Below are 144,179 nucleotides of genomic sequence, written 5' to 3'. Positions count from 1 at the left end.
GGGAAATAAATAAAGTTTTCAGTTTTTTATGGAAATTTCGGACAATGTATCTAATATCCGGAAAATAGCAAGACGACAAAATAAACTGTGGAAGATGGGAGTCTAATAAACTTTTATAAGCTTTTTTTTATTGAACTTTTCGATGAAAAATTATTTGACATATATTGTTTTTTTTTTGCAATGATAAAGTTTGCCATTTTATTGCATACTAGCTTTCATGCAATTTATTCCAATTTATTAGTTTTTTGTATTATTTTTTTATTGTCCCCTCCTTGCGTTGATTCAACTCCGAGTGACAAAAGAAAGATTTGAAATTTGTTCCGGCCTAATAGAAAAAAAAAATCATTTTGAAAACCATAAATTCAAAATCAATTAAAAGATTTCTGGTAAAGGATTCTGATACAAATTTCGTTTTTTGGTTTCAAATTCATAGGATTTCTTATCTGGAATTAAGATTCAGGTTTTGAATCTGGGTTAAAAATGCAAAATTCTGACTTGGAACTAAAATCCAAGGTTTGTTTTCAGATTAAACTCAAATTTAAGTTTTCTCATCAATTTTAAAATTGAATTACTTCGCGGTTCAGCTTAAAACTTTATTTAATTTTATTTACATTTGATGAAGATTTTTTAAATTCAATGGCTCTAACTAAAATCCTAAATTTAAATTGAGTTTACAAGAATAGAAAATAAACCATATTTGAAGCGTGAACCTAATTTTATATTTTTTTTTCTGAATATTTGATAAATTTTCACCCCTTCAAAACATAGTGTTTTTGTTTCTGTATTCGATGTTTACTCTTGAGCTCGAACTCACGGACATCAACTCAGGAAGCAACTGGTTCACCAACTGAGCAGTATCACAAATCCCCATATTTTTTTAAGCTTCATGAAAAAAATAGGCACTTAAAGGACTTATTTTCAAAAACAAATACCTTTTAATGCAAAATAACTTAAACTTGATTTATTTGTGCTTAGTACATATACATTTTTTCACTTGTTATAGAAAAAAAAATGCAATTACCCCCCTGGGGCGGTTTTTCCTGCGGCCCTGGTAACACTAGAAAAAATTTCCTCGATCGAGATTTAAACTCCAGTCCTCCGAGTTCACTGTCAGATATTTTACCACGATGCCAACTCATCAGTTGATATGATATGATGATAGTGACTTGGCAATTATGACTTTTCAAAAAAACTTTAACAAATTGAAAGTTACCGTTTTGAGCAAAAACTACTCATTTTCTTGCAGATTTTTAGTGAAAAGTCAAAGGGTCGTTGGAATATTTGGAGAGATAGAGATCAGAACATCGCAAACATGAGAAACTGTTGCATTTCAAAAAGAGTTCAAATTGCTGTTGTGCTCACTTCGTCAACTGTTTGGGCGCTTATTGCAGATTCGGAAGAGCTGATTGCGTGCACAGTTTATTTCGACGCTTGAAGAAGGAGCTTTTCTCAAAAGCGGATTTAAAACTTTCGAAATTGTTGAATTTTATTTATAGAAAAATACTGCTGATGAAATAAAAAACTTGTTTTTAACGAAAAATTTAGATTTTAATCGAATTCGGATGCTTTCCATTTTAATTCATCGTTTGGGAAACTAAACAAAGTAGAGAAACCTGAAGTACCGTGCCATGAATGCACAAAGTGTTGCCTTTCTTTCGGACTTTTTGTACTTATAGGAACACAAACTTAAGAACTGGAAGAAATAATACTATGGTCATGATATTTTCATCATAATTTCTATTACAACTAGCGTCTGCAAAGTAATTTAGACATTGTGACACCAATTCATAAATATCAACAAAATACTACGCACATGGTACATTTGAGAACAAAACATATTTGACTCAAAAACATCAGTGCGTAGGATTATTTTTACTATAGTTATTCTTGTTGTTTATACTTATTAAGGATCATTAACCATCAAACACGTGAGCAAACAAACAAATTTTGAAATGTTTTCAAGTTTCATAACTTTGAAAATCTTTCCAGAGCATCTAACACACTTACATTGACCGACGTGTGTCGGAAGTGTGAATTTTAATGTTTTAAATAATGTTATAAAGCATGCCTGAAAATAAATAAACAAACATACATAGTAATTTTACTATTTAAATCAAGCTCCTTGCGCATACCAATCTTTATCATTAACCATACTAGTTTCATCATGAAGCATATCAATTTTACTAGGCACGATGTGAACAATGCTTCATTTCATAGAAAATTTTACTAAAACGCAGTCCAATTTACTATGCGCAGCCAAATTGAGCACATGGTAAAATAGCTATACGTAAGGTATTTTGAACAACAAAACATATTGCTGCCTGTTGTTCATTTAAACCACGAATTTTTTAGTTTTACTATGTTTTTTTGTGTGTACTTTTCATGCAATGCAAAAGTAGTAATGTCAATTGAATTTATTGTTTATCAATGCCAAAAGACATACCTCTGTTGAACAACTAATAACTTTTTCGCTTAAAAAGATACAAAGTTAAGATCTTCAACAAAGTTGTTCAGCGGAAAATTTTCTTTAAAACATTTTTAAATTATTAACAGGCTCGGTTCCACAGAAGAAATAAAAATGATGTTGATTTTTCAGTACAAAACATTCAGTTTTCCCATAAAAACCTCAAAGTTCAAATTTTCTCATGTCAGCGTTACTTAAAAATTCTGCAATGAATCATGGATGAATTTTGAACCAAAACAAAGCTTGTTAGGCCCCAGGGTTTGAGAAATTAAAATATGACCCCAAAACGACTAAACCTAACGTCTTTTTTTATTGATAGTCAAACTAGACGTCTTGAACCATGGCTTTGAAATACCTTTCTCGGAAATGGCGATGTACAGCATCACATTCTGTTCACACTTATGCTTAAATTTGTATTTAATGTTCGGAGTAGTAAATATTAGAACTATCCTTGAAATAGTATCGAACGTTTCCGTGGTAAAAAATAAGATATGTACCACCAAAGAAAGACATTTGGTAAGCCCACTTTATATAGAATTCTGAGTGCAAAAGAAAAATTCGATCTACAGAAAAATCTTGATCCTCATGAATCCGACCGATTTTCCTCATACATACATATTAAGTTTAGGAACATCCATATGTTTGAACTTGGAACAAGTAGATCAGCATGAGATACACCACACACTTTTAAAATTTATAACTTTTTCATAAATCGAAGCATAATAAGCTATTTAAAGTCTCGTCATAGCTAATAAAAAAATCTACTTATTTAAGATTTAAAATAAAATAAACGAAAATAAGATTATCAGTGGCTCCCTACTGTACCTTATTTAAAATTCAACACCCATGCATGTGCGCCGTTCGTGGAACCCAGTTATGTCCAAAATTTGACAAGGGCTTTTTTCATTACCTACGTCCCACCTGACTGACTGGACGTTTATGATCGTGATTACCCCGAGGAACAGCTTTGTCATATTTCCGATCCTCAGTGTTACGTTACAATGCGCCAGGCCGTTTCGTCGTCATCGTCGTTGGGCTGAACATTTTTATGGTTCATCTCTTTATCAGCTTTGGACGACGAAGTACGGCGAGGATGTAATCTTGCCGGCAACGTTTAATGAAATCTCGCAGTCAGTATGCTCTCAGTATCCAAGAGCATCAGGTAGGTATGTTCGGATTTCCAACAAATATGCGCTGCGGCTGGAACAGATTATCACCGTAACTGGCTTCGAAAAATTTCTCCTCCTTTCGGTGCTTGTATTTAGTGGGGTAGTGGCCAAATCAGTCAGCCCAAATATTCGGCTCCGTAAATTTCCTCCTCTAATGGCGAACAAAGGCAAACAGAACCCGGCGATGGTTTCGTTTCGTGGGTGGGAGCTGTGTGAGTGCTTTATGGTTGTGTTCTTCGATTCGGATTTGGTCCATGCCTTCGTTCGCCCAACGTGGGTTTCGTCGAAGCCCATAAAGCAAGTACGTGCCCTGCATTCTTGGTGGGATCCGGCGGAATGCGTTGAAGGTTGCCGCCATTACCTTCTGACGATGGGAGCTTTTCTTTTTTATTCATCACCCTCTCGCTCGTCCTATCTCTTGAACCAACCCACCACCAGACCTTATTGGCAGGATAAGTACAATCGAGAGCTTACAAGTAACGACCAGTGGAATTACCGGTTCAAATAAACCAGAGAGCCGATACGATAGCAGTTAGTGATCCAGAAGAAAAATCGGACCCCATAAAATCTGTTTGAATTTGGGTGCTAAATCGTGTGAGGTTTTCAGTCGCTAGAGTAAAGTCAAGGAAAAAAAAAATAAAACTGACTTTGTTGATTTGTGGGTTTCAAATACAAAGTAGGTTTTAAATTACAGTTAGTCCATTTGTCAAGGAAAACCGCATTTCCAACATGTTACAAAAGAAATTCTAAACTATCTAATTTTTTATTTATTTATTTATTTATTTTTTCCTCGGATAGGGAAAGCCCAGTGGAGTTAAGCTTCTTCCAAGCCTCTTCTCCAACAGGCAAAAAACCCTATCAAAACCGTTTAACAATTCATTTAAATACTTTTTTTTTCACAAAATGTAAAACCATTGCAGTGAGCAAATTATCGCTCTTTGAAGGAATGGTTGGGGCTACTCATAGGCTATTTCACAATTTTTAATATAGAGTTGTGGTATATTCATTAATTTGCAGCGTTGTGGTGGTGGCGGTGGAGGGTGATGGGGTGTTTTGATGATTGGCGGTGGCGGCTGGATGGAGTGGCTTGTGGGCGGTGGTGGTCTGAGTGGAGGGGCGAGAATAAAAAGAACAACAATTGTTTAGCTATGTCGCACGGAGATACTAGCGGAGGAATCGATTGATGTTTTGCTTGCAGATGGACAACAGTTGTGATTTGAAACGGAAGGACGTTGGGCATTGTTTTAAGGTGTCTGGTAGATTGTTGTAGAGTATACTTGCGAAGTAACTGGGTTTCTTTTTTCCAAATTCTGTTCTAACCCTGAGCAGACGAAGGTGATTTGCGTTTCTGGATGAGCGGTGAGACGTCATTCTTTCGAAGCGCATGTTGTGATGGGAATCCCTGCTTGTTAGGAGTTTGTGAGTGTATAACAGAGTTTGAAATTCCTGGGCACCTCGTATGGGAAGTACTGAATCGTCCATACTTTATAACAGTTCGGAAGGGTACAAATACGACAATCTAAAGACAGCCTTTAGCGCTCTATTCTGCATGGCCTGTAACTCCCTTAGGCGGCTTTTACAGGCTTTACCCCATAATGACACCAGATATTGCAGCCTCGAGTAAAACAGCGCAAAATATACATTTTTTTGCCAGTGAGATGGAATGAACGCCATTTTCCATATGGCACCAACGACAAGAGCGAGTGTTCGTTTAAGTTGCTCTATAGGGGTTGTCCAGCTTAAGGTATCATCGAAAAGTAGTCCTAAATATTTAAACTCGTTCACTCGTTCAATTACAGTGTTGCTTATACGGATTATTGGCAGATGAGGTATGGAGCGACGACCGGAGTTGAACAGCATGTACAAAGTTTTCAGCAAGTTTAACGAGAGGAGATTACAGTCGAAGTAATACTGAAGGATTTCCAGATCGTTTTCAATCCATTCCACTATTTGGAGAGGATCGGAATTGCTGTACGATATCAATGTGTCGTCGGCAAAGGGCCGAACTTTGCCGTGCAGATTCAACAGGGGGAGATCGTTGATGAATATCAAGAACAACAGCGGGCCCAAGTTGCTTCCCTGCGGTACTCCCGTTGATATGAATCTTTTACTACTTGAAGCTCCTTTTAAGGAAACAAATTGTTGGCCAGCTATGAAGTAGCTTTCGATTAGCCTAAGGGGTTGTCCACGTAATCCATACCATTCCAATTTCTGTAACAGCAAGGCATGATCAATGCTGTCAAACGCTTTCCTCAGGTTCAAAAATAAGGCACCAGCATATCTACGGTTATCCAGATCATCGTACACGTCCTCCAAAAGTTCGGTTGTTGCAGTTAGAGTGCTGCATCCCTTTCTGAAACCATACAGGCGTGGGCTTATGAGGTCATATCTAGTCAAATATTCATATATTCGAGTGACGAGTAGTTTGTCAATGACTTTGTTCAAGACAGAGAGCGTTGAAATTGGACGGTAGTTTTATACATTTGATCTGTCACCTGACTTGAAGACAGGAGTTACGCGGGCTAGTTTCAATGCATCAGGATAGGCACCAGTTTCGATAGTTTCGTTGAAGATGTCTGTCAAGATGTTGGAAAAAGCCAAATGATGGGCTTTCACTGCAGCTACGGGAATATTATCTGGACCAGATGATTTGTTGGTGTCAGGGTTACTGATTGCTAACAGAACCTCTGCAACAGATGCCGGTCTCAAGAACAGGGAGGGCGGATGCGAATGAAGCTAATTGAGACCCCACGTTGCAAAAGTACTCGTTGATACTGTCGATACTTGGGCAGGATCGGTTTATACTTCATCGCCAAGCTTGAGGGTGATAGGGTTGTGGTCTTTGGTCTTACGACCCAGGGCTTCATTTAGGAATTTACAGGATTGCTTCGGGGTTGCCGTTTGCAGAAGTCGAAAGTATTAGGTCCGTTTGCAGTGACTTTTAAGTTTTGACAGCCTTTTAGAGACAAGTTTCAGGGCAGCTTTAGAATGTTCGTCCGCAGGATTCCGTTTACAGTGCTTCCAGATCTTGTCTTTAGTTGATATTAGTTTCCAAGCGTCAAAGGTCATCCACGGGCAATTCCTCTTCACTTTTGCTTTCACTGTTACTGTTTTTGTGGCGCGATTTCGGATGTAATTATATATGTCAACTATAAAAACATTTTTTTCATTTGCGGATAGATTTGCTGGGATATTCATCAAGGCTTCTGCGAATTCCGTGTTCAGCTGCTGGTGGTTGACGATGCTTTTGCTCAGGGATTGGGCTTTTTTATCGGAACTAGTTGACAGCGTAGTAACGACCATACTATGGTCGCTTGTATCCATGCAAATGAACCTAAGAGGTCTCTGAGTATATCGAACTTCTCAATATTGGTCTTTCCACGAATATTCCATTGGAGTAATTTCAAACACTTATCATATACTACATTAAATTTATTTTTCAGAAAATCATCAACAAACTCATATAAAAAGTTATTATTCGCACTTGTAGAGTCTACAATATAGATATTGTTAAAGAAAAAGGCTATTTTGCTACATAGATTTTTGTTTTTATCGACGCTTGTTGGGGGGTTCGACGATGGACGATGATTGCAGGGAAATATCCAAGCTGGAGATTTCAAGAGCCCGCTTAGATTTCGGCGGTTCTAGTTTCACTAAATCCTCCTTAGCTCGAACAATCTCAACCTTCGAATCGGAACGCCGCTTGGTAAGGATTGCTCCATCTCTATCGGGCAAATATACTGCAGACCAAGTTGTTCCTGGTCAATTCGTCGCGTATAACCACTCTACCAACGGATTTTGTATACGGATTGCCAAGTTCAGCATCATTCAATGGGCCTCGCAGTTTCTTTTTCATAAAAAATTGTTCCTCTGCATTTTCTTCTCTGAAAACGACCTTTATGGGCGGATGTTTACCATCAGGCTTTGCTGAACGCAATCGCTTGGCTTCCACAATCGCATCTTTCGCAAGGTCACAACCTAATACTGTTGCTATATTTGCGACGACGTTTCCTGTGGCCTTATTTTCTACGATTGAAACGCCTAGAATGAAGGCATTTTTTCCTGAGAGGCTGCCGATTAAGTCGATCCACTTCCTTCTCAAGTTTCCTAATATCTCCGCGCATTTGCGATTGTTCATCCTGAACGTCTCTGACTTCATGCTGAAGAAAGGTCTGGTCGATTTCTATCTGGCCAAACTCTTCCATGAAGCTGTCAAATTTATCTGCTAAGAACTCCTGACTCTTCTCGATTTCATGTACCGTCTCTTTCAGTTTCTCCTGCGTCACTATATTTACCAATTTCAGTTCCTTTAGTTCATTTTGGGTTTCAATGTTGGACTCCTTCAGGTCACGCACTTCGTTCAGCATTTTTTTCATTTCGTTTAAAATTCGATCCTCGGCTACTTTATTTCCTCTCTCTCTCGAAAGTACATCGCTTGGCAATCACTGTTACAATTCTTTCTGGTATTGAAATGAAAGGAAAGCTAATTAGCCTGAACCTGAATGAATGAAAAATGAAAATACGAATGTCTAAGTGTTCTGGAACGAAACACCCTACCATGAGACGAAATGACCCAGTAGCAACATGGCGATTGAACGCGTTTGGAGGATCTCAACGTATCGGATCGAAGTCTCCGTCGGATCCTGAAAGCTAAACTTCAGACCAAGCCCTACAAGATCCAAAAGGTTCAAGACCTAACGATGAAGCAGAAACAAGAACAGGTTAAAAAGAGCGAAGGCGCAGCTGAGGAGGGCCGCGGCAGGAAGGTTGAAGAATATCGTGTTTATCGACGAGAAACTCTTCATCGTACAGCAGTTCGTGAATAAGCAAAACAACAGAGTTTAGTTGTCAGACAGATCATGAAGCCATGCCGACTTGCTGACGGCCACCCGGCGACAGAAACCAGCATCGGTGATGGTTTGGGCCGGAATCACCCGTGACTCCGCAAGTTTTTGTCCCTGAAGGAGTGAAGATCAACCAAAATACATATCGAGAACTAGTTCTACAGAATGTCGTCAAACCGTGGGCACGTCGACATTTTGGTTCCAGGGATTGGGTTTTCCAACAGGACTCGGCGCTTGCTCACAAAGCGATGAAAACCCAACTTTGGATTGCGCAATATTTTCCAGGGTTCATTTCGAGCTTCGATTGGCCGGCGAGTTCGCTAGTCCCGAACCCTATGGACTTCGCTGTTTGGAGTATGTTGGAGGCCGAAGTCTGCTCTAAGAAACATGAAGGTGTGGAAGTCCTGAAGCGACATCTGGTGGCAGCCTGGGATAAAATACCACAAGAACACCTGCGGGCCTCATACGATGCGTTCCTCGACCGTCTGCTTACTTACTTACCTAATGATCCCGCGCCGATCCACCGGTGCATAGGGCCGTGGTAAAAGACCTCCAATGTTGACGATCCCGAGCCAGCGTCTTCACCTGGTCCCAGTCAATATTCTCGTCGACAGTTCGGATTTCAGCGGCTAGGCTTCGCCGCCACGAGTTTCTGGGTCTGCCTCTTCTTCAATGACCTTCTGGATTCCAATCTAGCGCCTCTCTGCAAATCTCGTTTTCATCTTTCCGCAGCGTGTGCCCAATCCATCTCCACTTACGTTCCTGAATCTCGATTTCTAGCGGCCTTTGATGACACCGGCGATGTAGTTCCTCATTTGAGATCCAGTTGCCAGGCCACCAAGAGCGGATGATGTTCCGCAGGCAGCGGTTTACAAATACTTGCAGTTTTCGCGTCGTTACCGCATATGTGGACCAAGTTTCACACCCGTACAGCAATACGAATTTGACGTTTGAGTTGAAAATTCGGATTTTTGTTCGTAGAGAGATCTGGCGTGACCGCCAGATGTTTCGGAGACTCGCAAACGCAAATCGGGCCTTTCTGATCCGGGTTTCGATGTCTTTCCTGGTACCACCATCAAGCGTTATCTGGCTACCAAGATACTGGAAGCACTCCACTTTCTCAACTTGTTGCCCAGCTACCATGAAACTGGAGGGATTTGCTGTGTTGATCTCCATCGACTTGGTCTTTCCGACATTGACTTTGAGACCTGCTGCCTTGGAACTTTCGGTGAGGTCGTCGAGTTTGCTCTGCATATCCGGTTGTGTTTGGGCGAGCAAAACAATATCGTCAGCCAAGTCAAGGTCGTTCAGTTGCTCCATTGTTGAAGGATTCCACGGCAATCCTCGGTTCGGTGCACAGTCGATAGATCCAGTCAGAATCTCATCCATTACGATGAGAAAAAGTAGCGGTGATAAGATACATTCTTGTCTCACTCCAGCAGTTACCGGGATTGGTTCGGACAAGACACCATCGTGCAAGACCTTGCACGAAAATGCCTCGTATTGTGCTTCGATGAGATGGACTTGTTTCTCTGGGACCCCTCGTCGCCTTAGAGCCGCCCAGAGCCGACCGTCTGCGGCGAGTGGTTAAACTAAAAGGCGAACAAGTTGAACTTTACAAGTGAATTTCGAAGAGTTATTGGCTTTCAAGACAAATTGAATGAATTTGAAATAAAAAGTTGTTGTTTTGATCAATTGATATGTTTATTTCAATGTAGCACTTCAATTGCCGGACCCTTTGGGCTTGAGATAATGCTCAGTTTGCAAGTCTGTTGTTTCCTGAGCCGATGTCCGCGAGTTCGAGCCCAAGATTTCAACCTGCCAAATTTGAATTGGAATCAGTGGACTATTTGTAACGACAATGTTTATCTCTTACCGGAAAGCTTGAACGATTTCGAGTCAATCTTTGTTGATGATCTCACGGCTGCTGGTCTTCTTCAAGTTTGTAATCTTCCGAACGAAAACAATCGATTTCTCGATCTTGTTTTTGTTAACGACACCTCCGACTGTCAAATATCGCTTGCCGAACCGCTACTAAGAAACGAAAGACATCATAGCGCCATGGAGATAACACTGGACGTGACGGCATCAATGGAACAAGAGGTAGGAATGCTCAAGCAATTAAATTGGAAATTAATTGATGAAAGTGCTGTTTCACATGAACTCAGCAGAATCGAATGGCAAGAAATTTTCATAACGGCTGATACTTATGCCAGAAATATGGGCTATTATATTAACGAAATGATTTATATCGTTCAATATTTGAAATCAGTCAGTGCTTTTCAAAATATTTGCATTGATGGTATGCCAGGGATAGGCTTTGAAGATTATAATGTGTTGATTTTCTATAAAATGTTATACGAAATTTGTTCTGCCCATGCACCCGTCATAACATTGCGCACATTTTCAGAGCGGGAATTTCCCGAATGGTTTGATAGAAATCTCATTTCTTTGTACAAACAGAAAAAGAAGTCATACAATCGAATGAAGAGAAGCCATTTACAGGATGATCAAGAAAATTATAAAATGATCTTCGGCCTTTTCAAAGAGGCCCACCGAGAGGCTTACTCGGCTTACATTGCGAGAGTCGAACGGGAAATTAAGTCCAACCCAAAGCAATTTTGGAAATTTGTCAACTCGAAAAAGAAGAATAAAAGAAAATTAACGAACGTGAAGTATCAAAACAATATGTCGACGGACTCACAAAGTACAGCGCAGCTTTTTGCTGAGTTTTTCAAAACGAACTATCAAACAACGGAAGCTTCCGGTCGAATAATGATGCCCATCGATCCTGTCATACACGATATTTGTTTGACCTTAGAGGAAATAGAGGCAGGTTTGAAAAGGCTAGATGCAGGTAAATCATCTGGTCCTGACGGAATACCAAACAGATTTTTGAAGGCTTTCTGCAATGAGTTGGCACGTCCTTTGGCTCTTCTGTTCAATTCATCGTTACATTCGGGATTATTCCCGTTTGTTTGGAAATTGTCGCGAGTTACTCCCATCCACAAAAAGGGATCCAGAAATATTGCAGAAAATTACAGGGGTGTAGCAATATTATCTGCTTTGCCAAAATTTTTTGAGAAGTTGGTTTATCATCGGCTATATCCAGCGGTAGAGAATAGAATTTCGCCCCATCAGCACGGATTCTTCAGTAAAAGATCGGTGGTCACAAATCTTTGCGAGTTCACCACTCGCGTATTAGATTGGATGATCAAGGGATTCCAAGTGGACTGCATCTACACCGACATGTCGAAGGCCTTTGATGTAGCAGGGATCAACGAAATTTTGGATGCATCAGCGCGAATTGGTATTGGAGGTAACATCCTACCTTGGATCGAGTCTTATTTGGTGAATAGACAACAGTACGTGTCTAAATTCTGTCTGCTCGGCGCCCTTTGAAACGTCTTCCGGAGTGCCTCAAGGCAGTCACTTGGGACCTTTGCTTTTCATTCTCCTTATGAATAATTTGCCGGACTCCCTTTCGGATGCTTTCGTTTTGATTTACGCAGATGATGTGAAACTATTTTTGCCAGTAAAAAGGATAGAAGATTGTAGAAAACTTCAGAATGATTTGAATGTGTTCTCTGAGTTCATAATCAGAACCAAGCTGAAAGTAAACAATTCAAAATGCGCAGCAATATCTTTTACCAGAAGCAGTACTCCGATCCAGTTTACATATTCCCTAAGTGGCGAAAATATTGCAAGAGTTACCTGTGTTAAGGATTTAGGCATCAAATTGGATTCTGGATTGAGCTTCAGGGATCATATCAGCAGCATATCAGTAGCAGATGGGCTTGTTTTGTTCGGAGTCGTGAGACGTTTCGCTGGAGAATTGAAGGACCCGTACACCATCAAAAGCTTATACGTTAGCTTAGTGCGATCGAGATTCGATTTCGCGAGCACAGTTTGGAGGCCCATGTACCAAACACACATAAACCGAATGGAAGCTGTTCAGAAGCGTTTCGTCAAATTTGCAGTGAGGAATCTTGCCTGGGGAGAGAGTTTACCGGAATATGAACATTTATGTTACCTGCTAGATTTGGACCTGTTAGAAAGTCGGCACCGCATAAATGATTTAACCTTTTTTCTTAAGGTAGATAGAGGAATGGTGGACTCAACGTTTTTATGTTCCCGCTTGACAGCGAACACAAGCACTTTGACATTAAGGCGACGCAGGCGTTATGTGCTTGACCATCGCAGGACGAATTACAACCGCAACGAACCAGCTTTCCGTTTTATGAGGGAGATGAATAATATTAACAGTGTAATAGATCTCAATTTAAGCATCCCGACAATCAAGAAGCTCTATGTGTTATATCTAAGAAATCAACTCTATGTAAGATAATTTTAAGTAGTTCGGATGACGGGCTCGGCCCATATATCCTTAATAAATAAATAATAACAAATAATAATAACAAGAGTAAACATCGAACACAGTTGTACCGGATAAGTTTTTCAATAACAATCAGCCAACTGCAACGTTGATAAAGTCGCGAATGCCATAAAGATGGTAAAACGACTATAATCAAAACAAAAAAAAAAAAAAAACAAATGCCGGACCCTGTACAAATCATTACCTCTTTCCTGACATAAATTAAAACTAATTTCAAAAATGATTTCAAATTCAAAAGTTATTCTTAGAATTTCCAATAAGATACGCATCAGATGATATATTGACAAAAAATTGAATCAATTATTGAGAGTTTGTATGAAAATTCAATTTAAATTTTAAACCAAAACATTTCGTTGTTACACTTTACGTGACAATTCTTTTCCAATAAATTACGCTCAAAGAGATTATACATTTAATTGCTATTTATATCTCGGGTACCGAATAAGCACCAGAAAATTCTCCGTAACTGACCGGTCAAAGTGGTGCGGGTTCGTTCATAAATACATATTGATGACGGAAGTGGAATTTTTATGCTTCTATCATCTTGGGCCGAGCCGGTTAAATTTATAGGCATCCATAAAACAGCTTCAGCTGAAAATGGGCCCAGAATACGGTACAGGATTCCGGGAAGGCCGATCGCCGGAAAAAGGGACAAGCCGTTTGCCGAAATTGATTTGTCCACCGCCGCGCATGGTGGTGAAAAACCAAACTGGGCAAGCCCTTCGGTGGCCATTGTTGAGAGAATAGGGTGTTCCAATTGTGGTTGGAATTATTTCAGTAGATTAAAAACCATTCGTTTTCTAATAGGCATCAAGGTTCATTTAATTGGGTCGTTTTAAAAATTTATTCAATGATGATTGCTTTTGATTAATGACTTTTTTCTTAAATAATTTAGTAATAATCCGATGAATCACCCTAGCCAGTAAGGTGTTGTTGATGAACATATGAGAGTTTTATTGAGCTACTTGTGGTAAACGGTTAAATTTCGTGCAATATTGAAACGAATGGTGTTTCCATGAAAAATAGTTCATTTTTAAAATAATCCAAGCATCAATCAAACCTGCATGGATAAGATTTAAAAAAAATGACAAAAAAGCCTCCCAAAAGATAATTATTTTCTATCAAAGCGTTACGGCTTTCATTCCCAGCTCTTTCCGGTTTCCGGTCCCTGAGCTAAGGACCGTTTAAAATGTTTACGCAGGAAAACGGTTCAATTGAACGCAATCAATTGGCAGAAGTCACAATCGGAAAAGATTTATTGCTGATCAGCCAGCACTCTGCAGCAGCAGCGTCAGTGAGTTATGTAATCGCACGGAATCGTAAATTATTCATTCAGGAACATTCGGCGAACGCAGCTTGTGGGATTGGAGGTAAAGTTTTTACTGGCAATGGTAATTGGAAGTGATTTTTTTCATTAATGCAAAATATTCTGAGTCTTTTAAGTTTTCTCATGATTATTATTGAATTTTGAAGAAGCATCACAATTCTTCAATAATTTAAATAAGAAACATTTAAAATTTTAAGTTAACATTCCAACTCATAAATCAGCATTTTCAAAGGAAAATAAGATTATCATAAGATTTGAATCAAAATGTTAAATGAGAATGCATGATTAAAATTAAAAAAGGCATTTAATTAGATTGTTAATTAACATCATAATCCGAATATTAATTCCAGAACTTTTCGGTTATTAACTTTGAGAAAATGAAAGAGAGAGCTTAGATTCACAGCTCATAGTTAAAACACTGTTAAATAATAATAATTCATTTCTGTTTCTTTTCCTCATTTACAAAAGAAGGGTTGATTTTTAATCCTGAAGTGTTATCTAGAGTTTATAATGAGGTTGCCTGAATTCTTCCTGGACGTATTCGGACTGGACAAATTCGGACAATTTTGTTTAGAACCCTGTCAAAATCCGGGAAATGGACTTAAGAATTTGGTCAAAACCACCTTATTGTTGGAAAAACATCAAGAAGAAAACATTTGAAACATTTTCTTTTCAATCAAAACACATCAGCAAATTTGAAATCGTATTTTTGGTTTCCAAAAAACCGTTCATGGTTATAAAATGAGCTGTACGTAAAATCAGCCGGCCGAATACCGCCAAACAATCGTTAAACCGAATGTTTGGCCCACCAAATATTTGAGCTGAGTATTTTTTTAAATTAAAAGAATAACAGACCGGTCTAGTTTTTCGACTGATGTTTAATAATTTAATAAATATCCAAAGAAAGCTATAAAATCATCAAAAACTTATGATTTCAATAAAAGATCTGTTTTCAGATTTATTTCACTATAATTAGCTTTATACTTTGATTATCATTTATTTCAAATTTTCTTGGTATATTCAGGATTGCTCATAAATCCAATGAAGAATTCGAGAAAAGTGAAATCTGACTGGGATGGTTAATTTTTTTTCACTTTACGAATTTTATCCAGATTTATTCTGGTTATATGCTAAATCAAATTTAAAACTTAAGTTTCTCTTTGCAAATTTTTAAACTTGGCGTTCAAAATTATGTTTTTAAGTAAATTAAAAAATTAACATTAATTTATGTTCAATCCTTGGATATATTTTCACACTGCTGCTGTAATTTAATGAAAGCTCTAAATTTAAAGTAATGTTCATTCGTTTTCCTTGTATATGTTTGTGAATAATATCTAGATTTTGTTCAGATTTGACCTTTATTTAATATTTTTTTCAAAAAAATGGTCCAGACCCGGCCGTGTGGATACGTGATTAAAGATCATCGTTCTTTTTGGCAACCTTTTGGAAGACATCTTGCTTAAATTCAACATTCATTCAATTCGATATCAAATAAGTATGGCAAGCTTAATTAAGAACACATTTAATTACTACTACAAATGGGAATTTTCTTTAAAGAAAACAAATTTCAATTTGCATTTTCGAGAATTCAATCAATGCACACAATAGAATTTAATTTGATAAGAAGAAGGATGAAGATTATTTTATTTTGATATCATCAAAGCTAGAAATTGAACCATTTTTCAAGTTAAAGTTTTTCCTCTTTTAAAAATTGGAGACTTATTTAATTTAAAGTATGACATGTTTAATAAATCATTGAAGGCTTATGTTAAAACGTTAAGGTTTGAAAATTTGAATGATCTATTGTGAAGTGATAATATATACTGTCATTGAAAGAACAAATAACTTATTTTTTAAATATTGCAGATCAAAATTAAGCTTAAAGATGCTACTTTGAATCTTTTATTGCAGTTTTTTTTAAAATTTATTCAAAAATCATAATGGACTCAAAAACAATATTGCAAAAAACAGACATAAGTAAAACGCATTTTGATATTTTGAAATACAGGTTTTCTAATTCAAAATTCCAAGCTCTGAATATTTTGTCACCGTCAATTGGCATGTTAGGTCCTGTGAAGGACAAATAATGCTCCCGAGCAGACTTTTATGGCAAAATTATAGCAAATTTTGCTATCACGCCCTGAGAGCCAAATGTGCTGTCATTTTGCTTGACATAAGGTGGTACACAGCAAAAATGAGAGCAAAGATTTCCATACTTGGTTAGCAAAATGATGCCTAATTTTGCTAAAACTGAGACCCTATCTACACCTCATTTTCTGAGAGCTTGGAGAGCACAATGACGCCAATGTAAGGCATCAAATAATTATCTACGATAGCAAAATTTAGTATAAAAATGCTCTCAAAACTTTCAGAAAATGAAATATTATAAGCTCTCGGTACAATCGAAATATGGCATAATTTTGATTTTTTATTTTGGTTGTGTAACACTTTAAGTCAACCTAAATGGTTGCAATTTGGCTGTCAAGACGTGATAGCAAAGTTTATTATTCTGATATATAAGTATGTTTTGGTTGGTATAAACTTTTGTCCTGCATTTGTGCAATCATCTGGCCCAACACTGACTACATCAGAAAAGTGTTCATGCTTTAAAAACCGCCTGCACTTATGCAACGCTCAAAACATTTATAGGAACTTAGTCTTAGAACAGAATTTGGAATTTTGTCAGTTCCAATAAAATAAACGCCTGAATATAGATAATGCAACTAGTAAGTAGTTTTGAATATAACAAACTTTGTTATTCTCATTTCGATTGTTGCTACTCGAAGGGTACTATGTACTGTACATACATAAAGTAGAACCGAAAAGCTTAATCAATTCTCTCGTGAGCTTTCATTACGTCGTATGAAACATCTAAGAGATTCACAGAAAACGGCCGCAACAGTTTTCAAAACAACTTTAAAATTTGTATCTCACATATACAATATTTTGTCCAGACTACAAATATTCTAAATGAAAAAAAAGTTGCGCACTACTTTATGTTAGTTTTTGTATTTTTTTTGTAATTAAACTGTTTGTTTACATTTTGTTTCATACAACCAATGAAAGCTCACGCGTTAGTTATTGTATGACGCAAGGTTTTACTTAAGTATTTCAATCGCCCATAAACAGGATTTTAACATTCTTGGCACTTGTGTCTACACAAGACAGTAACTCTGAGTGACTTTTTGTGTTGCTGCATTATTAATAAAAATTGAAAAAAAGTGATTATATTTTTGAAACTGGATACACGCGTGCCTCGAATAGACAAAGGAACAATTTGGATGAGATTACAACAATCGTTATCTTAGTTACGAGTTCCGTTATCTATATTAAGGCGTTTATTGGATGACTGGAAAAAATCTAATTCTATTATAAGATTTAGAAAAATTAAAAAATATTATTGATAAAATAATCAAAAAAGAATGTTAATAGCGAATTATAGAAACATATTTTTCAGTGTTTCGTTGGATATTTTTGTAAATAACTGTCTTGATTTTGCTATGCCAAGAACTAAGAATGATGAATTCGGAGTAACTGGAGAACGGTTGCCATGGAACCGCGAAGGGATGAATCATCCTAAAGGATGAAAATCCCGGAAAAAAAGGTTGCCATGGGCCGAGTGAATTTTAGGACTCATGTTCTTTATGTTATGCCTTGGGACGTCTTTATGTTATGCCTTGAGAAAAATAAAATAAAAAAATACTCGTTGATCGGAAGCAAAATGCTAAATTCATATTGGCCGGGCTTCGACTTGACCAAACTGAGCGCCATGAGAAAATTTAGAAACAACAGAAAATGCTTCAGAAGTAAAGATTCTCTAGATGAAAATATTCACATTCAAAAATCTGCGTTCAGTTCAGTCTGGTCGAATCCCGGCCATTCTCTTGAAGGAGGGAAGATTTTCCTTTCCAGCTGAGAAAGATAATAGGAATTTTATCGAACCTTGGAAAAAGTATAAAATGATAAATTCGAAAAAATTCTATGTAATTAAACACTAACAACTTACCTTGAAATCAATGATGGCACGTACTCTTCCAGCAGGGTGTTTTACCTAGTGGTAGGGCGGCCTGTGGAGCTAGGTAGGACGACTGAAACTAAATTGCCGGCTGGATGGAAACGCAAGTTGGATGTCGCACAGGAAGGTGTTTTCAAACAACCTGACCAGGTAAAGGTTACGCAACATGGCCACACTCTGGAATTCCGGAAATACTAAGAAATTTTAGAAGTCTGAAGCTGGAACTTATAGTATACATACCAATCGGCATCTGCATACTTCCGGTTGCGATCGATTTCTCGCAGGACGTTTTCAGTTCTTCAACTCCTCTTGGTGAAAAGGCGCTTCTCCGGGCAGCGTTGACCAACGGGTTCTTTTTCGTTCACGGGAAGTTCCTACACGTCGTTTTCGAAACGAGTCCGTCAATTATATTCACCGGCACCAAACTTTGTTTTGTTTTGTTTTCTTCTACGGTCTACACACTGACAAATCAAACAGTAGTTTTCGCAAACCAGACATGGTACCTACATGATGCGCAAATGAAGATGGAAGCAAAACGATTTTGGGTATAGATCGTATAAAATACTCTTGCATGTGCACATAGGATGCAGATAATATTACGCGCAGCGCAATAAAAGTGATTGCGCACTTTAACTGCGAACTGCGATCTTTATTTGTTAAATTTTCGTACTATAGCTAGCCTTTTTTTTTGTCAAACTTTGAACGGATAATTTTTTTTTTCAAAAACCATTTATGGAGTGAAAAGTACATTTTGATTACATCCCGAGCTGAATATTACTAGACGACGGTTTATCAAGCATCAAAGTTTAGCGAGATTGAGTGATGGTTTTTCCTGTGCTTGATTGAAATGCAAGAAAATTTTGCTTTCTTTGGAAAGATATTGATTATTTGTTTGTTTTATAGATGAACTAGCTGACCCGGTGTGCTTTGCTACACCTTTCAAAATCAAATGATATTTTTAGGAATTATTTAAATTTTTATTGTTTTGTTGGGATTATTTTAAATCAAATTGTAACGTTATTCATAAGCAACCGCTATAAAATGAGAGCTGCAGCTGGAGTTTCGATTTCCAACACAAAGAAAACTTAAACTTATATTCTGAATCTTGATCTATAAAGTGTTAAAGATCTGATCATTTTTATCTGTTTCCTTAAGCTTCGCCCTAAAAAAGCAGGGTCCCAGATTCATCGTTTGCAGACAATCTTACTTATAAAATACGGTTGTTTTTGCTTGATATGTTCTGGATTTATGCTGAAAAACTGATAAGAGAGCCCCCTCCCCTGTCCTTCCCTTCACTCCTTGCTGAACGGGGATCGTGATCTTCAATAATCATACCCAATTTTTTGCGTTCCCAGTAATCCTCTTATATCAGATATAGTTCCATTGGTTGATAAGTTTTTAATTCTTACACTGTAAAGCGTAAGGGTCTATAATAATCGTAGAAACATATCTCGTAACCAAGTACCTTTTCATGCCATATTTGTTTCCATTTGTTGGCTTCGATAGCATAAATTGAGAACTTATGCTAACAAAATTGTATCGGCCCCTTCCCCCTTCTCCCATGTACCTACTCACTGAAAGGAAGATGGTGTGTCAAATAATCATAGAATCATACCCAATTGATTTTCCATGTTAAGTTTTGTCCATTTCTCGGATTTAAAAAAAAAAAAAGTTAAATGTAAGCTTTCCTCTTCCCTTCCTATATTCCCAATTCTATCATCCTACTGCAATAAAGGAATTGTTTCACATTGAAAAATTTCTCGTGTTGAAATACCTCATGCCGAATCTGGTTTTATTTGCGTAGTAAATTCTTGAGTTGTGCATAAACTTGAAAGGGAGTACCATACTCCTTTCCGTTTTCCCCAATGAATGGAGAGGTGAGAACTTAATATTCATTAAAGTAATTTGCGTACTCAAACACTTTCTGATGCCAAATTTGGTTTCATTTGCTCTATTAGTTCTCGAGTTATGCAAAAAAAAATTGTATGGAAGCCCCCGTTTCCCCCTTCATATCTTTCCGCTGAAAAGGTGGGGCTTCAATCTATAATAGAAACATTTCTCGTATCCAAATACCCTCATATGCCGTATATGATTCAATTTCAATCAGCTCTCCAGTTAAACTTAAAAATTGTAAGACCTCTCCTCCTTCTTTTCATCCTCCTCTTTGAAGAAGTGAGGGATACCAAATATTCATAGAAGCACATTTCTCGTACCCAAACATTTTCCTGTGAATAATTTGGTTCTATTTGCTGTTGTAGTTCTTGAGTTATACAGTAAAAATTGTATGAAACTTCCTCCATCTTTCTTTTCTCCCCGCTGGAAGTAAGGGTCTCAAACAATCATTAGAACATGTCACGTTCCCAAATACCCGCCCATGCCAAATTTTGTTTCATTTGATTTATTAGTTCTTGAGTTATGTAAAAAAACTTTAAAAAAGGTCCCCTCCCCCCCTTATATCTCCCTACTGGAAAGAGGGAGGGGTGTCAAATAATCATAGAAATATTTTCGTATCCAAATACCCTCCCATGCCAAATTTGGTTCCATTTGCTTTATTAGTTTTTGAACTATATAAAAAAAATATGAAAGAGGCCCCTTCCCCTTTCAACTGGAAAGAGGGAGGGGTCTCAAATAATCATTGAAATATTTTTCGTATCCAAATACCTTCCCATGCCAAATTTGGATCCAATATCTTGATTAGTTCTCGAGTTATATGAAAAATTGTAAGGTAGCTCCCCTCCCCCCTTCCTATCACGCCACTGAAAAGAGAGAGGGGTACCAAATATTCATAGAATAATTCCTCGTTCCCAAATACCACCCCATGCCAAATATGATACCGTTTACTTGATTGGTTCTCGAGTTATGCAATAAATTGTCATTTGTTTGGGAGGCCCCTCCCTCCCTTCATGAGAGAGGGAGGGGTCTCAAACTATATTAGGAACCTTCCCCGGCCTCCAATACCCCCACCTGCCAAGTTTCACGCAAATCGGCTCAGTAGTTTCCGAGTCTATAGGGAACAGACAGACAGACAGACAGACAGACAGACAGACAGACAGAAATTCATTTTTATATATATAGATTAGCAGCTTTTTTAAGCTTAGTGACTATTGAAATAATTAAATAAAAAAAAAGTTTTTTTCAAGTTTTTATGTATAAAATAGTGGACGCCCGGTATATTGAATGTTAAAAAGATGAAAAAATATATGTTGAAATTTAATATGTTATCAAAGATGATAATAGCAATGATGCCTACACAGCAAAAATTATTTCCTGTAAAATTACGCTAATGTCCTGTTACAAAAAGGAGCAGGACATTTACCGTAATTTTACAGGTCGAAAGACAAATTACGTGACATTTAATTTTCAGTGTACAACTTTTTTACAGGACATTTGCTGTAATAGTAAATGAATCTTCGTTAACTTTCAAGGAAAACAATTTAAAATTGCACGTTTTGTTAATTATAGGTTGATTTATTTTAAAGGTTGCAGTTTTAGTGACACTTAATAGTCAAAAATTTTGTCTGTGTATGTTAAGTTTAACTGAAAAATCAACACTAAATAACGGCACGATGCCGTTATAGAACGAATTTTCTGATCGTTTTCCGTTCGATTTAAGTTTAAAGCCTAGTCCACATTAGGAGACGGTTCGTCTCGAGACGGTCTCAGCGTCTCCCATTTTCTTGGGGAGACACTGAGACCGTCTCAGGTTTCCAACAACAACAACAGACAACAAAGTTCGTCTCATAACAAAAATCGCAGTTCATGTTGCCAAGTGTGGACTAGGCTTAACAGCCTACCATATCTTGTTATCATTTTAATCTCACTTTTCTGAGACTCAAAAAATATGCGCACTATTCCGGTAACGAACATATTTGCTGTTTTTTTTTTCAATTCAATTTAATTTTTTGAACACCACATTTCATCTTATTTTTCATCAGAAAATGTAATACCAAAACTTGCTATAATTTCAACCTCACTTTTCATCTTCATAAACGAAACCTTAATGATGCCTCGTTCTGTTATCTTGGAAAAAAACAAAACCAAATAATGCTATCATTTTGGCATTGATAGCTCATTTTGGTTACTGTTTGCTATCAGGTATCAAAGTCTGCTCGGGGCTCAATTATGCCTAGTTTTGCTATCAATTTAATTCTATACCAAATTTTGCTTTCTGTTTGCTGTCGATACCTAAATGTGGTCTCAGCGTGCTGTCAAATAAAAATATTTGAAACCATAATTATGCCTTATTTTGCTCTCGTACGAAATTTAACAGCAAAGGATGCTATCAGTTTGCTGTTGACACCTTATTATGGTCTCAGTTTGCTATCAATTTAGGCATCAAAGTCTGCTCGGGCTAACATGAACATTTCTCATCAAATTTAAAGATTTATAATCTTCAAAGGGAAATTGGGCTTTCAAAACTCAATTATAATGAATTGAAGAGCAATGAATAACTTTCAAATTATATCCAAAAGATTGAAATAATAGAACTTCGAGGTTTGGAAAATTAATTCTGAGAACAAAGATGAAAACATTTTTTTTTCATTTTTGAAGATAAATAACAAATCAAAATATTTTACTTAATTTGAAAACCTATTCATAAAATTAAATTGATAATCCATCAAAACCCTTTTAAATATGGAATTGAGCACTACGCAGAACGAAAAAAAAGTTGAGGCTGAAAAAGCAGAAACATTGCTGTGATGTATTTTAATTTTTGGAAATTGGTTTGATTATTAATTACACGAGTAATGTTGGGGTTTTCACAATTAATCAATAAAAAATTAAATTCAGTCCAACGTACACGGAGAAAAAAGATTACAATTGCTCCAATTACTTCACCCAGCTAACATGAAATCGTAATAGAAATTTGAGTGAACCGATTTACGGTAAATGGGCGGTCCTTCAATTGACACTCTCTCCGGTCTCTTCCTTTGACCGGTTCGTAAAAAGAAAATCTCACCTATAGAGCTATAGCGTGGACCTTATCAACTGATGAGTTGGCATAGTGGTAAGAAACTGGACTGTGAACTCGGAGTACTGGAATTGAACTCTCGGTCGAGGAATTTTTTTAGTTAATTTAGCTTTTTGTTGGAAAATCGAATCGTTAGAATCTTGTCATTGTAGATATATCACCTCCACTTTTGTAGCTATAAGCTATTTTGGTAAGTTTTATAGAATCTTTTTATCTGGTATATTTGTATGAATAATTCTGCTGTTCCTGCGTTATACCTTCATAAATGTTTGCTGTTCAGCTTGTTATACCAATAATTGAAATACAGTTGATTTTTTCGCATTCAACTACTTATATAATAGATTCAACTTCAAACTTCTAATTGTCCTTACGCAAGTTAGCAACGGAGCTAGCCGATAGGCGACATCGATAGGTTGCTGACGTTGGTTATTGGAAAAAGCGTGGCTGCACGAGGACGGCGAAGTTGCTGAGCATATCATTTCGAGTCGATGGGAACCATCATGTAACCTGGCACCTTTTTGGCAGAAGCAGCTTGAGTGTGAACTGCAATTGCATTAAATAAATTTTGAATAAATCAGTTCGTGTTAGACTAGCAAGTAGATAAATTCGGTTTTTTTAAAAAGGTTATTACATCCGTGAAACTTTAACTGGAGGCTCCGGCGAGATCCTCTTGAACGGGAACAGTATAAAGTGTTAAGTGCAGTGTGAAAATCTTCAAAGAATAAGTGCAACAAAAATCTTAAGTGAAAAGTGACTTTTCCGGTTGGTTAAAAGAGCCAAGTTGTACATTTAATCCCTGGTTCAAAGAGCCAGACACAGCCTTCACTGAAGCGATCTTCAAGACACCGAGGACACCGATCCCGATTGGCACCGCTGGCCCTCAGTAGCAGCAGCAAACCGGATAATCCAAACGTGCCTGCTTGTCGATCCCCCGTTTCGCGAGGACAGCCACCAAGAAGTCCAGCTGATGTTGGCCATACCCAGGACTTGGTCCTTTATGTAAGTTATCCCCCTTTATCTTAATTTTTATTGAACTCTTCAGAAAAAAAGTAAATTTGTGATTTAAATAACTCAAATTAGAAAAATCATCATCTTTAGTTGTATCTGATAAGCTATCCGAATCATAAAAAGTGATTAAGTGAAAAGTAATTAATTAAGAAGTTTCTGTTTTATATTTCGGTCGGGGTGTTAAGAATCATCTAATCGAAAAGAAATTAAATAAAAGAAGTTTTTATACACACATTATTGAAAATTAATCGGATGGGAACGTATGGTACTGTTGTCCACGTTTCTTCCTCCCCTGGTTCCAGTCGTCTCTGCGTCCAATACTGCACAGTGGGCCCGGCCTTGATAAGATGAATAGTGAATGTATTTTTACTATTCACCGGGATGCTGACAAGTTCTGGCTGTGTACGTATCATAAGCATAAGCAAGCATTATTAAAAATTAATCGGAAAAAGAGTAGATTAAATTTTTATTTTGACCACATAATGGCTAACCCAAGTGTACCTACGGGTCCATCATTAACGATGCAGCAATTTATTGAATTAGGCAGATTGCCCGATTTTATTAGAGATTTACAGCCATTTGATGGCAAATCAACCGAGTTATTAGACTGGTTGATGGATGTAGAAGGAATTTTCGGTATGTACCGAGAAGCGGGAGCAACTGCTGCACAAATTGCTTTGATAGAACGTTCGGTCCGCAGAAAAATCAGAAATGAAGCTGCGGATATTCTTAATTCAAACAACATTAAACATAATTGGGATGATATTAAAAAAACACTTCTCCTCTACTACCGGGACAAGCGTGATTTAAAAACATTAGATTATGAACTTACATCAATAAGGAAATATGGAAACGAAAGCCTGGGAAGTTACTATTCAAGAGTCAATGAATTACTATCATCAATCATAGCCCAAATTCAAACAGAGGAAAAATATTTCACCCATGTAGAGTCACACACAGATTTCTTCCGAGAGAAAGCAGTTGATTCATTTATTAGAGGATTAGAAAAACCTCTGTGTCAGCTTTTAAAAACGTTTAACCCAAAAACCATGAACCAAGCTTATCAATTCTGCTTGGACTATTATAATATGGATTCAAGATCCACCCCTTATAGAAACGAACAAAACATAAATATACCCAAACCTAGAGATCTAGGTTTCGAACTTTCTAAGATTCCCCCTAGACCACCACCAAGGAGATTACCTCCTACACCAGCTCCTTGAAACTTTCATCCATTCCAAGTTCCTCAAACATTTAGACAAAGCTTTCAACCCGTACCCCAATTCCCTGCAACTCCTAAACCTTCATTTTTTTCAAGTACTCAAAACCTTCAACCACCACCTAGACCCTGGGGCCCAAAACCTCAACCAAGACCCGAGCCCATGGAAATAGACCAGAGCATTCGATCTCGGCTCGTTAATTACGGTAACAGACCACCTTTAAATCAAAAAAGACCCTTTCAACATTCGAGTCAAATGCATAATTTCAAACGGGTTGCACACCCTCTTGAATACACTAGTGACTATTCAGACCAGGAACAATTTTACGAAGACTTTTCGACAGAGGCCTACGATTACAATGGACAAAATTTAGATGAAATCCATGATCTCGAGCATGGTCAATTTTACGATCTATACGGAGATCAGGAACAAGTTCCGAGAGAAAAATATGATTATAACTCAAAGAAAAAACCAGAAAATGAACCTCAACCATCCTCATCACAAACAAATTTTTTAGAATGGAAGCCGAGTTGGTAAAGCCAACTCTTCCTTACATAAATCTGAAAACGAACATAGGAGAATTTCCATTTTTAATAGACACTGGAGCAAACATTAATATTATCGAACCTAAATTAGCATACATGTACAAGAGTTCCAAACCCTACGATTTCAAGGCAAACAATATTTCAAGTGCAAACGGCATGTTCAAAGCAACATCTGCAATTGATATAAAATTTTTTTATCCAAAAATTAACCATTCAGCTCAATTTTTACTGCATAAATTTCACCCATTTTTCAAAGGAATTATTGGAACAGGAATTTTAAAGGCTTTGAATGCTAAAATTGACTTGGGAAATAATATTATACAGTTAAGAAAAGGCAATGAAACACTTGATGCTTCACTTTTGCAATATTGCTCAATAAATTCAACATCAAATAACTTATTCAGAACTGATCATTTATCAGCAAATGAAAGTAGCAAACTCTTAAGGGTTTTAGATCAACATAAGGAAGTGTTTCATCAACCCAATTCAAAACTTACATGCAGCACAACTGTCGAATGTTTAATCAATACCACTGATAACATTCCTGTTCATCAAAAGGTTTATCCTTACCCTGCAGCCTATGCAGATGAAGTTAAAAAACAAGTTGACAAATTACTTGAAGATGGAATCATACGACCATCTAGGTCCGCTTGGACATCACCTGTATGGATTGTACCAAAAAAGGCAGACGCCTCAGGTGAAAAAAAATTCAGAATGGTAATCGATTATAGAAAACTTAATGAAAAAACTATTTCAGATCGATATCCAATGCCCGAGATCGGTTATGTGATTGATCAACTGAAAGCGCAAAAATTTTTTTCAACTTTAGATCTTGCATCAGGCTTTCACCAAATTAAAATGAAAGAATCTGACATTGAAAAGACAGCATTTTCAATAAACAATGGCAAATTTGAATTCACAAGAATGCCATTTGGATTGAAGAACGCTCCTTCCACTTTTCAACGAGCTATTGACGACGTGTTAAGAAATTTTATTGGAAAAATTTGCTACGTCTATATCGACGACGTGATTGTTTTCGGTAAAGACTTAGACGAACACCTTAAAAATCTCGACATTGTATGTAAAACTCTGAATACAGCAGGATTCAAAATTCAATTGGATAAATCTGAATTCCTTCACCAACAGGTAGAATTTCTTGGATATATTATTACTTCTGAAGGTATTAAACCAAACCAGAAAAAAATCGAAACTATTAATATGTACCCAGAGCCGAAAAACCTTAAAGAACTTCGAGGATTTTTAGGAATGATGGGTTATTATCGCAGATTTGTCAAAGACTTTGCAAAAATTGCAAAACCCTTGACAAACCTTCTAAGAGGGGAGAGTTTACCATCATCTAATAAAAAAATTTCGCTAAACGACAAAAAAAAACAATGTTTTGCCAAAATGAAAAGTATACTATCGTCTTCAGACATCCTTATCTATCCAGACTTTAACAAACCATTCATCCTTACTACCGACGCTTCCGATTTTGCAATCGGTGCCGTCTTGTCACAAGGAGAGATGGGAAAAGATAAGCCAATCCATTTTGCTTCGAGGACTCTATCTAAAACAGAAGAAAACTGCTCAGTTCCTGAAAAAGAAATGCTAGCAATTTTCTGGGCACTCCAAACCTTTAGAAATTATCTCTATGGAGCAAAATTCAAAATTTTAACAGACCACCAGCCTCTCACTTTCGCTCTATCGCCGAAAAATACCAATGCAAAGCTTAAGAGGTGGAAAGCTTACTTGGAAGAGCACGACTACGAAATAATATATAAACCAGGTAAGGCAAACGTAGTCGCCGATGCTCTTAGCAGAATTGTGTGCTCTATGACAGCAACCCAGCACTCTGCTGAAAATAGTGATGATTTCTATATCATCTCTACAGAGGCTCCCCTGAATTCATTTAAGCATCAGGTCATACTAAAAAAAGGTCCAGATAAAAAAACAGTAACTCATCCATTTCTAAACTATACCAGGATCGATATATCAATACCCGAAATTAATGAAACTTCTATTTTGCAGGTTCTCAAAAATCACTTCGATATTTCTAAGGTAAACGGATTACTAACCGACGAATATTTGATGGGTCAATTACAGGAAACTTATAAAAAACATTTTGGTAATAAAAGATTGTTGAAAATTCGTTTCTGTCAAAAGGTTCTCCAGGATATACAACAGGAAGATGACCAATGGGACGTTATCCGAAGAGAACATTATCGAGCACATCGTGGTAGCGAAGAAAACAAATTACAACTTTTAAGAAGGTTTTATTTCCCAAAACTTTCTCAAAAGTTGAAAGATTTTGTCACCAACTGTCAGATTTGCAACGAGAATAAGTATGACAGAAAACCTATAAAATACCCACTTCAAGAAACCCCATTACCAAATGCACCTTTCAAAATTGCCCACATTGATATCCTTTTCCTTGAAAATAATCACTTCCTAACCTATGTTGACAAGTTTTCCAAATTTGCACAGGTTAAACCCGTAGATTCAAGAGCTGCAGTTGACATAGTTCCAGCAGTGAAAGAAATTCTTTTGAAATACAATGCTCCAGAAATATTAGTCATGGACGGTGAAAAATCCTTCATGACCGGAGACTTGGTAAACTTCTATAATACTCATCATATCGAACCGTATGTAACTGCTACAGGACGGAGCGAAATGAACTGAATTGTGGAACGTTTTCATTCAACCCTGTTAGAAATTTACAGAATGACCAAACATGAGAACCCACTAAAATCCGTCCCAGACCTTCTTTCATTATCACTGAATAAATATAACTCCTCCATCCATAGTTCCACCAAACACACTCCCTATGAAATTATACTCCCTTCCGCTAGAACCCCAGAAATTATAGAAAAGGTTTATAAGAACATATCAGAAAAACAGAAGAAAGACCTCAAATTCCATAACAAGTTCAAGAAACACGTAGCCATAGAATGTAACCAAGAGATATACGAAAATGCTAGGCAGAGAATGAAACATAAGAAACGATATAAAAAGAATAAGGTAAACAAATTCATAAAAGCACTGTAACTATGGAAGATGGAAGGAGAATCCATAAAGACGATGTAAAGATTAGGAAAATTTAATCTTATCCTCTTTTTCTCTCGTTACAGAGTTATTATGTACTTAAAACTTATAACAACACAAAAGATAGACGTCAAAAGGATAGATCACCTTCCCATTATTGCTTTCGACTTAGGTACCGCCAGAATCCAACAAACATCTCATTATTATGTACACCATTTTAATCTCACCTCCCTGAAAGCACATGTGGAATCTCTTAGCATTCAATTTGAACAGATAAAACCTAATCAATTTACAAGCCTCACAACGCAAACATTTGGGCAGATACGTCAAACTTTAAAGAATTTGGCCCCTCCTCGGAGGCAAAAACGTTGGAACAGTTTAGGAACAGCATGGAAATTTATAGCTGGAAGTCCCGATGCCAATGACTTGAAAATATTGAATTCCTCAATCAATGACCTTATCTCCAACAATAATCAACAAGTTAGAATCAACAGAGCACTTAATTTACAGATGAAAGAACTAGTTTTCAAAACAAAGGATGCAATAGAACTTGCAAATTCAAAATCACTAGAAATTTATTCAATTAATATTCTACTAAATTTAAAATATTTGTCGGAAAAATTAGAACAGATAGTCGATAGCATATCTTTAGCAAAGCAGGAATTCTTAATGAAAAAATACTTAGTCAACAGGAAATAGATATTTTATATCAAGATTTATGTAAACAAAATATTCCAGTTCACAATGCAGTCGAAGCACTCAACTTTGCAGAATCGACGATCGCAACGAACGGCAAGGAGCTGACCCTCATGATAAAAACCCCTATCTTGGACAACAGGATATTCAACAAGATTCACGTTTTCCCTATCACCACCAACCACAAGCAAATCCATCTGACCAACAGAAATTACCTAACTCATGCAACCGGTAATTATATTGTCAATACACTAGAGCCGACAATATTTAAGATTCACAAAGTAGTTTCTGACAAATCAAGATGTATACCAAAATTACTGTCTGGACATCAAGCTACCTGCAACTACACCATGAACCCACCAGAGGATCAAATCACCATCATCAACGATGAAAATATCATCCTTAATTCAGAGGAGAACATCTCTTTTTCTTCAACCTGTGGGATAACAAATCGCACATACACCGGAACCTTCTTGATAACTTTTCACGATTGTGAAGTTATCATCAACAACATATCATACTCTAACCAAATACAGAATATGATTGGAAACCCCATCCACTTACCATTAGATGGAATAACAATCCAGAAACAATTCACCATAGCAAATTTGAGTTTGGAACATCTAAACCACCTACATATGGAAGCCAGAAAAGAGATAGAATATATTCGATTGAATAACACCAGTATAGAGTGGCCTGCTTGGTCCATCCTTGGAGGAATCTCATTCCCCTGCATGTTAATTGGTATCTTGATTCTTTTGAAAATATCTTTCCACAGATCAGCTACAGTGAAAATACAACAGATTCCCGGTGCTCTAGCAAACCAGGAGCCATTGAAAGACATTCAACCAAATCTTAGACCGCTGACGATTAGAGATTTGATTCGGACGGAACCTCATCTCTAAGGAAGGTCGAGTTAGCAACGGAGCTAGCCGATAGGCGACATCGATAGGTTGCTGACGTTGGTTATTGGAAAAAGCGTGGCTGCACGAGGACGGCGAAGTTGCTGAGCATATCATTTCGAGTCGATGGGAACCATCATGTAACCTGGCACCTTTTTGGCAGAAGCAGCTTGAGTGTGAACTGCAATTGCATTAAATAAATTTTGAATAAATCAGTTCGTGTTAGACTAGCAAGTAGATAAGTTCGGTTTTTTTAAAAAGGTTATCACATCCGTGAAACTTTAACTCGCAATCAACTATCAATATAATGCATTCAACTGATTTATTTTATGCATTCAACTATAAATACAATAGATTCGACTACAAACTGCTGATTGACCTTATGCAATCAACTTTGAATATAATAGATTCAATTGTAATGGTATGATTGATTCAATTGTAATTTTATTATTGATTTAATTGTAATGGTATAATTGATTCAACTGTAGATATGGTAGATTCAACTACAATTGTATGATTGATTTTAGGCATTCAACTATAAATATAATAGATTCAACTGTAGTGGTATAATTAATTCAATTGTCAATATGCTAGATTCAACTACAATTGTATGACTATAGTGTTCATCAGCAAAAACAAAACAAAAAAAGCGAGTGTAGGACCCAATACGTGTTCCCTGTAGCGATCGTATCGCTGTTTTAGGGCTCAGCCGACAGTACCTGACGTCGGTGGCAAAACGCAAGCGCTCTCCGGTGATGAGGAAACATTTTCCTCTACCAGTTCCTGGCAGCGGTCGTGTAGAAGTCCGATAGTTCCTGGAATTGGGAAAAGTACACCTACTCTGGCTGCCCGGGAAATCGACGTGGGTCTCGACGTTTTTTTACACGATCCTGGCAGGATCCCACAGGGAACTAGCATTATGGTAAGTCAGCTTATGGTTGATTTATGTCATGAAATTGAGATAATTTTGCCCCCACAAGGTCTATCTTCGCCGGGTGCAGAAGCACAGACGTTTTCGGGGACCGATTAGTTAAGACGCACAATTTCCTAGGGAACCATGTGTGGGGCCGCTCCGGAGTCTATCGGAGAACCCGCACGACGATCCGGATTTCTTTTGTCCGATCCACCGTATTTTGGTTGTTCGCGGCGTGGTAAAAGCACACGACTGTTCTGGCGCACGACAGACGAACCGACTGACGAACCGACCGGGCCTGTGACCATACCCGTTGGAGGGAATGAGAGGATGGGAGCGAGAGAGATATAATTCATGACAGATCAACAATGCTGGCAAATACTGGTGCCAGTTGTATTGTTTGACCTAAACTAACATTTGACACATGATTCCTTTTCTCATATCGCACATCTTCCCTCTTCTCCATAAAAAAAAACAAATAAAATAATTATTTTGCATTATGATAAAAGCATTCAATATACAATAATGTTTCGAAAATCCAGGAAATCTAGGTTATCACAAACATTGTGATGATAGAACTTCAAATACGAGGACTTAGAACGAATATTACTGTATTTGAGAAAATCTTGAAATGATTAGCTCTCGCGTGTGTTTTCATTACATTGTGTGTCATCTATTACAGTAATTAAACCTTTTGAATCGGTAATCAAATTCTTTGAATGACTTTCCTGTAGCTCTCTTCTTTTCATTATTTTATTTTATTTTTATTAAGAGTTTGTACTATTATTTCACATTCACTTTGAAGGTTAGAGTTTACAACTCGGTTTTTCACCTTAGACACGTCTCATCATTTTTTTTTACCTCAAATCTCAACTCCCAAACCGCAATTTTCATCATTATCAAAGCTGACGACAATCACATTCATGTTGATCAGACCTTTCAAACATCCCTCAAGTGTCGTAATCAGTACACCAGAAAAGGATGCGATAGACGAGGTTTTGCTGAATTTATATGACGTTTTTCATTACCGATGGTTGGCTAGGGAGCAGGCCATCAGCGCGAAAACTTCGGATTTCGACAGCATCTGCCATATCAGATTAATTTCAGAGTTCAGACTTCTTCTTTGATAACAGATTTTAGACATTACATGAGGAAATTATTCTCAAGTATCTTATTTGAATGTCTTGTTTCTATCTCAAACTAAATTTAACTCAGTCTCAGGGTGAATGCAATTTTAAATGCAGACATCAGACGACCGCATGCTCAATTTTATGATTACATATTCTAGCTTGAAGACTTTAACTCCATTAAACGTCAAACTAGTATTTTATTTAAATATACTCTGCTGATGTTACAGCGATTCATTCATTGTCTGAAGACCCGGAATTTCATAAAATCATCTATTTTTCTATAAATTTTTAGCATTCAACAGATTCACAATCTACCATTTCTTACAAATGATGATATTTATGAATAAGGTTTTTTCCATTATTCTTCACAAACAAATGTTCTCGAGGCAAATAAGAAGATTCCAATTCATACGTGTATCACGTTGAAATCAACTCGATGAAAAGGTTTTCATTCAGCATTCCATCATCAACATTCAACCATTTCAATTTAAAATCGTCACTTTTACCCGAATTGATTTCAGCAACTTTCATATCCAATCGCAGTTTCGAAGTTCATCCATAAACTTACTGAAGATTTTGCGGTCAAATTATTTGACCAGAACAGGATCCATTCGTTACTAACCGAACTATTGATTATCAAATTTTCATTTTAATTTTTCCTTTTTTTCGGTTTCCACCATATAGCTTACAGAGCTTATTTATAAAACATTGTTCAACCGGTTTCTGCCGGAATTCAAAATCTGTTGTTCTACGCCGACATACCGATTACCCGGTGTACGTGGAGTTTTTAAATCAATTATTGGGAAGCAATGTATTCAACTATGTCCTAACTTAGACAACATGTCTTTTCCAATTGGTTCAGAACTATTCGAAATAGTTTTTGCCTTTATACGATCGTAAATCACGAGACTGGTCATTTGATTCATCTTTCTTTATTCTTTATTATACTTCTTAGGATTTTTTAGGACTCTTCTAGGATTTTCATAACCCTGAGTCGGAGTCCACCGAACTATCAAAACTCGATATTTAGGGTTTACCGGATTTTTAAATCCTTTTTCGGTATCCGCCGATTAATTACAACAAACTTCAAAGCATCAGTATTTTTTTTATGTATCCAATACAAAGCCGGTATCCGCCGAACATTCAGAAATCATTCACCGATTTTTTTCATTCAAAGTCGGTATCCGCCGAACTATTGGGCCTCATTAACTCGTATCTACCTGTTTTTTTCGAAGTTGGTATCCACCAAACTTTTGGGTCTCATTTAAAGGTATCCGCCGTTTTTTCACAGTCCATAGTCGGTACCGCCAACTACGGAAATTTGCATACCGGTATCCGCCGGATTTTCGATTTTATATACCGGTATCCGCCGGTTTTCGCATTCACAGTCGGTATCCGCCGAACTGTGATAATTTGTATACCGGTATCCGCCGGTTTTCGAACCTACAGTCGGTATCCGCCGAACTGTGAAAATTTATATACCGGTATCCGCCGGATTTTTCAAATTTATATACCGGTATCCGCCGGTTTTCGAACCAACAGTCAGTATCCGCCGAACTGTGGTAATTTATATACCGGTATCCGCCGGTTTTTCCTAGCCAAAGCAATCTCACCACTTGCACTGTTTTTGTTCACTTCGCCGACCGCCATTTTTCGAAAAATACATTTCGTTGGCGTGGCGACGTTTACTCTCTTCACTTTTACAAAAAGGGGGAATCAACCTTGTGATGTCCCGTCCTGTCACGGTCGCCAAAATGTGGGGCCGCTCCGGAGTCTACCGGAGAACCCGCACGACGATCCGGATTTCTTTTGTCCGATTCGCGGCGTGGTAAAAGCACACGACTGTTCTGGCGCACGACAGACGAACCGACTGACGAACCGACCGGGCCTGTGACCATACCCGTTGGAGGGAATGAGAGGATGGGAGCGAGAGAGATATAATTCATGACAGATCAACAATGCTGGCAAATACTGGTGCCAGTTGTATTGTTTGACCTAAACTAACATTTGACACATGATTCCTTTTCTCATATCCCACACCATGCATCAAGATGCAAAAAGAACAACAGCGGAGGAACCAGGACGTGGATATCAGGATTTCCGGTCAGGTTTTCTAGCATCATGGCGGCTAAAACGCACCAGATGCAAAATGCTGAAATAATAAATGAAAGGAAAATAAAACGAAGCCATAAAATTATTCCAAAAAAGTGCTTCAGATATGATAACTTCCAATATAAACAGAAATTAAATGTTAAATATGTATAGTTGACCTCAGTGAATCAATCATAGAAATAAAATTGAATCTATTATATTTATAATTAAATCAGTCATATTATTATAATTAAATCTATCATATTTATAATTAAATCGATTACATAATTAATATAATTAAATCGATTACATTATTATAGTTGAATCTATCATATTATCAATTAAATCAATCATATAATTATAGTTGATTCTACTTTAATTATTGTTGAATATATAAAATCAATCGTGCATTATAGTTTAATCTATTATATTTATAGTTGAATGCACAAAATTAATCATACAACTATAGTTGAATGTATTATATACACTGTTGAATGTACGAAATCAATCAGATTGACTATTATATGTATGTATTGTTGAAATAGTAATAATTATAGTTCGCCGATAAGCATGGTTGTCCATTTCTCCCCGAGCGGCTTGAAAAATGCAACTCAGTGAACTTTTCGTTCTGAAACACTTGCCCTGCTCTGTTAAGACGCCAGGCGTACACCCAATCAAAGAGCAGAGAACGCTTCGCCTTCGGTGAGAGCAAGAGAAAAAAACCATCACATTAAGTGTAAGGGACAGTGCTGCAAAATTTCTGAAAGCACGAATGATATTGACTGTGAATTTTTATCAGTGTAAAAAGCTTGAACTGAAATGAACGGAATAGAAAAGTCGACAAATATAAAAGCTTCTGATCGGCTCGGTCATCTTCGTGCTTACGGCAAGCTTTGCGAGTATGTCTATCAGTCAGTAGAAAGCTCATTCGTAAACCCGAACTAACTTGTTTCACTCGACTGCTACGAAAGCGTCTTTCGCTTAGGCGTTTCTGTCACTCACTGCATTCGATCAGTGAATGCAGCTTTAGCATTCAATCAGTGTCAGCTAAAGTTGCTGATAATTTCAGTAGGTATTTGTTTTTTCGCCATTTTCAAAAATTGTGAAATGGGATTCGAAAAGAAAACACTATTTGTAATTAGCTAAGACTATACGATTGTTCAGAGGGGACGGGAAGAGAGATGTATATAAATTTCTTGATGACGAAATGGCGGATATCTGACAAATATAACAAAAATTTTACAATTATGGTCAAAATAGGACAAAATTATGACAAAATGAAATAAATATGGTGAATACATGACAAAATTATGACAATATATAGTATGACCAAAATCTTACCAAAATAAAAAATTGGACAATAAAATGACAGCAATCTAACAAATATGACAAAATTATGGCCTAAATATGACAAAAAAATTAACTATAAAATAAATAAAAATAACAAAAACATGACAAAAATCTGACAGATGAGATAGAAATTTTACAAATGTGATAAAAATATGACAAAAAATATGGAAATATTACAAAAATATAGCAAAGTTTTGACAATACAATAACAAAACATGACAAAAAAATAACAAAATTATGACAAATATGACAAAATTACTACAAAAAAATTATCAATAAAATTAAAAATAAAACATGGCAAACATGACAAATTTGGTAAAAAAAAAATGACAACAATCTGAAAGATATGACATTTGTCATATTTTTACCACTTTGTCACAATTTTACATAGTTTGACGACATTTTTGTCCCATCAAATTAAATTTTTTAAGTATTTTAATCATAAATTGGTCATATTTGTCCTATTTGTATCATAAATTTGTTTTATTTTTATCACAATTTTATGTCATGATATTGTCATTTTATTGTTCTCGAAAGAGGATGTGTTGCAATTCTGAATGACTGTTATTTTATAAATCGGAGAGTTGTCGCGTAGCGCCAACCGAAGTTTTAGGCGACTGTTCCTGCGAATGCGAATGATATTGTCATTTTATTGTTATATATTCGTCATATTTTTACCACGCTTGTCTTATTTTTTGAATTTTTTTGCCAATATTTTGTCATATTTTTGTAATAGTTGTCACATTTTTGTTAATTGTTATAATTTTGCGAAATTTTGAATTTTTTGTAAAAAAATTGTCATAATTTTATCACATTTGTAACATTTTCGACAGAGTTGCGTTTTTTTATTACATTGTAAAATTTAAGTCATATTTGTCAGAGTTGTGCATTTATTTTTGTCATCGTTTTGTCATACTTTTACCACATTTGTCATGTTTTGTCATATTATTGCCAAATTTTTTGTCATTTTTGTGTCATAATTTTATTACATTTTGTCGTAATTTTGTCACAGTTTTATCCCCCACATTCGTCCCACACGCTCCCTCGCCAGCGTTCTTCTCGCCAACCCGAACACTTACACTTTCTCAACCTTCCCACCTCTACAATAGAAATCTCAGCAGTTATTATTCAATTTCCGCAGTCTAGTGCATCGAACAAGCTTTGTCACCATTCAAATAAACTTAATGATAATCAAATTGAGCTTTTTTCACTTTCAGCAATGTTTGCTTGAAAGTGAAAATGAAGATTGGATGAACTCATGAACCTGCAAAGAGCCTGAATGTATACTCAGCACCGATGTTGCCGATTCGTGAATGAGTATGCAGAGTGCTTTCGGGATTGGGCTTTCTGTTCATTATCAGATGAATGCAGATGGAAATGAACTGAGCGCACACTGCAGTAAATTCAATTGAAAATTGAAAGCTGACACTGATTATTTGCAGCACTGGTAAGGGAGCAGCTCTAAAGCAACTCAGTAGGCTTGGTTCTTTCCCAACAAGAAAAGGAAAAAGAAAAAACAATAACGTGTGTCGTGCTGTTTCTTTGCCTACTGTGGTAGGAAGAGAAGGAAAAAAATGCACTTCAGTTGTGTGTTTTGGGATTTCTCCTGCTCATACAGTAGTGTTGCTATTGGGGCACCGGTTTTGCTCGGCACTTGGCTACGGCTGTACTCGGAAACGAGTGTAGAGCATTTCGGAATGAAGTGTGGTGCTCTACAAATCGTAGAAGATAACGGTGCGATTTACACAGCGCACTGTCGGATTTGAGAAGTGCGGACCAACCATGCCGATAAGCAATGAGATATATGATTGAATATAAGAGGATTATTGTTGGAAATACTATACTTTTTTCTCCGTGTAGGCCCGTGATAAAGTTTTTTTTATCAAAGACAGCTCATTAGCTTCAACACAGACTGAAACTGATTCATCATTTTTTTGCAGAATTTTTAATTAACGTTTACATGAGTCATTTTGAACTTTTAGGTTTGTGTGGGAAAATTGAATAAAGGGTGTTCTGATCAAAAAGTGGTCAGACTAAATTGCGTATAAATGGAGTATTTGTTTAGAAAAAAAAATCAAAGTACCTTTCATTTTGAAGTTTAAAATGTACAAAAGACGGAAAAAAGCTCAGTTAAGAGCAGTTAAGATTCCGGTTGATCTAGTCAAAATAAGCAAGCCTTTCGTTTGACGCAATACCTCACGCGTAGTTATTTTACCATGGGCTGAATTTGGTTGCGCATAGTAGATTCGACAGCGTTTTAGTAAAATTGTCAATGAAAGGATGCGTAGTTCTACTTCGTGCGTAGTAAAATTGATATGTTTCATAAAAAACTAATATGTGTTATGATAAATATTAGTATGGATGAGGAGCTTGATTTGAATAATGAAATTACTATGCATGTTTGTTTGTTTATTTGCTTGCATGTATTATAACATTATTTAAAAAATTAAAATTTTAACTTCCAACACACGGCGTTCAATGTTATTGTGTTCTCCCGACGCTCTGGAAAGAATTTTTAAAGTTATGAAACTTGAAAGCAGCATAAAATGTGTTTGCTTACTCACGGATTTTAATAATCAATGATCATTAATTAGTATAAACAACAAAAATGTTAACCATAGTAAAATTATCATATCCGACGATAAAATTTGAAACACGCACTGAGGTTTTTGAGTCAAATATGTTTTGTTCTTAAAAGTACACAGAAAGAAAAATGTAAATTTGCTTTACACATTTTCGCATCGCTGCCGACAAAAAATGAAAAAGACTATAGCATCTTGACGACTGTGAAGAAATTCTCTTGCAATTTAATGTAAATCTCAGCGTTGGTAACGTTCGTTCGTTTTTTTGTACCTGTTCGTGTGCTGCTGTTTGTTTGCTAATGTTCGAGTTTGAGGTGGTGCGAGCAAGCTTCTAGCCAGCAACGTTCGTGAAAAACTAAATGCAATTCTATTTATGAAGGCATGTGTGTGGAAAGGTAGGTTCAACCACAACTTGTTTTAATTGTTATTTTTTGTATTTTTGCAGAAAATCACTACGATGGATTCAATGTTTTCCGGAACCTGTCGTCCTTTCCGTCGCAGGGCGAATTGGAATGCACCGACAGGCGCTGACAAAGTGCAAAAGATCAGTGTAGTGTATATAAACAAAGTGAATAAAGGTTCTTCATTAATCAATATCGCTGATTTATTTATTATTTTCAAACACTCCTTTAAACAAAAACATCAATAAAAAGAGGTTGAGCATGTAAATCTACAGTGATCAATCAAAATCAATGGGACTGGGATTTTACATGTACCGAACAGTGTTGATACATGTAATAACGCGATTCCCTTCTACCCATGCAGTTGCATGTAAATCTACTTGAATTTTTCTAACTGTGTAGCGTAAGCACGTATGACTTTCCGGTCAAAAGTTTTGACCACTGGACCCGGTTTCCGCCTAATTTTTTTTTCGTCCACGAGGCGGCTTTAAACGTGGAGATCCATCTGTGCACGATATTCTGGCGCTTTTCAGGTAAAATTAAATATCTCCAAGTATCAAGATAGTCGGGCTGTTCAAACTCGAGCTTGGATCTTAACCCGTCAACCCTCATTTGGTGCTAGTGTTTTGTCGCCAGAATTCCGTGGAAGCCGATAGCGCCTGGTAAAATGCTTCTCAATTCCACGATAATTATGAAAAGTGGTACTCATGATACACAGAGTTTTAAGTTAAACTGTAAATGAAAACACCCAGCAAAAATCAGCTGTTTAAACGTCGTCCGAAATTAGCAGGGATGTATAAAAATCATGCTTTGACATAAACAGAGGCCAATCGATGCAGTCTTCAATCGCATCGAGATTCGCTCTCTCTACAATTAAATTTGTTTTTAGGATCTAGGATTAAGTTTATACATTTTTTTTTGCTCTATAGGATATACTCCTATATATCATGTAGGATCCTAAACCGGCTTACCGTGCAAAGGGAGGTTCGACTGTAGCACCGACAGTAAACTGGGTTGGATCCAACACCGAATGAATGCTGCTGCACTGGGGTGAGGGGGCCGGGTCTTGTTTGGCGATCGTCCGGGTAGCGGCCTTGATGTTCTGGGTTTTCCGGTCCGTACCAGCTCGAGATGGTCATCGACAAAGAAGGGTCACAATCGGTTCGAACAACACTTACAAATTTACATTTATTACTGACTAACTTATAAAACTAACAAAGAACAAAAAAACACGAAGGGGCAAAATTCTGCCTAAGCACACCCGTTGGCCGGCTACAATAGAATGCCATTCGTCTCCTGCTGATGATGATTCGGGGGCAGTAAAATGAGTTACCGATCCACTCTACGATTCGACGCGGCCGCCGCGACGCTCAGCGTTGTGAGCAGGGCTGACTGTTTGATATTTGGTAGGCCTTGATTTTTGCATGCTGGCAGTTGCGATAGTATACTCGCTCCGTCTCGGACAAATACTTTATTGCTATAGCAAATTTAAATCAAATAAACAATGATTAGAATTAACTGAATCAAAGAGCTGAACTGATCATAATGGATCTGAACACTTAATTTACTTTAATAGTGTAACTTAAATGTAATGATTAAAAGACTTATAAAGATATAATTGAAAAAGAAATGCTTACACATATAAGGACACTCTTTTTTCAGCTTGCACTGAAAATTACGTCAGATTTTCTTTGTAGTGTGTAGTTTGAAGTCCAAATTTTGAGCTGATTTGTAGATGTATAGAAGTTCCATTTTTGGTGACACGTGAAACTTGAAAGCCGATAACAGTTCATCGGAACGCACATCAACTTTCAACATTAACACTTAAAGTACCAAGAGCTGTATCTTGCCAACTACTGATTAAAATTTCACAAACTTGGCCATGTTGAACAATTGATGATTACTGAGAATAAGGTTTGTCTTTGGTTCTGTGGGCGAGACATTTTCAAATTAATTTTTTTACACAGTGATGATCATTGCTTTTAAAGCGCCATTTGAGCCTAGAAGTGAATGCTGTTCTTTTTGAAAATCCCAGAGCAAATAAAATAATTTCCATCTACATTTTTCCGATCGTAAGCATATCGAAAACATTTCCTTAGGTACAAGATGTTAGAGCAGTAGGTAATTTTTCCATTTCTATGCATTATTCCGTCTGGAGACAAATTCCCGAAAAAGTTTCTTTTTGCCTCTCTCTCTAAACTGATATGGCTTTCATGTACCTACACGCTAAACGTAAGAATGAAAATACTTCAGGGGACAACAACATTTCCTATTCCGATCATGTACCGAAATCGGTACTGGAGGGGGTGGTGCGTTTTCAAGCTCGAAACACCACTGAACTTCTGAGAGAGTCATACTGTTTCCGGTTAGGGGATAGGATTTTTTTTCGGATGTACAAAAGTTTGCTGTACAATCAAATTCGGATTAACATATGGAAAATGTGGGTGCGATTTTTATTTTACTTTTGTTGCGCAAAATATTTACTGTAGCAGCAGCTTTTAGCCATTGAAAAAAGCTTTACGCCTAAGTGCCGAAAAATATGGTCCCACATGGTGTTAATTGGTAATGGTAGCAAAAAAAAACGATAAACAAACGCTTTTTGGGAATGGGTGTTTGAAACTTTTCGATGGCACATGTATAGGGGAAAAAAATCTTGAGAAACATCAATAAGAAAATTCAATTTTTAGTTTAACTTTTAAATTTGTATCTTGCGTTTGGCTTCTCCTATAAAAATTTAATTTATTATGCTATTTTTTTAAATTCAATTAACGAAACCATTCGAAGAAGTCTAAATTCTTGTCATTGTTTCATTTTCATGTAAATTTTGTTTATTCATTTGTGTGTTATGCTTTCAAACGGCCGAAAAAAATTGTGATTGTATTTTTTTATTTCACTAAACAAAACATCATGTCTAAAATTTCTGTTACAATGCTTGCATTCACCTGACGGCTTGTTTGCTTTTTTGCTTTTTATATTTACCCCACAAAATATGCTGCTGATAGTCAGTTGGTGCCGAATTTTTCCATTCATTTTTCGATTGTCCACGTAAAGCTAAAACCAAACAATTTCGCATAACATTTTTCTTTGTGAAACAAAATCTAGGAGAAAATATTCACAATGTCATGCGACTTTTTTTTCAGAGGCACATGTTTCAATTGGAGCCATTTCAAGCGTTACAGCTCCAACGAGGGGACCGAGCCAAATTTGATAAGGGATACCTTGGTGCAATTACCGGAAGACAACGTTGATGATAAGCTTTCCAGTTTATGATTCAGAAGGGTCCAGGATGACGACGGAAGTAACAGTGGGGAATGAGGGTTGAGAAAAAAAGGAAACTTTCGTCGGTTCACATTTTCCGGTGCTTTGGAAAAAAGCGAGCCAGTTGCCGAGATTTCCCCATTCGGTTGTTCACGAACAGTTCCGCGTATTTGGGAAATGAATTTCATTACCCTTGAATGGAGATGATTTTTCCCGAATCGGGCGATACGATAGAGTAATTTGGCGCACTTTTTTGTGTGCCATTCTGTTGCTGTTTGTTCGAAGCGTGAATATCAATTCCAATCAATCGTCTGACAATGCCAAAAATCAATAGCACTCGTTCAATAGACTCCTGTCGATTATGAAATTTTGCACGGTTCCATGCACGTTAAAAAATTGATAACAACATTGATGTTCAGTCAACATGATTAAGTTGTCCAAATTTTTACGAATCTATTTTTTCTCTGTTTTTTTTTTTATTAGCATTACTCTTATCAGTTCTGAGCTAGAAGAAGAATTCAAACAATTTCATCATAAATCCTCACTATTTATTCAAACCAATGGTACCATTTCTTTAAAAGCACTATTAGAGAATGAAAACCCCATCATAGCCAAAAGTCGCGCGCCATTTCTTGCCATTTCATCCGTTCTGCTGTTTTAAATGCAAAAACAAAATGTCGACAGTGCAAACTTATTAGGTTCATTTTTCGCTGAAAGTAATGACGCTGGCAGCTACCGGATGAATAGTTTTGAACAATGACCCGTCCTGGTCGTCCGACATCCGAGAGGGGGTGGAAAATATTTTCAAGGCGTCAAGGCTTCAAGGCGGATGCCGCCGTGACATTTGAATGGTCGGACTCGTTCAGTTGGGCTGAAGGAGTTTTTGAAAGCTAAAGCTTGGCTGGCATTAACGGTTTGTGCTTTTGATAGCTTTTATTTTAATATTCCAAGTTAAGCTTTTTCAATGGCAACATCCATTCGAAACAAGCAAATAGTTTGTTACTTCAAAAGTACACACCTTTTTTCGAAAATATATTTGCTCCGAAATTTTAAAATTAGCATATTCATATTATTTTTCAAAGTTCAACGAGTAACTCAATGTCTAAATATTTAGCTATGCTTTAAGTAGTTTCTAGAGGAACGATAGTCAAACTGATGATTCAAAATTGTTGAATTAGAATGTGCTATTAGAAGAATGTTTGTTTGGGGATCACAACTTTAAAATGCGTTTTCTGGCCTTTAGAAGCCGTTTTTCGGGATTCTGAGCTTAATTTGGGATCACAACTTTAAAATGCGTTTTCTGGCCTTTAGAAGCCGTTTTTCGGGATTCTAAGCTTAATTTGAAATCACAACTTTAAAATGCGTTTTCTGGCCTTTAGAAGCCGTTTTTCGGGATTCTGAGCTTAATTTGGGATCACAACTTTAAAATGCGTTTTCTGGCTTATAGAAGCCGTTTTTCGGGATTCTGAGCTTAATTTGGGATCACAACTTTAAAACGCGTTTTCTCGCCTTTAGAAGTCGTTTCTCGGGATTCTGAGCTTAATTTGGGATCACAACTTTAAAATGCGTTTTCTGGCCTTTAGAAGCCGTTTTTCGGGATTCTGAGCTTAATTTGGGATCACAACTTTAAAATGCGTTTTCTGGCCTTTAGAAGCCGTTTTTCGGGATTCTAAGCTTAATTTGAAATCACAACTTTAAAATGCGTTTTCTGGCCTTTAGAAGCCGTTTTTCGGGATTCTGAGCTTAATTTGGGATCACAACTTTAAAATGCGTTTTCTGGCTTATAGAAGCCGTTTTTCGGGATTCTGAGCTTAATTTGGGATCACAACTTTAAAACGCGTTTTCTCGCCTTTAGAAGTCGTTTCTCGGGATTCTGAGCTTAATTTGGGATCACAACTTTAAAATGCGTTTTCTGGCCTTTAGAAGCCGTTTTTCGGGATTCTGAGCTTAATTTGGGATCACAACTTGAAAATACGTTTTCTGGCCTTTAGAAGCCGTTTTTCGGGATTCTGGAACTGATGATTCAAAATTGTTGAATTAGAATGTGCTACTAGAAGAATGTTTGTTGTAAATTGAAAAGTTTTATCACAACAAATACAGTCCCCCCACAATCATGGGTCACACACAATTATTAGTCACCGATCATTAGAACTGCTGATATCTTCTAAACCAAAAGAATTTATATCAAATTATTATTTTTAGTTAATCGACAATATCATCAAAATGGACTAAAAATATTATTGGTGCGTTTTATAACAGTAAAATTGCTGTTTGAATACTTTTTATCAAAGGTGGACTATAAGCTGTGGAACTATCGCATAAAATTCCAATGTTATAAGGTTGACATCTTCAACCGTTAAGCCCCTTATGCGGGTATTTCAAAAGTTCCAACCAAATGAATTGGTCCCATATAAGCACAAAAGAAGAGTTTACATTTTCCAAATAAAACTGAGCGAATGAAATGCGAAAATTCAATAATATTTAGCAAAATAAAAGTGACCCATAATTGTTACAGAATCCAAGCAAAACAAAACATTTCTTGGTTGCTAGCTCAACCCAATTGCCCCTTGAACGTATACTAGCAGAGAATGCCCCTGAATGTTTGCCAGAAACTTGTTGATTTTCATGTTGATATTCGGGTGTTGCCATGGACTTCTATGTGACTAATAATTGTGGGCAATATGACTAATAATTGTTACAAGCTTCAATTTTGACCCATAATTGTGGTTTTGATGAACGTTGATTGTTTCGGTAAATTATTTTATTTTTTAACTAACTTGGAAACAAAATCATGTTTGAAATCAAAGAGGGAATATTTAATGACTGAAATTCATGCAAAGCCTGATGATTGGTCCACTAACACCCGAATGAACGAACATTTTGTAGTGAAATGAAACGTTAAGTGACTAATGATTGTGGGGGGACTGTAAATCATCTATTTTTCTTGTGACTTCAAGAGAAAATAATAAAATTTAAATGAGTAGTGTTAATATACAGACAATAGTTATGCTTATGAACACCTGCTTAATTGGCGCATATAGCTTCTCAAGTAACACAGATTAAGCTGACTAGCATAAGAATGTTTTATTATGGTTTAATTATGGCATTATTTTGTGCAGCTCGTTTTATGAGGGTTTAATTATGGACGTGCAAAATACTTATATTCTTGAATCGATCATATGTTCACAGATAGTTATGAAAACGTTAATAAGGCTTAGCTTTTATTAAACATACTGTTTTAGTTCTTAAGAAAGAGTTATGAATGCTCTGTTTAAGCTATAAAAAAACAAAGACTTAGAAGTTTGCTCCAAGCATTATTTTGCCTGTTGTATATTACAACTCAGTGCATGATTATTAAACCCCCATAAAACTAAACGCTCAGGCTAGCTAGCACATATTTGAATGGGAATTTCCATTTTTACACATTTGAGTAAAAATAAAAAAAATATATAAAATCAAATTACCGGAAGTGGTATGAATATCTCTACAATATAAGTATTGAGTGAAAGGGCCAAAATAGTAAGATGTTTTTTTTGCTTGACGCCATCATTAATCCTAGATGGCGGCTTCCGATTTTATTTCCAAAGCTGTAATTTACTGAAAATATTGGGTATTGGGTGAAAAAGCTAAACGAGTAAAAGTCGATTTTCCCTATCTGAAGCCATCTTGAAATACAAGATGGCGACTTCCGCTGAACTTTAAAATGCTGTTAATCAGTGAAACTTCCACAATGTGGGTATTGGGTAAAAGGACCGAACGAATGAAAGTCCAATTTTGCTGTCAAACGCCATCTTAAAATCCAACATGGTGGCCGCCATCTGTTTATGTTTGGGAATCGACTGATTGAAGTGTTTTTTTCTTGGGAAATTCCGGCTAGCAGTCTTTTTTAGAGCAAAAACAATTTTGTTTCATGTATCCAACGTTTCAATTCGTTTTGGATCTTATTCAGGGACAAAAATTGAAGTTTTCGCTCTAAACTAGACTGCAGGCTGAAATTTCCCAAGAATAAAGCCGCCATATTGGATTGATGCTGGCGTCAAATAGCGAAATCCGGCTTCTTCTAGTTTAATCCTTTCACTTAATACCCATAATGGTTTCATTCGGTTTTTAGTGGTTAAGATCATTTTAAAGTTCAGTGGATGCCACCATCTTGGATTTCAAGATGGCGTTTGATAACAAACTTCGACTTCTACTCGTTTAGCTTTTCAACTCCATACCTAAATTGTGAGAGTTTCATGCGATTTTCAGTGACTAACAGCATTGCAACAGTGGATGCCGCCATCTTGAATTTCGAGATTCACCTGATAGCGAAATTTGACTTCTTCTGATTTAGCCGTTAAGCCAATACCCATATTGGTGGGGTTGCATGCAATTTTTTGTTATTTACAGCATTTTAAGGTTCAGTGAAAGTCGCCATATTGGACTTCAAGATGGCGTCTTACAGAGAAATTCGACTTAAACTGATCAAGCTATTTTACCCAATGACCATATTGTGGGAATTTCAAGTGAATTTCAGTGATTAAAATCAGTTCAATGCTCAGTGGAAGCCGCAATCTTGGATTTCAAAATGACGACTGATAGCGAAATTAGTCTTCTACTCGTTGAACCTTATCAACTTTTACCTATTTTGTAAGATTTTTATGCGATTTTCATTGATTTTCAGCATTTTTAAGTTCAGTGGAATCTTGGTTTTCAAGATGGCCTCCGATAGCGAAATTCGACTTCTTCTAGCTTAGTCCTTTCACCTAATACCCATATTGTAAGGCTTTCTTGCGATTTTCAGTGAATATCAACATTTTAAAGTTCAGTGGAAGCCGCCATCTTGTATTTCATGATGTCGTCGAATAGCGAAATTCGACTTCTATTAGTTAAGCTATTTCTCTAAATATTCATATTGTGGGGGTTTCATTTGATACTCAGTGATTAAGAGCATTTCAAAGTTCAGCGGAAGCCACCATCTTGGATTTCAAGATGGCGTCGGAAAGGAAAAAAATCGACTTCTACTCGTTTAGTCCTTTCACCCAACACCCATATAGTGGTGGTTTAATGCGACTTTTTGTCATTTACAGCATTTAAAGTTGAGCGGATGCCGCCATCTTGGATTTCAATATGGCATCAGATAGCGAAATTCGACTTCTACTATTTTAATCCTTTCACCCAATACCAATATTGTGGAGGTTTTATACGATTTTAGGTCATTCACAACATTTTAAAGTTCAGCGGAAGCCGCCATCTTGGATTTCAAGCTGATGACAAAATTCGACTTAAACTCATGGTTTATTCCACGGGTCATTCACAACCAATCCCTTTTCATTCCAAAAGTCTATCCTCATTCACTGTACTTACATTAAAAACGTTCGATACTTCAGCTCGCAACTTCAATCGCGCAGATTTTGACACAATGAATCGAGTCCTTTCTGAAATCGATTGGACGGATTTCCTCAATTGTACGGACGTCGATATTGCCGTGAGAGTCTTTTGCTCAATTTTGGATGATGTTTTTAACAACTCGGTACCCTTGGTGCGACCTCCTCTTCGACCTCCCTGGAGTAATGGACGGCTAAAGCGGTTAAAACAGTTACGTTCTAAATTACTTAAAAAGTTCACTAGCTCCAGATGCCCTTTCACTAAAACGAATTTGAACGTTGCTACAAGAAAATATCGCAGTTTCAACCGTTTTTGCTATCGACGTTATGTTGCTCGTACGCAAAGGGAGCTTCGCCGCAATCCGAAAAAGTTCTGGAAATTTGTCAACTCAAAACGGAAGGAATCCGGTCTGCCTGCGGTACTCCAATTAAATGACATAATTGCCACGTCTCCTGCCGAAAAATGCAACCTCTTCGCGATGCACTTCTCCAGTGTTTTCTCTGATCTATCGCCAACTGCTGATCAAATTTTCGCAGCCGTCACACGATTGCCCATAGATGTGCTGAATCTGGATGTTTTTTCTATAAGCGAGGAAATGGTTCTTGAAGCCATCGGTAAACTGAAGTATACTACATCAGCCGGACAGGACGGAATTCCGGCGTGCGTTCTTAAGAAGTGTCGTACTCTTTTAGTGAAACCACTTACTCACATCTTTAACCGGTCCCTAGAACAGCAAAAATTCCCCGACCTCTGGAAAAGATCGTATATGAGCCCAGTTTATAAAAAAGGGGATAAGCAAAATATTCTCAACTATCGTGGTGTCACTTCACTAGCTGCCTGCTCGAAGGTTTTAGAGAGGATCGTAAACGATGTTATTTTCTCAGCTTGTCGGAACTGGATCTCTGAATTTGACAGTTTTTACATCATATTGCATATCACAAATGGATGGCGGAAAGCAAATTGATGCAATTTATGAATCACAATATTCTCCTGAAAAAATTGCAACGTTTGGGATGTTCTGAACGACAATGTGCTTGGATAAAAAGTTATCTTACGAATCGCCGTTTAGCTGTCAGAATTGGTTCTGCAGAATCTCCTGATTTTATTCCAAAGTCTGGGGTTCCACAAGGCAGCGACTTGGGCCCTTTGTTGTTTACAATGTTCTGTAAGGACATTAATTTGCTTCTTATTGGCTGTGAAGTTCTCCTGTATGCGGACGACCTAAAAATATATTTGGTCATAAACAGTTTAGCTGATTGTTACGAGTTACAAGGCTTCCTGGACATGGTTGTGAACTGGTGTGCTGATAATTTACTGGTTTTAAGCGTTGCTAAGTGTTGTGTTATTACATTCGGTCGGAGGAAACATCAATTCATATATGAATACAACATACTGGGTGAGTCACTGCAACGTGTGGATCAGATAAAGGATCTTGGAGTTTTATTGGACCGTCATATGACTTTTAAGCCCCATTACTCTGTGGTACTCGAGAAGGCCAACAGGATGCTGGGATTCATTATACGCCTGAGTACAGAATTCACCGATCCCGTCTGCTTGCGAGCTTTGTATTGCTGCCTGGTTCGATCAATATTGGAATCTGCGAATCTGGTATGGTGGCCGTTTGAGGCTTTGTGGGTTGCGCGTTTCGAAGCAATTCAACGGCGATTTGTGCGGTAAAGTCTACTTCATTTAATATTGGAACAAATTCTTTTGCTCATTGTGGCGCTCCTAGTGGACGGATTTGAAGAATTTTTTCACCCACGTGTCGGGAAATTCATTACCTTTCACCATGTATTTATGTCATAACACCAAACGATAGCATTTTGTAAACAACCGCCATGGAAGCCGAACGGAGAGATCAAATTGTGCACAGTTTTCTTGAAATCCATTGTTGTCGGCATCGAAGCTAGCTAAACAGCTTAAAATGCCCAGAAATACCGTATGGCGTGTTATCAAGCAGTACAAGGAAACATTGACGACGGCTCGGAAGCCGCATTCGAAGCGTCGGAGTGGAACTGTCGACCGGAAACTGCGTGGGAAAGTCATCAAGGCCGTCAAGAGGAATCCCAATCTTTCAGACCGTGATTTAGCCAATAAGTTCCAGGCCGCTCACAGTACGGTGCGACGAATTCGTCTCCGGGAAGGAATAAGGTCATTCCGAGCCAGCAAACAGCCAAATCGGACGCTGGAGCAGAACAATGTGGCCAGAATCCGTGCTCGAAAGCTGTACGACCAAGTGCTGACCAAGTTCGACGGATGTATTCTGATGGACGATGAGACCTACGTGAAGGCGGACTTTGGGCAAATCCCAGGTCAAAAATTTTATTTGGCGACGGCTCGGGGGGATGTACCTGCAAAATTTAAGTTCGTGTTTGCGGATAAATTCGCCCGCAAGTACATGATTTGGCAGGGGATATGCAGTTGTGGACAGAAAACCAAAGTCTTTCTCACTGACAAGACAATGACATCAGAAGTCTACAAAAAAGAGTGCCTACAGAAACGGATTATGCCGTTTATTCGTACCCACGACCGTCCAGTAATGTTTTGGCCGGACCTCGCAAGCTGCCATTACAGCAAAACGGTTATGGAATGGTACGCAACGAACGGGGTCAGCGTAATACCGAAGGACCTCAAACCCCCAAACTGCCCCCAGTTCCGGCCGATAGAGAAATACTGGGCAATCACGAAGCGGAGGCTTAAGGCAAAGGGAAAACTTGTTAGGAACATGACTCAAATGAAGAACTGGTGGAATCAAATCGCCAAAACGGTGGACGAAAAGGGTGTGCGCCGCCTAATGTGCCGTATTACGGGAAAAGTACGAGAATTTCTTCGAAACAGCAATGAATAATTTTTTAATTTTTTTTTATGAAAGAGTAAAGAAAATGCTACATTTGTATGAAAATCAAATTATGAATTCGTTAATAAATGACTGAACTACACGCAATTGTTCGTGTTCCAATATTAAATGAAGCAGACTTTATGCTCTCCGTGAACTACCTTGGGAAAACCCGTTAAATCTACCGCCTTATCCACAACGATGTGCTCTGCTTGGACTCCATACGCTGGCTGATCGTCAATCCATTGGTCGATCACTGTTCGTGGCAAAGATCTTAAGAAATGAAATTGACTGCTGTTGGCTGCTTTCCCGTTGTAACATTTATGCTCCAGAACGAACCCTTCGGAATCGAGACTGGCTCTCATTGGAACCACGAAGTACGCGCTATGGCAGTAACGACCCCCTTCGTGCCGCAAAAATATGCTTTCTCCGTAATTATACCCTATTCGACTTTAATGTGTCCATTGCAACTTTCAAACAACGGATTGAGCATAACATGAGTGAACGATTAAGAAACTAGCAAACGATTTATGTAAACCTAGATTTAAGTTTTATTCATTCAGACACCCACCTTTGTCAGATAATATCAAGATAATAAACAATAATCAATAAACTCAGAAATGAGGAACTCATCTTAAGCGTGTAGTTGGTTGGCTTGCGGTGAAACGTAAAACTTTAGCTTTTTACATGGCTCTCATAAAACCATTATAAAACTAATTAGCCATTTATCGGACCATAAAAAGCTATTAAGCATTGAATTGACTAACGCCGTGTTGGTTGCAAAATCGAAGAACACTAAATGACACCATGTTGATAGATTCACAATGCGAGTATTTGAAAATATTTAATCAGGTCTATTTTCCATCAATTCCATCATGATAGACCATCAAATTTGACGGACGCATTTATTTAAAGATACTTTATCAAACACATTTTACCTAAAATCTTGACTGGCAGTAGAAAACATGCTCGTAATATAATTTAAACATTGGTGTTTTGGCCATTAATTTTACTAACATGTTCAATTATAGCTTTTTAAAAGCTTTGGTGACCAAGATTGATGACAACAATGAGTGGTCATGATGACGTTTCTAGGTTAGGGCCAAATAGCCTGGTTTTGGCTGTATTAGAGTCCTGGTGATGTTTAGCTTTTTATGAAGATTAATTCTATAGTCCTAACAAAATTTTGCTGATCATAACAAAGCTAAAATTGTTACTTGGGACGCCGCCATAATATGCTGAAATGAGTGGTTGGAGAAGTGGTTAAGAAGGAAGTTATAGAAACCTCGTAATGGTACTCATACAACATTTAGCTACAACACTTCAGTTTTACTTTATTCAAAATTTAAGAAAAAAAATCGAAAAAATATTCTTCAGAAAAAGACTAAGCTGCGGAAGGCTCAAAACAAATTCACATAGCTTCCAAGAAAGCTGTAATAAGAAGCTAAAAGTTGCTTACAAAGATATATACAAAGATTTTTTTTTAAATTTGTATAGATCAAGAAATGCGAAAAATTGGTGTGAAAACCTACCTTTAAATCAATGAACCGTTCAAATTATTTAAGTCACACCAGACAAATTAAAAAAAAAATATTCAAAAGTTGACATGATTTGGCACATTTTTGCACCATTAGATTTAAAAAAAAAAAACACAGAAAATACGAATTTTTAAAACCGCTAGCACTCAAGTTCATCTTTGGGCTAAATTTTGAGTATATTTTTCCAAGATTTTCGCAATAACTTTACATTCACCAGAAAGGCTACTTCATAGCGGTTCTAGTGGTGTAATTTCATTAGCGCTGCAATACTGTACACAAATAAATACAGTTCCGTTCATAATTGAATAGAAATTGAAAGCACGCGCACTGTCACTTTTTACACTAATGATATTTTTTGATCAAATTTTCTGCGTTAGATAGATCACTATTTTATCACAAAATTTGAGCTTTCTTGAATTTGTTTGGCCTGAGATACAATCATTTAAGGAAAATTGGATTTTTTGGACTATCACCACTCAAACTGCAATATCTCAGAAACTACGTTACATTTTTTATTGAAATTTCGCAGAGTGATTATTGAAATATAAAACTAGCATGTTGAAGTTTTTGAAAAGTTCTGTAGATGGAATCAAAAGTTACGCGAGGTACAATATTTCAGGCATGAACCTGAAAATGTGATTTCTGTAGAATTTTGGACGATTCATGAGAACAATATCGTTTCCATCCACAAATCAGTCAAAAAATGTCTAGCGAATGCAATGAAGAAAAGAAACAATGGAATAAATTATTTATGTGTGTTTTGAAATCAGAATTTTGCGATATTGTTTTGATTTTTTGATTGCAATAGATTTACTGGGTGTTAAACATAAAACAGGTATTTACTATAGAAACATTATCCAAAATTATGTATGCATGTATGTATGTATGAAAACCCACCAGTGGCTGATAGCACAGAGAACAGAGTTCGAGCTGGAGCTCAACACGTGTGTTTGAATACCAACCTAAGTTTCAAACCAAATGCGTAAGTGGACTAACATACATAAGATGTCGCTACCGGTACACCTATTTTTGTTTTCATTTTTTCGACACGCTTAGAAATTAATACTCATCGCTTATCTCAAAGAAGGCCAGTGCAATGTATGACAGTAACACAAATTTCGGTGTAATAAATTTTAAAACATCATGATTTTAAAAAAAATGCAAATCATATTTCAATCACAATTGAACGCTGTCATATGCCCCATATTGTTCAAACAATTTTGGCGCTGAATTGAAAGTTGAATTCCAAGTGTTATAGTATGTGTTGGGATTTTACTATCAGTTAACAGTTTTCTAGAACAGAAAATGTGAACATAAATGTTATAATTGTAAACTATGACTCGATATTCTGGTTGATGTTACCTGAGATCGATATATGAGGACTTGTAACTCAGGGTTAGTGATCAGTAGAATTGATTTAATTTATTTATAAACATGAGTTACAAGATACCATCAACCGGAATACCGACCCATAATTAACAATTTATGTTCACATTCTCTGTTATAGAAAACTATTTAATGACAGACATACTTTAAAACTAGGAATTCATCTTTCAATTCAGCGCCAATATTGATTGAATAATATGGGGCATATGCTGGGACATATGACAGCGATTAAAGGATGATTGAAATATGATTTGCATTTTTTTTTAAATCAAGATGTTCTTAAAATTTATCACACAAAAAGTTGTGTTACTCTCATACATTGCAATGGCCTCATTTGAGATACGGTATGAGTATTAATTTCTAAGCGTGTCGAAAAAATGGAAAAATATGTGTACTGGTAGCGACATCTTATGGATGTTAGTCCACTTACGAATTTGGTTTGAAACTTAGGTGGGTATTCTCACACACGATTTCAACAAATTTTTTTTCGGGGCCCGATGTCTGTTCTCTGTGCTGATAGGTCTTTCGACCCGAGGCAGTACGGGAAGTCTCGATAGCACATTCAAAAATTGTTCATGCTTAACTCATCAACAATAATTGCAGCACAACCAAGGGGTCCGATACCACTGGTTTGGGACAGGTTTGACTCATCTTACCCCCTTCAAACTGTTCGAAACAAATAAAGAATCCTGAGAAGGTACCTAAGTAACCTACTCATGATTACAAATTTGTCGAGATACTCCGGCTGGCTTGAACCCACAATCCATTGTATATCAGTTGTCCGATCGTTTGATGTCCTGTCCAATCCCCCCACTAAACCCCATAATAGAGTTAAGCTATTTAAATATATAACCAATAACAAAAAATGCATATTTTTACTCATGTTTTACATCTTACCTTGTTACCATTCTCAAATCGCAATACGGAACCAAATACTCAAATTTTTTTTTATATATTTCCTCTTTAAAGGATTCAAAGTCTGTTCATTAAGATAAAAAAAATACCACAACTTGCAATTGAAATGTATAGATAACATTTGAATGATGGAAACAATTATCACCAATGCATACACGAGAATATTTAAGGCATCGTAGTAATCTTCACGTTGAAAATCTGTAAGCGAATGATTTCAAAAATATCAACATTCAACATATCAAATTCAAGCAAAATAAGAATTTTCAAATTAAATTTAATAATTTTGTCATTAATTATTATTATTTATTTGATTTGTCAATAATGATAACTAGGATTTGAACAAGGAATAATAAATATCTACTCAAAGCAATTAATGTGCATCCTAAAACTTTTTGAATATATCGATTTCCCTTTGTAAGAATGAACCAAAAAGTAAAGGATACTTAGCTTCGGCTTTCTTCATTTTTCCAATTTTGACTAAGAGGACTGTGAAGACACGTCCGCAGTCTGGAATGGACATTTGTGGGCCGCTGGGCCACACCCGGCCTTGGGAACAACACTACACCTCACTAGGCTTGCTCACTCGCACCAAGACGTTCCGGTAAGAACAGCATCGGTATTCAAGGGCCTAACAGGTTGATCCAGCTTCGCAATAAGTGAAAACTGCTCTGTATAACTGTTCCTCCAATTATTGAAAAACATGAAAACACATATTTTTCCATCCACGATTTTAACACACGCGGAAAAAAATTATACGTCCGATTCCGTCAACGCCTATTTCAGCTCTCCCTATGGAAACATTATCCAAAACTCTATATATATCGAATTTTTAGGTTCATGCCTGAAATATTGTACCTTGCGTAACTTTTGAATCCATCGATAGAACTTTTCAAAACTTCAGACATGCTAGCTTTATATTTCAAAAATAACTCTACGAAATTTCAATGAAAATTATAGCGCTGTCTCTGAGATATTGCAGTTTGAGTGGTAAAAGTCCAAAAAGTCCCATTTTCGTAGAATTACTGTATTTCAGGCCACGCAAATTCCAGATAGCTCAAATTTTGTGGTTTAATAGTGTGATAGTTGATCAATCTAACGCAGAAAATTTGATCAAAAATATAATCAGAGTTAAAAGTTATGGAAGTTCAAAGTCGAAGTGACAGTGCGCATGATTCCAATTTCTATACAATTATGAACGGTCCTGTATAATAAATTTGCAGGTGGTAAGGATGACGTTTATAAACATGGGCCAAATAGCAAAATTTAACCCTCATCCGCATTAGATTTCATTACCCTAATCAGCACTTGTGGTGTCAATTTGACACCACAAGCTCAAATCGTTATAACTTTTGGCGTGTTAAACCGATTTAAACAAAACTTACACCAAAAGAAACCTTGTAATGTCAGTAAAATATGTTTTGAACATTATATATAGCTAAAGTTACTAGTTTTCTCGTTATTCAGCATGAAAGAAAAAAAATCCGAAAAAACATGCCTCACGAAAACTGCTGTACTTCATATTTTACACGTCCAAAAAAATATTTGCCTTATGCATATGAAATCTGAAGTTAATGCCTACATCATGAAGACAAGAAATATTTTTTTAAATTTTTTTTAATGAAATGGTCACAAAAAGTTCAAAAAAGTGGTCTAAAAAACCTACTTTTCATTCGATTGCTAGTAAATACTGTTTGAGCGATGGTAGAGTTTTAAAAAAAGTATGACTACAAAATGTATTAAAATTCCAACATTTTGCTGTCTTTAGATTTTTGATGCAACAAAAATTGAGTTTACTGGAATTTTTCAAAGTTCACTACTTTGCGCGATTTTTTTACAAATTGAAATTTCATCTGTTTTTGTGGTGCACCGTCAGGTTGTACCCGGATTATCAGTGCTTTTACTTTGTTTGGACCAACCAAGAGTATATTCATTGGAAAGCACATTTAATCTACATTCTAGTGAGGTGCTACAATTCACGCTGTGAGATTTCACAAAAATATAAAAATTATAAACATAAAATCATTCCTGAATTTCTAGAACTACAAGCACCTCGTCCAGCAAAACGTGTTTGTTTGCTCTCCGAGTAGGTACGGTGGGTGGTGATTCGGGCAGAGAGCGAAGCCGACAGACCAAGAAATGCACGAAACGCATCGTTATTTCGTCTAGCTCAAATTTGTGAGTTACTTTATTATTTCGTGTTCAGACACTAAAAACGTCTATTTTCTAACGAGCTAAAACTAGAAAAAGCAGATAAAAACGTTTAAAAATGCATTTTGAAATTTGTTGCCAAAAGCTAAAAATGGGTCTCTGCAGGGGCATAATGAGAACCCCCACTGGGACAGTATAAGCAGCATTAATCGGGGCACGATGAGCATTTTCTGCCGCAGAACCTACCAGCGAATTCAACTCTGTGAAGTAAACTGAATTATAGAGCTACAGCTTGACTTGTTTCATCTGACGATTTAGCCTATTGGTTAGGTGTCGTAGAGGTATTCAGTGGACTCGAGATCGATTCCTGAAAAAACTGATATGCAGTAAATGATATTATGCATATGAAATCTGAAGTTAATGCCTACATCATGAAGACAAGAAATATTTTTTTAAATTTTTTTTAATGAAATGGTCACAAAAAGTTCAAAAACATGCCACGGCCACGTCCTTACGGTTCATCGGGGATGGGAAGGATTGTTAGTTCGACTTCCGTTGCTACTAGAGACCGAATACACCTCTAAATCTCCACGGTCGTCACAGGAAGGGTGGTTTGTTAGTGGGGAAGGTAAATAAGATCTGGATTCCCTTTGGGAAGGGATGTGATCAAAGCAAAGTTAAAAATCATCGCGTCGCACACTATCGAGTACATCGCGTTTTTATATGTCCTAACTAACAATGTAGGGGAGAGGCGGGTAATATGCGCATATTAAGGAAAACACTCATTTTCTCCCATATTCCGATAGATAGGAGCCTGAAAACTATGTGCACTGTTTTTTCCATATTTTTTTTTAAATATGAATTAATTTTATCGTGGTTCCTAAGAAACTGGAATTTATTATAAACTTTGTTCTATGAATAAGTTGTTTCGAGCAAAAATGCTGAAATCAAAGAAAAATCTGAAATTTCACAGAATTTTGAGCAAATTTTTATCTCAGAATCTGTGCCACTGAACACAGAAATATGAAATATCGCTCAAACAGTATTTACTAGCAATTGAATGAAAAGTAGGTTTTTTAGACCACTTTTTTGAACTTTTTGTGACCATTTCATTAAAAAAAAATTTAAAAAAATATTTCTTGTCTTCATGATGTAGGCATTAACTTCAGATTTCATATGCATAAGGCAAATATTTTTTTGGACGTGTAACATATGAACTACAGCAGTTTTCGTGAGGCATGTTTTTTCAGATTTTTTTTCTTTCATGCTGAATAACGAGAAAACTTGTAACTTTAGCTGTATATAATGTTCTAAACATATTTTACTGACATTACAAGGTTTCTATTGATATAAGTTTTATATGAAGTTCATAATAATTCAAACGACTTAAATAGATTTTACTTTTGTGGTGTCAAAATGACACCAAAAGTCGGAAAAGGGAGTTTTTTTGTCCAGGCTTCCAGGGTTCGTCCATAAAAAAAATAAAGATGCAATATTGAAGAACTTTTGAATTCATTCAGGGTCCCCGAAGAAATTTTTGTATTTTGAAGCTTCTGAAAAAAGTTACAAGCCTTCAAACTTGCAATGGTGTCAAAATGACACCCTAATGCGGATGAGGGTTAAGCTTAACAAGTGATCTGGTTATGTATAGAATGCACTTCAGCTTTTTATGAAGATTAATGCTTGTGGTCGTTACGAAGTTGTGCTGATCGTAATAAAGCCAAAAATATAACTTGGTTTGTGAACCAAAAATTGAAAAATTGATAAAAATAGTTCAAAAAGAATTCATCTCATATAAATAACTTTTCTTAACACTTGAAAGACTGCACCAGTCAAAATAACTGGTTTGACACCTTGTTTGGTGAATTGCTTCTAAATAATTCGTTTAAAAATTCGCAAAAAATGCGACTTCTCATTCATTTTGAATCTCTACAAATCTGTGTATTTTTTATTTCATTAGCTCCATTGATAAGCGAAATAAATTTCGCCATGGACACTTGGAACGTGACCAGTCAAAATAACTGGTAAAATTCACAGCCCTATAACTAAAACAAGATATAAAATTTTCGCTCACTTTTGGTTTTGTTTGCAAGATACATTTAAAACGAAGAGCCTTAGTGGATTTTTTGTATGCAGAAGTGTTTTAGTTATTATAGAATGATTGATTTTCAAAGCAAAGTCATGAAGATTTGTGGAAAAAGTTTCGGATTGACTGCTGTGTGGCACTTCAAACACTTGACTTCCAATTTTATAGGTTTGATTTGTTGCCTAACTATAATTAAACTTTCTGTCAAAATTTGGCGAAAGTTCTTCGAATTTTGTGAAAATTATGTTAGATTTCATACATGCCCTTCGAGTAATTTGAGTAATTTTAGGTTATAAATATCTTTTATACTAAACTAAATATCAGTAAAATAGTTATGATTTTGTATTCATCCATTCATATTTGAAGAAATAAGTTTTGAAACTGAATAATTTAAATGATATTTCAACATGGGTGCACGGAATGGCTGCAAATTCGCCGTAGAAAATTATATAATGTGAAATAGTTCTTAACTTGCTCTGGAATACAATATATTTTTGAATAAGATGTTAGGAATCTTTGAATCTTGCTGGCAGCAATTTATGTGGTTGTGGTCAAGGTTATCATGACATCGAGCATATTGTTTGGTCGTGCGAGGATCACCTTGTCGCCAGGGCGAATTTAATAGACTCCCTTCGGGCCCGAGGAAAACCACCCAACACTCAAGTGAGAGATGTATTAGCTGCGATAGACATTGATTACATGCTCGAAATCTACTTCTTTCTCAAAGCTATTGATCTCCGTTTATAACTACTACTTTCTTTTTCACTATATATAAATCTATCGAAAACTTTGAAATGTAATTACACAAACCAGACATTGGCTCTTTGAAACCTACGGTACGAGCCGTTTCAAATAAACGATTTGTAAAAAAAAAGATGAAAGGAAACGAGAATATTTAAATCAGTTATGATTTGATATACACGGAAATTAACATGTATATTAGACCGCTGCAAGCTTGGTATGGAAACTTCAAATTCTTAAATTTTTACACCTCCCATAACTTTTTTTGGTTGTTTTTGCTGCCAGAAATAGCAATAAAATTTTTTTAAGCGATCCATCCAGTCCTGAATTAGCGCAACGAGTTTTAATGTTGTATGGAAATTTGTATGGGAAAACAAATTTTTTCATTCAAAAATCGCCAGAGATTTTCTGGAAGTTCCATAAAATATAACTTTGGATGAAAAATGTTCCTTGATTCTTGCAGTACATTTCATGTCAACAAAGCACAAACCTAAATTGTACCCCAGAAAAGATATTCAATGTTATTTAAAATTTTTATTTTCAAAATTCATTTTTTAATTATATCGCTTTTGACTGCTCGTTTGAAAGCTGTGCAACAGTAGGATGGAAATAAAAAATCTCAAAAATCTGCTTTGCGTTGCCAGAGAATTTATTGATTAATATAACCTTTGCCATAACATTTCATTAAATTATTAACAGCTCTAGCAAGCAAAGTCTGCCATTTTTGAATACTTTCCAATGGATTCAGATTTTTTATTTTGAAATGGTTGTAACTTTTTTCATGAAAGTCTTAGCTGCTTGTGATGTAAGCAAAAAATGAAGCCTAAGAATAGTCAAAACCAAAAATTAAAGACCGACTTCATTTCAAGCTTATTTGAATTTTCTGGAGGATTTAATGTGCAAAAATTTCTTTTTCCATACATATTTCCATACAAAATTGAAACGCGTTGTGCTTACTCATGAATCAACCAAATCATCTCAAATTGTTCACTGATGCTTGGTGACCCAAAAGGCATCGAAAAAACATATGGGAGCAAAATGTCATTTTTTGCAGCGGTCTAATGTATATGTATGTATGTATTGAATCCACCTTGGGTTTACGGCAGCGCCGCGGTTGTGGCAAAAAAAAAAATAACCCACACGTCCATCTTGGCTACCACGCAACACAATCATAACCACTCAATGAGACTTCTAAGGGAATTGAATCGTAAGCAGAGGCACTAACGGTATCCAGGGTGAAAAGGGGAAAAGTCTCGAGAAGCTATAACCATATTGTTGACTAACCACTGTTGCATGCAAATTATAATCCCGCCGCCAAGGCTTCCGAAAATAGAGTGCGTCCTTATTTTACAAAAAGTAATCAAATACTTTATTTTTCTCAGCCATGTCAAATTCCCTTGACATAAATTGATGAACGTCTAGTATTCAATACGGTACTAGCATACACGGTAACCCGCTCTTTTTGTAAAACGAGGATACCCAGATGCCCCTACCCTAGATTTTAATATAATACAACTGATATATAATATAATGGAATATAATATGCATAGCAATGTTATGAAATATATATATGATGTTGTGTATAAATAATATAATTTAATACAATATCAAAAAAGTCATAAATTGTACACGTACGGGCTTCGACCAGACCAAACTGAGCGCCATGAGAAAGTTTAGAAACAACAGAAATAAAATCTATTTTAATTAACAATCTTGAACGAAGGCGCATAATAGCGATTACAATGAATTCCATGGTTTAAAAACTATCGATTCTGATTGATAAAATCAAAGATTTTGTCTCAAGATGAAAATATTTGCCACAATCTTGAAAAAATGCTGATGGCGTTCAATTCGGTCTGGTCGAATTCCGACCAAATTTAATTTTACATATATAAGAAACACGGCTGTAAATATATCATATAATATGTTATTTAAAAAAAAACAATAATATGAAAATATAAGGATATCTAATTCTATGATAATATCTACTAATTGTGAAGATTATTAAATTATGATACATAGATGTTTCGAAAAGATTATTATTTTTGTTGGGTTATCCGTTCTATCACAATGTGTTCCAAAATAGTTGATCTGAAAAAATGATATAAACGTTATCTAATAAGATAAAAGTTTGTCAACAGTTTCATATCAATAAATATTTCATTACTGATGTGTTTTCTTGAATGAGAATAGTTTTAGAAACTTTAAAAAAATATAATCCATTTCAAGAAATATTAATACATAGAATTTGTAATCTACAATTTATAAGGTAACCTACGCTTGAACAACTTTAATAAATCAGAAAAAAAATCGATGGAATAGTTAAATTTTTGATCATAACCAGATGCAGGAAATAATGTATGCTGTCGTTGCCTTCTCCTGAATATCTTTTGAAAACTGAAACTTAAATAAACTAAACATTTAGGATAGGGTAAAGGGTTAAATATGCAATGCCTGAAAATTAGTGTCTTGATGGTATATTTATTGGGCAATGTTTTGAACGCCCATTATCTGAAAAAGTAAGATATAAATTAGAGCACACCCTCCAGAGAAGAATATTGGAAGGACATTTTTATTTTGACACACTGCTTACATAACTGAAATTGTATTGATTCACGTCATGTATGTATATTTGTATGTATGGTTCCTCCATTTGTGACCTCCGAAACCTACAAAGGTTGTGATGCTGGAAAAATCATGTAAGAAACTATTTGAATAATCTAGTGGTACAAAATATCATCATTTTAAATAAATGTACCACAATCAGCTTATCATATGAATTTTATTGTGCATTTAAACCTAAATTTTAGAAACGTCGCTAGTGGATTGACAGCTGCATATAGATTTCCGACAATCTAGTACTTTATTTTAGTTTTTCCTTTGTCCGGCCGGACATTCCAAGTAAAATTTAGTGCTGGTGCGATAATATTGAACTGCAAACAATCGACGTGGGTCCATACTTTAATGCTGTGAATTATGAAATGATGATTAATAAACTTAACTAATTAACTTTTAGATAATATATTTTTAAAATTGGTTCTGAAATATGTTTTGCCAAACAAATAAAAAAACTGAAATGAAACAATCGATTAATGGATTAAACACCGTACCTAATCGTAATATGAAGCCTTTTGATTTCGTAAGCTATTTCTAAATTTCGCATGTCTAATTTACCTAAATAATTAATTTTATTAATGGGTTATCTCCCCCAGAAGATTCAAGAATTCTAAAGACAATTAAAGTTCAGCTCATCGATGCATTCGGTATAAGTTCCAAACGCGTAGAAGTGAGATGTGATATTCTTTCATCCGTTTGGGTTTGATATATTGAAAAATCTGCTTCGACTCGGCAACTATCGGTCGAAGTGAGTTGGAAAGAGACAGGCGATCAACCCTCAATCCCTCTTCACTCGCTTTGACCAGACTTCACGTTAATGCGTCATCAGTTGTCTATCTTTATTTCACCTGCTGGTATTCTAGTACTACCAATAAATCATTAAGTCTGTTCAATGCAGTCTGGTCGAAACAGGTCGAAACAATCAGAAATGGACTGACAGCCGACCACCAGATCGAAACAAATTCCGTCGCCGAGCCGGGCCGGTCCCGACCAGTCCCAACCTGTCCCACCAAACAGCGACCCGACTAGCCTCGACCAAAACACCGGCCCGCGGAACATCCACCAGTTGCCAGAAATCAGCGTAAACCGACTCCCACCAACGATTGAACGAAGCTAAAATAATAACACACAATTTGGAACAAGCTCACCGGGTTCGTTTGGTTTTTCGTCTAGCTTGCTACACTGCCGGCCAAAAGTTTGGGATCACCCACTAAAAACATGCAAATTTTGATCGTTCATATCTCAGCCGTCTTAAGACATATTGAAAATCTTCTGATCTCATTTGAAAGATAATGAGCAATAGCTATCTCGGAGGTATTTTGCCCAAATATAATGTTTTAGTTTTGAACTTAAAACTTAACCTAAAGTTATAACATTTTCAAAAAGTCGCACTCAATATTCAAAGCCGATCATCTCGGGATAGGGTGGACCAAATCTCAAAATTTGAGTGGCATTAGAATTCCTGTTCTTTACTTCTCAAAACACAATCAAAAAAATTTGAGAAAAAATTCAAGAACGTATTTTTAATTAATAAAATAGACACTTGAGTTATCGTCCAAAAGTTTGGGATCACCTCTTTGTATGGTGAGTTTGGGATCATTTTTATAAAAACATGCAAATTTATTTTATTCATATCTTTCTCATCTAACATCGTATTGCAGAGCTGAAGGATTCATTTGGAAGCTTAGGAATTGTTGTTTTATAATAAATTCATTCAAAAATTATATTTTAAGGTGAGAACTATAAAAAAAAATCTGGGAACTTTCAAAAAAACAATTAATTTCAGGTGATTTTTTTATGGTTATCACTTTAAAATATAATTTTTGAATGAATTTATTAAAAAACAACAATTCCTTAGCTTCCAAATGAACCCTTCAGATCTGCAATAAGATGTAAGATGAGAAAGATATGAATAAAACAAATTTGCATGTTTTTATAAGAATGATCCCAAACTCATCATACAAAGAGGTGATCCCAAACTTTTGGACGATAACTCAAGTGTCTATTTTATTAATTAAAAATACGTTTTTGAATTTTTTCACAAAATTTTTTGATTGTGTTTTGAGAAGTAAAGAACAGGAATTCTAATGCCACTCAAATTTTGAGATTTGGTCCACCCTATCCCGAGATGATCGGCTTTGAATATTGAGTGCGACTTTTTGAAAATGTTATAACTTTAGGTTAAGTTTTAAGTTCAAAACTAAAACATTATATTTGGGCAAAATACCTCCGAGATAGCTATTGCTCATTATCTTTCAAATGAGATCAGAAGATTTTCAATATGTCTTAAGACGGCTGAGATATGAACGATCAAAATTTGCATGTTTTTTAGTGGGTGATCCCAAACTTTTGGCCGGCAGTGTACATGCCATCTCGTTCTCTCATCCAACATGTTTGAACAAGTATCGGCATCACCTAATTTTCATAGCTATTTCCACACGAAAACTTCTTGTCACAATAAATAACTTTTTTCTTTTGAATTTCTATCAATTCAAATAAACTTCTTTTCAAAACACTTTTTTCCACTTCGCCTTCGTTTTTTTTTTATTGCTTAATTTCATTCATAACATCCACTCAAAGGCAACATTGAAAACATTCTGAACCCCATTTCTTCAACATAACTGAACATTTTAGAATTTTTGTTCAACACCTTCCTTAGCATATTCATTCGAATGTTCTTTAGAAGGGCATTCAAAATGCCTATGAAAATAAAAGAGCACCGCGACGAAAATTGTATGTAAGCAGCCATGACATCCGCTCACTCTCCTGCTCACAAATTTCACAATTCCACCATTCCGTTCAATCCATTCAAGCCCATTGAATTCAGACGCCACTTTATCCGCACTTTCATCATAAAAAGTAAATTCACTTTTGATACATGATCAATGTTGATACTACGGCAAGAAAGTTGAATACGCGTTTTGCCAATCTACTCGCAGATGTTAAGCGGAACATTTCGTGTTTTCCCACACAACCGCGAACCGAAAACAGAGCACATCAAACGAACGACCCGCACTGCACGGCTTCTTGCACGCAACTGTGATATACACGGAAATCAACAGTACCAAAAAAATATGCTCAAAAAATGTTTTTATAATTCAGAAGGAAAATTTTGTTTGTTTACTTTATGCTGAATGATTGTGACCAGGGTTTCTCGTTCAGTCTTAAATCTGATTTGCTTACACACCAGATGCATGTGATAGGTATTTGAAATGCAACACAAACCAATTGAAAAACTTTTCAGGAAAAACAAATCAACCTGTAAATTTAACAATGTTGATTCATTATTTTTATTTTCACAGTTTTCCGTCGCAGGACATAACTTGATGCATATAGGGGAGATGGGGGCATAATGGCCACCTTAAGGAAAACGGTTATTTAACCATAGAAAATAGCTATAATATGGAGGTTACATTATTGTTTCGTGTTCAGACACTTGAAAAGCCTATTCCCTAACGGGCTGAAACGTGAAAAACTAGATGAAAACGTTAAAAAATGCATTTTAAAAATTTTTGCCAAAAGCTGAAAACCAGCCACTGTGGAGGCATAATGAGAACCCCCCCTGAGGCAGTATGAGCACCATTAATCAGAGCAAGATGTGCGTTTTTGCCGGGGAATCTAGCAGCGAATTCAATTCGATGAAGTCAGGTGAGTCGTAGATTCATCAAACAAAGCAATAACAAAATAATCTAGGTCTGTTTGTAGAATACAAACAATTCACGCACGCTCATACATTAAGTGCTTTGTTCGGAGGATGATGCTACTAGCCGTATAATGTAACAATAAAAAATCGATCATGAATTGTGAATGGAAAAAAATCACCTCGAACAGAAATCTAACTCTAGTCTTTTGATTACCTCTCCGACACCTTACCAATAGGCTAAATTGTCGGATGAAAACTAGTCAAGGTGTGGCGCTATAAATCAATTTTAATTCGCTGCTAGATTCTACGGCAGAAAATGCTCATTATGCCTCGATAATATGGTGCTCTATATGCCCCTAGTCAACAAATTTAAGTAAAAACGTGTTTTAAAATTGTTAAAAGTGAAAAATCAAAAATTTTTTGATGGAAAAAATTGAGAAACAATGTGTACATCATGTTGCAGTGCGTACATTATAGATCAAGGTTATTTTAAGATCATAAGAGCTTATTTCGTGGTGCTCAAAAATTATAATATTTTCGTAACTTGAGAACCAAGCTTGTTTTTTTTAAATATCTCTGTAAAGATGATAAGGAGATTCCTTTTTTTGTGAAAAATTAATACTATAGGAAGTACGAAACAAATCCTCATGAAAATTTATTTAAGAAAATACGCACTTTCGTAGAAAAGCGTAGTTCTCATTATGCCTCGGGTGCTCGTTATGCCCTCATCTCCCCTAATTCCTAAAATTCACTCGGTCAATGGCAACCGTTTTCCAATTTCTTTGATGTTGATACAATTACCATCTTATCAGATAAAAATACGATCGTAAAAACCTGAATTATATTTATAAATTAGTAAATTTTTAATTTCAAGATATGATTGAAACTTTTGTTTCAGAAATGAATAAAACCGAACTATAAATAAAAATTGTTGATTAATAATTCATGTTGAGACATGGTTTAGAGTTTGGTATAGTTTTAATTTAATTTTCATAATAATCGCAATTAACCATGGGTCTATGGTTTCACTGCCATTTATCCAAAATCGACTGTTTGCATAATAAAGGTAAAGAATAACGGCATTTACAGATAAGAAAAAAAAATGCGTTATATACATGGTTCTCCACTATGGGTGCAAGGATTCACCGCATTTTCAGTTTGGTAAAGTTAAAATTTGTCAAAATACTTTTTCAAAAAGAATGCAATATTTGATGAAAACGCGGTAAATCCGTGCACCCATACACTCAACGAAATCGACACATTGAGGCTATGTGTCGGCCTATATAGATTTTTGCAATTTACTAAACAAATCATAAATAATCCTCCTTGCATGTAAATGCCACCTGAATAGCGCTCCTAAAGTCCTAATTGATAAGTGGACGGTTTTGAATTGCATCCGGTCTGTGAGCTCCAGCAAACAAAAATAATCCTGAGGAAAAAAAATAACATTCACCGTCAATTTTCGGTTCGATTTTCTCTGATCACTGGCCTTACCTCACTTGCATCCACTCCTGAGTTGCTTGTTGTGAATGATCCTTTGTCTCCGAGGACTTTTTAAGCAGGATTTTAGGGTTATTCATTCTTTTTTCATCCCGTTTCGCTGCAACTAGAAACAACTTGGAGCGCACCATTTTGGACGAAAAAAAAACAAAAATCATCGATAGCGGGTTCGATGTTTTTTTAGACAGGTTTCGCATGCTCATTTTAATTCAGTCAGCTCAATAAATTTGTTCCACATAAACATTATCTGTCAAAATGTTGGTTTTTATTAGACCCAATTGAATTCAATATGTGAAGCAATTTCAAAACCGTATGTGTGGAAAAACATACCGTCTAAATGTACATTTTTTGCAGTGTACACAGCAAAAATTATTTCCTGTAAAATTACGCAAATGTCCTGTAACAAAAAGAAGCAGGACATTTTCGGTAGCTTTACAGGCCGAAAACCAAATTACATGACATTTAATTTTCAGTATATAGTGTAAAAAACAGGACATTTGCTGCAATAATAAATGAATCTTTGTTAACTTTCAAGGATAACAATTCAAAATTACAGGTTTTGTTAATTACACGTTGATTTATTTTAAAGGTTGCAGTTTCAGTGACACGTAATAGTCAAAATTTTTTTCTGTGTAGTGAAGAACCACGTTTATTACACAAATTTTCATTCGAATATATAAATGCCGCTATTCTTTACCTTAAGGGGGGGGTAGGGTCTAACGGGTAAAAAAAACACCATTTTCAGGATTTTTTTCTAGAGCTATCGTTCAAACAAATGTACTCAAATTTTTTGCATTATATAAAGCATTGTTAAAAGAACATTTAGTAATTTTTTCGTAGAAAAATATTGAAAAATGAGCCGGTGACGGAGCATTTTCGAGGATGCCTTTTAGAAAACAGGATTTGCGGTGGACACTGTATCTCAGCACAGAATCATCTGAAATCAAAAAATCAGAGCAAAATATTTTTAATAGATGTTTTTCTGGACCCCAACGTTTTTATTTTACTTAAAAATTTTTTTATGAAATTTTTGTGGCTGTTTGAAGTAAAAACTACGATTTTTCACGAAAAAATCCGCCATTTTTTATCTGTAAAATCTCCCCAAAGTAAAAAAAATAAAAAAAGAAAAACGTTGGGGTCTGGTATTTTATATGTAGAAAACATGTTCCAAATTTGAAAAGAATCGGATAAGTAGTTTTCAAATGACGATGTCCACGGACTTTAAAAATGTGCTTTCGAGAAAAACGCGTTTGAAGTTTCTGCTCTTGCTTTCTTGCAGTATTAGATTGGAGGAGATAAAGGCCTATAATTTCTACAGTTTTGCTTCAATTGACTTGAAAATTTGACACAACATTCTTGAAATGTTTTACAATAAGAAAATAAAAAAATAAAAAAATCGATTTTTTGAAAGTGTAAGACCCTACCCCCCCCCCCCCCCCCCTTAAGCATGCAAAAAAGACGATTTTTGAAGAATGGCAGTTAATCCGTGCACCCATGGTAACTTGCTCTACTAATAGAAAAAAACTGTTTTGAAACCTACAATATCAGGTGTAATTTATAAGCAGCATGTTGAAAAACTTCAGAACGGTGGGTGCTGGAAATATCTTATACGACAAAATTGAAGTGAAGCCGTGCACCCATGCTCAAAACTTATAACCATTTAACATAACTTCCTAATAGAATTGGTAATGTACATAATATTTTTCATGATTATTTGAAATATTCAATTTATGACATACACGCAATCGTCAACTAGGCCAAAATGAGGTGATTCCGTGCACCCATGGTGGACAAATATTTCCATTTTATAATAAAAATATTATCGAATAAGTTACAAAATAATATCAAAATAATATCATAAGAAAAAAGTTAAAAATATTATGTTATAAAAAATTTCCCCTTTACCAGTCATTAAGACTGGTCACGGTCCAAATAGGTATATGTATTCAATTTGCCGGTCTTTCTAGTTATTAGTTATAAGTATTACGCATCGACAAAATAATGTTTTTTTTCCATGATAGCTGAGGAAACATACTTTTTTAAATTCTTTTATTGAATATTCCTATAAAAGCTGTTAAAGCCACTTAGTAAAACATAATAAGAAAGGAAAACCCGACTCGTTAGCATCGGGCTCTAATTTTAAATTTTTTAAGCAGAACCCTCACCCAGCGATTAATCGTGGGGTTGGCTAACATAAATTGTTATGTTTGTTGTTATGCACTTTCATTCCACTAATCGAACTGCAACAAACATGTTTTCGGAAAACACGATCGACTTATCGGTTTCATGATGCATCAAAAATTTAACAGCAACGTTGAAATTGGAACCACTTATCCGTTGCTAGCTAGCCCTCCCTTGTTCCTTTTTTTTTCAGCAAACTGCAATAAGCTGCGGTTAAACGACAGTTTGTAGTTGTGTTTTAAAATATTCAACCCACACGTCTAGCAAATCTTCTCGCTGTCATAAAAGTGCAAATACGTAAGTCATCGTCAGAAATTGAATTATTCTGGCTGCGACAAACGTTTTTGCATTCTGCCAGTTTCGTCCTTTTTTTATTTTATTTTTTTCAACTTTCCATCTTCCCTCCTCTTTTCCCTCTGGAGCAGGTTCATCTAAGCCAATAACTCCCTGAAGGCTGCGCCCCACTGACTGGTAGAGTAGGGTAGTACATTACACCATGTCAGATCCCGTCATGCGGGTTCATTTTCCCAAGGATTTTATTGCGATTCTAGTATAGCCTTAACCGGCTGGCTGGCAAACTGGCTGGGGCAGGAGAAAGCTGGATGGATGGAAAAACTACAGAATGGATCCGACAGCTTCGACATCGCGAATGAAGAGAAGGGAATAAAATTTCTTCAGCTAACCGTGTCAATGAGCTTGAAGCAAAGTACCTTGTAAGAAATTTCTCATTTAAAAAATTGCAATTTCTCGCTGCAATTGGCAACCTGGTATTGCTCGTGATGGTGGCAGCAAGTGGACCGAAAAAACGTGTACCATTTCAGCGATTCTTTTTTCGTGCTTGGCTGGACGGTTGAAATATTGCCGTTTTGATACCATGGTGAATACGCCATGGGTTCGCGCCCGATTAGTTTAAATGGCATTGGCTGGGTTGGATAATGATAGTCCACGGTCTGCTGAAATAATGACAAGTGATAATGATAATTGTTTTCGTTACAATCACTAAACGGTGACGATTATTGCTCGACACGTGAGACCGAAATCGTTTTTCTCTCTCAGATTATTACATTACTAGCTGATTTTACCCGGCCTTGCTCGGGTTCACATAAAATAAAAATCGAAATGAGTCGTTTGACTGTTTGAAATTTTGAAAGCTTTTTGTTCATCATTATAACAAATTGGACCATGTTTGGCCATGTGAGCTTTGTAAGTTTTGTTAGTCTTCTTAAAGTTTTATTTGGGATTAATAGCAAAGTTTGTCGTTTTCATATTATAAAATAACTAATAGTTTTTAGGTTTGCTAATAGAAATTTGAAAAAATTTCCCTTGAATGCTTATCCATTCTATCACGAAAAACATTTCCATCTAAGGTTGCCAGATTGAATTAAAATTTGAGGTAATTCCGGTCTGGCCCGGTTTCCCGGATGTTGTTGCAAAAAGTCTGGATTTTTCCCGTTTATTCACATCATTTTTAAAACGTAACATAAACTGAGATTTTATAATAATTATAATTTTTCATTTTTACGTTCAAAAAGATGTTTTAAATGGCAAGTTTCAGATATAATCATGACCCGTGTTTGAAAGCTTGATATACAATTGAAAATCTGCTGATGTGGTTTGCTGAAGAAAAATATTGCAAGTATATTTTTCGTTATTTTTACTGAATAATTCCGCGGTTTTGACCAAGTTTGCCCGGATATTGCCAGGATATCGGTTTGAACATTTTGAAATAAAATGCTGGATTTGACCAGGTTTTTGATAGAATTGGCTGGATTTGTCCGGTCCCGATACGGCAATTCTGGCTTACACCCAAAATATTTTGGGAAGCTTGAATTGAATTAAAAATTTTTTAATCAAATGATACCATTTTTTTATCTTTTCTATGGGTTATCTTATCCCATGTATTAAGCTTGTAAACAAATGTTAACGATCTCTTTTCAAGATCTCCCGTAGAATGGAAAACCCATTTAAGTTGTATTTTGTACTTAGAAATTTCTAAATAGATTTCTGCTGAAAACTCTGCAAGTTTTCAATGTGCTTTTTAAAATTTCTTATAATTGGATGGTAGCATTGAACACATCGATGATCAATAATAACTTAAAATTTTTAAATTTACAAATGAAATTGAATTGTATAAAACTAAAAACTTCAGATTAAACAACTAAAAGTTTCGTGAGTTGGATTTCGTATTAATTTTTTGCATAAAATGATCGTTTATTTGTCTAATTCCTATTGTAAATTAAATTCCTACACGGCAATCAAAGTGCTGAAATCGCAGCCTTGAACCTACAACCCGCAGTTTTATTAATTGTTTCCCTATGAGGAGTTCCAAAAATATGAAAATGAATGGTTCCTAAAAGCTGGAACGTTAGTTTTCAGTCCAAATAGTTATTCAACTGAAGAAGTCAATTCATATAGAACATGAATTAATGTATCCATACTTTACACACTGCATATTCTAGTAGATTCTTAACTACTGCTCTTCTCAATATATCCCTAACAGGCAGGCGAGTAGTTTTTTTTATCCTAAATGAAGGCTCATTATTGCAATCAAATGCCTCGCACCGGTACCACGTGCTTTGAACAGTAGAAGAAAAAAACTCCCGCCAAAATTTCTCCTCTAAAATTTTTTATGCTCAGCAAGCTTTGATTTGCTTTCCAGTACACGTGAACTTTGGATGGTCGTTTCTAATGCCTGGCCCATGGTGATGGTGAAAACAATCCCGCCAAAGGAAACGAAAATCGGTTGACAAATGGGTGCCATGGCTTTTGATTCGTGGGAATAAAACATAAGTTGTATGGGAGGGTCCCTTTTCTTAGGCGGGAGGGGTCCAAAACTATTACCTCGACCTTTCTCATGTCCGTTTACATCACTGTACCAAATTTCAAGCTGATCAGTTAAGCGGTGTGGATTTGTATAAGGTGCATATATATATACAAACATATATAGCCCAACTCATCTTTATATATTAGATAAGGACCACAAGGAATAAAAAAAACGGGAGAGTTTCGAAATACGACGTGCTCTATCTCAGCAATAACTTCACTTTTGGTAGTTTTGATTTGGTAAATACTCACAGTGTGTTGGCCAGTAGACAAAAGATGAAAAAATTGTAAATTTTTCTTCATTTCTCACTATGCTATGATGTTTGTATGCTGCTATTGAATGAGTGCATTCCCAAGCAACCAAAAGTCTCGTTAAAAAGGTCGAACACAGCTTAATCAGCATAATCAATGTGTTGAAGCTGCTTTTATTCAGCCCAAAATTTAAGTTCTTATTGAAACTTTGAAGTTCCGTTACAGATTTGAACGGCCTTCTATTCAGCCCACAAGTTAACGTTAAATCAGCGAAAAACAAAAAATCCTCCCATCACCTCCCTCAATACTTAATTGCTTTATTTTTAACTTTGTTCGGATACATGCCAGCACGCACGCCAGTTCTGCTGCACAACTATTTGATTCGCTTACTCAAGCAATCAAACATCCTATTGGAAAAAACTAGTCCTGGTCAGTGCTCGAAACAGTCACCTTCATTGACAGAAAACGGGTTGAATGTGAGAGAAAAAGCTCTCCCTTTCAACTTCTTCGGCAGTCGATGAAATAATCTCCGTTTGGAGAGAGTGAGCTTCTTGTTGACTGTGAATGTCTTCTCTTTTGTTTCGCCATTCGTTTCACACTCATTCGTTCCACAAAGTCATGACAGGATCAAACGTTCAAAAATCATTCAATTGGATCCTCTTTGAATGTGTGAGCCAATCATATTCGCCTGTGCTACTTTGCATGTACCGATAAAAGTGATAAAAATTAATAGCGGTTAAACGGTAAACGTTAGACACTTGATGTCTTCGAGACAATTTATCTACGCAACAAAAACTTTCGTATTCTATTGAAAAACATCTTAAAAATTCATCTAGAAGGGAAAAATGCCTATTTTCAATCAACTTATAGAGTTCGGCTGAGTTCGTACATGTTTATTAATTGATTCATTTTTCAAAGTTTTTAGCTTTCAGACCATGTAGGCGCACAAAACATTAATTTTCATTAGTTGAATTGCAAACTGAGGCGTTTTCACCTAGAAAAAGTCAATGAATGAATGATAAATCACAACAACAGAAAAAACTCAAAAGTGATTGAATGTATACAAATAAACAAATGCAATCTAATGTTTTGTTTTTACATCATTGAAAAGCTGATAACTTGAATAATTGAATCAAATAAAAAATACTCTTGAAGTAATAATTGGGGGCATTGAATTGGTATAAATTCTTCTTGTCTCTATAATGTTCAACAAAGTTGGGTGTTTTAGCAATTTGAACATTTTTTATCCATACACTGATTTTCTGAAACTTATTCAAAAAACAAACCCGCCTGACGGGCTCTACTAAAATCACCATAAAACCATTTTTTTACTACAATGATTTTTATTTACTTTTTTCGCAGAATCTTTCTAAATATGGTAAGCTAACAAACCAAATGGTTTGATAAGCTGTTGTTTTTTTTTAGTTAGGTAGAAGAGATGAAACAGTTAGGTAGGAGAGATGAAACCCGCTTAAAGGTGGGGTTGGAGAAGTATGACAACAATTCGAAAAATATGTACAACATTTGCTTTTAGTATAAGTTGAAATATCTCAGTTATTTGAGAAAAAATTTCAACAAAACCTACTTAAAAATATAACTATTGGTCAGGGTTTACATATTTCAAAATTTAGGAGAAATTGGTTGAGTGAATTTCTTTAGCTCCTATGACATTGTCAAAATTTCTGTCTCATCTTAAAAGTTTTTCGTAGAATAAACCTTGTTTGTAGTCATAAAACAAGGCTTTTGTGAATTTGTCAGCAAAAATAAAATTGGGTTCTAGAGGATTAACAAATACTGAAAAATCTCATTTTATTTTTTAAATTGCTTATAACTTTTTCTGATTTTTCATTCGATTTCTGTGATGTCCTCGATAATTTTTTGAATTGCACGATCTACAGATCTATTAAATGAATCAGGTGTATACATGAAGTATTTTTTAAAATATTTTTTATCTCTCTTCTATGTGAATCAATCCTTTATTTTTAAAAAGAATATGAATGATCTTGTTGCATAAATAAATTCCCTCAAAGACATCAAGTTTCTATCGTTTACCGTTTAGCCGCTATTAATTTGAACGCTTTGCGCCGGGAACAACGCGTACGTTCAACTTTTCTCAAACGGATTCCATTCATTCAAAATCGAAATGACTGAATTTGCATCGAGGCTCACAGTCATGTCCTCGAAGTGACTGTGACCGTTGGCCAAAACGAATGGGAAGATGAGCGAAAGAAAATTGTAAACGCTGTCAGTCAGAGAGAGCTTTTTGAGTGAGAGAAGGCAATGAAGGAAACGAAAACGGAAGACTCTGAATGGAGAGAAATTTCACATTCACGCAAAGCTGTCGATAGTTTTAAGCTCTGGTCCTGGTACTAGATTTGAACCCGATCCTCCGAGATGATAGCCGAACACGCTGCCACGACACCACGCCTAGATGTTGCCTTATCGGCAGCTAAAATTCGAAGTGGTTAAAAGCTTCCTAGAATACCCGCAAGGCAGCCAGCGGCCAGCAGCAAAGACGTATGTTGATTATTACTAACTGGGGATGAATAAACCAATTGGTTTAAAATCCCAAAAAAAAAAGATTATTACTAAGAAACATTATGAAACGGCGTATAAATCAATCATCCGTTAAATTATATCAGTTTAAAAATAAATGAAATTCCATGTTTATAAATGTTAAGCATAAAATTATACAAATTCTTGATTTAATCTTGATATTCAATCAATGAATTGCTTCAAGTGACATTCAATGAGTGATAAATTCGTGGTAAGTAAATACAGTTGGACGAAATTTTATAAAGTCAAGGTTTTAACTCTTTTCAAAAACAATCATTTGCGAGTTAGCTTTAAGTTGCTCTGAGTTGAAGTTTCAATATAAATTATAATTTTTTTTTGTTTCGATTATAGTCGTTTTACCATCTTTATGGCATTCGCGACTTTATCAACGTTCCAGTTGGCGGACAAATATTGAAAAATCTTATCCGGTACAACTGTGTTCGATATTTACTTTTGGGCTCGAACTCGCGGTCATCGGCTCAGGAAGCAACAGACTTGCCAACTGAGCTATATCACAAGCAAAAATATAAATTATACATTTCAACAATAAGCTCCAAAAAATAATTTATTTATTATATGCCCTTTTGTGATGTTCGTTCTCATTACATATTCATGAAATGGCGGACAAGTCTAAAAAAAGGCTGTTTGAGGAACTTTTTGGAACTTCGAGTCCATAGAAGGCTTTTGGAGACCCAATTTGTACCTTTTATTCTGAATGATCCGATTGACATGTCACAAGGCTATTTGAGGAACTTCTTGGAACTTGAATTTCACAAAAGGCTATTTGAGACCTAATTTGTAACTTTTAAACTGTGGGGATGCGATTGCCATGTCACAAAATAGGGTGATTGAGAAACTTCTTGGAACTTGAAGTTCACAGAAGGCTATTTGAGACTTGATTTGTAACTTTTATACTGTGTGGATGCGATTGACATGTCACAAAAATGCTATTTGAGGAACTTTTTGGAACTTCAAGTCCATAGAAGGCTATTTGAGGAACCTTTTGTATCTTCCATGCTCACATTCGAGAAAATTCGGTACCAATTCCCTTTGAAACCTTTGTTCAGCGAAATTCAAACTATGGAGGAACGAGTTTAAGTAGATATGAGACTTTTGGTTGCTTGAGTTTCTAAAAGTTTCTGATGAAAATGGACAGGATCAAGCTGAGTCGCATCTGAAACAGCCATATTGTCAAACCTTAAGTTTATGAACATTTTTCAAAAAATAGGCATAATACATAACGAAGTTGTAAACCTACGGGGCAGAGACGTGGCGCTCGGAAAATGCGTATGAAAAAAAACAAAAACCATCGAAGATTTTATCATACGTAGATGATCCAGTTTCGATTCAGAATTCAGAAATCATTCAGAACTATTTTTCGTCTTTAATTTTTCATTTACTGTATTAATTTAAAAATAAAATAAAATAGACATTATTTGATGTAAATACTTTTTTATTTATTCTAAAAAAATATAAACATGAAAATTATCAAAATTTGTGTAGCAGAGGAATGAAAATAAACTAAAATTACCGTCTATATCTACAAGTTTGCATTTTAAATCATCATAAACATAAACTTCACCAATTAATCCTTCAGAGATACATTAAATCAACGATTTGTGAGGGTAAACTAAATCTTCCTTTTATAGTTTAAAACATGCCCATAAATGTTAAAACCAGCTTCTTTAGAAACGGAGGTGAATTTCACTTATAGATAGAATTGGCGAGAAACCAGAATTCACAAAATTTGTAATTAAGTTGAAATCCGTGCTTAGATGGTTTCGTCATCCTCAACTTCAGTAGAATCAAATTGTGATTCAACAATAATTTTATTTTCTTCAAATCTTTGATGTTCCCAAAAAATAGGATTTGTGTTTGACAACTCCGGTTCAAGTAAAGTTGGTGTTGAAATTTAACTTAACCCTTTAATGCATAACACTAATCAAAATCTAAATATCATGAAAACGCGTGAATATTTTTAAGTGACGTTTTTACAAAGAATATTCTAGGGATTAAAATTTTTATTAAGATATTTTAATACCTGTGTGAGATATTGAACAAACTATGCGAAAAAAATTCTAAAATGTTATTTCTTCAGATTTGGAAATTCTAACAATTTTTTTATTCTCAATCAATCACAAACATCTTCCTGCACCCAATTAACAAGGTTTTAAAGAAATAGGCAAAATCGTATTGAAATTAACTAAGAATTTCAAAAAATATTTTTCAACTTTGATGGGCCATAACTTTTATAATACTCAAAATAACGATTTCAAACCTGTTGAGTTTTGTTATTCGAATTAAAATGTTATTTTTTCATTGAATCAATAACTGCAATTCTCATTTTAAAAAAGTCATGTATTAAAGGGTTAAAATTAGAAAAATAATCCCCTGATTTTATTTTCTTATGAACTTACCAGGACAATATTTTTTCCTCAGCTCATTTTTCTTCCAATCGCCGGTGACGGTAATAAAATAAACCATTCTTCGTAAATAATCCATTTTTTCACAAATTGAAAACGCCTTCGAAAAAGTTTCTAAGAGACTGTAAAAGTACAATTTGAAAATTTTGACATAACTCAATCGTCATAGAAAATCCAAAGAAGTTCCGCATGAAACCAAGAAGTTCGTAAGAAGTTCCGCATGGAACCAAGTAGTTTGCAACAAGTTCGTAACTGAGCACGATAGGCCGAATAAATATCAGAACTTTTTAATGTAGGTTAGAACGCACAAATATGTTATATGCAACTTGTTTAGACTTTTTATGTTCGTTCAGAAGTCCAAACCAAGCACTTAAGGAAAACGGATTTAACTTTTCTCGAATACCATTTATTTAGCCAAATGTGAACTTAACTTAAGATTAAGTAGCTATTGGACTTTTGATTACTTGGGAAATACCAGATCGGATAAAACTAGTATGATTAAGATGCGTATAAATGAAAAAAAAAATACAAAATGAATCAAAATACGACCAGATTAACTAAGAGAGAAAAGGTTTAAAAGATTCAACAAGATGAAAGTAAAGAAAATTTGATTTAAAAAGGACAAACAAAAAAAAAACCAAAATACAATATACTAAATCAAAACAAAATAAAACAACAATCAGATGAAAAATAAAATAATGCTATAAATATTTTCAAACAAACCAAAATAATAGAAAACAAGAAAATGTAAACAGATTGTCATGAAACAAAATTTAACAGAATACAACTAAATTAAACTAGATGAAACAGGATAGAACAAGCAAAAATAAAAAAAAACCGTGTTAAATAAATAAAAAAGAAATTTGAGTAAACAAAACAAAACTAGGAAATACAAAACAAAATTTGATAAAATAATATCAAACTAGACGAAACAAGTTAAAAATAAAGTGAAATTTTCGAAAGAAGATAAAATAACATAAAGCAAAATTAACAACTTTAACTAAACTGATATACGAAAAAAGTTTTTTTTTTTGGAATTCATGCGATTTTCAGTGATTTACAGTAAATGAAAGCCGTCATCTTGGATTTCAAGATTGCTTCGGACATGAAATATGACTTTTTTTCGTTTATCCCTATTACCCCATACGAATATTGTGGATGTTTCATGACATTTTCAGTAAAAAAGAGTTCTTTGAAAAGAGAAGCGGAAAATGCCATCTTGGGTTCATTATGGCGTAAAGCAATGATTTTTTACTCCTTCTAGTTGGGCCCTTTTACTCAATACTCATATCGTAGAGCTTTTTTTGCCACTCTCGGTGATGTGAACATTTTTGAAGATACTTATATATTTTTTTATTGAACGCAAAGCTTCACACATCTTCTATATTTTAAAAATAAATGTGTTTCTGTCTGTCTTTTCCCTAAAGACTCGAAAAATACTTAACTGATCAATGTAAAATTTTGAATGGAAGAGTTTTTAGGGTCGGAGATGGTTTCTAAAATGCTTTCAAACCGCTCTGACTTATAAGAGGAGTGCACCCATACAATGCCATTAAAAATATGTGACAATTTGAACAATTTTCGGATACTACTGAGCCGATCAACGTGAAATTTTTATGTAACCCTTTATCGAGACCGGGAATGGTTTCTATAATACTTTCACGTTCCTCCGAATCCAAAAGGGGGGGCCCTCATACAAAATAAATAAACATAAAAGCCCAAATTAACTCATGTGAACGTTAATTAAAAATTCTGCAAAACATTATCAATGGGTTTTGAACCAAAACGGAGCTTTTTAGACCCAAGATTTTGAGAAATTCAAAATTGACTTCAAATCGAAACAGTCTAATGCTACAGCCACCATAATTTGCTTGGTAGATTTTTGGACGAGAAGCAAACTGGTCACCATCACTCTTGTCGATATAGCGTAAACTCAATTTCTGCATTGTTAACCTTAATTGACAGATGAAGGTTAATACACCCACAAAACAAAATTATCCAAAGTCGTCAAAAACTATCCAAAACAGACTCCTAATTTGTTTTGCTTTATTCATGAGCCGTTTTAAACAATCACTATATCACAAACAAAAAAAAATTTTTTTTCAGTTTAACACCATGCCTAAAATCAGCGATCATCATTCGAAGCGCTGTCTTTTTTCTTTACTAAGGAAATCCGAAATATTGAAAATTAAACAAAAATGGTAAAACTATCATTTTCAAAATAGATAACTCGTGAGAACTTGAATAAGTTTAAAATTTTACCTTTATTCACAGTTTGAGGAACGACTGAACACGACCATTGATTCGGTACAGTCTTAAATTTCCACAATACATCTATTTAACCTCATAAAGCAGCTTGCGATCAGCAGATTCGTTTGTGTATTCCAAAGGAAAACATCACATTCAGACTAATTAGCATAACAACACGATATTTACAGGGGACTCCATCGAGCATTAACATAAACGAACAACGAATGAACATCGACCAAACGCCCCTGTGAGAACCTCGAATGGCTCGAATTCGAAAAGCTCAGCACCATCGTCAGCCAGCCAGAGCCAGAGCAAAAACTGTATGGATGGACCCAAAATGCGAAACAATGCACTTTGCCAGGCAAAACTGCAAAACACACTTAACCTTTTTCCAGCTTGTTTGCCACCCCAATTAATACACTGCTGGATAGAAGTTCTTCGGAAAGGCTGTTTCGACTCTGGAGCCCCCAGAAAACTAGTTAGTTTCAATCTTAGCTTCCAGAAAAGGCCAAAAGGCCATTAGTTTCAGCAAGCTAGGCACACTCAAGACTATCCGGCAAATACAAGTTTCTTAAAATGCGGCAAACTTGGGGTTGTTTGTCATCTCAAAAGGTTCAAGCGAATAGGGTAGCATCGTCTTTGAATAACAGCATCCTTAATAATTTTTTTGAAATGAATTAAGTTATGTTTTAAGATTTTCAACCATTTGATCAATATTTTTGAAAATATATTGACTATATTCCAAAAATAAATCAGCTAGATAACAAATTAATATTTTGAACTTTCAAGTAAGGTCCTTTACCATTTAGGCATCTTTCTGAAAATTTGCATGATTATTGGGCCGATATCTCCAGCTGGTTTCGGATCATACATACATATTACATATGATTACAGATGATTCCAAAGAGTGATACAAACGCGCAACAGCACCAGCAGCAGGCAGTCTAGAACAACAGCAAAATTACCAATTTTCCCCCAGAAATTGCAGCCTTTAGCAAAAAAGTTCGCAACTCGCCAGAAACAGCACGCCACAGCATTTTGAATTGAGCTCGCATTAATTGGCGATTTACCCGATCAGGATGATAAATGAACAGCAGTGTGCATCTCTACAAAGATAAATAAATATGTGTATATGCATGTGAGTTTAACGTGAAAGCATCCCAAGGGATAGAAATATAGTTGCTGGCAAAACCTGAAACTGATATAGCACACGCTCATTTGAATGGAAACTCAATATTTTGATGCATACAAATTTTCACGGAAAATGAACAGAAGCTTTTATAATGTTTTTGAAAATATGTCGATCGAATCAAGTTAATTTTTTTCTGGAATTGATTGATGAGACTAATCATTGTTCCATTAAACAATTTTTTTTCATTTGAAATATCCAGTTTCCATTATTTTTTTCTAAAGCGTTTAGTTCAGTAGAGCGCATCTATTGAAACCTCCATATGTATTCCTCAGATACCTTAACTATCCATAGCGTACAGGTAGATCTCGATTTCTTTTCAAGGAAGCCCTAAAAAATTAAACGTTTGGAATATCAATTGTTGAAATCTGAAAAATGAACATTGAATGTTCGATTGTAGATAGATGACGTTTTATATTTGGCCTCGTTAAAAATAACTGTTCATACTTATGAGTAAATTTCAATATTTTTTCTCCATTCATCGAATTTTGTTTTGAAACTTAACCTTTAATATAGAAAATTGAATTTATTTAAATTTTCCAAACATTCTTTGCTAACATATTTTTGTAATGATAGTTTATGTATTTTATTTTCAAATAAATAGCTTAGACTGTGTAGACTGATTCACCCCTGGAAAGAAATTTCCCTTTACTCCCAACGAAAAAACTACAACTTAAACAGCAAAAAGAAACTAAGAAATACCGATTTCAACTGAAAAAAGGTTAAGGTCATCCAGTGGGGGTAAAATTCAATGTTGATAGTGGCTCCAGAGAGATAAAGCCATTTTTGTTTGCTTGCTGTTAAAAACTGGGTGGAGTTGAAAAAAACATAAAAAAAATGTGACAAAATGACAAAAATGACAAAAATGACAAAAATGACAAAAATGACAAAAATGACAAAAATGACAAAAATGACAAAAATGACAAAAATGACAAAAATGACAAAAATGACAAAAATGACAAAAATGACAAAAATGACAAAAATGACAAAAATGACAAAAATGACAAAAATGACAAAAATGACAAAAATGACAAAAATGACAAAAATGACAAAAATGACAAAAATGACAAAAATGACAAAAATGACAAAAATGACAAAAATGACAAAAATGACAAAATGACAAAAATGACAAAAATGACAAAAATGACAAAAATGACAAAAATGACAAAAATGACAAAAATGACAAAAATGACAAAAATGACAAAAATGACAAAAATGACAAAAATGACAAAAATGACAAAAATGACAAAAATGACAAAAATGACAAAAATGACAAAAATGACAAAAATGACAAAAATGACAAAAATGACAAAAATGACAAAAATGACAAAAATGACAAAAATGACAAAAATGACAAAAATGACAAAAATGACAAAAATGACAAAAATGACAAAAATGACAAAAATGACAAAAATGACAAAAATGACAAAAATGACAAAAATGACAAAAATGACAAAAATGACAAAAATGACAAAAATGACAAAAATGACAAAAATGACAAAAATGACAAAAATGACAAAAATGACAAAAATGACAAAAATGACAAAAATGACAAAAATGACAAAAATGACAAAAATGACAAAAATGACAAAAATGACAAAAATGACAAAAATGACAAAAATGACAAAAATGACAAAAATGACAAAAATGACAAAAATGACAAAAATGACAAAAATGACAAAAATGACAAAAATGACAAAAATGACAAAAATGACAAAAATGACAAAAATGACAAAAATGACAAAAATGACAAAAATGACAAAAATGACAAAAATGACAAAAATGACAAAAATGACAAAAATGACAAAAATGACAAAAATGACAAAAATGACAAAAATGACAAAAATGACAAAAATGACAAAAATGACAAAAATGACAAAAATGACAAAAATGACAAAAATGACAAAATGACAAAAATGACAAAAATGACAAAAATGACAAAAATGACAAAAATGACAAAAATGACAAAAATGACAAAAATGACAAAAATGACAAAAATGACAAAAATGACAAAAATGACAAAAATGACAAAAATGACAAAAATGACAAAAATGACAAAAATGACAAAAATGACAAAAATGACAAAAATGACAAAAATGACAAAAATGACAAAAATGACAAAAATGACAAAAATGACAAAAATGACAAAATGACAAAAATGACAAAAATGACAAAAATGACAAAAATGACAAAAATGACAAAAATGACAAAAATGACAAAAATGACAAAAATGACAAAAATGACAAAAATGACAAAAATGACAAAAATGACAAAAATGACAAAAATGACAAAAATGACAAAAATGACAAAAATGACAAAAATGACAAAAATGACAAAAATGACAAAAATGACAAAAATGACAAAAATGACAAAAATGACAAAAATGACAAAAATGACAAAAATGACAAAAATGACAAAAATGACAAAAATGACAAAAATGACAAAAATGACAAAAATGACAAAAATGACAAAAATGACAAAAATGACAAAAATGACAAAAATGACAAAAATGACAAAAATGACAAAAATGACAAAAATGACAAAAATGACAAAAATGACAAAAATGACAAAAATGACAAAAATGACAAAAATGACAAAAATGACAAAAATGACAAAAATGACAAAAATGACAAAAATGACAAAAATGACAAAAATGACAAAAATGACAAAAATGACAAAAATGACAAAAATGACAAAAATGACAAAAATGACAAAAATGACAAAAATGACAAAAATGACAAAAATGACAAAAATGACAAAAATGACAAAAATGACAAAAATGACAAAAATGACAAAAATGACAAAAATGACAAAAATGACAAAAATGACAAAAATGACAAAAATGACAAAAATGACAAAAATGACAAAAATGACAAAAATGACAAAAATGACAAAAATGACAAAAATGACAAAAATGACAAAAATGACAAAAATGACAAAAATGACAAAAATGACAAAAATGACAAAAATGACAAAAATGACAAAAATGACAAAAATGACAAAAATGACAAAAATGACAAAAATGACAAAAATGACAAAAATGACAAAAATGACAAAAATGACAAAAATGACAAAAATGACAAAAATGACAAAAATGACAAAAATGACAAAAATGACAAAAATGACAAAAATGACAAAAATGACAAAAATGACAAAAATGACAAAAATGACAAAAATGACAAAAATGACAAAAATGACAAAAATGACAAAAATGACAAAAATGACAAAAATGACAAAAATGACAAAAATGACAAAAATGACAAAAATGACAAAAATGACAAAAATGACAAAAATGACAAAAATGACAAAAATGACAAAAATGACAAAAATGACAAAAATGACAAAAATGACAAAAATGACAAAAATGACAAAAATGACAAAAATGACAAAAATGACAAAAATGACAAAAATGACAAAAATGACAAAAATGACAAAAATGACAAAAATGACAAAAATGACAAAAATGACAAAAATGACAAAAATGACAAAAATGACAAAAATGACAAAAATGACAAAAATGACAAAAATGACAAAAATGACAAAAATGACAAAAATGACAAAAATGACAAAAATGACAAAAATGACAAAAATGACAAAAATGACAAAAATGACAAAAATGACAAAAATGACAAAAATGACAAAAATGACAAAAATGACAAAAATGACAAAAATGACAAAAATGACAAAAATGACAAAAATGACAAAAATGACAAAAATGACAAAAATGACAAAAATGACAAAAATGACAAAAATGACAAAAATGACAAAAATGACAAAAAATGACAAAAATGACAAAAATGACAAAAATGACAAAAATGACAAAAATGACAAAAATGACAAAAATGACAAAAATGACAAAAATGACAAAAATGACAAAAATGACAAAAATGACAAAAATGACAAAAATGACAAAAATGACAAAAATGACAAAAATGACAAAAATGACAAAAATGACAAAAATGACAAAAATGACAAAAATGACAAAAATGACAAAAATGACAAAAATGACAAAAATGACAAAAATGACAAAAATGACAAAAATGACAAAAATGACAAAAATGACAAAAATGACAAAAATGACAAAAATGACAAAAATGACAAAAATGACAAAAATGACAAAAATGACAAAAATGACAAAAATGACAAAAATGACAAAAATGACAAAAATGACAAAAATGACAAAAATGACAAAAATGACAAAAATGACAAAAATGACAAAAATGACAAAAATGACAAAAATGACAAAAATGACAAAAATGACAAAAATGACAAAAATGACAAAAATGACAAAAATGACAAAAATGACAAAAATGACAAAAATGACAAAAATGACAAAAATGACAAAAATGACAAAAATGACAAAAATGACAAAAATGACAAAAATGACAAAAATGACAAAAATGACAAAAATGACAAAAATGACAAAAATGACAAAAATGACAAAAATGACAAAAATGACAAAAATGACAAAAATGACAAAAATGACAAAAATGACAAAAATGACAAAAATGACAAAAATGACAAAAATGACAAAAATGACAAAAATGACAAAAATGACAAAAATGACAAAAATGACAAAAATGACAAAAATGACAAAAATGACAAAAATGACAAAAATGACAAAAATGACAAAAATGACAAAAATGACAAAAATGACAAAAATGACAAAAATGACAAAAATGACAAAAATGACAAAAATGACAAAAATGACAAAAATGACAAAAATGACAAAAATGACAAAAATGACAAAAATGACAAAAATGACAAAAATGACAAAAATGACAAAAATGACAAAAATGACAAAAATGACAAAAATGACAAAAATGACAAAAATGACAAAATGACAAAAATGACAAAAATGACAAAAATGACAAAAATGACAAAAATGACAAAAATGACAAAAATGACAAAAATGACAAAAATGACAAAAATGACAAAAATGACAAAAATGACAAAAATGACAAAAATGACAAAAATGACAAAAATGACAAAAATGACAAAAATGACAAAAATGACAAAAATGACAAAAATGACAAAAATGACAAAAATGACAAAAATGACAAAAATGACAAAAATGACAAAAATGACAAAAATGACAAAAATGACAAAAATGACAAAAATGACAAAAATGACAAAAATGACAAAAATGACAAAAATGACAAAAATGACAAAAATGACAAAAATGACAAAAATGACAAAAATGACAAAAATGACAAAATGACAAAAATGACAAAATGACAAAAATGACAAAAATGACAAAAATGACAAAAATGACAAAAATGACAAAAATGACAAAAATGACAAAAATGACAAAAATGACAAAAATGACAAAATGACAAAAATGACAAAAATGACAAAAATGACAAAAATGACAAAAATGACAAAAATGACAAAAATGACAAAAATGACAAAATGACAAAAATGACAAAAATGACAAAAATGACAAAAATGACAAAAATGACAAAAATGACAAAAAATGACAAAAATGACAAAATGACAAAAATGACAAAATGACAAAAATGACAAAAATGACAAAAATGACAAAAATGACAAAAATGACAAAAATGGACAAAAATGACAAAAATGACAAAAATGACAAAAATGACAAAAATGACAAAAATGACAAAAATGACAAAAATGACAAAAATGACAAAAATGACAAAAATGACAAAAATGACAAAAATGACAAAAATGACAAAAATGACAAAAATGACAAAAATGACAAAATGACAAAAATGACAAAAATGACAAAAATGACAAAATGACAAAATGACAAAAATGACAAAATGACAAAATGACAAAAATGACAAAAATGACAAAAATGACAAAAATGGACAAAAATGACAAAAATGACAAAATGACAAAAATGACAAAAATGACAAAAATGACAAAAATGACAAAAATGACAAAATGACAAAAATGACAAAATTGACAAAAATGACAAAAATGAAAAAAAATGACAAAAATGACAAAAACGACAAAAATGACAAAAATGACAAAAATGACAAAAATGACAAATTGACAAAAATGACATAAATGACAAAAATGACAAAAATGACAAAAATGACAAAAATGACAAAAATGACAAAAATGACAAAAATGACAAAAATGACAAAAATGACAAAAATGACAAAAATGACAAAAATGACAAAAATGACAAAAATGACAAAAATGACAAAAATGACAAAAATGACAAAAATGACAAAAATGACAAAAATGACAAAAAATGACAAAAATGACAAAAATGACAAAAATGACAAAAATGACAAAAATGACAAAAATGACAAAAATGACAAAAATGACAAAAATGACAAAATGACAAAAATGACAAAAATGACAAAAATGACAAAAATGACAAAAATGACAAAAATGACAAAAATGACAAAAATGACAAAAATGACAAAAATGACAAAAATGACAAAAATGACAAAAATGACAAAAATGACAAAAATGACAAAAATGACAAAAATGACAAAAATGACAAAAATGACAAAAATGACAAAATGACAAAAATGACAAAAATGACAAAAATGACAAAAATGACAAAAATGACAAAAATGACAAAATGACAAAAATGACAAAAATGACAAAAATGACAAAAATGACAAAAATGACAAAATGACAAAAATGACAAAAATGACAAAAATGACAAAAATGACAAAAATGACAAAATGACAAAAATGACAAAAATGACAAAAATGACAAAATGACAAAAATGACAAAAATGACAAAAATGACAAAAATGACAAAAATGACAAAAATGACAAAAATGACAAAAATGACAAAAGTGACAAAAATGACAAAAATGACGAAAATGACAAAAATGACAAAAATGACAAAAATGACAAAAATGACAAAAATGACAAAAATGACAAAAATGCCAAAAATGACAAAAATGACAAAATGACAAAAATGACAAAAATGACAAAAATGACAAAAATGACAAAAATGACAAAAATGACAAAAATGACAAAAATGACAAAAATGACAAAAATGACAAAAATGACAAAAATGACAAAAATGACAAAAATGACAAAAATGACAAAAATGACAAAATGACAAAAATGACAAAAATGACAAAAATGACAAAAATGACAAAAATGACAAAAATGACAAAAATGACAAAAATGACAAAAATGACAAAAATGACAAAAATGACAAAAATGAAAAAAATGACAAAAATGACAAAAATGACAAAAATGACAAAAATGACAAAAATGACAAAAATGACAAAAATGACAAAAATGACAAAAATGACAAAAATGACAAAAATGACAAAAATGACAAAAATGACAAAAATGACAAAAATGACAAAAATGACAAAAATGACAAAAATGACAAAAATGACAAAAATGACAAAAATGACAAAAATGGCAAAAATGACAAAAATGACAAAAATGACAAAAATGACAAAAATGACAAAAATGACAAAAATGACAAAAATGACAAAAATGACAAAAATGACAAAAATGACAAAAATGACAAAAATGACAAAAACGACAAAAATGACACAAATGACACAAATGACAAAAATGACAAAAATGACAAAAATGACAAAAATGACAAAAATGACAAAAATGACAAAAATGACAAAAATGACAAAAATGACAAAAATGACAAAAATGACAAAAATGACAAAAATGACAAAAATGACAAAAATGACAAAAATGACAAAAATGACAAAAATGACAAAAATGACAAAAATGACAAAAATGACAAAAATGACAAAAATGACAAAAATGACAAAAATGACAAAAATGACAAAAATGACAAAAATGACAAAAATGACAAAAATGACAAAAATGACAAAAATGACAAAAATGACAAAAATGACAAAAATGACAAAAATGACAAAAATGACAAAAATGACAAAAATGACAAAAATGACAAAAATGACAAAAATGACAAAAATGACAAAAATTACAAAAATTACAAAAATGACAAAAATGACAAAAATGACAAAAATGACAAAAATGACAAAAATGACAAAAATGACAAAAATGACAAAAATGACAAAAATGACAAAAATGACAAAAATGACAAAAATGACAAAAATGACAAAAATGACAAAAATGACAAAAATGACAAAAATGACAAAAATGACAAAAATGACAAAAATGACAAAAATGACAAAAATGACAAAAATGACAAAAATGACAAAAATGACAAAAATGACAAAAATGACAAAAATGACAAAAATGACAAAAATGACAAAAATGACAAAAATGACAAAAATGACAAAAATGACAAAAATGACAAAAATGACAAAAATGACAAAAATGACAAAAATGACAAAAATGACAAAAATGACAAAAATGACAAAAATGACAAAAATGACAAAAATGACAAAAATGACAAAAATGACAAAAATGACAAAAATGACAAAAATGACAAAAATGACAAAAATGACAAAAATGACAAAAATGACAAAAATGACAAAAATGACAAAAATGACAAAAATGACAAAAATGACAAAAATGACAAAAATGACAAAAATGACAAAAATGACAAAAATGACAAAAATGACAAAAATGACAAAAATGACAAAAATGACAAAAATGACAAAAATGACAAAAATGACAAAAATGACAAAAATGACAAAAATGACAAAAATGACAAAAATGACAAAAATGACAAAAATGACAAAAATGGCAAAAATTATAAAAATGGCAAAAATTACAAAAATGACAAAAATGACAAAAATGGCAAAAATTATAAAAATGGCAAAAATTACAAAAATAACAAAAATCACAAAAATAACAAAATGAATACACTTTCTTCTAAACAACTAAATGGACATGAAATTGAATTAATGGTTGAAAATTAACAAATTTACCAAATTGACAAAATTGACCTTTGTGACTTAATTTTTGAAATGGGCAAAATTAACCTTAGTGACTTTGTTGTTAAAATCGTTCAGATTTAATTTGTTTTGTCCATTTCTTAGTTTTTTTTGTTAATTTTCTTCATTTTGTTAATTTTTTTTCAATTCTGGCATTATTGTTAAATTCTTAATTTGTTAATTAACCAAACAAAATCTTGAATTTGAGCATAATCTTGGCACATATTTGAAGGAATATTATTTTTAACATTTCAAGCAACTACTGATATATCTGTTCATGACATGTTTATCTATTTTGTTTTTATAAAAGTAAGAATACAACACTCCAGGGGAAAGCCAAAAATGCATAAATCCACGGACAAATGTTTCCAGTGTTCCATAATTCCAGATAAAACCCGTGTTTTTTTTTTTCATTATTTTAAGGAAATTTAAGAAAAATAGTCTCTTATTCAACCAAATGCAAAAGTGAGTTGAGCGAAAATTTTCAAATAATAATAGTTGACATCAAATCAACCTCTAAAAATGGTTGGAAAAAAAGTTTATGTTGACATTTTGTAGTCTTTTTTTTCATTGATAAAAAAAAATCAATAAAAGGCATTAGGTTCAGTTCGTGTACTTTTGACAAAAATGAACAATCTCTAATTTTCGCTTTAAAACTCAAATTTGACCACATTTTTACATACATGAATGCCTCCAAAAAGGCTTAGTTATGCAATCAAACATAAACAAAAGAATTAAATTTATTTTTGGTTTCATATCAGACACTTTACCATCTTTGTGGTACCCGTGTCATAGGTTTAACAATCGATTAAAAGTAAAAAGTAAAAAACCTTCAGAAATCATCAACAAAGATGAAAGATTTTCAACAAAGATATATTATTTTGATATCCAGGTGGATTTTATGAAATTTTGGGCTTAAATGTAAGAAGAAAGTCCAATTTGTTTTCTTGTCCCAAATATTTGTTCATAAAGTTCTCATACTAACTTAGCTCATAATATAAACCACTTTATTTACAAGAAAATCGGGAAACATTTTTTATAATAAAATTCTACAAATGCTCAATACTTGAGATTATCTTGAACAAATTTATGAAAAAGATTGATTTTTAATGTAAATAAATCATCCTGAACATTCAAACACTCTACAATCAACAACTAAGTTGGTTTTGAATTTTAGGAATTATATGCATCAAGTTATGTCGTGCGACGGAAAACAGTGAAAATAAAAATAATGAATCAACATTGTCAAATGTACACTTTGATTTGTTTTTCCTTAAAAGTTTTTTGATTGATCAATAATGCATTTCAAATACCTATCATATCTAACTAAAAAATATTTTGTGTTCTGTAGCAAGTTGAAAACTATTTATTTCTATATAATATTCAACGGCGAATTTACAGTCAATCCCTGCACCCATGTTGAAATATCTTAGCGCAGATGTGGTCTATCAGATAGGCTGGCGCGAGTCTGGTCTAGGTATGCCAGGCGCACTGGGTTTGATTCTCGATATCTGTAGGAAAACACTTGGGTTCAAACCCATAAGTTGTCGACAGGTAAGATGTGTTTCCTCTTATAATAAGAATGTTCAATAAGAATGTTCAATCAGTTGCCAGCTGGCCAGGTATATACACGGGTGCCGGAATACCTGTAAGTGAACTTGCATTGGAAATTTGTCGAACCTAATAATCTAAGAATGCATGTGAATACAAACTTGGGCAGAAACTACTGTGAATCCGTGCACCCATGGTGGATAACCAATATATAGAAAGTATTCCGTGCACGCATGTTGAAATATCATTAAAACAATTCAGTTTCATAGCTGTCTTCAAATTTTAATAAATGAGTACACAACTCATAATTATTTTACTCATTCTAGTTTAGTATAAAACATATTTATCACCTAAAACTACTCGATTTCTCGAATGGACATGTATTAAATCTAACATTACTTTTACAAATCTTGATGAAATATCGCCAAATTTTGACAAAAAGTTCGATTATAGTTGAGCAACAAAACAGACCAAAAAAATTGGGAGTTAAGTGCTTGAAGCGCCACACAGCGGCCCAATTCGAGAACTTTTTCTACAAATCTTCATGACTTCGCATCGTAAATCAATAATTTCATAACGAATATCACACTTCTGCCCACCATAAATCAACTAGGGTTCATTGTCTTGAATGTAGATTGCAATGAAACCAAAAGCAAGCGAAAAAAAATTATCTTGTTTGAGTTATAGCGTTGTGAATTTTACCAGTCATTTTGACTGGTCACGGTCCGAGTGTCCATGGCGAAATTTTTCTCGCTTATGAGAAGAGATAGTGAAATAAAAAATACACAGTGTTGTAGAGATTTAAAATTCATGAAAAGTCGTATTTTTTGCTATATTTTTGAGCGTAGTGTTTTAAAGATATTCAACAAACAAAGTGTCCAACCAGTCATTTTGACTGGTGCGGTCTTTCTAGTGTTAACTCTCAAGCTTAGACACACGTTTTCAAAGTTATATTATTTTGATATTGTCTTTGAAAACCCATTAAAAAGTTTAAAAATCTTTAAAAAGATAAATTGTTGTAGATCTCCAGATGGATTGCATATAATATGGCGCAAATAAAAGGGGAAAGTCCCAGCATTTGATTGGTGCAAAAATTTGCGATACTTATTTTAGAAAAAAAAGTATTTTCCCAGCTACGTTGGCACTTTATTCGATTAGTTCAACTCTTATTAAAAGTTTTATTATCTTACAATTTACTGACCTCCGCGCCGTCTGTTTTTATTTGTTTTCGGTCAGTTTGTTTTGTGCTGAGTTTACATTTTTTTAACATTAGAAAGACCGCACCAGTCAAAATGACTGGTTGGACACTTTGTTTGTTGAATATCTTTAAAACACTACGCTCAAAAATATAGCAAAAAATACGACTTTTCATGAATTTTAAATCTCTACAACACTGTGTATTTTTTATTTCACTATCTCTTCTCATAAGCGAGAAAAATTTCGCCATGGACACTCGGACCGTGACCAGTCAAAATGACTGGTAAAATTCACAACCCTATAACTCAAACAAGATAAAAAAATTTTCGCTTGCATTTGGTTTCATTTGAAATCTACATTCAAGACAATGAGCCTTAGTTAATTTATGGTGGGCAGGAGTGTGTCATTCGTAAGGAAATTATTGATTTTCGATGCAAAGTCATGAAAATATGTAGAAAAAGTTCTCGGATTGACCGCTGTGTGGCGTTTCAAGCACATGACTCCCACTTTTTTTAGTCCGTTTTGTTGCTCAACTATAATCAAACTTTCTGTCTAAATTTGACGAAATTTCATCAAGATTTGTAAAAGTTATGTTAGATTTAATACATGTCCATTCGAGAAATCGATTAGTTTTAGGTGATAAATATGTTTTATTCTAAACTAGAATGAGTAAAATAATTATGAATTGTGTACTCATTTATTTAAATTTGAAGACATCAGCTATGAAACTGAATAATTTAAATATGGAATATTTTTCATATGTTGGTTATCCACCATGGGTGCACGGATTCACAGTAGTTTCTGCCCAAGTTTGTATTCACATGCATTCTTAGATCATTAGGGTCGACAAATTTCCAATGGAAGTTCACTTACAGGTATTCCGGCACCCGTGTATATACCTGGCCAGCTGGCAACTGATTGAACATTCTTATTGAACATTCTTATTATAAGAGAAAACACATCTTACCTGTCGGCAACTTATGGGGTTTGAACCCAAGTGTTTTCTTGCCGATACCGGGAATCGCACCCAGTATGCCTGGCATACCTAGACCAGACTCGCGCCAACCTATCTGATAGACCACATCGGCGCTAAGATATTTCAACATGGGTGCACGGATTGGCTGTAAATTCGCCGTTGAAAATTATATAGAAATAAATAGTTTTCAACTTGCTACAGAACACAAAATATTTTTTAGTTAGATATGATAGGTATTTGAAATGCATTATTGATCAATCAAAAAACTTTTAAGGAAAAACAAATCAACGTGTACATTTGACAATGTTGATTCATTATTTTTATTTTCACTGTTTTCCGTCGCACGACATAACTTGATGCATATAATTCCTAAAATTCACTCGGTCCATGGTAACCATTTTCCAGTTTCTTGGATGTTGATCAGATCTTTTCAGATAAATGTACGATTGCAAAAACCTGTGTTTTAAAAATAAATAAATACATTTATTATTTCAAGATATAATTAAAATATTTTCTTCAGGAATGAAAAAAACGGAACTTAAAATAAAAATCGTTATTTAAATCATTCTGTCTCAACATGAAAGACATGATTTCGATTTTGGTTTAGTTGAGATTTGTAAAAATGCTTGTTAAAAATTTGCAAAAAGTCCAATATTTGATTAAAACGCAGTGAATCCGTGCACCCATAGTGAAAAACCATGTAATTAACACAATTTTTCATTTGAATCTATAAAAGTCTTAATTATTTACCTTTAGCATGCAAAAAAGTTGATTTTGGATGAATGGCGGTGAATCCGTGCACCCATGGTGAATTGCTCTACTTATAGAAAAAGTATGCTTCAAAACCTGCAATATCAGATATAATTTATAGGCAACGTGTTGAAAAATTTCAGAGCGGTGCATGCTAGAAAATATCTACTAAAACCAAATTGAAGTGGAACCGTGCACCCATGGTCAATACCCATAGCCATCTAACATGATTTTATAATTAAATTGATAATGTGTTTTAATTTTATGATAATTATTTGAAATATTCATTTTATGACATACACGCATTCGTCAACTATGCGAAAATGAGGTGATTCCGTGCACCCATGGTGAAAAAATATTTTCATTTTATAACAAAAATCATATTGAATAAATAACAAAATAATTTCAAAAGAAAAAAGTTAAAAATATTATGATATAAATTTTTTTCCCTTTACCAGTCATTTTGACTGGTCGCGGTCCGAATAGGCAGTCTTCACGAAAACATGTACCGAGTGCGAACTTGAGTGCGGAATTCCAGGCGCAAGTTTTCTCTGAACTTGCACACAAGCTTGTACTTGGGTTTAGTTCGAACCTGAACTCGAGCACATTTATTGTACCCGAGTGCGCGCCCCGATGTTCGTACCCTGGTTCGCTTCGGGTTCGTACCGAGTTTTGTACTCATAGTGGTTGGCTGAGCTGAGATTGAATGTGTCTGCCTGGGTATGCATGGGAGTTGAATGCATTTTTCTTCAGTTAGTTTTTCTATCGTTTGTGCCTATGTTATTAAATTTCACTGCTGTTTTTGAGCATTTTTGGAGTTATGCATGGGGTGCTAAAACCGAAATATGTAAATGGTTGCAAGAAAACGAAGGAAAAAATTGGCCGAAAATTTGTTTGTCTGGAACTAGATTGTTTTTCAGAAAACCGGATTTTATGAAATAATTGGGAATTGCCGTTTCTACTCTCGCTCTGCAAACTTTATGAAACAATATTTATATTTATGAGGCTTAAAAAAAGCAAGCATAAAATGGATAAACAATCGAATGGCGAGTAGAAAATATATAAAATTATGCAAAATTTAAATGATTGAAAATGAAAAAAAGATCAAATTGACAGAAATGGAAAACGTTCAAATATTCAAAATTTCAACATTGACAAAAATATTAAAAATGACTAAATAAAAAAAAAAAGATGAAAATTTAAAAAAATGCCAAGAATATTACAAATGGCAAAAATTTGCAAAATATTAACCTTCCAAAGCTGTTCGAAAAACATCCGTTTCGGGGGAAATTTGAGTTGCGGTTTGATGGCGTTCCCCAGGCCGTAAATGTTATTCGAATTTTATGATATGATATTTATTGTGTAGGTTACTTATTCAAACTACTCAACATTTCAAAATTAAGTCGATTTGTATTACCTGCTTTCAAGAAACTTGTTCAGACAGAAAAAAAGTAAAAAAAAAAACAATTATATTTTCAAAATACTCTGACTTTCTGACAGCTTTGCAGTATTTGAATGTTTCATTGATGTTAGGAATTTTCAAGAATACATCTATCCGACAATGTTTGGATATGTTGGGATCCAATGAAAATGGGATCCTTCACTAGAAAAAAAAGTTTTACTTTAAAAATGACATATAATTTTGGCTTTGTCTAGCTATATTCAATCTCTCCGATGTTTTTAAACTTAATTTTAGTTTTTTGTTGTTAGTTTGATTATCATTTTGAAAAAACATATATGGTCTTTCAAAAATCCCAGTTCTTCAGTATATTGGGATGATATTCAAGATGTTTGAAATGTGCGCTTCGGTTCATATTGATCCGAACTTGAAGGGTTAGAAATGACAACAAATATTTTAACTATGAAACTGACAAAAATAGAAAAAAATAAATATCATAATAGTTTAAAAGATTCGTTGAATAGATTTCATAGTGGTAACTTTCCACTGATAAGATGTTGAAAAAATTGAATACCTCATTTTATTGTACACCTATCAAATTGAGAATTACATATAATTTTTTTTATTTGTTCTACAATTAATTCGTTATATGAATTATAAAAGCCCTGTTAATTCGAGGACAATAAATTGTTTTACAATTGTATTTCGCATCATCTATTTATTTAATTGTTTTTTACGTAATTACTTCATGGAAAGATTATGTTCATCATTCTCAAAAGTTCATAATAAGCCGTACTTGATTTTTCGAGTATTTTTAGACTGAATTATAGTCGTACATGAAATAATGTTTTTACCGTCTTTCAAACTTCGTTTGAATTACCTATATTTTTAATGTGATATCGGGCTCTGAATCGGAGAATTTTTTTTTTGTTGTTTCGATTATAGGCGATTTACCATCTTTATGGCATTCGCGACTTTATCAACGTTGCAGTTGGCGGATCTTTATTGAAAAACTATCCGGTACAACTGTGTTCGATGTTTAGTCTTGGGCTCGAACTCGCGGACATCGGCTCACGAGACAACAGACTTGTCAACTGAGCTATATCACAAGCCCTGAATCGGAGAATGAAATTTAAAAAAATCTCAGTAGAACAGTTTTTGAGTTATGCTCAAAATATGAAATTTTGAAAAAAATTATAAAGTACTTGTACTGAAATTCAAATATCTCTTAATTCATAACGTGAATTCGAAATCTCTTATTTGCTTATTAAAGGTGAATAAATTTTCTATCGATCATGCAAACTTTATTTTTGAGTATGATTAACAGTAAAGTTGATATTAGTGACTTTATGATAGAAATAATTATAAAAAACGCATTTTAATAGAAAAAATTTTGTTCCAGCTTTAGTTTCGGACTCGAAGGTAATATGTTAAAAATTTTCTTCATACTTAAATATCAGTTTAAAATAAAGATTTCAAGTGGTTGTTTATCAAAATCGCTTGAAAATTGAAAATGTTATGGTTACTTTACCATAACAGGAGATTTCGCATTTTTGAATAATTTGGCGAACCACGGTGTACTTATCATAGTATAGGAAGAATAAAACATGGTAAATCTCACTCGCTCCAAGTCAACGTTAAGTATTAGTGTACCAGAAGGCCACATGCCAAATTTCAGATTGATGTGACCATGGGGAGGGCTGCTTGAGTCTCAAACGTGAATAGGATTTTGAGGTATTTTGTTCGGGAGGAACAAAAAATACTGGTTTTTCATTAATAACTTTTTTCTTCACCGGCCAGTTGCTTTTTATGGATAATTTTCTTAAAGCCTGAATTTAAAAAAATATTTCACCCGAAGACTGTAATCCGAATGGACTTAGAACAGAAAAGTTATTGCGATGGTAACATTCTTATATTATTTGTTTTATACAGAACTTGAATGTTGATATAAAACAAAGATTTTAAGTTCTTATTTATCAAAAATCGGTTGAAAGTTGTAGAAGTTATGGTCAAGGTTGCCGAAATCACAGAATAATCTATAATTTCACAGAATTTTGAGCATATTTTCGTCACAGATTCTATGTCATAGAACAAAATATTTACAGATTTTTGGTATTTTGAATACTTTTCCAAACTTATAAATTTTCATACCAATACTTACTTTGGATTTCTGAATCAAATTCACGAAAATGTTATAAAGTTAACACTGTTTTGTGATTTCTATGATATTTATTGTAAAAGTAAGCATATGCCAAATGTTTTTCAGTGAAAATCGTATTAAAACATCACAGAATCTGGTCACAGAATTTTGGCATCAAATCAAAGAAATATAGAACTTTTTTTCAAAAACACATAGTTTTTTCCGGTTATGGTTACTTTACGTAAGTAATATTAGCATAGGAAGAATAAAATATGGTAAATCTAACCAGTTCCAAGCTAAAATTAAACATTGCCTTACCAGAAGTTCACAAGCCTTATTAAGCAAAATCTGACCATCGGAAGGGATTAAGAAATATTTTGCTCGAAAGATGCACAAAAATCAGATTTTTCATTAATAACTTTTTTATCCACTAGCCGATTGATTTTTTAAAATAATTTTCTCAAAGCATAAATCAAGACAAACATTTTACTCGAAGACAGTATCACGATTGGAATTGAAACAAAAAAGTTACCTAAGATTCAAGCGCTTACACTTTCTGCATTTGATTCCGTTTCCTGGATTCTGAACATGGATGCGCGCACACGGGTTCGCACCCGAGTTCGAACACGAGCTCGAACTTGCACCCTACACTTTGAGTGCGTTGAGTTTAAATGGGTGCGTGTTGAACTTGCGCCTCAAAAGTTGTGTGCAAGTAAGTACAAAAACTTGCGTGCACTTCGCACCCATGTTGTACCGTGAAGACTGCGAATAGGTATATTCAATTTGCCGGTCCTTCTAGTGTTAATAGTGTCTGTTTTAATTTCGATAATTCTGGGTCCTATGCTGTTTTAGAACTATACGAGTCGCTTTGGATGTTTACTATATTCTAATCATCTTTAATTTGAATGTAAAAAGTCTAAGCGGTCATTCTAGCATAATAACTTGCTACTCTTTCTAATTTTTTTTTTAAAATCAAAAAGGTGGCCAGTTTCTAGACTGTGCTGTGCTGTGTTAGTTCTGTACTCATTTGTTTTGTTGATTGTATCTAGGAGTTGACTGAAATTCTATGTATGACTTCTTACATTTTTCACATATAATTTTTGATTCAACATTGATATTTTTGTTTTGAGGATTTTATCTATATATAACTTAAAATCAGGTTTTTAATTTTATCCACAGGTTGAATAGCAACATTTATGTCGAATTGCCAAAGATATCTAGAGTTTTTCCCCTAAACCTGCGCAATATGGAATGGTGACAAAATCGTTTAGAGTTTTTCTGGTTATATTGAGACTATTATAAAATTTATGAGTCTGCTCTTTAATTAAATTTGGTTTTTGGGAGAGTTATTAAATTTTAGGATATTTCAAACCGTATTGAGCATTTTTTCTCTGTATTTTGTGTGTGTGAGTCTAATAGCGCTATCAACTAAAGGGACAACAGTGTTATTTTTATGAGAGAATTATAGTTCAGAGAGCGCCCTTTTTCGATTTTCGGGAACATCTCCGTGTGTTGTATTAATTTTGTAATTTTTTTATGTGGCTTGTGATGTAGCTCAGTTGGCAAATTAGTTGCTTAATGAGCCGACGTCCGTGAGTTCGAGCCCAAGAGTAAACATCGAACACAGTTGGTACGGATAAGTTTTTCAATGACTGTCCGCCAACTGCAACGTTGATTAAGTCGCGAATGCTACAAAGATGGTAAAACGACTATAATCGAAAAAAAAAATTTTTTTATCACGTTTGTCCGTTTTTCAATTTTATAAGTTTTTAAATTTTGTTAGTAATAAAAATGAAAAAAATATTCTAAAATAACAAAATTTTCAATACCTAATAACAACATTTGATAATTGCAACCCAAAATGATCGTGCGTGTTGCCAAAATCAGGATGAATATTTTTTTTTATATAAAAAAAATACGAAGTACTAAAAAAAATTAAATTACTTTTATGAAAGTTCATTCAAATTCTTTACTTTCTCTAAAACATAATGATAAAAACATCAAAGAATACAGCAAAAATAAAGCACAAAAATGAACTTTGAAGCAATCTGCCTTTTCGTTGATTGTGAAAACTGATAAAACTTCCAGTGAATTATTTTTTAAATCCCGCCGAATTCATCTCTTAGAAAATTCATTCCAGTTCAAGATTTCCCAAGAAAACAAACATTCATTCCAAGAGTGAGTTCCGATTCCACGTGTTTTGTTACTCTCCCAGCGACTGTTGGAATTTTCCGGAGAGAGTGGAAAATGCAACTCAGGGAATCATCTCACACAATAAGAAAAACTCCAACCCTCTAACTCTCTACAGCATCCAAAGTTTGGAGAATGCTGTCAGTTTGGTGAGAAACTCGAAAAGTGGAGCAGTTTTGAATACCCACTGACACGATTAGTGGAACCAGTAGCAAACCAGCCACGATAGAAGAGAGTCGTTTCCATTGGCGTACCAGAAACGGATCGGTATCTATCTGTGAATGGGAACGGGCGACTGGGCCCGGTTTTTTTTCCCTATTTCATCCCACCACCGATTCAGCCCAAACGAGGACCGAGGACTACCCCAACGCAAATGCTCGACAGCGGCCAATGAGGTTGGGAATTTCGCTGCGCCTCCACCAGCCAGAGAGGTCAAGTGAACGTGTCTGTGTCGTTTTTCTGCTATCTGTGGCAAGTCGTTCTTTCCGCTTCCGGTGTGGTTTGACTTTTCCGACTTCCTTCGTTTCTTATCGCAGAGCACAGGACGATGTGGGTTGGCTTAGCTTAGGTCTCCTCACTATGGATGTAGTTTGTGAGGCACGTGTGAATGTCTTTCCATTGCGTGTGTGAGCTATAAAGGATTTGAAGCGAACTTGCTCAAACATTTGCAGACTAGTAGTGAATGAGCGTTTGGGCCATGGTAACTAATGATAAGTCGTCCTCCGACGTAAACGGGGAAAATGGGAGCGGGACGGAATTTTCAAACTTAAGATACGATACGTTGTATGCGAGTTTCCGTGTATCTTATCTGGTTTTAGTTCTGCTGAGGCTAATTTGTCTTCGGATGTAGCATGGGCAGAAAGAAAGTGTCTATTCTTTATCTTTCGCTTCCATTGAGATCAAAGAACTGTATTGCTTGGAAATCTTCGAAGCAAAGATATCTCAAATGCGCTACGGAACAGGAGGACCGGATTTTTTTTATTCAAGCTTGTACCTTTCTTATACAAGCATGTGAAATTCATTAAAATATTTTCAAAATAAAATTAATTCCTAATAAATTTATAAAGTTTGTAGTTTTTTTTGTTGTGTTTTGTAGTTTGACATAAACATTTTAAATTTTGAAAACTAAACACAAGAAACCAAAACTGTAAAGATTCAGCTTAGAAATTCTTAATGAAAATGATAAAGATGTTTTTAAAGAATTTTCTCAGCTTACCCTATAATTCGCAACGAACACAACGATTGATTTGCGTTTCATCACGTTAATCAAAATGCCTTGTTTGATAAACACAAGGTTTCAAGCCAAAAAATCTCAACAAACATAAAAAAGAAATTACATTCTGAATGAGCAAATAGGGAAAAAATTTAAAAAAATAATGAACAATAGAATGAACAACATAATTTGATTAATATGTTTCTTGGTTTTTTTTAATACAATCAAAGTACAGACCCCGTTCGATTTTGGCAACACGCCCGTACATTTTGTGTTGCCAAAATCGAATGTGGCCAAAATCGAACGGTTTTTTTCCTCAACTTTTTGCCAGTTATTTTTACGAACTAAATGTAATCATTATCATCACGTTATTTTTGGTCGATTTCCGACCATTTGTAGTCATTTTTAAATTTTTTCATCATGTTTTTGAAGCATTTTCCACTTTTCTTGTTTTGTTTATAATTTTTGTTTTCATTTGGCATATTTGCTGTTTTTGTCGTTCTCCATCATGTTTTAGTTGTTTTTTGCCATTTTCAGTGTTTTGCTAGAATTTGTTTTTTAACTTTTTGAATTTTTCATCTTTTTGTTTTTTTGGAGTACTTTATAAATTTTTTAAAAAAACTTTTGTTTTTATTGTTGCAGTTTATCACTATTTCAGAACATAAAAACGTATTTTTGGCGATTGTCTAAATTAAATTGATCCTGTAATAACAAAAACTAAAAGGTAATATTGATGCTAAAAACCGTTCGATTTTGGCCCATGTGCCCAAATCGGATGTTGCCAAAATCGAATGTTGCCAAAATCGAATGTTGCCAAAAACGAACGGGGTCTGGGTCGGGTACTGATTTAGAAACCAAATTTATAACTTTCTTCCAAAACATAAGAGTGTATGAAGATTAAATATGCTTTTCGGAGTGATGTCATTTAGCAAAATTGAATAAATAAAAATTCTTTAGAGAGAAACTAAACTAAGAATTTTAAACTTTCAAAAGTTTTTGTTACAGTACATGTTTTCATAGAAAACACCCAAAACATTTATGAGGTTTTGATCCCTTTGGTCAATTTGTGTAATCAGTGTTTTTTTAGATCTACGTTTGTTTGTTTTATAATTCAGTATGTTTTATAATTCAGTAATTTAGCTAGAATTTTTTTTTTAGTATGGCATTGATTTAAACACAATATTATTGCAATCAACACTCAAACCCTTCCATTCTAAAAAGTTTTTATAGACATAAAAAATCTTAATCAAATTTATGGTTAAAATCCAGATTTTTTAATAACTTTGACTGTTAAATTGAGAAAATCAAACGTTGAAGAATCGAATTATTTTCCATAAACTGTCTCTAAAGAATGTCTTATTCTACGTTGATCTTCTTTCATATTTTCTAATGCGTAAAAATTATTGATCTTCAAGTCTAGCCTAGGTCTAATCAAACAGACTTTAATAACAATTTATTTTCTTGATTTGGTGTTGGATGAGTTCAAAATTTGGCGAGTCAAAACTCCAGCATATATACCCTGCCTCTTGTTACGATTCAAGACTAAGAACCTCTTCTCTGACGACTCGAGGTCCGGACTTTACTCATAACTAGAGGCTTCTTTGATTTCTATCGCTATCGCCCAGTAAACATGAATCGACAGAGAGGTAACTCAAATCGACAGAGGGATCGTATCGATCTCTCTAACGATTTTGCATCATCTAATCGGCAGAGAAGAACACACCATACGCGTGCCTTGGGTGAGTGCCACGAAATAATCTAAGACACGCCCTCCAGAGAAACACACGAACACAATCCGAATCGTATGTTTCCCTTTGAGACGCGTGTTTGCCTGCCTGCGCGTGTTTGCCTGCTACGATTCAAAGCACGCATATAAAAAAGTCGGGAATAAAGTGCGAGCACACCGTACAAGTGTACGATTCAAACTGATTTCGCATGTACGCATTCGTATTCGTTGCCTCTAGGTATCTCGGCAGGACAAACCGAATGAGAATATTTGCGTTTTCGGAGTGTCGCCAAAATTAACCGTTTTATTCTAAGATCGGTGACTCAACTCTCAATTTTTTGCATGCTCTGTCGATTTTTTAGAGGACGCGCTTACTGGGCGTGTGCTCCACTTCTGTCCAAGACCAATGACCTCTCCTCTGACGACTCGAGATCTTAGCTCCGCTTGGTTTGGCTAGAGGCCCTCTACTCTTTACCCGTCCGTGTGCCGGTCGAGAGCAGCTTATTCTTAACAGCACACGTCTGGGGCTTTACGAAAACTACTCGGATGATTGCCGGCGAATACATTATCCTACACCGACTCGAGTGACTCACTAGCCGACGAGAAGTGAAGTCACTCTATCCGAAAGTATTCTGCGGCGTGAATACTCTTCTCCCTGCGACTGCAAAGAAGGTATAGTCTTGTCCTCGCTGCTTCCGTCGTAGACAGCGCGTTCTTTTCGGATACTCCGCGGCGGTGGAGGTATCCTACACAACGTTCGCGACGTATCTAGCAGCTCGGCATACGCAGAAGGTAAAGTCTTATCTTTGTATGCTTTACTGCCACGTACGGTCGCACACTACTCAGATGCTCGACGAAGGAGTCACTGAACACCGGTCGCGGACTGGTGCTGGTTTCAAATCCTCTGAAGGGCAGTCATGATCCAGCTGAACACGCACCAAGTGTTGTGATCCTCACACATCCTCAGTTCATCAGCCGCTGCACACTGCAGAGCTTTTGCAGGTTACACTGCCTGCTCAAGGCTGCCGCTCCGTACCGCAAAATGGACGAGGTCACACTCGCCAGGACCCTGCTTTGCTGCAGCGGATCGCCAAGTTATTCGACATGGACCGTGAGAAGGCTACTGTCGCCATTGCCGCTTTTTTGCAGGAGTAGTAGGCATGGGCCGTAAAACTCAGCCGGTCGTCGATCATCAACCCCAGGTACTTGATCGCACGTTTAGATTCGATTGCGCACGGTCCTGCTGAAATAGGTTGGTGATCAGCACTAACTTGGTTAAGTGGTTAACCAGACGCAAGTTATTGGAGCGCATCAAACTTTCTACCTTCTCAAACGCTACTGTGGCGAGTAGCTGAACCTATCCGGTTGATGGGCACGATGCCAAGAGAACCAAGTCGTCGGCGAATCCCACAAGTCTCACTCTTGTGGGGAGACGCAGTCTCAGCAGTTCGTCGTAAACGATGTTCCACAATACCGGGCCAAGTATCGATCCTTGGCGATTACGGAAGTAACACTCCACCATTCTACAGATATTTTCCGGAATTCTCATACGAATGAACGACGACGCAATCGCTGGCCAACTGACGCTGTTGAAGGCATACTTCACGTCAAGGGTGAAAACTGCACAAAACTGGTCTCCTCTCCTCATCTTCAGCCTGGCTTCGTCTGCCCATTCGATAACTAGTCGAATGGCATCCACTGTGCTGCGACCTTTCCGAAAACCAAACTATTTATCGGATAGGCCGTTCGCATCTCGGTGTAGAGCTGTATCATGTTCTAGACCACCTTCTCTAGCACCTTTCTAGTAGTATCCAGGAGACATATCGGGCGATAAGCTGATGGGTTACCAGGGGGCCTACTCGGTTTTGGCATGAGCACCAATCTCTGCCGCTTTCACACGCCTGGGAAGACCCTCTCATCCACATATTGTTGCAGTGATGATCGGAACATTTCTAGATGTTCCATGGACGCGGTCTCCACTGCTACGTTAGGGATGCCATCCGGGCCCGGAGCTTTGTTCAACTGGAAGGACTTAAGTAGCAATGTCCCGCAGTTCCTACAGCGAAATCTGCTCTTATTCGCGCGTATCCCAGTCATATGGGACCCTGTGACTTACTTATGCTGTGGGACAGCTCGTTGACGAAATTGCACAGTTTGTTCGGACACAAATTGAGACATCAAGTTTCAGAAAATAAGTTAAAACCATTAGTTAAAATCATTTTATACTATGTTATACACTGAATTCTTCCAAAATTAATTTTTTAAACAGACATAATATACGTAATGTTGTTCGCTGTGAAATAATAAATTAACGATACCTAATTTTGCCATGTTTCAGAAATCAACACTAGAAAGTGCATGTAGTCAGGGTCCGGCAATTGAACTGGTACATTACTTCAACAGTAATTATTTTGTTGCACATGAAACAGTATTCAACGACTCCCCGTCGCTTTGTTTTCATCAAGTCTTAGCTATCATTGGATGTAAGTGTTACTTTTATAATCTGGTGTTATCCGGAAAAATGGATCTCGAACAGAAACGTAGCGCTGTGATTGCCTTGTTCCTAGCTGGCAAACGGCAGAAGGACATAGTTCGTGAGCTGTCCAATAAAGTGTGTGCAAAAGTTTTGTATACCGTACAGTTAAAAGATACCTGGAGACCGGAAGTGCCGAAAAACGGTATGGTGGGGGAAGCCGACCTACTGTGGTGATATCTGCCATGGCGAAGATCGTCAAGAAGCGCCTTAAGAGAAATCCTCGTCGTAGTGGCACTAAATTGGCAGAGGATCTCAACATATCGGATCGAAGTCTCCGTCGGATCCTGAAAGATAAACTTCAGACCAAGCCCTACAAGATCCAAAAGGTTCAAGATGGCACTGCTGAAGAGGGCCGCGGAAGGATGGTTGAAGAATATCGTGTTTACCGACGAGAAACTCTACAGCAGTTCGTGAATAAGCAGAACGACAGAGTTTGGTTGCCAGACAGATCACGAATCCATGCCGACTTGCTGAAGGCTACCCGGTGACAGAAACCAGCATCGTTGATGGTTTGGGCCGGAATCACCCGTGATGGCCGGTTTCCGCTGGTTTTTGTCCCTGAAGGAGTGAAGATCAACCAAAATACATATCGGGAAATAGTTTTACAAAATGTCGTCGAACTGTGGGCACGCACGTCGACATTTTGGTTCCAGGGATTGGGTTTTCCTACAGGACTCGGCGCCAGCTCACAAAGCGAAGAAAACCCAACTTTGGATTGCGCATCATTTTCCAGGGTTCATTTCGAGCTCCGAGAGGCCGACGAGTACCACAAGAAAACCTGCGGGCCTCATACGATGCGTTCCTCGACCGTCTGCTGCGAGTGGTTAAACTCAAGGGCGAACAAATCGAACTTTACCAGTGAATTTTGAAAAAGTAATTTGTTTTCAAGAGAAATTGAATGAATTTGAAAAAAAAGTTGTTGTTTTGATCAATTTATATGTTTATTTCAATGTAGCACTTCAATTGCCGGACCCTGTATGCTAGTTATGACTGAATTTGTTTTTTTTTTTTGCTTTTTTCGAATCATGCCATCATTAGAATCTCACCTTTCTGCTCTATGAAAATAAATGAATCATACTGATGCCTTGTTTGGCTTTCGTAGAGAAGTCGGCACCTTTTAGTTCTATCATTCAGCTGTCGATGCTTTACTTCAGTGTTGGTTCGCCATCATCTTTTAATGTATTGGCACTGTAATGAAACCTAATTTTACCATCGGATGAATTGTGACGCTCAATTATGCTATCGTTTTGGATTTGATAGCTGATTCAGTTTTTTATCGATTAAGGATCTAGCATGGGTGGCCAAACCATGGCCCGCGGGCCACATGTGGCCCACGACCAACTTTTTGTGGCCCGCGAAACTCTTTTTGGAAAAGCCATGGTCTTAGGATTTGACATTTTCTTCGTCTGCGTATATCATTTGTATAAATATATCTGAATCTATACTAACAAAATTTAAAACAGAGATCTGAAAATCTCCTTGAAGTGATATAAGCCAAAGGGATTAAAGTGTTTAAAAACTAATTTCGAGAAAATATGCTTTTAAATTATTGTGCTTGGTCATTTTCCATTTATTTTTCGAACAGTTGTAATATTTTTCTCGAGCGTGCAAGTATGAGAATATAATTATAAAAATCGGAAAATTTCACCAAATTTAATTTGAATCATCGAGAATCGTTCGGCATTATTTACTCAAAATCGATAATTTTTGCACTTACATACGTCTTTAGCTCTGAGAGTCTCATACAGTTTTACCAAAAAGTATACCGTCACTGAAATTAAAGTTTTCAAGTTATCAAAATTTTACGGCATTTGACACATTGTCTGTGAATCCTATAACAAATTTTTTAATGTTTTCCGATTGGGATTTGGTGACTAGTTACATATCATTGGTTTAAAGAGCATTCAAGCAGACGCTAGTCTTAATATTGAGAAGTTTGAATAGCCTCAGAAAGATAGTAAGATCGTATCAAAATCATTTAAAATTCGTACAAAAAATGAACGAATCTTATCAAATTCATAATTAAAACAATAATTTTACATCAACTTCAACCATTCGTAACTTGAATTCTATTTCAACAACTTCGTTCATCCAGCCAAGTTTAATAACTTTTTCAAAAATTGTAAAATATCGAAAGTTAGCTGTGAACATTTTTCACAGCAGTTATTTTTTGCTAAGCTTTATGAAAATTAAACAAACTCCAAATATATTTTAATTGGCATCTTGCTTTGTATTTATGTTCAAGAACATCAATAATGAAAAACTAAACAGAGTTTACAGTTCGGTAGTAGAATTCAACTAGAATCGGTTTTGTACTGACAAATCTTTCAGAAGAACGATTTTTTTCCCAAATTTTAAACTTACAAAAAGTTCAGTGATTATCAAAGAATAAGTTCGTATTCATACTGTTTATAAAAGACTTTTCCAATATACTTGTCAAATCGATGTACTGGAAAATTTAAAAATAGTTGGATTGAGTTGAGGTTGAGTTCCGTACTTTGAAAAATCAATACTATTTATGATATTACTAGAGTTCGTTGAAAAAGTATTCTTTTCAATGTCAAAAGCATGTGACGTTACTTTATTTCAACAATTACAACCTGCGGGTTTTTTTTTTAAATTGTTTATAAAATTTTTCTAACAAGAACGGTAAACTTGAAAACTTTGAAAAATGGGCGGTCATTTTTTAATACTCAGAGACCATGAAATTGACATAATATTCATTGTAGTCACACTATTTAACATTTTTGGGATGAATAAACCAAGGAAGTATTAATTACCTTGAAAAGATTGATCTACATTAGTTGGAAGGGATTAATCATTTTGAATTGCATAATATTCCTATTATTTTTAAAATGGAGCAAAATTTGTAAAAATATGCTAGTAACAAAAATGACTCATTAAGATGAAACTATACTAAGGTTGCCAGAATTTTTTCAGTCCGTATCCAGGCCAGACAGATCCGGGCTATTTTATCTTAAAACCTGGCATAATCCGGGCATTTGATTTTAAAATTGTCTACCAAAAGTCCGGGAAAATTTGGTAAATACCCAAGAACTACTAAAAAAATAAAAATTGAAAAAAAAATCCCGTAAAACTTAAGAACTAAGGCTTCCAAAAAACCTTTCATGATTATTTTTATAAAACTTGCTCAAAAAATTCGCGTTTTAGACGCATAAATAAAAAAAATAAAATAAAAATAGTTTTTTTTTCGATTTGGCAAAAAAGGTGAGAAAATCCGGGCAAAATCCGAGCATTTTTTTAACGAAATCCTGGCAACCAACCGGACCGGACTTTTCCCAAATTTTGTATTAAATATCTGGGAAACCCGGATAAAATCAGGTAATCTGGCAATCTTTATCTATACTTGATGTGACCCAGGCAAATGTTTTTTTATAGCATTTTAAAAATCTGTAATTATTCGTTTTCTTCGAATATTTCAGAACAATGCGTTTTTTTTTGGCCCGCCAGCCAATCTCAATTCTGAAATTTGGCCCGTCTGTTGAAAATGTTGGCCAGCCATGATCTAGTTTAAAAAGGGTCCATTTGAGTCAAAACTATCGATAAATTTGTGTAGAACTGAAGTTTACTTGGAAAAAACGTTAAAATTTGTTCAAATAATGTAACTTTTTAACTACACAGACTCTGTCTATCGCCTCTTGTTTTGGTGATGCAGAGTTTAAAAGTAATCAATGTTGGGTGTAATCAATCATTCATAACTAATGATCTAACAAATGTATGGGAGAGTGGGGAATCATGGGCCACTTTTTTTCGTTGTTCCATAACTTCCTTATTTTAAAAGATAAAATGAAAATAAAAAATGGTATGGTTTTCTACATTTTCAAGGTATCATAAGGTATTTTTTTTAATAATTTTTAATAAGTTATTTTCCCCAAATTCTGACTGTTTGAAAAAAAGCAATATTTTTTGGATTTTGAAAAATGGTGGGGAATCGTGGGCCACCAAATCCAAATTGATCAAATAACATGCAAAGTTTATGAGTTGACCCAAAACTGTGATTTTCTAATTCATTTCGTTATTTTGAAGCAATTTCAGATGATGAAATAAAAAAGAGAGCTGTGTATGATCGCATAGATTCCAAAACCTGGCTCGCGAACGTTTTAGCAAAATTCTATATAGGATGGACAAAATATTTTTAATAACTCTTCATTTGGCATAAGAAAACTTTACAGATAGGAAAAACGTATTTTTAGTTCTGAATATGTATAAAAACATAAAAATATAGGTGGTTCAAGATGTGTGGCCCACGATTCCCCACAAGTTATGATTTGCAAATTGGTTGCGTTGGTGTGACTTATTGATGTTTCATCAAAAATTCCTTTTCCACGTGAAAAATCATGACAAAACTAAGATCATAAGCGTATGAGCATATTTTTGTTATGTACTTTAGGTTCCCCATCGATGAAATAAGCGTGTGTTTTTTTAATTATGTTCGTTAATTTTTCTAACTTTTTTTAGCTTGATAATTAAAAGAAGCATATGATGCGTATTTCAGTCAACAACATATAGAAATATATGCTCACGCAAAGCGACGACGATGACAGTTGGTTTGAGATTTTTATCTCAATACACATCTGAGATATGAAAAGTGGCCCACGTTTCCCCATGGCCCACGATACCCCACTCTCCCCTACATAAATGAAATAATCTGATTCGAAATTTGATTATTATACTTAATTCAATAAAGAAAAAAAATTGATCGTGATGTAGATAAATGATCCAAAAAATTAAAATCAACAGTTTTAAAAAATTGGATATATATCATAAAAAGTATTTTTTTTATAACTAAAGAAAGCGTGTGTAGCCTGAAATACAGGCCTTCATTACTTTTCATGTCATCCATAAGGAGACATGATACCATATAGAAGATGAAGAAAGTTTTAAAAAGGAGATATTTAATCTAATTGGCAACATTGATACCTGCTAAATATTGGAAATTAACTTTCTTTAAAAATCGTTGAAATTCCATTATTTTAAATGCTGAAAAGAATTTAATCCAAAACTTCTCTAACTTTTTTCGGAGAAGTCAAAGCTACTTGTTGGCTTAAGAAAATTTGATAATCAATTTTCAAACTTTTATTTAAAAAAAATTTAATGGTTAAAAGTTTTATCAAAAAAGTGTTGCATTTTCTAAAATGACGTTTATTTATTTTTTAGAAGTTATTTTGTGGCCTAATGTAATTTATCATAACCCTTATAAATGAAGATAAGAAGGACAAGATACATAAAATAAAATTGAGGCTGAAATTGAATTCTTGAAGAAAATGTTATATAAACAATAAATATTTAATGAAAATTCGAAATTTGTAATTGGCTTTTTGAAAACATATACTAAAGACTAGGTAAAGTTTTTGTGTCAAGACTACAGTTTCAATAGAAAAGGTTTATAGAATTGCAAACAGAAATTAACAATTGAAATTACTATCTATGTGAAAACTTCATACAGAGTCTTGAAATGAAATGTCTAAGGACTTGAATGAATAAGGACAAAATTCTGCCAGAGCGAGTTTATTTTCTGAAATTTTTATTAACACTTATTTTTAAACACCTTTTGGAATCATTTAACTTCACATAATAACGGTTAGTTCATTTCTTCCACTCAAAATTTTCCATAAAAAAATCTCTTTGGGAGGGGGACTTAACCCTTAACACTCCCCCCCCCCCTTCACCTGGTTACAAGGGCTTGGTTTTTGACGAATTTTGCCCGGATATTTCCCGGGTTTTGATCAAGAATTTTGAAATCAAATGCCCGGATTTTGTCAGGATCTTAGATAAATAAAATGGCCCTGAAAAAAATCTGGCAACCTTTACTTAGATTCATAACTTAAATGTTATAAATTTAACAATGGAATTATTAAAATTAACATTAACGTTTTCGGTAACTCAAAGACACTAAATTTATATAATATGGTCCAGTTTTTAGGTATAGTTAATTAAAAATGCAGTGTATTAAAGTTGCTTTTTATGCAGTAAATGAATCATAAACCAACGTTTGGTCACATTTGAATTCGACTAAAATTTCAACGGTCGCCATATTAAGAGAATATACAGCCGCAATCGCATCAGAATAGTGATTCTGATATGCATCGAACGCTTTCTAAAATGTATCAGTAAAAAAGAATATCGTCCAGTTACCTTTCCTTCGGTTTCTTATCCTTGCTTGCAAGAGAGTTTGGAGGAAAAGAATTAAGAGATTAATCCATCAACTTTTACAATCCAGACAAATGAAAATCCAAGCGTCTGTGGTAATGCAATGAATTATAAACGAATTCGACTAATTCATGCTGCTCCCAATCACGTTCGCTCTTAATTACATAGAATACCCGATTTATTCAAGCATTTTTGACGTTCATACATTCTGGGATACTCACCTCAAAAAAAATCTTCAGAATACATTCCCCCCGAAAAGCTAACATGGGAAAAATTTCACAACTACATATATGCAAGACTTTTTGAACATGAATTGGCACAGACTGCATCTTCATTCCCAGCAATCCGATTTCGACTAACGAAATCTCTGGAACTTGAAAGCTCGGATTAGAAGCTAGAAAAATGAAGTTGATAGACAAAAATCATCCTCTAGAAACTGAAAGAAGTGGGGATTCTGCAATGGGATTTGGGTGCTTAGCATTTCTGTATGTTTTTTTTTAAACAAAACACCTTTGGAACAAATATTCGCCAGACAAATTACTATGAGAACATTTTGGAAATAAAAATATGGGATTGAAAGTCTATTATTGAGACTAAAAAATTAAATTCTCAAAAAAAGATTTTTACTTGTTTTCTGTACAAGCTTAGTACGGCAAAGAGCAGAGGAACTCATAGGAATATTTTCTAATTAAATACGGCTGGTCTGACAATAAATTGTATCAACAGAACAACCAATAGTGAAACAAAACTAATTTTTTTCTGTTCCACTTTTTCATGTTGCTATGTTTGTTTAGTTTTCATCAACACCAAAATCAATGTTCACGCTGTTTATATCAAAATATTTATCGAACATTCGTATCGATTAATGCTCTTCCCAATCGAGCAATTCACAAAGGTCATATCTAACGATATTCAAACATGTGATATCGAGGCGAGAAAAAAGTGTTTTCATTCAGCAGTTTTTCTTTCGCAATTTTTGGCAACTTTCCGATTGAGAAACGATGTGTTGAACTTTTTCAGCTGATCCATTCGGAAAACATTTCACCGGGGTGTGTGTTTGTTTGGTTTTTGTTGTGGTGGATTTTTTTTTACTTCTTTCGAGTTCAATCCTCAATGAAGTGCCAGAGGGTGGTTGCAAAAATTTTTTTTTTGAATGAATAAGGTAATGAATATCGGACTTAACCTTATTTAATTTTTAAAAATATTTTTCTTCAGTAAGAAGAATTTTTTTTTTCAATTTTCTCTTAAACTCAAGAACCATTCTAGTTGTGGTCTCTAAAACCAGTGAAAAACATCCTCCAGAGGCGATCGAAACGGGCAACTTTAGGTGACAAAAAATAATGTCCAAAAAGAGAAAATAGATTAATTCATTGTTGGCCAACTTTGGCTTTGGCCAGCCAGAACTGAGTCTTTGAATCGAGAAGGAACGAAAGCGATGAACCGTGAAAAACTTTCCATTGCCCGGCCCCAGGTTCGTCCTTTCATCTGTCGAATACCAAGAGAGTGTTCCAATTCCAAGTTTGCGCCGACAATTGGGAAATCGGAGATGCGTTCGGTAGAAAATTCCTGAATGGTTCCAAACTCTCCAGCACGGGATGTGTTTGAATAACTGTTGGCAAATGAGTTCTGTGCAAGTTCAACAAATCGGAACAAAAGAGCAGAGCGTTTTGCCTGAAAAAAAGTTGCCCCGTTTTTCTCTCTCTAAGGAAAGACTTTTCTTGCAATTGAAACAAACGTACGAGTGCAGCTTTTTGTGACAAATTAATTAGATAAAGTTGCCAAAGGACACTGGTCAAGTTTCAAAGGAATGGCAATTGTTGAATTGTTTTTATCTCGATTGCCAAGTAGAGGTAAAAAGAAGAAAGGAAGTATTTATAGCTGCGAAAATGGCAAACTTATGACATCCCATTTAGTTTGACCGGCTATTATACTCTAACAGAAATCCAAGTTTTTTTTTCAACGAAAATCCTCAACGTAGGAACAACACCCTCAAATTCTCTTGTAACAAATGTCAAAACAATTGTCTGGTGACAGTTGTCGTTTGACTGGGAAACCGCAAGATGGCTCTCAACTCATCAATTCTAGTAACCTGCCTTTCCGCCGTTCATTGATGCCTTGACTACGTATCGTTCACAAATAAACGTTAATTAATTTGATGAACCCATCAGTACGTGATTTATTACCATACAGGGAGATTATCACATGAGCGTGTACTCATGTGACATTGAATGAATTGAGCCGGATCACCAGGAAGGAGCAAAATTTTGTATTGAACAAGATATGTTCGAATAGTGAGATTAAGATAGGTTAGAAAGCGATTGAAGTTTAAAGATAAACTTAATACTTGCGTGGGACAAAACTTGTGTCGAAAGTTTTTTTGTTATTAGAAAAAAATGGTTAGACAGGGATGAAATGATTTGTTGTATCTGAATGGAAGTGAAACATACTGATAGGGGTGGTCCTAAAAGAGTTTTATTTCCGATTTCAAAAATTAGGAGCTCAAATTGTTCCTTGGTCTAGCAGAATCAAATAGGGTAGAAGCACTTGTTATTTAACAGGTGCCAGATATTGAATACTAGTAAAACATTTACCAATTAAAACAATTATATACAGTAGAAAAATTAAACAAAAATCGTTGTGCCACTGTTGAAGTATTTTCTTCCTCTGTTCAATTTTTTTTTTCAAAAATTTCAGACTCTAAGAGTCACAATCTGCGAAACTTTTATATTTGTTAAAATTTTTGCATGATTTTTTGACTAGATGAAGAAACAGCTCTTTTTTAATTGAGAAAAAATTGGTTAAGAAACAAATAAAACTCTTTAGTAATATCATAACTGTTTTCCAAAAAGCCTTCTTCAATGATTTCTGAAAGAGTGGCTGCCTTTATTATCTGTCTTTTCTACAAATTTTACAAATTTAAGTGTTCAATCATAGGACCACCGAAAACGCCAATGTTTTAATTATTGAACGTTCAAACTTGCAGTACTTATTTCGTAAAGAAATGCATGTATCAGTTACTGAGCAAACATTAGTTGGTGTTTCAAAACATAAACAAACTGTTTCTTGGTTGCTATCTCAATCAAAATCTCCCCTGCAAAGCATTTTATCAAGCGATATACCCCTAAATATATACAATGAATTCCAAAGTCTACGTGTTCAATAATTAGAACATTGCTGTTTATTATAAGATTATATTATATATTGTTATATATTTTGTTATATATTTTGTTCATTAACTAGGGCAAAAAAATTGAATAAAAGGACTTGAATGATAGTTTTAAAACATATTTCCTCGCAAAAAACATATCGATTTGAAACTGTGGAGCAAGCTTAAGCTACACTATCAAAATTTTATTCTAAAAATCTTTCGTTTTTTTTCGCTGAACCCCAAAGATGTTGTTCAATATATAGTGCTCTAACCCTACCAATAACTTTAAAAATTGTTTAAAATGTTGCTCTATTAATTAATTCGAAACAAATAGCTATGTGCAATCAAAAATTTAAAACGACACACCTATCTCAAGTTTAAGCTGGAGCTATAAAATCAGTAAAAAAAACGTGACCATCGGTTTAAAAATGTTCTTTGGGAGATTACAGCAATTTATGGTATTTAAACACCCGGAATACCAAATTTGTTGAACAATCGGACTCAAATTGTAAAAGCGAAAGTGGTTTAAAATTGGAAAAATAACTTTTTTGGACTACTTACTGCATGGCCCATGGGTATGTTTGGCAATCCTTTTTTGTTCTCCTCCTGTATCATGAAATGAAATTTCTACAACTTATGGAGTTTGGAGAAATTGAGCTCACAGTTTAAACACGATTAAATGGATGCAGTTGTAAAGGGATTATACTTAAGGTGTCGAACCAACTTAAAAAAATCTGGTCTAAAAGGCTTTTTCAACCAGAGGCTGAAAATCTTTCCTATAATTTTTTCAAAAATAATAATTAAAAATTATCTTAAGAGTTCAGTATTTTTGTTGCAAATGTTTTCAAAACTTATTTAACATCTAGAAAACGAATCTTAAATTAAATTTAGTTTACCATAAGGCTTGACCGGGAACAGCCCAACTCGGCCCAGTTGTCCGGATTTTGAACAGAGTCATGGTCGTAGGAACGGGGGGGGGGGGGTGGGGGGTGGTTTGGGGGTTAAACCCCCCCCATGAAAGTCGAAAAATGCCAAAAGATTTTTTTATATTAAACATAAAATTCTGAATTCATAATCAGATTTTGATGAACAACTAAAATAATTCAAGAGTAACAATAGTGTAACAATCCCGACCCAAAAACCTCGAAATCTCATTCCAGGACCACAATTCTACAAAAGTTTTTCAAAAATTTCTCACTTGTTGATAGTAATTGAGTACCAAATATTGAACCCCAATAAAGTTAGACTAAGCTTACCAGATTGTCCCACTATATTTGCAAAATCAAACAAAAATTTCAATTCAGTCCTTAGAATTATGTATCTTGCGTCCAATCCTTTTTTTCACAAATTTTGTCAAATTAAATATTTTGATTTTTTGAAAGCTTTAAATATGATTTTGAATCGGCTGACGTGTTTCGAAAAAATTAAAAAAAAGTTTTCCTAGTGTTTTTCTTCAAGGTTTTAATGAAATAATGGATGGAATGGAAATTTGCCTCCATATTGGCCGGATTTTTGGAAAAAAAATTAAACAATATGCCCTAACTTTGCAAAGTTATAGGATAAAATTGCTTAGATTTGCCCAGCCCGGATTCTTGGGGAATAATTGTTTTTGATTTTTAATCTAAAATGTGATGAATTTTATATATTTGAAACTAATAATTTCGGAAAATGAATAGAAAATATTAAAAATTCAAACTATTTTTAAAATTTGGCTCTAAAATTTTCATCCTAAACTTATATGTAGTGTTGAAACATAAGAAAGTTTCCGGAAAGTCCTGATTTGAAAATGTGAAACAATTTCATCATTCATAATTTTATTTATACAAGTTCAATCACGAATTCATATTTGAAAAAAAAAGTATTGAAGGATTTCTTATTTGGAATTGAAATTCAGGTTTTGAATTGCGAAATGAATAATTCAGACTGAATAATAATTTTTGGCTTTTTACGGTCTGAGATTTTAATCAAACAACGTTTTATTTGAAAAATAAAACGTTGTTTGATTAAAATCTCAGACCGTAAAAAGCCAAAAATTATTATTAATCGATATGTTTAAATTTCATTAAGGATTCAAATTGAAGACGATCGTAGTTTCATAAGTTAGATTTTTGATTCAAAATTAATTATTTAAATTCAATCAAAGTCAGTTTAGAAATACAAACCTGGTGAAAGTTTTTCCTAAATGAATAGTCGTTTGTACTCATTGTGTCACTAGCGACTTTTATCAACGAAGCAGTTGGCGCACCAGTCATTGAAAAGCATATCTGAAAACAACTGTGTTCGATGTTTACTCTTGGGTTCGAACTCACGGACATCGGCTCAGGAAGTAACTGACTTGCCAACTGCGAGCTATATCACAAGTCCCCATATTTTTTAAAGCTTCATGAAAAAAATTGCCTTCTCCTAGAGCTTCTTATCGAAAATAAATAACTTTGAATGGAAGATAACTTTAACCTGAATAACTTGTATTTAAATCATAGAGATTTTTTCACTTGTGTATGCATTCTTCAAGCAAAAATTTTATAGGAAAAAATTGTCATCAAAACCCCCCCCCAAGAGCCGGTTCTTCCTACGGCCCTGAACGGAGTTATTCACTTTAGCAAATGAAACAAAACAAAAAAACAGTGTTGTTATTTTTTTTGCAAATCATGCCTCCAAAATGAATTTTTTTTGCCAGTTTTACAAAAATAATCATGAAAGGTTATTTGGAAGCCTAAAATATGATTTTAATTTTGTCGATGAATTTGGATGAAAATGAATTTTTTTTTTGAGTAATTTCTGGGTTTTGACAAAATTTAGCCGGATAGTGCCCGGAACTTTGGTCGTCAATAATGATATCAAATGCACAAATTTTGCAAGGTTTTCATATAAAATTGCCCGGATTTGTCCATCCCAGATAAGTGCTGAAAAAATTTGGCAATCTTAGTTTACCTCCTTTGATTTGGTGAAATGGTTATTTGTTGTACTAAAATCTTCAAATTTTCTTTATAATCAATAATTGCACAGTAGTCCAGGACGGAGCTTTAACGTGATCAATTTAATTGTGAAGATACTATAAGAGTAACAATATATCTTTCATCACATATCACAAAAATTTGATATGTGATGATAATGCTTTTCGATAAAATTCTACCCACTCATTTTCACCATCTTTCATTTCATCTAACGTTCTATCCATCTGTTAAATTTCATAATCTTAGATGTTCCTACTAAAAAGGACATCACTTTTCACCGATAGGCCGATAAATTAAAGTAACAAACATAAATTACGGTGATTAATCTCTTCATAAAATTCTAATTCTCTTTTTTCTAAGATGCGTCTAATGAAAAATTCCGAAATTATGAGCGACCGGCATCATTTTATCATTGCCAGAAGCACTCACCAAGTAAGAACTTTCGTTCAACATTTCAAATTGATTTTTATTTTCCAAATGGTTAGTTTGAGTTGAAATTGACTTTCTGTTGGAATTACTTGTAAACTTATTAAGTACATCTGATGTTTTATTTAATTTTCAGCTCAACTATTGGAAAAAATCGCGAAGTCTAAGGTCAATAAAACTTTTTTCTGGAACCGGCTGTTGATTGTCACCATGATGGTATTTCATACAAATTAAACAGAATATAAAATGAAATAAAAAAAAATCATGAAATATTATAATTGTATGCGAAACTTCCTTTTCCGAAAAGAATAAAGTATAAAGAGCTTTTCGGAGCCGGTGTTCATCCTTTGAGTTCATTCCATCATAAGACAGTTTTAGGAATTTCATATTTTTTCATATTGCGCCATATAGAATTTTTTCATAAAGCGTTACTCCTTGAGAAAATCTTACGGTATACATACAATGTAGGATTTTTCTGAATGTATAATTAAAAAGCTATGGAGCAAAGAAAAAAAACCTCATAATATCCCACTTTTCCTTCCCGTTTATCAAAGGATTTAAATATTGTTCAGAAAATATACAAGTTATGAGACTTAGGCTGTGATAGACTTTTTTAAAAAAGCTGCTACCAATCTGACGGTCAACCAAAGACTGACTTCATCAATCAATTTATTTCTCTGATTCAAATACACATTTTTCTTACTACTAAAGATGCGGTTTCCCCACGCGCCGATAGCGTCAGCATAAAATGTGCCTCTTGATCCCGATGCGTCGCTGGATTTCTGCTGTCGTATGATTTAGGCTGGTTTAGATTGATATGGTGATAACTTACATTGAATCTTCAAAAAATACCGATGGTAGAAGTTATCAAAACTAGCTTTAAAACACCTGACAACTGGTAAAAAGTTTTAAACTTTTTACTTTCAATGCCGGTACAAAATGTCTTATAAGTCTATTGGTTCAAGTTTCACTATTCGAGACAAAAGACAAAGATTTTTGTTTTTCTTATCTTCGAGCTCATTAGACCGCTGCAAAAATGACTTTTTAATACTATATGTTTTTTCGATATCTTTTGGGTCACCAAGCTAAAGTGTAAAATTGGAGATGATCTGGTTGATCCCTGAGCTCGCACAACACGTTTCAATTTTTGCACATTAAATCATCCCGAAAATTCAAATTAGCTTGAAATAAAGTCGGTCTTTTATTTTTGGTTTTGACTATTTTTATGCTTCATTTTTTGCAAACATGACAAGCAGCTAAGAATTTCATGAAAAAAATTATAACCATATCAAAATAAAAAATTTGAATCTATTCATAAGTATTTGAAAATGGCAGACTGTTATTGCTAGAGCTGTTAATAATTGCATGAAATGTTTTTGAAAATAAATTCTCTGGCAATACAAACCAGTTTTTTTTTTATTTTTGTTTCCATCCGACGGTTACACAGCTTTCAAACGTGCAGACAAAAACGCAAAAATTTAAAAAAAATGAATTTCGAAAAAAAAATGTTTGTATAGTATCGAACAACTTTTCTGGGGTACAAGTTAGGTTTGTGCTTTGTTTACATGAATTGTACTGCAAGAATCAAGGAATGTTTTTCATCAAAAGTTGAATTTTTCGAAACTTTCAGTATACCTCTGGCTATTTTTGAATGAAAAAAAAAATTACTTTCTCATACAAATTTCCATACAAAATAAAAACTCGTTGCTTTAATTCAGGCCTGAATGGATCGCTTTAAAATTTTTATTGCTTTTTATGGCAAAACCAATAAAAAAAAGTTATGAGAGGTGTAAAAATTCAAGAATTTTAAATTTCCACACAAAGCTTGCAGCGCCTATTGCAGCCTATTGCTCATGTTTTTTTTACAAACAAACAAATTTTCATCACTTGGGTAGTAAATATAGAATGTGGGAATTATTTGATGTAGGTTCTTTTCAAGGCTAGTGAAGTAGACAATGTGCAACTCGAGACCCCATACACCCAACCCTCGGGTAGTGGTCATATCACCTCTTGTCTGCAACTCCGATTCTCTACCTCCCCGTGGTGCTAGCTGGGGTGCGAGCAACCTTAGCGGAGATCGGGTACCCAACCCCGGTGGATGCTTTGGTCGCATGCAGAATGAGTTAGGGGGCTTCGTACGCGTCTGTTCTCCATGTTAGGGGCGGCGTGCGAAGTGCAACAACGTCCTGGTGATGTTCGGGACCCAAAACAGCAACATCACGACGGTCCTCCTGCGAGATAGTGGGGTTAGCTGCGGGCCTTGCGAGCCTGTGACTACTTAAAAAACATAAGCAACGAACAACGAACAACAAATTTCGGATGGAAATCGGCAAAGACCCACGCGACGAAAAGGGACTAGCGATTGGAAACTTGGAACATGGAACTGTTGATCTCTAAATTTTGTAGGCAGTACTCACGTGCTCTCCAACGAATTGAAGAGCCGCAAATTCGACATCGTAGCGCTGCAGGAGGTATGCTGGAAGGGCTCCACGGTACGAACGTATCCAGATGGTCGTGCCATCTACCAGAGCTGCGGCAACACACACGAGCTTGGAACAGCTTTTATAGTGATGGGAAAGATGCAAAAGCGCGTGATCGGGGGGTGGCCGATCAACTCACGAATGTGCCGGTTGAGAATCAAGGGCCGGTTCTTCAACATCAGCATCATCAACGTGCACAGCCCTCACCTCGGAAGTACCGGTGACGACAAAGACGAATTCTACGCGCAGCTGGAGCGTGAATACGACCGTTGCCCAAAACATGATATCAAGATCGTCATCGGGGATTTCAATGCTCAGGTCGGCCAGGAGGAGGAATTCAAACCGACAATTGGAAGGTTCAGCGCGCACCAACTGACCAACGAAAACGGCCTCAGACTTATTGATTTCGCCGCCTCCAAACAAATGGCCGTACGTAGTACCTTTTTTCAGCACCGCCTCCCACACAAGTACACCTGGAGATCACCGTACCAAACGCAATCACAGATCGACCACGTTTTGATTGACAGCCGGCACTTTTCGGACATCATCGACGTCAGATCCTGTCGGGGCGCCAACATCGAGTCGGACCATTATCTGGTGATGGTGAAGATGCGCCCAAAACTCTCCGTAGTGAACAACAAGCGAAACCGGCGCCCGCCTCGTTTAAACATCGCGCGACTGAAGCAACCTGAGGTCGCGGCAGACTACGCGCAATCGGTCGAAGCAGCGCTGCCGGCAGAGGGCGAGCTTGACGAAGCCCCTCTCGAGGACTGTTGGGATACCATCAAAACAGCCATCAACAGTGCGGCGGAGAACGTCATCGGTTATGTGGAGCGATCTCGACGGAACGACTGGTTCGACGAGGAGTGTAGGAGGGTGATGGACGAAGAAAATGCCGCGCGGGCGGCAGTAGTGCAAAGAGGCACCGGTCGAAATGTGGAAAATCACCGACAGCAGAAGAGGCAGCGAGTCCGACTTTTCCAGGAGAAAAAGCGCCGCCTGGAGGAGGAGGAGCTCCAGGAGCTGGAGCAGCTGCATCGTTCCCAAGAAACACGAAAGTTCTATCAGAAACTCAACGCATCCCGCAAAGGCTTCGTGCCGCAAGCCGAAATGTGCCGGGATAAGGACGGGGGTATCCTGACGGACAATCATGAGGTGATCAAAAGGTGGAAGCAGCACTTCGATGAACACCTGAACGGCGCACATGCAGGAATTCAAGACGGTGGGGGAAGGTACATCGCCGGCGTAGCCAACGACGAAGAGGAGCCACTCCCAACGATGAGTGAAGTTAAGGAAGCCATTCGCCAGCTGAATAGAAACAAGTCGGCTGGGAAGGATGGCATCGCAGCTGAACTCATCAAAATGGGCCCGGACAGGTTGGCCGATTGCCTACATCGGTTGATAATCCGGATCTGGGACATAGAACAGCTACCGGAGGAGTGGAAGGAGGGGATAATATGCCCCATCTACAAGAAGGGCGGCAAATTGGACTGTGAGAACTACCGAGCGATCACTGTCCTCAATGCCGCCTACAAAGTGTTGTCCCGAATCCTACTCCGCCGCCTAACGCCACAAGCAAACAGATTCGTGGGAAGTCATCAGGCCGGCTTCATGGAGGGACGGTCTACGACGGACCAGATATTCACATTGCGGCAAATCCTCCAAAAATGCCGTGAACACCAAGTCCCTACGCATCATCTATTCATCGACCTCAAAGCCGCATACGACACGATCGACCGTAACGAGCTATGAAAAATCATGGACGAGAACGGCTTTTCCGGGAAGCTGATCAGACTGATCAAGGCGACGATGGATGAAACGCAGTGCTGTGTGCGGATTTCGGGTGAATTGTCGAGTTCATTCGAATCGCGCAGGGGGCTTCGACAAGGTGATGGTCTATCCTGCATGATGTTCAACGTGGCGCTAGAAGGTGTTATTCGACGAGCGGTGGGCGAAATGCGGGGCACGATTTTCAACAGATCCAGTCAACTTATCTGCTTTGCCGATGACATTGATATAGTCGGCAGATCATCTGCGGCGGTGGAGGAGATCTACCGCAAACTGAAACGCGAAGCAGGAAGGATTGGGTTGATGATTAATACGTCCAAGACGAAGTACATGCTGGCCTGCGGATCCGAGACCGACCGAACCCGCTTGTCCAGTAATAACAAGGTCACGATCGACGGCGACGAGCTGGAGATAGTCGAAGACTTTGTCTATCTCGACTCACTGGTGACCGCAGACAATGACACCAGCCGTGAGATCCGGAGGCGAATTATCAGCGGAAGTCGTGCCTACTATGGACTCCACAAGCAACTGCGGTCGAGAAGACTTAGCCCTCGCACGAAGTGTAACCTGTATATGACGCTCATTAGACCGGCTGTTCTCTACGGGCACGAGACATGGATATTGCTCGAGGAGGACCTGCGTACACTCGGAGTATTCGAGCGACGAGTGTTAAGAACCATCTTTGGCGGCGTACAGGAGAACGGAGTGTGGAGGCGAAGGATGAACCACGAGCTCGCGCGCCTCTACGGCGAACCCAGTATCCAGAAGGTGGTGAAGGCTGGCCGGATACGCTGGGCGGGACATGATGCGAGAATGCCGGACGACTGTCCTGCAAAACAGGTGTTCGTTACGAATCCGGTAGGAACAAGACGAGCGGGGGCGCAACGAGCGAGGTGGTTAGACCAAGTGGAGCGTGATCTGGCGAACGTGGGGTGCCCGAGAAATTGGAGAACGGTTGCTATGAACCGAGTGAATTTTAGGAATTATGTTCGTCATGTTATGTCGTGAGACGGAATACTATGTAAATAAATAAATAATCTTTTCAAGTCTTATAATTCAGAGATTTTTGAAAAACAAAAAAAATCAGATAGTGTACCGACATTAAAGTTGAATTTTATGTTCAAGTTTAAATTTATTGACCGTAGTAATAAAAAAAACAATTTTTAAACCTGGATAATAATAAAATCATCGAAGATTTAAATCGCAAATGCTGCAGTTGAAAGTAGTTCTGAAAAAAATGATCATAGAAAATTACTTTTTTGCACAATTTTCCTACAGCCGTATTTGATTACCTTACAAGTAGGATATTGACATATTTGATTAAACTTATCTTTAATTCGAAATTGAAACTTTCATCTTTTTGAACATCCAGTCATTGTGTGGTGTAAAATATTTTGATTGGTTCAGTAATTAGGTATGAGAAAATTTCTGTTCCAATAAATCCCCGATTATGTAACTCACCGATTATGTCTGCTCCCGTTTTGTTTGCATTCGATTTTGTCAACGTTTTTGACTCGATAACGCCATATTGGTGATAAAATTGATTCAATGTGAAAACATTCATATTTAAACCTTATCCTTATGGGTTGATTATAAAATGATATTGCGTTAATTGACATTAGATGGTTTTCACGCAAAATCGACACGAAGTTTTCATAGCCCTCTCAGAGTTTAATGAATCTTTGTGGGCATAAAGATCTTACCTAGTAAAGAAACTTGGTATACTAAGTTTTCCCAAAAATTATCAAAAAAGGGCCAAATATTTCAGGCAAAAATTTAACACACATTTTTAGCTCAAAAATTACAATTCCTACACAAATGTGGTTCATGAGTTAGTTCTTTTTGTAACATCTTTATTCATAACGGCTCATATCTTTAGGCTTTAAGGAGCCAAACTCATTTTGTTGGTTTACAATTGTGTGCTTAAATCTAGTTCATCATTTTTTATAAGAATAGAAAATAATATGGACAAAGGGAAATATGAAAATAAAAAGAATTATAGACGAAGATCAATAGCTTTTAGAAAATGATTAAATTTTGAATGAAAAATGATTTTTTAATCCTACACTGAGAAAATGCATTTTAAAAATTTAAACGCAATTTCCCAAGAAAGGGCATCTTAAAATTTTATTAATTTTGTTTAAGAAAGGGTAATAATATTAAAAAAAAAACTTTTTCATGATTTTTTTTGAAAATCATGTAATTTATTCTTTCAGTGTAGATGTTGAATCTTTAATTCAAAAACTGCTTCGTTCAAGTGATTGTACTTTTTTTTTTTTTTGTTTCGATTATAGTCGTTTTAACATCTTTATGTCATTCGCGACTTATATCAACGATGAAGTTGGCGGACAAGTCATTGAAAAACTTATCCGGTACAACTGTTATCGATGTTTACTCTTGGGCTCGAACTCACGGACATCGGCTCAGAAAGCAACTGACTTGCCAACTGAGCTATATCACAAGCCCAAGTGATTGTACTGATTTCGATAAAAGAAGAGCTTCGATTGTAATAATTGGTAAAATTTAGTAGAAATCCTATTTAAACTTGAACTCAAACTTAAAATCGATTTAAAAAAAATGGCCATCTAAGAATTCGATAATTTTTTTTTTACTTTCCTGAACATCTCAAAGTTAGTATTTTAAAGCAAAAAAGTTTTTCTTACAAAAACTTGTTTATGTTTTTTTTTTATTTCCTTATCATTTTCATCAGGATAACTATTTGATGGTTCGTGTATACAAGGGTGTTGTTTTTAATCGTATGCCGTTTTTTGTTGGAAACACTTCTGTTGTGTTGAATCGTTTTCAGGGAAAGATTATCTGAAAAATACTTTTTTTCGAATTTACTGCAGATTTTTAACTTTCAACTTATAAGTAAAAATCTGAACAAGTTGGTAGTTGACGATTGTTTTTCGGTTTGTTTTGAACTATTTTCTAAAATGGATCCATTGAAATGCTTATAATATCAACAACGATGCATCATAAAATGATCATTTTATATTAAAAGTGGCTTTCTAGAACGCTCATAAAATTTTTTTCGAGAAAAATTGACTGTTTCCACAAAAACTCATTACGTAGAACAGAGATTAGTTCAATAGATCTCAAATTTTGGCAGAAATACTTAAAAATGGACTAGGAACAACCCATATGAGTCTGGCTTTGATCTGCAAAAAAAGCCAATGTGAACTAAACTAGTCTAATGCATATTCAAAAACAAGACGTTGGCAGAAAGAAAACTAAGTCAATTCTCGTATATAGATAGACAATAATAATATTTTCAATCCTAGGATGATGAAACAGTGAATAAATTGAATACTCTATACTTTAAAGACAAACTTGAAGTAAATTTAACTATTTATTTCCTTTCAAAACAGTAAAATCAAAGCAATAAACTATTAAAATTATACACTTATAAACATACATATAATTTCAGTATGGACCTGAATAACTTATTGTAAGAAAAACTTTTATCCCTTAAATATGCCCAAGTTGTAATGTATGGAAAGACGTCCGAGTTTTGGCTAGTGTTTTTTATTCTCATTTGAATATTAATAAAGTTGGTTAATAAAAACAAAATAAGAAATACAACGATACAACAACAAAACATTAATATGCTCAACACACTTGGTTTCTTTAAATAAAAATTGAGCTTCCTTCAAATAGATTTCCCTCATACGCCGCAAGAGAATGACATCATTCCTCGAGGAAACTGAAGCATCAGCCCAATCAACTAAATTTCATGTCCTACATCCGTACATCTCCATTATCATTTATAATTTCTGGAGAATCACAAGAATCATTTGGAGTCGATGCTGCTAATTCTGCGTCTAATGTTACTTCCGAAAGGTTAAATAACTCCAATGCTTCGAGGTTCTCGTCCGTTTTGACTGATGTCATTCTTGAAATTTTTTCGTCCGTAAAAGTTTTGCTAGCATGTCTTTCCTTCATGTAATGTGGAAAATTTTTTATCATCGCTACTTTTTTTTTATAAAACAAATGAACATCCAAAAACATGCATTCATTAGACAAAAAAATATTACGATTTGAATGGGGATATATCTTTATTCGATGTTTAACAGGAGTATGTCTTTAAGCATTGAAAAACAATAAATTCAATTAAGTATGACTACTTTTCATGCAATACTTCGCGAAGTTGTGTGTATACTTCGCGATATATATACAAAGCGAGGCATTGCAGTGATGTCAATTGAATTTATTGTTTTTCAATGCTTAAAGACATACTCCTGTTAAACATCGAATAACTTTTTTTTCCTAATAATATACGAATTTAGGGTCTAAGACAAAATTGTTCAACGAAATATTTTCTTAGGAGAATTTATAAATTGGCACAAAATTATAAAATCATCCTTATATTCAATACACTCAAAATCTCTAATTGAGTAATATGTTATTTAGTAAGAAAATTTATTCAAATCCACCACACTATCATTCTTGCATTGAGTATAAAATAAAAATCTTAATCAAACCAGAACAAATTGAATTACAAATAATTCCATCACGTTCTTTCTAAAATTCGCATAAACAATCAGTTCTAAGGAAAAAGGATCTTAAAGATTTTTACTCCCATATGTATGCCGATATCTGGGACATTTTTTTCACCATAATCACGTGCCAAAGAAGGAAAAAACCCTTCCGTACGCAATTCTCCGCTCAGACGTGATAATATTGAAAACATTGAAAATCGAAATCTCCTGGAATCCGATGAAATAATAGCTACCTGATGGAAAGGAAATGTGGAATCTGTCGCGTGCATTTCACTTTTGCCGCAAAAAAAAAACAAAAACGTGTTCGTCGATGCGTGCCGATTGACGCAAAATTCTACATAAGCGAATTGCTCCGAAGAAGAAACCCAATCGTCTTTCGATGTTGCCGTAAAAGTTGATCAATATTTGGGGATTATTTGGGGGTTGTATCGCAATTGAAAAATACAAGAAAAAAGGAAAAAAAAACGCCAAACTGCAATTGACCCGTAAATTGACACCTTTTGCCTAACGGAGGAAAAAGTTTCACTTTGCAGCCCATTTTCTGTAACTGCTAATCTGTGTAAATTTTCTTGGTTTAGGATTTGTCGTAAAATGTAACGTTTATGTGCCAGCTCAAGTTTGGAGAACTTTGCCTTGGAATGGTGAGGGTATCTTTTACGTACCGTCCGAAAGGCTGTTGTTGATTCTTTAATGTAATTGAATTTCGGGGCCTCATTTGGCTATATGGCTGTCTTAAGATAGTTAACGGTAAGATTGGAAATGACAGTTTAGGCGATAACGTTTCAATCTTATCGTTTGCTTCTCATGTTCTAAAACTGATATTGAATTTCAGTTATTATTATTATTGTTATTGGAAGAAGTTTACAAGCAGTTAACAGTACAAAGCAATTTGCCTAATAAAAGTATTCAAATTCAGAAGTCTTCAAATGAAAAGATGTTGCCGACTGAGCTAGCATACTTAAATCAAGACAAGTGGCAAACGACTTAACATGAAATGTAGAAATTGACTGTTTTCCTATTGTTTCCTCATTCTTTCTCATTTCAAGCATTTTTGTCATTTTTGTCATTTTTGTCATTTTTGTCATTTTTGTCATTTTTGTCATTTTTGTCATTTTTGTCATTTTTGTCATTTTTGTCATTTTTGTCATTTTTGTCATTTTTGTCATTTTTGTCATTTTTGTCATTTTGTCATTTTTGTCATTTTTGTCATTTTTGTCATTTTTGTCATTTTTGTCATTTTTGTCATTTTTGTCATTTTTGTCATTTTTGTCATTTTTGTCATTTTTGTCATTTTTGTCATTTTTGTCATTTTTGTCATTTTTGTCATTTTTGTCATTTTTGTCATTTTTGTCATTTTTGTCATTTTTGTCATTTTTGTCATTTTTGTCATTTTTGTCATTTTTGTCATTTTTGTCATTTTTGTCATTTTTGTCATTTTTGTCATTTTTGTCATTTTTGTCATTTTTGTCATTTTTGTCATTTTTGTCATTTTTGTCATTTTTGTCATTTTTGTCATTTTTGTCATTTTTGTCATTTTTGTCATTTTTGTCATTTTTGTCATTTTTATCATTTTTATCATTTTTATCATTTTTGTAATTTTTATCATTTTTGTCATTTTTGTCATTTTTGTCATTTTTGTCATTTTTGTCATTTTTGTCATTTTTGTCATTTTTGTCATTATTGTCATTATTGTCATTTTTGTCATTTTTGTCATTTTTGTCATTTTTGTCATTTTTGTCATTTTTGTCATTTTTGTCATTTTTGTCATTTTTGTCATTTTTGTCATTTTTGTCATTTTTGTCATTTTTGTCATTTTTGTCATTTTTGTCATTTTTGTCATTTTTGTCATTTTTGTCATTTTTGTCATTTTTGTCATTTTTGTCATTTTTGTCATTTTTGTCATTTTTGTCATTTTTGTCATTTTTGTCATTTTTGTCATTTTTGTCATTTTTGTCATTTTTGTCATTTTTGTCATTTTTGTCATTTTTGTCATTTTTGTCATTTTTGTCATTTTTGTCATTTTTGTCATTTTTGTCATTTTTGTCATTTTTGTCATTTTTGTCATTTTTGTCATTTTTGTCATTTTTGTCATTGTTGTCATTTTTGTCATTGTTGTCATTTTTGTCATTTTTGTCATTTTTGTCATTTTTGTCATTTTTGTCATTTTTGTCATTTTTGTCATTTTTGTCATTTTTGTCATTTTTGTCATTTTTGTCATTTTTGTCATTTTTGTCATTTTTGTCATTTTTGTCATTTTTGTCATTTTTGTCATTTTTGTCATTTTTGTCATTTTTGTCATTTTTGTCATTTTTGTCATTTTTGTCATTTTTGTCATTTTTGTCATTTTTGTCATTTTTGTCATTTTTGTCATTTTTGTCATTTTTGTCATTTTTGTCATTTTTGTCATTTTTGTCATTTTTGTCATTTTTGTCATTTTTGTCATTTTTGTCATTTTTGTCATTTTTGTCATTTTTGTCATTTTTGTCATTTTTGTCATTTTTGTCATTTTTGTCATTTTTGTCATTTTTGTCATTTTTGTCATTTTTATAATTTTTGTAATTATTATCATTTTTGTCATTTTTGTCATTTTTGTCATTTTTGTCATTTTTGTCATTTTTGTCATTTTTGTCATTTTTGTCATTTTTGTCATTTTTGTCATTTTTGTCATTTTTGTCAGTTTTGTCATTTTTGTCATTTTTGTCATTTTTGTCATTTTTGTCATTTTTGTCATTTTTGTCATTTTTGTCATTTTTGTCATTTTTGTCATTTTTGTCATTTTTGTCATTTTTGTCATTTTTGTCATTTTTGTCATTTTTGTCATTTTTGTCATTTTTGTCATTTTTGTCATTTTTGTCATTTTTGTCATTTTTGTCATTTTTGTCATTTTTGTCATTTTTGTCATTTTTGTCATTTTTGTCATTTGTGTCTTTTTGGTTGTTTTTGTCATTTTTGTCATGTTTTCTTTTCTTTATAGCTCAAAGTTCTTTTTTTGGAAATTTATTTTACAGTAAAAAATCAGGATTCGTTTGCTTAGTTAGATTCTCTCAGAAATGAGATTTTCGGTATTTTTTTTTGCCTAATGCTCTCATAAGATTTTCTAAGTTTTCCTATACCCTTTATAGGAGTTTTTGAGAAAATTTCATCCGTTCTTATGAAGACAAGACCCAATAGCGTTTATCTTCATTATAGTTGTAGTCAAGTTTGTTAAAGCCCGCGGATTCGAAGTTGATGATGTAAGCCGCTTTTAACCCAAAATCATAATTACGTGAAAAATTGTAGACATTCTGCTTTCACAACAATCATGAATCTTGTGCAACCCTTGAAAACTTTTCAGCATAACTTCCTTTCCAAGCCCCTGATTAGATACTGCGGGTTGTTCATCTTCATTAGAGCCGCCGCACAGAAATTGTTCATCTAAGCCTCTTCATCACATGGGATGATTCTCTGTGGGATACGTTCTTTGAGATGATGTGGAATAGTTTGTTTAAGCCTTATGATAAGCTTGACTTGATAAGCTGGCAGCAGAGCCTGATGAGAAAATATGTTGAAGGAATTATCTATTAAAAAAAATTATATTGCGAAAAAATTTCCTCTTTAATGTCTTCTAGTTGTCAAAAAAATCATATTAATTTATTCCATGCCCGGTTGAATAATAAATCTATCATCAATCTCATGTTTAGGAAACGACTTCCTAACATAATGATCTCAATGCCTCGCTCAGCTGCAAATGAAAGAATTCAATCCCTTAAATCAACTTCGAACGCCCGAAGTGATTTTGCATTTGGTACCGGAAGCGCAAACAAAAAAGGATTCCCAAATAATGAACGAGTGTATTCCACTAACAAACGGAAGCTGGTTTATCCTGTCACTGAGCTGATAATGTGTCTTTCCCCGTTTTGGAAGACATAAATATGGATGGGTGTATTCAAAACACAAACGCTGCCGGGCAAACGCGTGTTTATGTAGATGTATCTGGAGCTAGAAAAGCTGGGGCCTCGTCGTGTCATCCGGAATCAGAGATTTTCTCACTATATACCTATACCAGATACGAGCGATACGATATCAAATCTCTGATCCCATTCCCGTCAGCTTGTATCCAATAAAGCGTCATCTCCTGCTACAACATGCCGCCTGTTCTACATCCAGTGTGAAGGAAAATGTCTCGAACGCCTTTAAAGGAATCCGATCTGCGACGTTTTCCGGACCATCAAAAGCGCCGAACGGATGAGATAGATTCATTTTCGAACCGGGAAAAATCAACTTTGTGCGATGGCATCAACTTTGTGCCGTGATAAAGTTACTGTAAAACGGTTTCTCAGTGTCTAACTAAATAGTGTGTACTCATGTTTTCAAAATGGATTGTCATGAAGATGTTATATGTATATTTTTGCTTCAAGCTCAAAAGATATAAACCTCAAATTTCTAGTTTCCCCCTAGATTTCATAATTTGCTCAAAAACGCATAACTTCGTTTCAAGATATTACAGTAGTTTAATAAACTGAGTCTGATTTTTGGTCATTTTTTAAATTTCGCATGGGATTATTTCACTTTCTCAACAACACTTTGCTACCATAAAATTGGAAGGATTTTCAGCCCAGATTGTGTTTTTTCCAAAGTTAATTTAACACTCGAAGGATCAACGGGTGTTTTGGTTACACTAAAGACCGTAGAAAAAATAGTGGGAACGCCAGATCATGAGCCTTCTAAGTCAAGAGCTACTGAGCCAATTTCTACAAACTTTTCACTATTGAGTTACTTGAAGTGTCAAGATTTTGTATGTCCTTCAAAACTTTTTTTGTTAGTATTCAGTACTTTGCACAAAATATTAAAATGTGATACTTAATTATTTACTTACTTAATGGTCCGCGTCGATTCTCCGGCGCATAGGACCGTGGTAAAAGACCTCCACTGTTGACGATCCGGAGCCAGCGTCTTCACTTGGACCCAGTCAAGACGCTCATCGATAGTTCGTATTTCAGCGGTTAGGCTTCGCCGCCACGAGTTTCTGGGTCTGCCTCTTCTTCGATGTCGTTATGGATTCCATTCAAACACTTCTCTGTAAATCTCTGTAATTCTCATCTTTTCGCTGCGTGTGTCCAATCCATCTGCACTTACGTTCTCGAATCTCGATTTCTAGCGCCCTTTGATGACACGGGCGATTCAGTTCCTCATTTGAGATCCAGTTGCCAGGCCACCAAGCTCTTATGATTTTCCGCAGGCAGCGGTTTAAAAATACTTGCAGTTTTCGGATCGTTACCAAGTTTCGCATTCGTACAACAATACGGATTTGACATTCGAGTTAAAGATTCGAATTTTTGTTCGTAGAGATATCTGACGTGAGCGCCAGATGCTCCGGAGACTCGCAAATGCAAATCGAGCCTTTTGATATGGGTTTCGATGTCTTTCTTGATACCACCATCAGGAGTTATCTGGCTTCCAAGATACTGGTAGCACTCCACTTTCTCAACCTGTTGCCCAGCTACCATTATAGTGGAGGAATTTCCTGTGTTGATCTCCATCGACTTGGTCTTTCCGACATTGATTTTGAGTCCTGCTGCCTTGAAGCTTTCGGTGAGGTCGTCGAGTTTGTTCTACATATCCGGTTGTGTTTGGGCGAACAAAACAATATCGTCAGCCAGGTCAAGGTCGATTAGTTTTTCCATTGTTGAAGGATTCCACGGCAATCCATGGTTTGGTATAAAGTCAATTGATCCAGTCAAGATCTCATCCATTACGATTAGAAAAAGCAGCGGTGATAAAATACATCCCTATGTCACTTCAGCAGTTACCGGGATTGGATCGGACAAGACACCAACGTGTAAGACCTCGCACGAAAATGCCTCGCATTGTGCTTCGATGAGATGGACTAGTTTCTCTGGTACTCCTCTTCGCCTTAGAGCTGCCCAGATGTTTTCATGGTTCAGTCGGTCGAATGCTGTTCGAAACGAACAAACACCAGCAGAAGAGAGTCCTGGAACACGTTGATTTGTTCCAGTATTATTCGTAGCATTGTGATGTAGTCCACACATGATCGGAATCCAGCTTGTTGCCATCGAAGATTAGCGTCGATTTTCTCTTGGATCCTGTTCAGGATCACTTTGCATAGTACTTAAAGGGTTGTACAGATCAACGTTCTGCCTCGCCAGTTACCGCACTCTGTAAGGTCTCCTTTCTTCGGGACCTTCACGAGGATACCCTGCATCCAGTCAGCCGGGAATGTTACAGTATTCCAAATGTCAGCGAAAAGACGCTGCAAAATTTCTGCTGACAAGGCAGGGTCTGCTTTCAGCATTTCAGCAGGGATGCAATCGATCCGAGGTGCTTTGTTGGATTTCATGTCTTTGATTGCCGCTTTTTTCAGCCAGTAAGGGTGCTACCGAGTTGACGCCCGTAGTGCGATTTACTGTTGGCGCTTCGAGCTGCGGGTTCTGTTGGCCATCACTATTCGTGACTCGGAAGAATTGTTCGAAGTGCTCAGTCTATCGTTTGAGCTGATCTCTTCGATTGGTCAATAACTGACCTGCCGGTCTTTCAGCGGCATTCTTGCATTAGTTCTTACACCACTAAGGCGGTGAGAAACGTCATATCTCCATTGGTGGCGGCTCTCTCTCTCCCACATTGGCTAGGGAGTTTGTCCAGGCTCTCTTGTCTCGTCTACAAGCTCGTTTAACTGCCTTTTCCAGCTCCGCATATCGTAAGCGGGCGGCTGCTTTGGCTGACCCAGTACATGTTCGCTCAATTCACCCTTTCACCTTTCTCCGATCATCGACCATCCTTTAAGTTTTACCCGACATTCATTCACTTCTTCTTAGACAAACTTTACAGAGAGTACCATGGCTCGTCGTGATAAAGGCATTCTTGATTCCACACCACTGTTCGTCGACTGTTCCGTCTGTCGGCAGTTCCAAGGCTCGGGATTCTAGCTGTTCAACGTATGCCCTTTTCACCTCTGGATTCTCCAACCGGTGGACGCCGTATCGACACCTGACTTTTTCCTCGCGCCGTTGGACACGCGTAACTCTCAGTCGTATCTCGCCAAGGACGAGGTGATGGTCAGATGCCATGTCTGCGCTTCGTTTGTTGTGGACATCAAGAAGGCTCCTTCTCCATTTTCGACTGATGCAGATGTAGTCAATTTGATTTTCTGTTCAGCAATCTCGGGATACCCAAGTGACCTTATGTTCTGGTCGATGGGGGAAGAGCGATCCACCGATCACCATGTTGTTGTTGGCACCAAATGCTTCAAACAGCTCTCCGTTTTCGCTCATCCGTCCTAAACCATGGCACCCCATGATGTTCTCAGAGTCCGGATTGTCGGAGCCAATCTTTGCGTGGAAGTCGCCCAAATGGATTTGAGCCTTCGGAATTTTCTCCACCTCGCTGTTCAGTTGACTGTAAAACTGCTCTTTCCTTTGCAAATCGGCAACGTCAGTCGGCGCATAACACTGGACCATTGTAAGGTTTCTAACAGCAATTGTTGACCCTGAACACAACAGCTTAAACAACACCGTACATAACCCCAACTCAATAGCTCCAATGTTAGTTGAATGTTCGCCCCTTAACCCCTTACTGAAGAAAGATTGACAGATACTTCATCACCGAACCAAGTTTCTCGCCGTTCGATTTCTCTGTACTACCAAAACGCTTGCGGTATGCGTACCAAGACTACATTTTTTTACAACGAGCTCTCTGCAAGTGAGTACGACTGCATACTGATCACTGAAACCTGGTTGAATAATAATATCCTAAATAGCGATCTAGCCTCAAACTATTCCATTTATCGATGTGACCGCAGTTCAGCCACGAGCACGGCTCGACGAGGAGGAGGTATGTTGATTGCCGTTAAAAAATGGACTCAGTGCAATCCCTCTGGTCTTTGAAAACTGCAAACATCTTGAACAAACCGCTGTGAAAGTCAACATTGGCCGGACTACCCTATATTTGTGTTGCATCTATCTACGACCTAATATAATAGCGCCAGCACTAAATTTTACTTCGGAAGTCCAGACTTCCGACTTCCGAAAGACTTCCGACAAAGAAAAGTGAAGTACTAGATTGTCGGAAGTCTGTGTTCACAATCGACGTTTCTAAAAACTTTATTGAAATTTGCAATAGCTGCCTCCGAAACTATGAGTCACATTTTACTTCCGTTCAAGAGATTATCAGTAAAGCATCTGTCAGAAATTTCGTCATAGTTGTGGGTGATTATAATCTGGACATATGATCTCGACATTCATAGCTACCTACCGACAAACCCCTCAACCGAAATTGAAATCGCTCTATCTGAAACGCTACTCTCCACTGGGTTACATCAGCTTTGCGACGTACCGAACAACAATCTACGGTTCATAGACCTTGCCTTCTCAAACGATCCCGTCAAAGTGAACATGTTTGAATCTCCCACCCCGATAGCTCCGGTGAAAGCTGCAGTCGAATTGTTCTACTTGAAACTGTACTCAGTTTTGAAACAAAATGTCCTTTTAAAACGCTCCCATACATTCATATATAGGGAACACGTGATGATCTTTGTCTTTGACAGTAAACATCATCTTAGACTAAGCGAAAACGAATTTAATAGCTTAAACGAACTGCTTCACCGTCAACATGTTTCGCGTCTTCAAGAAAACATGAAAAATGACCCTCATCATTTTGGACACATCTCAAAAATAAAAAACAAAACGCCGAAGTCCCCGTTGATGTAAGCTTCCGCGATGTCACCTCCTCCAGCTTGACCAAATCGGCTAATATGTTTGCTGAATTCTTCCAAAGCGTTTACTCTCCACCTTGTAGTGGCACAGACAGCAGTTACCTCGCATCGCTCGAATCATACGACATAAACTTGCCCTTGCCGTGCTTTTCCGTTCAGATATCCTGAGATATACGAGAAGCTAACAGCATTTGACCCAACGAAAGGATCTGGTCCTGACGGCATTCTTCCTGTGGTTCTGAAACATTGCGCCGCATCTGTATTTTAAATCGATCGCTCAACGAAAGGACGTTTCCCAGTGCTTGGAAGGTTGCACCAATTTCTCCGATTTATAAATCAGGCAATGCTCAACACGTCGAAAACGACCGCCCAATCTGAATCCTGAATTAAATTTCAAAAAATTTCGAAGTTTTTATGCACGAACGATTGTATGCTGCCATAAAACCTCTTATCTCAGAGTCTCAGTATGGATTCGTAAAGAAACGGTCAACGGTGACGAATCTGATGTGTTACGTTAGTTTCCTGAGTAATAGTTTGGAGAAAGGTTGTCAAGTGGATTCAGTGCATATTGACTTTGCAAAAGCGTTTGACCGTGTCCCGCACAGAATTCTGCTTTCAAAGATGGATCACCTAGGTTTTCCAGCTTGGTCACTTCATAGGATTGCCTCATACCTATTGCACCGATAGGCTTTCACGAAAATTATGAATTCAGGATCACGAACTTTCGACACCCCATCTGGAGTACCGCAGGGAAGTCACCTTGGACCCCTTCTGTTCATAGTTTTCGTGAATGACCTATGCAATACTTTTCAATCCGACACTCTGCTTTATGCTGACGACTTGAAGCTGTTCAGAAGAATTAGTAGTGCCGTTCACTGTCATGCCTAACGAAACGACATCGGCAGATTAGAAGACTGGTGCCGCTTAAACGGAATGCCGGCAAACGCCAAAAAATGAAATAAAGTCAACTTCACTCGTGCACGTAACACAGTCAACTTCGAATATCAACTCTCGGGTTCAACATTGGAGAATGTCAAGGCCATTCTCGACCTGATAGTGAAAATTGACAACAAACTAACGTTCGCTGAACACATCGCGCTCACGTCTGCGAGAGGTTTTGCTGCATTAGGGGTTTTGCGTCGTAGCACGAAAGACTTCGACGACGTCTACGCACTGAAAGCAGTGTACTGCTCTTCGGTTCGTAGCATTATGGAATACGCCGCTCAGGTATGATCTCCTACTCAGAGTACACACTGCTACCGACTTGAACGTGTCCAGCGAAGCTTCGTTAGGTACGCTCTCCGGCGACTTCCTTGGAACGAATCACTTCGACTTCCGCCGTACGAGCAAAGCTGTGCTCTGATAAGCATTGCTTCTCTCGAAGAGCGTCTCACCGAGCTACAACAAACATTTATTTTTTATGTCTTAAGTCAACCTTTACATATCAACGAGGACACTACGACAACGTCAGTTCCTCTGGATACCATTAAACCGTACTGCATATGGCCGAAACCATCCCATAGATAAATGTTGTGAACGTTTCAAATCAGTGAACCAACTTTTCAATTTTGATATGTGTAAACGTAGATTTAAATTAGGATTAAGAAGTATTTCTTAGTTTTAAGTTAGTCTGTATGGTATTCCAACCAAAATATACAAAATAAATAAAATAGATTGGGTCCTTTTTTTTTTAATCCGTAACAATTTTATAAATCGGAAGCAGTAGGTTGTGAGCCTAAGGTCCCTATCCCGCGATGGGGATGCCATCTTGGATTTAGCTGGCAGGAGCCGCATTTCATAAATTCAGCCGCTCACTGCGAAAAAGACGCTGTTTGAGCCGCCCCTGACCTAGAGAACCGACGCGTGCAGCCACCTTCTCAGTCTGCATGCGACCAAAGCATCCACCGGGGTTGGGTACCCAATCTCCGCTTAGTTTACTTTAGGCGCTACAAAACAACACAACATCTTAATCCAACCAACCGATAGGAACTAGCTAGCAAACGATAGACAATATGCAACTAGAGACCCCATACACCCAACCTCCGGTTATTGGGTATATCACTTCTTGTCTCTACCTTCCCGTGATGCTAGCTGGGGTGCAAGCAACCTTTGCGAAGATCGGGTACCCAACCCCGGTGAAAGCTTTGGTCGCATGCTGACTGAGCTAGGGGGCTTCGTACGCGTCTGTTCTCTATGTTAGGGGCGGCGTGCAGAGTGCAATAACGTCCTGGTGGTGTTCGGGACCCAAAACAACAACATCATGACGGTCCTCTTGCCAGATACTATGGTTAGCTGTGGGCCTAGCGAGCTCGTGACTACAAAAAAATTCGGATAGAAATCGGCAAAGACCTACGCTACGAAAAAGGACCAGCGATTGGAAACTTGGAACATGGAACTACCGATCTCTACATTTGATAGGCAGTACACACGTGCTCTCCAACGAATTAAAGAGCCGCGAATTCGACATTGTAGCACTGCAGGGTGGTATGCTAGAAGAGCTCCAGGATATGAACATACCAAGATGGTCGTGCCATCTACCAGAGCAGCAGCAACAAACACGAGCTTGGAACAGCTTTTATAGTGATGGAAAAGATGCAAAAGCGCGTGATCGAATGGTGGCCGATCAACTCACGAATATTCCGGTTGAGAATCAAGGGCCAGTTCTTCAGCATCTGTATCATCAATGTGCACAGCGCATACCTCGGAAGTACCGGTGACGAGAAATACAAATTCTACGCGCAGCTGGAACGTGAATACGACCGCTGCCCAAAACATGATATCAAGATCGTCTTCGGGGATTTTAACGCTTAGGTCGGCCAGGAGGAGGAATTCAAACCGACAATTGGAAGGTTCAGCGTGCACCAGTTGACCAACGAAAACGGTCTCAGACTAATAGTTTTCACCGCTCCAAACGAATGGCCGTACGAAGTACCTTTTTCCAGCCCCGCCTCTCACACAAGTACATCTGGAGGTCACCGCATCACCGTACCAAACGCAACGGACATCATCGACTTCAGAACCGCCAACATCGAGTCAGACTATTATCTGGTGATGGTGAAGATGCGCCCAAAACTCTCCGTAGTGAACAACATACGAAACCGACGTCCGCCTCGGTTAAATATCGCACGACTGAAGAAACCTTAGGTCGCAGCAGACTACCCGCAATCCCTCGGAGCAGCGCTGCAGGCAGAGGCGAGTTGGACGAAGCCCCTTTCGAGGACTGTTGGTATACCATCAAGAGAGCCTTCAAATTTGCTGCGGAGAATCTCATCGGGCATGCGGAATGAACTGGTTTGACGAAGAGTGTAGGAGAGTGATGGATGAAGAGAACAAGAAGCACCATATGAAACGTGGAAAATACCCGACAGCGAAAGAGGCAGCGAGTTCAAATTTTCCTGGAGAAAAAGCAAAAGCAGCTGCATCGTTCCCAAGAAACGCGAATATTCTATTAGAAACTTAACGCATCCCGAAAAGGCTTCGTGTCGCAAGCCGAAAGTCGGGGTAAGGACGGAGGCATCCTGATGAACAATCGTGATTAGATCAAAAGGTCGAAGCAGCACTTCGATGAACACCTGAACGGCGCACATGCAGGAGACAAAGACGTGCTGGTGCTGTCAGCAACAAGTCGGCTAGCAAGGTTGATATCGCAGCTGAACTTATCGAAATGGTTCCGGACAAGTTGGACGGTTGATGGTCCGGATCTGGGACACAGAACAGCTACTAGAGAAGTGGAAGGAGGGTGTAATATGCCCCATCTAGAAAAAGGGTGACAAATTGGACTGTAAGAACTACCGAGCGATCACTGTCCTCAATGCCGCCTACAAAGTGCCGTGCCGAAGCATACAGATTCGTGGGAAGTCATCAGGTCAGCTTCATGGAGGGACGGTCAACGACGGACCAGATCTTCTCATTACATCACATCACATTACCTGTCACGATCGACTGTGAGGAGCTGGAGATACTCGAAAACTGTGTATTTTTCGGCTCACTGGTGACCGCAGACAATGACACCAGCCGTGAGATACGGCGGCGAATGATCAGCGGAAGTCGTGCCTACAATGGACTCCACTAGCAACTACGGTCAAGAAGGCTAGACTTCACACGAAGTTTAACTTGTTCATGACGCTTATTAGACCGGTTGTCCTCTCCGGGTACAAGATGTGAATATTGACAAATGACTGCGAGTAGGACCTGCGCACACTCGAAATATTTGAGTGACGAGTGTTGAGAACCGTCTTTGGCGGCGTACAGGAAAACGGAGTGTAGAGGCGCAGGATTAACCAAGAGCTAGCGCGACACTAAGGCAAACCCAGTATCCAGATGGTGGTGAAAGCTGGCCGGATACGATGGGCAGGAAATTTTGCGAGAACACCGGACTACTGCCCTGCAAAACAAGTATTCGCTGTGAATCCGGTGGGAGCGAGACGAAAAGGGACGCAACGAGCGAAGTGGTTAGACTAAGTGAAGTGTGATCTGGCGAATGTGGGATGCTCGAGAAATTGGAGAACGGTTGCCATGGACCGAGTGAATTCGAGGAATGATGTCTTTTTTTTAAATTTAATATTTAATATAAGCTTATTTCTAGAATCCATGACCTCCGCCACTGAGAAGCTGAATTCATCTAATATAGGAAACACCCGGGCTCACGTATGTCACGGAACACATCGTGAGACTCCACCAGGGGATTTCACTAGGGAGTGAAGCAATTTAAATATTTATTTTCACCCTCTTGAAACATCTCATAGAAACAGGCACACGTAGACACTCGCCAAATCACACGACACGTCAAGATGTTATATGCGGATGTATACAAGTGTAGGGAAAAGTATGCCTTTCAGCAGCCAGTTCAGTATGAAAGGGATGTATGAATAAGCACGTGTCATCCTTCCTCAATATATTGACGCATTGCCTGGTGGATGGCGGCGCGTAGCTTTCACTAGAAGAAGCAGCAACGAATATGTTGTTGATGGCGCCTTCGTCAAGAATCTGCCCCCCAGTCTGTACGCGGGAAATCGAGGGATGAAAAAAGATGACACACTTTTCCGCAGCCCTTTTGTGTATTCCTACGTTTTTTTTTCTTCTCTCTCACAAAATGTGTCCATGGAAGTTTTATGAAATATGCTCCCTGAATGGCTTAACCGGGATTGATCAAGCACAGGCATCTTCTATCCGGCGCACTTCGGTTGGGGAAATGAAAATATTGTCGAATGGGTTCATATTATAAATAACTTGTTTCCCAGAAGAAAAAGGGAGGGAGGAAGTTCATCAGATAAAGCACTCGATGTATTGAAAGAATCGCTCCTAATAAACTGTCTTGCTGCTGCTGTTGCTTGAGCGATTAAAGACTCTGAGATTGAAGACGATCGAAGAATGAAGGAAAAAATAAATTGAAAATTTCCTTCTGGACAGATTGTTTATTATCGATAATTCAATAATCTCGTTTTGATTTACTTCCAATATGTATAAGTTATTAGAATTTGCCTTCATCTTTAATTTTGAACTCAATAAGTTCCTTGAATTGATCATTCTTGTTTTAAAGCTAGAATTTTACAAAATTTTAAGATAACATACAGGATAATGTTATTCCATAAATTTGTTTATCATAATTATTTTTTGTCATTTTTATACTTTTTTGTTAACGTTTTGTCATTTTTATCATTTTTGTCATTTTTGTATTTTTTGATATATTTGTTATATTTGTTATATTTGTCATTTTTGTAATTTTTGTAATTTTTGTAATTTTTTAAATTTTTGTAATTTTTGTAATTTTTGTAATTTTTGTCATTTTTGTCATTTTTGTCATTTTTGTCATTTTTGTAATTTATGTCATTTGTGTCATTTTTGTCATTTTTGTCATTTTTGTCATTTTTGTCATTTATGTCATTTTTGTCATTTTTGTCATTTTTGTCATTTTTGTCATTTTTGTCATTTTTGTCATTTTTGTCATTTTTGTCATTTTTGTCATTTTTGTCATTTTTGTCATTTTTGTCATTTTTGTCATTTTTGTCATTTTTGTCATTTTTGTCATTTTTGTCATTTTTGTCATTTTTGTCATTTTTGTCATTTTTGTAATTTTTGTAATTTTTGTCATTTTTGTCATTTTTGTCATTTTTGTCATTTTTGTCATTTTTGTCATTTTTGTCATTTTTGTCATTTTTGTCATTTTTGTCATTTTTGTCATTTTTGTCATTTTTGTCATTTTTGTCATTTTTGTCATTTTTGTCATTTTTGTCATTTTTGTCATTTTTGTCATTTTTGTCATTTTTGTCATTTTTGTCATTTTTGTCATTTTTGTCATTTTTGTCATTTTTGTCATTTTTGTCATTTTTGTCATTTTTGTCATTTTTGTCATTTTTGTCATTTTTGTCATTTTTGTCATTTTTGTCATTTTTGTCATTTTTGTCATTTTTGTCATTTTTGTCATTTTTGTCATTTTTGTCATTTTTGTCATTTTTGTCATTTTTGTCATTTTTGTCATTTTTGTCATTTTTGTCATTTTTGTCATTTTTGTCATTTTTGTCATTTTTGTCATTTTTGTCATTTTTGTCATTTTTGTCATTTTTGTCATTTTTGTCATTTTTGTCATTTTTGTCATTTTTGTCATTTTTGTCATTTTTGTCATTTTTGTCATTTTTGTCATTTTTGTCATTTTTGTCATTTTTGTCATTTTTGTCATTTTTGTCATTTTTGTCATTTTTGTCATTTTTGTCATTTTTGTCATTTTTGTCATTTTTGTCATTTTTGTCATTTTTGTCATTTTTTGTCATTTTTGTCATTTTTGTCATTTTTGTCATTTTTGTCATTTTTGTCATTTTTGTCATTTTTGTCATTTTTGTCATTTTTGTCATTTTTGTCATTTTTGTCATTTTTGTCATTTTTGTCATTTTTGTCATTTTTGTCATTTTTGTCATTTTTGTCATTTTTGTCATTTTTGTCATTTTTGTCATTTTTGTCATTTTTGTCATTTTTGTCATTTTTGTCATTTTTGTCATTTTTGTCATTTTTGTCATTTTTGTCATTTTTGTCATTTTTGTCATTTTTGTCATTTTTGTCATTTTTGTCATTTTTGTCATTTTTGTCATTTTTGTCATTTTTGTCATTTTTGTCATTTTTGTCATTTTTGTCATTTTTGTCATTTTTGTCATTTTTGTCATTTTTGTCATTTTTGTCATTTTTGTCATTTTTGTCATTTTTGTCATTTTTGTCATTTTTGTCATTTTTGTCATTTTTGTCATTTTTGTCATTTTTGTCATTTTTGTCATTTTTGTCATTTTTGTCATTTTTGTCATTTTTGTCATTTTTGTCATTTTTGTCATTTTTGTCATTTTTGTCATTTTTGTCATTTTTGTCATTTTTGTCATTTTTGTCATTTTTGTCATTTTTGTCATTTTTGTCATTTTTGTCATTTTTGTCATTTTTGTCATTTTTGTCATTTTTGTCATTTTTGTCATTTTTGTCATTTTTGTCATTTTTGTCATTTTTGTCATTTTTGTCATTTTTGTCATTTTTGTCATTTTTGTCATTTTTGTCATTTTTGTCATTTTTGTCATTTTTGTCATTTTTGTCATTTTTGTCATTTTTGTCATTTTTGTCATTTTTGTCATTTTGTCATTTTTGTCATTTTTGTCATTTTTGTCATTTTTGTCATTTTTGTCATTTTTGTCATTTTTGTAATTTTTGTCATTTTTGTCATTTTTGTCATTTTTGTCATTTTGTCATTTTTGTCATTTTTGTCATTTTTGTCATTTTGTCATTTTTGTCATTTTTGTCATTTTTGTCATTTTTGTCATTTTGTCATTTTTGTCATTTTTGTCATTTTTGTCATTTTTGTCATTTTTGTCATTTTGTCATTTTTGTCATTTTGTCATTTTTGTCATTTTTGTCATTTTTGTCATTTTGTCATTTTTGTCATTTTTGTCATTTTGTCATTTTTGTCATTTTTGTCATTTTTGTCATTTTTGTCATTTTTGTCATTTTTGTCATTTTTGTCATTTTTGTCATTTTTGTCATTTTTGTCATTTTTGTCATTTTTGTCATTTTTGTCATTTTTGTCATTTTTGTCATTTTTGTCATTTTTGTCATTTTTGTCATTTTTGTCATTTTTGTCATTTTTTGTCATTTTTGTCATTTTTGTCATTTTTGTCATTTTTGTCATTTTTGTCATTTTTGTCATTTTTGTCATTTTGTCATTTTTGTCATTTTTGTCATTTTTGTCATTTTTGTCATTTTTGTCATTTTTGTCATTTTGTCATTTTTGTCATTTTTGTCATTTTGTCATTTTGTCATTTTTGTCATTTTTGTCATTTTTGTCATTTTTGTCATTTCTTTTGTCATTTTTGTCATTTTTGTCATTTTTGTCATTTTTGTCATTTTTTGTCATTTTTGTCATTTTTGTCATTTTTGTCATTTTTGTCATTTTTGTCATTTTTGTCATTTTTGTCATTTTTGTCATTTTGTCATTTTTGTCATTTTTGTCATTTTTGTCATTTTTGTCATTTTTGTCATTTTTGTCATTTTTGTCATTTTTGTCATTTTTGTCATTTTTGTCATTTTTGTCATTTTTGTCATTTTTGTCATTTTGTCATTTTTGTCATTTTTGTCATTTTTGTCATTTTTGTCATTTTTGTCATTTTTGTCATTTTTGTCATATTTTGTCATTTTTGTCATTTTTGTCATTTTTGTCATTTTTGTCATTTTTGTCATTTTTG

The 144,179-nt window shown here is 35.0% G+C and overlaps 1 protein-coding gene across 1 annotated transcript; it reads left to right on the top strand.

Moving 5' to 3' along the window:
- Positions 1–11,165: 11,165 nt before the first annotated feature.
- LOC129741625 (uncharacterized) lies at positions 11,166–11,879 on the top strand. Its single transcript, XM_055733364.1, has 2 exons — positions 11,166–11,334; positions 11,590–11,879. Exons 1-2 carry the CDS (start codon positions 11,166–11,168, stop codon positions 11,877–11,879), a joined length of 459 nt encoding a protein of 152 aa, XP_055589339.1.
- The last annotated feature ends 132,300 nt before the right edge of the window (positions 11,880–144,179 follow it).

Source organism: Uranotaenia lowii, chromosome 2, assembly GCF_029784155.1.
Source record: "Uranotaenia lowii strain MFRU-FL chromosome 2, ASM2978415v1, whole genome shotgun sequence".
Lineage (NCBI taxonomy): Eukaryota > Metazoa > Arthropoda > Insecta > Diptera > Culicidae > Uranotaenia > Uranotaenia lowii.
Note: the sequence above shows the minus strand (reverse complement) of the source record. Positions and strands in the feature narration are given on the sequence as shown.

Bases quoted from the DNA above. Each gene is read 5' to 3' on its own strand.
- LOC129741625 (XM_055733364.1), top strand. From the start codon at position 11,166: ATGTCGACGGACTCACAAAGTACAGCGCAGCTTTTTGCTGAGTTTTTC. The intron at 11,335-11,589 runs GTAAATCATCTG...GGCTATATCCAG, and splicing joins TTTGAAAAGGCTAGATGCAG to CGGTAGAGAATAGAATTTCG.